The following is a 112312-nucleotide window of genomic DNA, read 5'->3' on the forward strand; positions in this document are numbered from 1 at the left end:
GAGGTCGTTAGGCCTGGAGCTGAAATCATGTGACTTCACCAGCAGGTAGGAAACTTCCCCCTACACTCGTTATTCATGCGTTTGAATGGGGTTGTGACTCCATCTGCTGAAAATAACAACACAAACATTGTCGGCAGAACAACACAACACATTTCCCCTCTCAGAATCTTCAGCTTCTACCTGTGTTGTACGTGTTGTGAGGTTTGCATGTGAGACACGAGGACAGAGACACGGACCTGAAGGAGAAGACGCACAGCTCGTCCATGATGTGAAGCTTCCCCGTCTGGTAGAAGTGGAGGACGTACGGGAACAGGCCGGGATTCCTGTCAAAATAAAACTCCTTCTGCTGCACGTCGTAGTCGTCACACACCTACGAGAGGAAGGAGCGGAAAGAAGGATTCAAGTTATTTGTAGGATAAATGAAAAATGTAATTATTTAGCGAGAAAGGAGAAAAGATTCAAGGAGATTTATTGTCTTTCCAGAACATGAGAGGGAACAGAACTGAGTCCTGAGGCGGCAAAGAAATGAAACACTGGAAGATATAAACTGAGCAAAAAGCAGCAAATAAATATAAAGAAATAAAGAAAATAAAACAATGGAATCGTAAACTAAACAAGAATAAAAACAATGCAGACTAAAAAAGGTGCAAATGAGGATTGATAAACATTAGTAGAGATATTCAAGTGTTACATGACAACGTGGTCTCATGGAACGGTTCGTAAGATATTGTACTAAAATATGTATGTTTGCTTTATACACAATCATATTTGGACTTTGGACCAAGTTAGAGACACCTTTGTTCATTAACAACCCAATTTCTCACAACCCAGTATAAGACTGTTTACCCTCCTCCCCTCTGGGAGGCGCTACAGGGTCCTCTGTTCCCGGACCAGCAGGTTCAGGAACAGCTTATTCCTGCAGCTGTCACTCTCCTGAATCACCGTGGTGCAGACTTCATATATATTTTTCATATTAGGGTTAGGGTTAGTTGAATGTCCGCCATGTTTTTTGTTTTCACGAAGAGCGAGAAGCTCATTAGTCACTTGTCCCAAGCCTACTGACTTACAATTTAGTGGAATTCATACGAATTCTGGTGCTTCACTTTTAGTAACATTTCCTACGAAATTGTGATGAGACCAGCCTGTAAATGAAAGAGTCTCTGGTGAAGTGAAGAAGGAAAGTGAACATTGTGAAGTTAATGAGTGAGTCGATGTTAGAAAACAGCTGGAAAAGCTCTGTAACATGTGACGGACGTGAAACTGGAAAAACAAACATCTCAGGATGAAGAAAGGAGCCGGACACGTAGAAGACGAAGACGTCAACTTGGAAACACGAGGAGATTCCAGATCTTCTGGTGATGAGGGACGACGCCGGTGTGGAGGAGCTGAAAACAACAACACTGATCTTTTCACAGAAGAGTTTATACGTCGTGTCCGGCCTCCTGCTGCTCTACAGGCTCCGCCCCTCGCCTGGATTTTCCCACATGTTCCTGTTTGAACGAGTCGGACCCGACAACCTGCTGCGGCTGCTTCACAAACACAAACTGCACAAGATTTCAGGACAATTTTATCCCGACATTTGTGTGAAACCCTGACCCACCTGCAGAGGAGTCACATGACAGCAGTTTTCCCAGTCTGGTGTCTGGGAACTTCTTCAGCGTGGTGGAGCACAGGCTCCTCTTCAGGCCTCCGACGTTCACATGGATCAGACCCTCGTCCGAGTCCAGGTGGACCCAGCGGGGAACGTTCTCCTTCACCATGATTACCGACTGTGGGGGGGAAAAGACACAACTCAGGTGAGTCTGAGAATAAAGGTGACAAGGAGGAAACGAGAGTACACACCTGAAACCACAATCACATGTACTAGATCCTGATTTTATTTGATCTGCACCAAATTGCACTCAGAGATATCCGTCCTCAGTGGTTGTGCGTCTTTCCTTGTTCTTCAGCTGCAGGTATTTGATTTGTTTTTTATAATCTGATTTTGACTAATCACAGCTTTAAATAGTTTTTAGATCGAGGCCTGGACGTGACTCAGATCTTTTCTTTCAGTCACATGTGCTTCTTAGCTTCATCTGAATGCAGCAGACAGTCACACACTGATTTGATGGAACTAAAAGCTCAATGTTCACTGGACCTGAGCCCAAAAGACTTTGACTTGAAATTAGATCCTGAGACTGAAAGTGAGTGAGTCCACGTCTGAGCTGAGTGAAAAAACAGAAGTGATCTGGCTCCTTCTTTTCTCCTTCATGTTATTCTCTCCGTCTCCTGGTGTGAACATCAGATCTGTGCAGAGCTGCTCCGACAGGACGGAGGAGCTCCACCCTGAGAGTGAGATGTAATGATGTTACAGTCTGTGAGTGTGCGCTGCAGGAAAGGGCCTCGTCTCAGACAGGTGTTAAACCTCATGTGGACTTGATGGTGTTTTTAACAGAGCAGCCGGACTTCACCTCTTCTCTTCTTCCTGCTGCTGTTTAATCCAGTTTCTCCTTCTCTCTCTCCGTTAGAGGATGGAGGCAGATGAATGAGGAGTTTTGAGTTCAATGAAAAAGATAAAGCTCCTGAAACACCTCAGTGATCCAAACTTTACTCCCCCCCCGCACGCGTTTTGTATAATGCTCTGTGATGTGGTACGTCCCATTATTAGTTTTTATTCCTCTCGTATTTTTATATTTCCGATCTTGTCTTGTCTCGCCTCAATTCCCACTCATGATTAGATGAAGCCTCACATTTCTCCAGTCTAAACCTGTAGATGTTCTGGATGCTGCAGGTTGAGTTCATGAGAAGTTCATGTCAGTGTCAGCAGGATTACACACAAACTACTAAGTGATGAGTCAGGGAAAGAATCATTAAAGTTGAGTTACATTGGACTTTTTAATCTCTTTTTATCATTGTGAGTTACACTTTTCAACATTTTCACTGATTTTCTAATTCATGCATGAGTGACCTTCTGGTTTCCTCTTTTTTCCCATCATGCACTGACCACAGACCAACAGTGAGCCCATGTGGCCCCTCCCCCTGGTCGATGGAGGACCCATGCTGAGGCCTCAGGGAGCCGCCTGCTGCTCACACAGAAATAAAGTTGATCTATAATTCAGCACGAGGAAGCTCAGCGGTGGAGAGAAGAAGAAAAACACACCTTCGATAACAAACTCCCTTCGACACCGAACACGATGCGACTTCACTTCACTGCAGACAAAAGAAATCTGTTCACGCTCGGCTCCAGTTTGAGATTTCGGCTTCATGTTTTCTTTCAGACGAGAGGAAATAAAATATTCAAAGTGCACATTGAGATTTTTATTAGATTAACGTTTGTGTGTGTGGATAAAAATCACACTGTAAATATTTAAAGGCTCAAAATTAGTTTTTTCTTCATATTCTGAAGACATATCAGTTTTATTCCAGTTTTATTCCAAAGGTCTTTTTACTGCCCCCGCTTCCTGCCCGTCCCTGTTCTCGACCCTGTTCTTTCTATTAATGTAAATAGCCATCTTGGCCTCACCTGAGAGGTGGTTCAGGAGCTGCCACTCTCCACTCAGAGAAGTGTTGTGACATAAAATGGGCTCCCCTCCCAATTCTAAAAACTTCCTGGTCTGTGACGTCAGACTTCTCCCTCTGGCTCATTTGGAGTCTGGCCAAGGAAATAAAAAGACAGAGATCTGGGAAGTGCTTCAATTTTAAGACCGTGTTGATTTTTTGTCTGATGTAAAAACTATTTAACTTTGTCTACTGTAAGCATTTTTTTTTTGACTGTTGTTAAAAAGCGGAACGTCGCTGCTGTCAGACACACACTCACTTTCACTTACATCCCTGTCCATTTGTACTTTACCGTTATTTGCCTCATTTTAAACTGTCCTGCTTGACCTCCTGCATTTGACAGTTTTTTTTCAGATTTTATTGCTTCTTCCTCCATCTCCTCCTCCTCCACCCGTTCACTCCACGCCCCCCTGCCATCACCTGCTTCTCCTTCTTTGCTTCCACTGTCCCCTCCATCCTGCTCAGAGCTCTTTTCTCCACCTGTCTTCTCCTCCACCTCTTTGCTACCTACACCACCTTCTTCCTCCCACCCTCCTTTCCTCTACCTCACCCAAAACACCCTCACCCAACACATCCCCCCCCCCACATCCGGTGTACTGACGGAACTCACCCCTTGTGATGGCTCGGTCACAGGCAGCGGGTCCCCAGCGCTCGCAGCCGCACCAGCCGGGTCACTCTGCTTCGGACAGGCTCTCACCGTGTGTCCCTCCTCTCCGCAACCGAAACACTTCATCAACGATGTCGTAGCGAAAATCACATAGTCGTAATCATCTACTTTCACATGGAAGCGGAGGTTGAGCTCCTTGTTCCGGTTGTTAAGTATCATGTAGAGCTGTCTGCGATGGGACACTACGTGTTTCAGGTACGGAGACTTACATCCAGACAACAACTTCCTTATGGGGGACGCTACCTTCCCATGTCTGGACAGCTCTCTGCTGAGAAACTCATCAGTGATGAAGGGAGGGACATTGGACAGGACCACCTTGGTAGCGGGTTGGGACAAAGGCAGTACCTGTACAAAACAACCGTTCACGGTGATACCTGTCTCTACCACAGAGTTCACCTTCTCCACGCGGTCCAGGAACACGACCACGACGCTGTTCATCCGAGCGACCGACACCACACAGCTGTGACCGACCTTCTCCGATGATCTCCACGCTGCAGGGGAAGCTCAGGCATATTTAAAGCTTTCATTTACATTACATTTACAACAAAAAAACAAAAATAAAAAACGAACTCGTTTGGTCACTCGCTCAAACACCCCACTCCCAGAATGCAGAGAGAGAGAGAGAGAGAGAGAGAGAGAGAGAGAGAGAGAGAGAGAGAGAGAGAGAGATGAGAGAGAGAGAGAGAGAGAGAGAGAGAGAGAGAGAGAGAGAGGAGAGAGAGAGAGAGAGAGAGAGAGAGAGAGAGAGAGAGAGAGAGAGAGAGAGAGAGATGAGAGAGAGAGAGAGAGAGACTATTGTCCTTCACCTGAAGTTTTTTACTTTTAATGTAACTACAGCCTTCCTGAGGTTACTGATGTGATCACTATATTTAAGTAGTCTAGTGAACTCAATTAAATGCCAGTACTACAAACTATGAAGCCCTGCATCCATTTCACAATAAAAACATTTAGAAAAAAATTAATTGAATCATTAGACAGAAACGCTGGAGTGCTTTTATTTGGAAATGGGTCGGCTACAGGATGTGATGCAAATATTTGTGTTTGTAACGTTTTCAACAGATGCAAATTGAAACTTGTGTGAAAGATCTGTGTTCTGCTGTAAACTGAGCGCAGAACGAGAAGGAAATAGACCAGACCTTGAATATCTAGAAGAGCAGCGTGGCCTGAACCACAACTGAGCCGCAGCCGTGTGCAACATGGACGAGGACACTTCAGAGCAAGTTGGACCCTCACACACAAAGTAAGAGACCTGCTACAAACATGTGAAGCTCCAAACTGAATCCTCACAGAATGAACCAGTGAATGATGTGTTCTGAATAAAAACATGTTTGTGTTTGCAGAGGTCAGGACCACAGACTGAGACCAGAGTCTCCAGGGTCCAGCTGTGTGTCTCTGATGAGTGACCGATTCAAAGATCTTCTTCTATTCTTCAGTAATGAACCTGGACCCTCACACACAGAGTAAGAGACTGTTTCTACTGGGACCTGCTCTGAAGAGGATCTAGTCTCCTCTAGTGTGGCCCCTGCATTAGGACACAGCTTCATTGAAGTTGGTGACTAATCTCTCAGAATCACTCAAAAAGCTCAGACCTCCACCAAGAACCAACACGCTCCTTATGAAACCACTTTGAAATCCACTAGAGACTCATTTTGATTTGGATCTGCACCAAATTCCACACACTGGTAAACATCAGTCCTCTGAACATGTCTGTGAAAGAGGAACCCCCCCCCCCCCCCCTTGATCTGGTTCACACACCACAACCTTCCACCAAGTTTTCTGGTAATCTGTAGTTTTTTATAATCCCACTAATGAACCAACCAACACACAAACATACTGGGTGAAAACAAAACCTCCTTGACAGAAGTGATGACAACCTGTGACTGTGACATGTGAGTTATCAGGACATGTCTTCACAGGGAAAGGAAGAGGAGTCATGTTTCTGAGGAGGAGCAGTCGTCCTGCTGTGCTTCGTGTCAGGATGTCCTGAAGGATCCAGTCTCCACCAGCTGTGGACACTGGTTCTGCAGACAATGCATCACCTCATACTGGGACCAGTCTGGTTCTTCAGGAGACTCCTCCTGTCCCCAGTGTGGACAAAGATCCAGAACAGGAGCTGGAGCTCAGACAGCCGGTCAGAGCAGCACTGTTCATGTGTCTGCTGATGTCTTCACTTCTGACAACAGCACATGTGGTTTTATTTTGTTCCTTCATACAGCATCAACATTTAACATCGTTAGAAAAGCACAAAGTTAAAAAGCTTTTATTTTCTGTAGTTTTTCTGTATCTGATGAAAACAATCAGCAGATTCTCAGATTCTCTGTCTCTGACATTGTTTCTTGTCTTTCAGCAGATCGTGGTCTGCAGGAGGTTTCAGATGAACATAAGCTCAGTCTGAGGAGAAGATGTTAACATGTGCCTGAAGGAAGTGATGCAACAGGAAGTAGAACCCTCCTCAATAGGATCTACACTGAGCTCTACATCACAGAGGGACAGAGTGAAGAGGCTAATACTCAACATGAGGTGTGGCAGCTTGAGACGGCTTCCAAGATGAAGATCCTCCACAACACTCCCATCAAGGTCCACGACATCTTTAAAGCCTCCACTGACCAGCAGAGCAGTATCAGAGTCGTCCTGACCAACGGCGTCGCTGGCGTTGGAAAAACCTTCTCGGTGCAGAAGTTCACTCTGGACTGGGCAGAGGGTTTAGAGAACCAGGATGTGGGTCTGCTGGCTGTGCTTTCGTTCAGGGAGCTGAACCTGGTGAAGGACCAGCAGCACAGTCTTCTCACGCTGCTCCATGTTTTCCATCCAGCGTTACAGAAGCTCACGGCAGAGACGCTCGCTGTCTGTAAACCTTTGTTCATCTTTGACGGCCTGGATGAAAGCAGACCTTCTCTGGACTTCAACCACAGGGAGCTTGTGTCTGAGGTCACACAGAGGTCATCAGTCAACGTGCTGCTGACAAACCTCATCCGGGGGAATCTGCTTCCCTCGGCTCTGGTCTGGATAACCTCCAGACCTGCGGCGGCCAATCAGATCCCTCCTGCATGTGTTGACAGGGTCACAGAAGTACGAGGCTTCACTGAGGCCCAGAAGGAGGAGTACTTCAGGAGGAGATTCAGTGATGAAGAGCTGTGCAGCAGAATCATCTCACACATCAAGACGTCCAGGAGCCTCCACATCATGTGTCAAATCCCAGTCTTCTGCTGGATCAGTGCTACAGTTCTGGAGCACATTCTGACCACAGACCAGAGAGGAGAGCTGCCCAAGACCCTGACTGACCTGTACTCACACTTCCTGCTGGTTCAGACAAAGAGGAAGAACAACAAGTACGGTGAGGGACATGAGACGACTCCACAGCAGCTGACGGAGGCTGACAGGGACGTTCTCCTGAAGCTGGGGAGGCTGGCACTTAAACATCTGGAGGAAGGAAACATCATGTTCTACCAAGAAGACCTGGAGCGGTGTGGTCTTAATGTCACAGAGGCCTCGGTGTACTCAGGAGTTTGTACTGAGATCTTCAGAAGAGAGTGTGCGATCTTCCGGAAATCAGTCTACTGCTTTGTTCATCTGAGTGTTCAGGACTTTCTGGCTGCAGTCTACATGTTCCACTGTTGCACCAAGAGGAACACAGAAGAACTCAACGACTTCTTGGGAACATGGAGGAACAAATGGGGTACCTCCTCCCTGGATGACCTCCTGAAGAGAACCATGGAGAAGTCCCTCACCAGTACAAATGGTCATCTGGACCTGTTTGTTCGCTTCCTTCACGGCCTCAGTCTGGAGTCCAACCAGAGAGTCTTAGGAGACCTGCTGGGTCGGACAGGGAACAATCCAGAGATCATCCAGAGAGAAATCAACAACCTGAAGGAGATGGACAGTTATTACATTTCTCCTGAAAGAAGTATCAACATCTTCCACTGTCTGACTGAGATGAACGACCACTCAGTTCATCAGCAGATGCAACAGTTCCTGACATCAGAGAACAGATCAAAGGAGAAACTCTCTGTCTTTGACTGCTCAGCTCTGGCCTACATGCTGCAGATGTCAGAGGAGGTTCTGGATGAGTTGGACCTGAAGAAGTTCAACACAACATACCAGGGTCAAAGGAGACTGATCCCAGCTGTGAGGAACTGCAGGAAGGCTCAGTGAGTCCAGACTTGATCAATAACATGTTCAATCAGTGGAGATGAGTCGTTCTTCAAATACACTCAGTGTATGAGTATGTATCTCATCGTTAGAGGTTCTCCTGGTGTCTGCAGGTTTTCTCTGGGCTCTCGAGCTTCCTCCACAATCCCAAAGCCACAATCCCAAAGACATGGCGATTGGAGTTAGGTTGATTGGAGAGTTTGTTTGTGTGTGTGTGTGTGTGTGTGTGTGTGTGTGTGTGTGTGTGTGTGTGTGTGTGTGTGTGTGTGTGTGTGTGTGTGTGTGTGTGTGTGTGTGTGTGTGTGTGTGTGTGTGTGTGTGTGTTAAAGTTATTATTATTATGTACATAAACATTGTTATTGTTCTCATGTACATATGAGAACAACTAGATCAGATCCAATGTGAGGAGAAGATCACTGAATCAGTGTTTTGGATGAGAATCACTGACGGTTCCTTTAAACTGAAGAAGCATGAAATATAGTTTATTCTTCTTTCTGGTCAAACCAGAGTTCCCACCCTGCGTTTGACCTCCACTCCCAACCAGTGCAGTGTCCGTCCCTCCAGGTTCCTGACATGTTGAATATATCACATTACATTACATTTAATTTAGCTGACGCTTTTATCCAATGCAACTTACAATAACAATACCAAGGGTACAAGCCCAGAACAACAAGAATCAAGAAAGTACAATGTAGCAAAACTACAAAGTGCTATAAGTAAGTGCCATTTAAGTGCTACTAAATTGTTATTTAAAAATTGTATTCAAGGTATATTCGGAAGAAGTGTGTTATTAGTTTGCGGTGGAAGATGTGTAAGCTTTCTGCTCTCTGGATGTCGATAGGGAGCTCATTCCACCATTTAGGAGCCAGGACAGCAAACAGTTGTGATGTTGATGAGTGTTTAGCAGTGAAGGAGCAACGAGCCGATTGGCAGAAGCCGAGGGGAGTGAACGGGCTGGGGTGTAACGTTTGACCATGTCCTGGATGTAGACTGGACCTGATCCGTTCACAGCATAGTACGCAAGTACTAGTGTTTTGAACCGGATGCGAGCGGCCACTGGTAACCAGTGAAGGAAGCGGAGGAGCAGAATAGTGTTAGTGAATTTAGGTTACAGACCAGTCGAGCTACTGCATTCTTAATGAGCTGCAGGGGTCGGATGGCAGTAGCAGGTAGACCTGCCAGGAGGGAGTTACAATAGTCAAGGCGTGAGATGACCAGGGCCTGGACCAGAACCTGCACCGCCGTATTTTCCTGATGTTGTACAGCATGAATATACAGGAACGTGTTGTCACAGTAATATTGGCAGTAAGGGAGAGTTGGTTATCGAGTGTCACACCCAGGTTCCTAGCAGTCTGGCTATTACCTTGTCAAAGGTAATAGTCAGATCTTCCCTGGAAGGAAAAGTAGTTCAGTCTTGTCAAGGTTAATTTTCAGGTGCAGACATCCACTGAGAGATGTCAGTCAGACAGGCAGAGAGTGTCTATCTGTGTTACAGATTTGGGAAAAGAGAGGATTAGTTGGGTGTCGTCAGCATAGCTATGGTAGGAAAAGCCATGTGAGTGAATGACAGAGCCGAGAGAGTTGGTGTACAAAGTGTAACAGATCCTCCGAAAGATGGTATTTTTTGACTGATGTTCTGTTTTTTCAAGCCGTCCTTGTTACACCGTACATATTAATAAAACTTTGAACAACTTAGAAACACCGTAAGAAATTGTCCTTCCTCGGAGGATCGCTAAACATAAAACTCTTTTCTAGAAGTTTCCGTCAACAGAGGAAGACCGCGACGCCACCGGAACCGTTTCAAAATAAAATCGTATAACATTTTCACAATAAAATAACAGAAAGACACTTCAATAAATATATAAACAATAACACATGTAGGGTTAGTTACACAAAGAGAAGAGGAGAGGACCCAGGACAGAACCTTGAGGGACCCCAGTGGTGAGAGGACAAGGTTCAGACACAGATCCTCTTCAAGTTACCCGATAAGTACGGTCGTTGAGGTAGGATGAGAGCAGGGAGAGAGCAGAGCCTGAGACACCAAGGTCCTAAAGGGAAGAAATAAGGATCTGGTGGTTCACTGTGTCAAATGCAGCAGAGAGGTCTAGAAGGAGAGAGAGGCTGCTCTAGCAGTGTAAAGATGCTTGGAGACAGCAAGGAGGGCAGTCTCAGTTGAGTGACCTGCCTTGAAACCAGACTTGTGTCACGGTTTGAGGAAGGAGATGGACCCAGGATGCAGAGGTTAAAACGAAAAAAGGTATTTAATATAAAAAGGATACTTAAAACAAGACAAAAACAAAACATGAACACTAACAAGTAAGGACTGGCGACAATGCGCACGGAGAACAAGGAAAGAGAAGCTGGGCGAGACAGCAGGACAAAACAAACCATAGATGACGACGTGTATTAATGAGTAACGAACCGACAAAGGGCTTGGGGAACACAGAGGCTTAAATAGAGACACAGGGAAGGCTGGGGGTAACTAGCCACAGGTGCAACACATGAGGACTGGGAAAGACAATCACCAAGACAGGAAGTGACACACCCGAGAAGTTGGAACAACACACAAGGAAAGCAAGACTACAAAATAAAAAAGGAAAAAGAAAACACAAAGAGACAGAACTGTAGATAGGAGGAGAGTTGATTAAAGATAGTTATCTCGAGAGTTTTGGAGACAAAGGGAAGAAGAGAGTAGTTATTTACCTTGACCTTTGTCCTCTGACCATCTGAATCTAATGAGCTCCTCTGTTAGTCTGAACGAATGCTTGTACCAAATTTGAAAGGATTCGTTTTTAACAAGAAGGGGATTTACCAAGGTGAGGGTCAAATGATCACGTTTTGTATGAATGTTGTTTTCTCACAGATTTGATATTTTCTTTCATTACAGACTCGTGGTTGTCGACCCTCAGAGACTCACTGTGAAGTCATGGCCTCAGCTCTGAAGTCAGACCCCTCACATCTGAGAGAACTGGATCTGAGTGACAACAAGCTGCAGGATTCAGAAGTGAAGCTGCTGTGTTGTGGACTGGAGAGTCCAAACTGTCGACTGGAGACTCTGAGGTCCTTAAATCCTTCTTCACTTTTCAGACTTTCTTTCTTATTGGGTCATTATTTATTTAAATTGTCTCAGTTCTGGGGTCGGATTTATAAATCAATCAATCAAATTTTATTTGTATAGCCCATATTCACAAATTACAATTCATCTCATAGGGCTTTAACAGGGTGTGACATCCTCTGTCCTTAACCCTCAGCAAGAGTAAGGAAAAACTACTAAAAACCCTTTTAACAGGGTAAAAATATGTAGAAACCCCAGAGAGAGCCACATGTGAGGATCCCTCTCCCAGGACGGACAGAAGTGCAATAGATGCCACGTGCAGGAGAACATCATCAATAATCAAAGTCTCTAGCAGCATTTGATGAGGGTAGACATCCCGAAGGACAACCCCAACATGACATGCCAGGCAGTCCCGCTGCAAGCACAGTCCATGCTCAGCAACCATCTAGACCACGATCCACCATCCAGACCAGACGCCACTCCAGTCCTCAGTCACCGTCCACCGCCGACCACCAGGACCCATCACAAGCCACCACCGCGGTCCTGGTCCACCGCCCGTGCCCAATGCCAACGCGACACAGGGTCCGCCACCAGCACCACGATCAGCCCACATGACTCAATGGATCCACCACCGCGACCCCCGGTGCACGATCCACAAACCGCAATCCATGGTGCGGCCACAGAGGCCCTGGATCTGCGGGTGATAAAGCAAAGGGATTCCGGGGAAGGGGGATAGGGATGGAGAAGAGGAAGGAGAAGCTGGAAAGAGAAGCTCCGTGTGTCATGTGTCATAAAATAGAACAAGTAACGTTCTGGCGCACTAATTAGCTCTAACTATAAGCTTTATCAAAAAGGAAGGTTTTGAGCCTACTTTTAAACGAAAAGATGGTGACTGCCTCCCGAACTGAAAGTGGTAGATTATTCCACAGCCGAGGGGCTTGATGGCTAAAAGCTCTGGCTCCTACTCTACTTTTAGAGAATTTAGGGACGACAAGTAGGCTTGAATTCTGGGAGCGGAGTGCTCTAGTGGGTTTATAAGGTACTAACAGCTCTTTAAGGTAAAAAGGCGCCATATTATTAAGGGCCTTGAAGGTGAGGAGGAGAATTTTAAATTCTATTCTAGATTTAACTGGAAGCCAGTGTAGCGATGCTAATACTGGAGAAATGTGCTCTCTTCTCTTTGTTCTCGTCAGTACACGTGCTGCGGCATTTTGGACAAGCTGTAGAGTCTTTAACGACTTACTGCTGGAGCCTGATAATAATGAATTACAATAGTCCAGTCTCGATGTAACAAAGGCGTGGACTAGTTTTTCTGCATCTTTTTGGGAAAGGACATGTCTAATTTTGGAAATATTACGCAAGTGGAAAAAAGCGGTCCTAGAAATTTGTTTTAAGTGACTATTAAAGGATAAATCAGGATCGAAGATCACTCCCAAGTTCCTGACTGTTTCATTGGAAGCAAGGGCAATGTCGTCTAGCGCAGCTATATCATTAAATAATGTATCTCTAAGGTGTTTGGGGCCAAGTATTATAACCTCTGTTTTGTCTGAGTTTAATAAGAGAAAATTGCGGGTCATCCAGGTTTTTATGTCCTTGAGACATGTTCGAAGTTTAGTTAATTGATTACTTTGTTCAGGTTTTATTGACAAATATAACTGGGTGTCATCCGCATAGCAGTGGAAATTTACCGAGTGTGTCCTGATAATGTTTCCTAGTGGAAGCATATTTAATGAGAATAAAATTGGGCCGAGCACAGAGCCCTGTGGAACACCATGGTTAACTTTGGTGCGCACAGATGACTCATCATTAATTTGCACAAATTGGGAGCGATCAGAAAAATACGATTTAAACCAGTTAAGGGCGGTTCCATTAATGTTAATTAACTGTTTGAGTCTTTGTAATAGAATTTGATGGTCAATTGTGTCGAATGCTGCACTGAGATCTAACAGAACGAGGACAGACACAAGTCCCTGATCTGAGGCTATTAAAAGGTCATTAGTGACTTTTGCCAAGGCTGTCTCTGTACTGTGATTGGCTCTAAACCCCGATTGAAAGTCTTCATATATATTATTTTCCCGGAGAAACTCACACAGCTGATTGGCAACAACTTTTTCTAAGATTTTAGAGGTGAAGGGGAGATTAGATATTGGTCTGTAATTGGCTAAAACCTCTGGGTCTAGGGTGGGTTTTTTGAGTAGGGGTTTGATGACAGCTATTTTAAAAGACTGTGGTACATAACCTGATGATAATGACAGATTGATAATGTTAAGTAACGAACTATCAATTAGGGGCAGAATTTCTTTAAGTAATTTGGTAGGAATGGGATCTAAGATACAGGTTGTTGGTTTAGAACCTGAGATTAATTTGGTAAACTGATCACGGGTGATCAGAGAGAAGCTGTCTAAGTAATGGGTAGGATTCTCAGCCGTTTCTGAGGTCTCTGTTGTTGGGAGGGTATTAGTGCCAATTGAGGGCAGGAGATGGTTGATTTTATTTCTAATAGTTTGAATTTTATCATTAAAAAAGGTCATAAAGATATTGCTATTTAAGGATGGAGGAATACTGGGTTCGGTGGAGGTGTGACTCTCTGTCAGCCTGGCTACAGTGCTGAAGAGAAACCTGGGGTTGTTTTTATTCTCTTCTATTAGTTTTGAATAGTAGGCGGCTCTTGCTTTGTGGAGAGCCTTTTTATATTCTTTAACACTATTCTTCCAGTCTATTAGATTTTCAACATTGTTGCTGGAGCGCCACTTCCTTTCTAGTTTTCTTGATAATTGTTTTAACTCATTTGTCTGGGAATTATACCACGGAGCTAATTTACTATGTTTGACATTTTTCTTTTTTAGAGGCGCTATTGAGTCTAATGTTAATCGTAATGAGTCTGCAGAGCTATTGACGAGGTGGTCGATCTCAATGGAGCTCAGGGTTGTAAAGAATTTGTTGTTTATATCTACTGCTAATACGGGTTTAAATGTAATTGGGATTATTTCCTTAAATTTAGCTACAGCACTATCAGGTAGACATCTAGAAAATGAATTTTTTATTAGTGGCATATATTCAGTTATTGAAAAATCAAAGGTTATTAAATTATGGTCTGATAGAACTGGTTTGCGCGGAAGTACTGTTACATTTTCAATTCCGACACCATACGCTAATACAAAGTCAAGTGTGTGGTTACCACAATGAGTAGGTTTGTGCACACACTGACTGAAACCAATAGAGTCTAGTATTGAAATAAATGCTACGCTAAGGCAATCTTTATTATTATCAACATGAATATTAAAGTCACCAACAATAATAATTTTATCGGTCTTTAGGACTAAGTTTGATAAAAACTCAGGGAATTCCTTTAAAAATTCAGTATAAGCCCTGGGAGCACGGTAAACTACGGCAAATATGATTGGCTGTTGGTGGTTCCTGGATTGGCGTGGAAGACTAAGAACCAGACATTCAAATGATTTGTAGCTGAGTTTAGGTTTAGGATTAATTGATAGACTGGAGTTAAAAATAGCAGCAACTCCACCTCCTCGCCCAATTTCTCTAGGAACCTGTGAATTGATATGACTGGGGGGAGTAGATTCATTTAGACTGACATATTCATCAGGATGCAGCCAAGTCTCAGTGAGGGACAATAAATCTATGTTGTAGTCGGAGACTATTTCATTAACTAAAAGAGCCTTTTTTTCCAGTGATCTAATGTTTAAAAGACCACATTTAAAAGTCTGGGTTTCCTGTATTGTTTCAGAGGTTGTTTTAATTTGTATTAAATTTTTGTGTGGAGTTCTCGCTCTGTTATTGTTTAATTTCAATAATTTAATCGGACGGTGAACAGACACAATCTCTATGGGGTTGTGTGACTGATCCAGAGGGAGCGCAGAGAAGTGTTTAGCACTGCAGCTCTGCTTCCTGGTCCCAACTATGGGTTGTCATGTAATAGACTGAGTAATATTCCTAGATAAGAGAGCTGCTCCATCCCAAGTGGGATGAACGCCGTCTCTCCTAACAAGACCAGGTTTTCTAAAAAAAGTTAGCCAATTATCTATAAAGCCCGGAACCGTTTACAGGACACCACCTCGACAAATAAAGGATTGCGTAGGATTCCTACTAAGAGTGTGCGTATGCACAAAAGCCGGAAATGGCATTGGCCAGAGCTAATTCCGATTTATAAAACCGTGCGCATGCACACCTGAACACAATGTTCACAGTCCACCTGGAAACATTCGTACGTGGATCTGCCTCCAAATCCACCCTCCACACGCCCACCTTCAACCATGAATGGTCAATGCAAAGCACGGCACGAACATTAAATGATGCCGCTGACCAACGGGCTTCCACATGAGTCCTGACGGAGGCACGGCATCAAGCGATGTGAAGAGGAAGTGAAACTTTCTGACACTGACATCGAGGTGTTCGTTAGTGAGGTGGAGGTGAAGAGCGACTTTATGGAACAGCAGTGATGTCACTAATAAAGAAAATACACTGCTGTGGATAACACAATGTGAGAGATCAGAAATCGCTGAACCCTCGCTTCCTCCTCGTCCTTCCATTCACCTGCACACCACGCAGAACCCCGCACCACTGTCACGGCAGTATTTATTTATTTAGAGCATCGGACCGATTCCCTCACATCTGTGGATCCTTACCTCCACTGGGAGATTATTTGGAAAGTGTCTTCATTTCTTAAGTGATCTCCTGTGTGCTCTTTGCGCTCTGTGCTCCGTGCGCTCAGTCATGTTCACTGCAGCGATATGATGATACACGCACAGTGTTAGAAGATATTAAAAACTATTAATGACTCGGCTCTGTAACTCCACTGTTAAATAGAATCTGAACGTAATTTGCTGTAAGTTGTTTTATATATTTTTTAATTTAAAGGCTCGGGTGGAGCAGATATGTCGCGCGAGCAAAACTAAGCTGTTGGTTTTAATGTAAATAATGAATTGGATCAATAATCTGCTTCAATTCAACACCTCAGGTCTGCATCGCCACTTTCCCGTCTCCAAAACACTTGTACGCATGGTTCAGAGTTTGCTTAGAAATAATAATTCCCGTCAAGTTCGTTTTTATAAATCCCAACTTTGGTGTGAGAAGTGGCGTACGCACGTTTCAGGCCCCGTTTTGTGCACACGCAACGGTTATAAATCCGACCCCTGCTCTGCTCACTGCCCCTCAGTCATCTGTCACTCACCCAGCCTGTCAGTCACGTCCACCTCATCAGCTCCATTCACCTGCACTCACCTGCTCCTGATCACTAAGAAAGTGTCAGTAAATAACATGTGGACTGAGGCCGAGCACTCGTCCTCCTCAGGTTTTCAAAATAAAACACATTCTTATTGAAATTGTTGGACAGTTGATAAGTATAGAAACAAACAGGAAGTGAGTGTCAGGAGCCATCCCTACTTTAAACAGTGTTTAATTACAAAAACCTGCTCAGTAACCAACACACAGAGAAGGAGCTGATGATTGAAACAATGGTCCAACATGTCTGATCTGATATTTATCTTAAGGTCACAGACTGGACTGTATTCAGCAGCATGTTGAGAGTCTATGTTGACATGATGACGATCCACAACAACAGGAGGACACGTTCTAATATTCATATTTCTTTATCCAGGTTGAAGAGCTGCAGTCTGTCAGAGATCAGCTGTTCTTCTCTGGCTTCAACTCTGAGGTCAAACCCCTCTCATCTGAGAGAACTGGATCTGAGTGACAACGACCTGCAGGACTCAGGAGTGAAGGAGCTGTGTGGTTTTCTACAGAATCGAACCTGTCGACTGGAGACTCTGAGGTCAGTTCACTGACTGACATTTGTAGATCTCATATCTATAAAACAGCGTTTATACACAATTTATCTCATTTAATTTGAATTTAACATAATTCCTTTTCATACATAACTTGAACCCATTCTTTAATTCAGTGACATTTTTAAAAATATTCAACTACTTGTTAAAACAGTGAGTTTAGTTCTGGATTTCCTAAACTGATCTGCAGGACAGAGACCGGGTCCAAATAATCCATTTGTACTGAATCAGGACTCGTTTTTAGTCCAACATGTCTGATTTCATATTTATCTTCCATGTTATGAGTCTGTGCTGACATGAATATGTGTCTTTTATTTTCACACATGAACTCAGTTTAATTTACAGTTAAGTTTTATTCTTTATCCAGGTTCTGCAGTCTGTCAGAGATCAGCTGTTCTTCTCTGGCTTCAGCTCTGAGGTCAAACCCCTCTCATCTGAGAGAACTGGATCTGAGCTTCAACCACCTGCCGGACTCAGCAGTGAAGGAGCTGCTTGATCTTGAGCAGAGTCCAACCTGTCGACTGGAGACTCTGTGGTCAGTAGATGGTTGGAGTCAGTCCACGCTGCTTTCATCAGTATGTTACTAAACACAGTCAGTATCACAGATCCAGGGTCTGTGCTACCAAGCAGGATTTGTGGTTATCAGGTTAACTTCAGGTTTAGTTTTTCAGTTCTACGAAGCTCGTCCACTTCTTAACGAGGTAAATCACCATGGTAACTTCGGATGATGGCTAACCTGCTCCAGGTTAAGTTGGAGATCAACCCGTATAGAAGCTCCGCCCACTGACCACAGTGACTCTACACTGTTGTGTGGTGCACACTCTCCTTAAAGGGACGGATAAGGGAGGTTTAAATCAACGTCGGGTTGGTTCAGTTGATCTCTAACTCACCCAGAACATCTCAATGTCTCCAGACTCATCCTGTCCCCAAAACACCAGATGACCTCAGTCAGTTTCCTGAAGATAGGTCCATGTGTTTCTATTGAGTAGTGATGTCAGAGGTTTCCACCACAGTGTGTCCTCAGAGACAGTGAGACAGTGTGTGTCCTCAAAGACAGTTTGTGTCCTCAGAGAACTTGAGACAGTGTGTGTCTTCAGAGACAGTGTGTGCTTAGCAGCTGTGACTTAGTTTATTTTATTTTGGATCATGTGTTTGTTCTCCTCTGATTTTTATTATAGAACAGTTTGATCCTGGTTGTGAAATATGAGGCTCTGCTGTCAGTCAAACTGTCCATGACTGTGATTGGTCACACACAGTAGACCCCACCCCTTGATGTGCACGCTCAGATCTCGATGAGGAAAACCTGAGTTAACTTAACGAGTTGATAACCAGCGTCATGTGACCACTTAGCCTGACTGTGTCTGTCAGGTTCAGTTGAGCTGATCTCAGAAAGATCTCCTGGACATGTTGAAGAGTCTTCGTAGTTCAGGCCTCAGTGTTTCCTCAGTGAAGCTGTGAGAGGACAATGAGAACAGACGTCAGGATTGGACAGAGACACAAAGAGACAACAGTAGGCCAATCAGACAAGCCACAAGCTGCTTGGGATCATGTGATTGAGTTGACGTGAAGACGACAGTTGTTGTTGTTTTCATGTGAACAGGAAGTGAAGCTGGACCACAGCTGACAGCCTCACACGAGGGACAGAGACGGTGTCGTCTTCCTCTGATCTGAGACAGTTTGTCCTCTCACCTCTCTCTGTCCTCTTCATCAGTGAAGAACTGATCAGGTGGATCTTTGTCACAGCTCTGAGATCAGTGGGACTGAAGCCTCTCCTCATCACATGGTAACCAGGAGCTCTTTATACAGAGCAGAACCTCTGCTGAGGTCCATCTGTCTCCTCTGGTCCCAGTTTGTCAGAAGCAGATGTTCATCAACACACAGTGAAACATGGCTTCACCTGTAACAGCAGTAAATCCACCTCTCAGGTGTCCACTCTGCACTTTGACATGCAGAGGACACACACTGAGCTCTTAGCGTGTTCATTCCAACACGTGAACATGAAGCAGAGAGGAAGCTGCTCCACCTCTGAACAGGACTGAAGTCCCTGCTGCTCTTTCTACTGGATGAGCTGCATCACTGACTCACTGCTGATGAAGTGAGTCTCTGTAACACTGATGTCTTCTTCTCTCAACAGATGGAGGAGGTGATCTTTGTGGAGGTGAGTGTGAAGAGGACAGTGTGTGTGGATGGAGGCTGAGCTGTGTCCTGAGGATCCAGAGGCTGAAGCAGCAGCAGCTTGTGTGTAGTCTCCAATCTACACAACCCCTAATCTGCATGTGTTTGTGAGATGAAGCCGGAGTACCTGGAGAAAACACGGGGAGAACATGCAGACTCCACACAGGAAGACCCCATCTGAACCGGATTCAAACCAGCAACCTTACAGCCCTGATTGTGTTTGTTCACATGAAGAATGTGTTTATTGAAATGACACAACACAAGCAGAATATATAAACCCTCTATAAAGAGTCACATACAGTGTGTTTAAGTTTGTCTTTATTATTGTCCACATTTGTCCCTCAGTATGTCTCCATGTGTGTAGAACCACATTCTGTGTATATGTTTGTTTATGATCTTAAAGTTCCTGGATTCCCGTCACAAATTGATTTAGTTCAACACAAAGTTCAACACATTGAAATCACTTTGAGTTTAAAATCAGAGTTTTGTCTTTGATACAAAAGATCAAAACTCTGGACTTAAAATTGGGACGTTTTGATTTCTGCATCAGCTGCAGATACTTGGTTGCTGGTAATTTCTCAATAGTCAAGGACAAAGTCATTACAATTGTCTTTCTAAAGTTTAATTCACATCTCTAGATGGGCTCACAGTGCAAATGACGGGATGGATATTATACAATGAGCAAAGACATAGAGGAGAAACAGCACTTTTATACATTTTCAAGCTCCTCCTAAAGAGTAATAAAGTTATCGATCAGCCTCTTTTATATATGAAATGGGTGGCCAATATCCTGTCTCCCTCTCTGTCTCAGACCCCTGGAGTGACTCAGGGCGGGAAACATCTGTCTCCGAGATCCCACGAATCCCCCGTTCCTTGAACCCTTTGTTCGGTGATACTGTGTGTGAGGAAGTCATATAACATCAGTAGCTTGATTGACACCCTGATATCTAAGGGAACCCATTTGTTCATCTTTCTAAACATTGTGATGGAAATTCATTTTGAGATTTGAAATATTTAAATTCTCAGACCCGAGTTGCCATTGAGTCTTTATAATAATAAGCTCTGCAGAGTTTACACAACAGGCACGGGTGCTCAAGATGGAACAACTGGCCACAAGTTCACAAAAGCCAAAACTTATACAAAGAGGCCTTACATAACACATAATATGAAAAAAAGACAGAACTAATACAAAGAGGTGCTTTATAATAAGAAAAAAGATATAAAATCCTCCTCTTTGTCTATCTGCTGTATCTGTCCGCTGTAGCAAACTCCCTTTTTGGTCACAGGGGATTTCCACAACCTTAGACACTGGTCAGTGGAATTTTTCGTAAGAACATCTTAGTGGTTCCTTCTATCAATCATTGCCCAAATATAAAAATTGCTATCACATTGCTTTTCTACTTTTCACCCACAGTATAACAGCAGAACATCCCAGTCAAAGCCTTTATATTCAGTCTGTGATTCAGACACATGGATAATTTCCCCTGTGACGAACCAGATGTAACGAGAAGAAAAACATCTCAGAGAGAAAAGTTCTGTTTCTACTTGTCTCTGCTTTAATGCTCAATAAACATCCTTCCACCGACTTCACTGGAATCATGACTCTGCTTTTCTTTCCTCTTCAAACAAACTGGTGGAAACATCTGGTCCTTGGTGCAGGTAAAAGAACAAAATCACCAGAGACATTTACAGTATGAAGAAGAGTCGGTGAAGAGCAGAGCATCTTTAAATCTCTGAGGAAACTTACTATGATATTTCATAGAAAACCCAAGGATTTTATACAAACATCCTTGTGCTTTCACTGCAATGCATGGCCTTGTGGTGTTTGAACTATAATTACTAATTCACTTTAAATCATTTGTAAACCAGGTTGTAATTTAAGAAATTAAATGCCAGTGTTTTCAGATGCATGTATTCCTGTGTGTTGAAATCTGGCGATACTATGAGTTCCCGTAGCAGGAGGGAAGGTGAAGGACTACACATAATACTCTGTTCCCAGTATAGAGATAGATCAAAGGAGCCAAAGAATGGAAAGACAGGTTTTGTTGTCCCAGAATTGAATCTAAATATAAAGGAAAGAACAGCAGATCACAGTATATACAGTTGAGATGTTGGCAATATCAATGGCATCACAGTGGACAGAGCAAAACCAGATAAATGAGCATTGGTATCATTACAGTCATCCCACTGCAGAGCAGATACACTGTATGAAACACACCAGACACTATTCAGACGACATCACACACAGAAGTCTGGTTCATGTGGATCCCAGCTCACTGAGCATCGAGGGCAATGAAATGGACAAAACAATCTTTAAAATAGGAGAGAGTCACAGAGGAAGCTTTCAGTGAGAACCAGCTAAAGCAGGAATTAGAAGCAACATCATGACTGACTGGAAAAACAATGAGGGAGGAAATAGATCATCGATATGAAATAAAACAAAATGTGGGAGGAATGAAAACAATGATTAAAACAGTTGGGAACAAAGAGTCATATCAAGGTGAAGATGAGGACTCACAGGGTTAAACACAACAATCATTTAATATCATCCTTCCGTGTGAATGTGGCTCAGGGGCAGAAAGTGTGGAGCATCAGAAATATAAAGAGAAAGAGTAAAGCTACAGAAGCAGCTGAGGATATGTTAAACCTAAAGAATCTGTTCAGTGTTGAGGAAGCAAAATATAAAGTTTGAGTTTTTAAAAGAAACTGGATCAATGAGGAGGATTTAAGTTGAAGGGTTTGTTATTTGTCTTCATGTATTTCCGCAGACCAAACACTCCAGCACAGTAGGTGGCGCTAACGCACCTTGAACCTCAGGTGCCACCCTCCATGAAAGCAGAAGAAGATCCCGGCGCAGTGGTCCCACCCACCTGCAGCAGGTGAAGCTCATCACTCAGCTGATTGGAGGATCTCAGGGGGAGGAGCTGCTACACGTCACTACAGCAAACAGTGTTTTAACAGAGACTTTCATTTGAACCAGTTTCACACCTGAAGTGAACTGAACGTGTTTCACACTGACTCACAGATTCCTTCCTGTTCAGTCATTTCCTCTGAGTTGGTCACTTAGCTCTTCCTGTTAGCATTAGCATTGATGTGTTGACTCCATTGTTCCAGAGTGTTGTTGCTTTGTCAGCTCATTAACGCAGCTGCTCTAATTCTTCATATCATTATTAATAACCACACTAACAGCTTCATTGTGTTTGTGTTCAGCAGCGAGCTGCTAAATACACAGTGTGTAGCTGAACACAGTCAAACACGTGTTTCACTGCTCTGAGCTGCTCGTTAGCATCTTTATTGTTTACATGGATTAGTCTCATGACATTTCATCACATTGTAATGTTGCAGAGTATTTTGTGTTAGACAATCACACAACAAACCAGTGGTTGTGAAGAGAGTTTCTGTTTGTGCTCATACAGGCCAGGTATTAATGGAGCCCTGATCTTTGGATGGGAAGCTTCTGAATGGATGAAACCACGCTGAACCTCCAGCAACACACTTCACAACATCCACCTTTTCCTGCCAAGGCGTAGGAAGTAGACCTCCATATATTCCCCATCCACACAGCACATGCCCCTGATGCTTTCTGGTTCTGACTTTGACCAGACTGATGGACTTAACAGACATTTGGACTTTATTCCAGTGCTGTGAAAGCATTAACTCTGAACATGTGTGTGTGTGATCTCATGGAGTCTTGAAATGCTGAAATAGTTTGTGACTTTGACGTTAATTTGGAATCAGAATATTCACAAGTGCACTTAACAAATAAGATAAAAGAATTTGAATTGACGTTCAACTGTGGACATTTGGGTGAAATGTGATAATGTGACGACCAAATGTTAAATATATTATGGAACTCTCTGAGTCTGATTATCAGGGGAAGACGTTTAGAAGAACGAGTCTGGTAATATTTTTTTATTTTTCTTCTTGTTGGTATAAACATATTGTGTGTGGATCCACAGCCTGACATTCATGTGTTTGTGCCATAGAGCTCCATCTGCTGCTGGAAATAGTCCCCATCAAAGTCACTGTTTCCTCCTGTGAGCGGCTGTTTCAGGAAGCTCCACTCCACAGGACAACCTGCTCAGTTTCATGTTATAACGTGAAGCTGATCTTCCCATTCGAGAGTAAAGCAGCTATTCATACAATTTAGACTTGTGAAAACATCACTGATTATTTTATATTTGATTTATAATAATAGATCATTTCACCTGAATCTTACACACTGGAGCTTTAACTGGTCTGTGAGCAACTCTCATATCTACTGTAAAGAGAGAAAGGAGGAGCCTGAGAACAGGGAGCGGTCAGACTCCATTTTCACCTGAATGAGCAGAAGGAAGGAAAGTGAGCAGGTGAGTGTCAACACAACTTTCTGAAAGTTTTACTGTCTCACTCTCACACCTGCTGTTAACATCCATCTGTTCATCAAGGGTTTAATAACAGAACGTGTTTTCTCAATCATACATTACAGTCACCTGTGTGTATGTGTTTGTGTGTGTGTGTGTGTGTGTGTGTGTGTGTGTGTGTGTGTGTGGGTGGGTGCGTGTCCTTGCTTGGTATTTTTTCGTGTGTTTCTTGAACAGACTGGTTTGTCGTGATTCCTGTGAACTCACAGTGTTTTTCCTCTCAGACTGAAGATGAGTGGTTATGAGGAGGAAGAGGACAGAGCAGAGTCGCCAGTGTTCAGCTGTCTGTTTCTGAAGAGTGACTGGTCCATGAGTCCTCCTCCAGTCTTCAGTAATGAACCTGGACCCACACCCACAAAGTAAGAGACTGTTTCTACTGGGACCTGCTCTGAAGAGGATCTAGTTTCCTCTAGTGTGGCCCCTGCATTAGGACACAGCTTCATTGGAGTTGGTGACTAATCTCTCAGAATCACTCAAAGAGCTCAGACCTCCACCAAGAACCAACACGCTCCTTATGAAACCACTTTGAAATCCACTAGAGACTCATTTTGATTTGGATCTGCACCAAATTCCACACACTGGTAAACATCAGTCCTCCGAACATGTCTGTGACAGAGGAACCCCCCCCCCCCCCCCCCCCCACCCGATCTGGTTCACATACCACAACCTTCCACCAAGTTTTCTGATGATCTGTTGTTTTTTATAATCCCACTAATGAACCAACCAACACACAAACATACTGGGTGAAAACAAAACCTCCTTGACAGAAGTGATGAAAACCTGTGACTGTGACATGTGAGTTATCAGTAAATGTCTTCACAGGGAGAGGAAGAGGAGTCATGTTTCTGAGGAGGAGCAGTCATCCTGCTGTGCTTCATGTCAGGACGTCCTGAAGGATCCAGTCTCCACCAGGATTGGACACTGGTTCTGCAGACAGTGCATCACCTCATACTGGGACCAGTCTTGTTCTTCAGGAGAATCATCCTGTCCCCAGTGTGGACAAAGATCCAGAACAGGAGCTGGAGGTCAGACAGCCGGTCAGAGCAGCACTGTACATGTGTCTGCTGATGTCTTCACTTCTGACAACAGCACATGTGGTTTTATTTTGTTCCTTCATACAGCATCAACATTTAACATCGTTAGAAAAGCACAAAGTTAAAAAGCTTTTATTTTCTGTAGTTTTTCTGTTTCTGATGAAAACATTCAGCAGATTCTCAGATTCTCTGTCTCTCACATTGTTTCTTGTCTTTCAGCAGATCGTGGTCTGCAGGAGGTTGTAGATGAACATAAGCTCAGTGTGAGGAGGAGATGTGAACATGTGACTGAAGGAAGTGATGAAACAGGAAGTAGAACCCTCCTCAACAGGATCTACACTGAGCTCTACATCACAGAGGGAAAGAGTGAAGAGGTTAATACTCAACATGAGGTGAGGCAGCTTGAGACGGCTTCCAAGATGAAGATCCTCCACGACACTCCCATCAAGGTCCACGACATCTTTAAAGCCTCCACTGACCAGCAGAGCAGCATCAGAGTCGTCCTGACCAACGGAGTCGCAGGCGTTGGAAAAACCTTCTCGGTGCAGAAGTTCACTCTGGACTGGGCAGAGGGTTTAGAAAACCAGGATGTGGGTCTGCTGGCTGTGCTTTCGTTCAGGGAGCTGAACCTGGTGAAGGACCAGCAGCACAGTCTTCTCACGCTGCTCCATGTTTTCCATCCAGCGTTACAGAAGCTCACTGCAGAGACGCTCGCTGTCTGTAAACCTTTGTTCATCTTTGACGGCCTGGATGAAAGCAGACCTTCTCTGGACTTCAACCACCAGGAGCTTGTGTCTGAGGTCACACAGAGGTCATCAGTCAACGTGCTGCTGACAAACCTCATCCGGGGGAATCTGCTTCCCTCGGCTCTCGTCTGGATAACCTCCAGACCTGCGGCGGCCAATCAGATCCCTCCTGCATGTGTTGACAGGGTCACAGAAGTACGAGGCTTCACTGACGCCCAGAAGGACGAGTACTTCAGGAGGAGATTCAGTGATGAAGAGCTGTGCAGCAGAATCATCTCACACATCAAGACGTCCAGGAGCCTCCACATCATGTGTCAAATCCCAGTCTTCTGCTGGATCAGTGCGACAGTTCTGGAGCACATGTTGACCACAGACCAGAGAGGAGAGCTGCCCAAGACCCTGACTGACCTGTACTCACACTTCCTGCTGGTTCAGACAAAGAGGAAGAACAACAAATACGGTGAGGGACATGAGACAACTCCACAGCAGCTGACGGAGGCTGACAGGGACGTTCTCCTGAAGCTGGGGATGCTGGCGCTTAAACATCTTGAGAAAGGAAACATCATGTTCTACCAAGAAGACCTGGAGCGGTGTGGTCTTAAGGTCACAGACGCCTCGGTGTACTCAGGAGTTTGTACTGAGATCTTCAGAAGAGAGTGTGTGATCTTCCAGAAATCAGTCTACTGCTTTGTTCATCTGAGCGTTCAGGAGTTTCTGGCTGCAGTCTACATGTTCAACTTTTACACGCACAACACAGAAGAACTCAACAGCTTCTTGGGAACCTATGTTGGCACAGACAGTACCTTCTCTCTGGATGACCTCCTGAAGAGAACCATGAAGAAATCCCTCACCAGTACAAATGGTCATCTGGACCTGTTTGTTCGCTTCCTTCACGGCCTCAGTCTGGAGTCCAACCAGAGAGTCTTAGGAGGCCTGCTGGGTCGGACAGAGAACAATCCAGAGATCACCCAGAGAGTCATCAACAACCTGAAGAAGATGAAGAGTGATGACATTTCTCCTGACAGAAGCATCAACATCTTCCACTGTCTAACTGAGATGAACGACCACTCAGTTCATCAGCAGATGCAACAGTTCCTGACGTCAGAGAACAAATCAAATAAGAATCTCTCTGAGATTCACTGCTCAGCTCTGGCCTACATGCTGCAGATGTCAGAGGAGGTTCTGGATGAGTTGGACCTGAAGACGTTCAACACATCAGACCAGGGTCGACTGAGACTGATCCCAGCTGTGAGGAACTGCAGGAAGGCTCAGTGAGTCCAGACTTGATCAATAACATGTTCATTCAGTGGAGATGAGTCGATCTTCAAATACACTCATGTACATAAGAGAACAACTAGATCAGATGTAGAGAGTGAAATCCAATGTGATCACTGTGCTGGAGTTGAGGGTACAACCATGTGGAGTACAAGGGAGATTATTGTGTATACTGTATACTGTGTATATATATATATATATATATATAGATATATAGAGAGCAAACAGTTAGCACAGAGTGAGGAGGCGATCACTGAATCAGTGTTTTGGATGAGAATCACTGATGGTTCCTTTAAACTGAAGAAGCAGGAAATATAGTTTATTCTTCTTTCTTGTCAAACTACAGTTCCTACACTGCATTTGTCCTCGACCACCAACCAGTGCAGTGTCCGGTCCTCCAGGTTCCTGACATGTTGCATGTTCACAATAATGAGGTCACCTCTGACCTTTGACCATTGAAATCTAATCAGATTCTCTTTGAGTCAAAATGTGAAGAAATCCCCTAAAGACAGACTTGAGATATCATGTTCAAGAGGCCATGAACATGTTCTGTGACCTTGACCTTTGACCTTTGACCACCTGCATCTAATGAACTCCTCTGTTATTCTGAAAGAACTCTTGTACCAAATATGAAATGATTCTCTCTAAGTATTTTTAACAAAGAGGGGATTTACCAGGGTGAGGGTCAAATGATCACGTTTTGTATGAATGTTGTGTTTTCTGATTTAATTCTCACAGATTTGATATTTTCTTTAATTACAGACTCGGTGGTTGTCGACTCTCAGAGACTCACTGTGAAGTTGTGGCCTCAGCTCTGAAGTCAGACCCCTCACATCTGAGAGAACTGGATCTGAGCTACAATGAGCTGCAGGATTCAGGAGTGAAGTTGCTGTATTCTGGACTGGAGAGTCCAAACTGTCGACTGGAGACTCTTAGGTCCTTAAATCCTCGTTCACTTTTCAGACTTTCTTTCTTTTTGGGTCATTATTTATTCAAGGGGGACATATTATGAAAATTCCACTTGTAGTTCTTCTACACATCAATTTGGGTATCTGGCATGTCTACCGTCCAGAAAACTCTAGAAAATAAAAAAACTCCTGCGATTTGTTGTAGTTCCTCTATGTCAGAAACGATTTGCTAGAGTTCTTCAAATGGGATTACAGCCGAAAAATACGTCATAGTCTCGCTACATGGCCTTGGACCACCCCCCACCATCATCTCACCGGCTCCGGGGAGAGACGGCCCGGCTCCGTCTCCCCGGCTAGCGTTAGCTGGCCAGCTAACGCGAGCTAATGCGCTCCACCCTCTCTCCGGGGAGACGGCGCCGAGAAAGCCGGGCCGGTGGAGTGAACTCTCCGGAGCTTCGCAGGCTCAGATAGCCTCCGAAGCTCTGGATAGTCCACCAGAGGAACGGGAGGCTCTGGAGGCGGAGCACCGCCGACAGCATCCTCGGGCTGCCGCAGCCGGATAAGACACATTCTTATTGCAACACGTTGGACAGTTGATAAGTATAGAAATAAAAAGGAAGTGAGTGTCAGGAGCCATCCCTACTTTAAACATTGTTTAATACACAAACCTGCTCAGTGACCAACACACAGAGAAGAAGCTGATGAATGAAACAATGGTCCAACATGTCTGATCTGATATTAATCTTCAGGTCACAGACTGGACTGAGGTCAGCAGCATGTTAAGAGTCTGAGTTGACATGATGACGATCCACAACAACAGGGACACATTCTAATATTCATATTTCTTTATCCAGGTTGGTTTACTGCAGTCTATCAGAGATCAGCTGTTCTTCTCTGGCTTCAGCTCTGAGGTCAAACCCCTCTCATCTGAATGAACTGGATCTGAGTAACAACACATTGCAGGACTCAGGAGTGAAGGAGCTGTGTGGTTTTCTACAAAGTCCAACCTGTCGACTGGAGACTCTGAGGTCAGTTCACTGACTGACTTTTGTAGATCTCATATCTATAAAACAGCATTTATACACAATTTATGTCTTTTGATTCTAATATAACATAATTCCTCTCCACATATAACTTGAATCCATTCATTAATTAATCTGTGACATTTTAAATATTCAGCTACTTGTCAAAACACTAAGTTTAGTTTTGGATATCCTAAACTGATCTACAGGACAGAGACCGGGTCTAAATAATATATTTGTATTGAATCAGGACTCGTTTTTAGTCCAACATGTCTGATTTCATATTTATCTTCCATGTTATTAGTCTGTGCTGACATGAATATGTGTCTGTTATTTTCACACATGAACTCAGTTTAATTTAGAGTTAAGTTTTATTTTTATCCAGGTTGATTCGCTGCAGTCTGTCAGAGATCAGCTGTTCTTCTCTGGCTTCAGCTCTGAGGTCAAACCCCTCTCATCTGAGAGAACTGGACCTGAGTCTGAACAACCTGCAGGACTCAGGAGTGAAGGAGCTGATTGATCTACAGCAGAGTCCAACCTGTCGACTGGAAACTCTGAGGTCAGTAGATTATTGGAGTCAGTCCACGCTGCTTTCATCAGTAGTTTTCTAAACACAGTCAGTATCACAGATCCAGGGTCTGTGCTACCAAGCAGGATTTGTGGTTATCAGGTTAACTTCAGATTTAGTTTTTTCAGTTCTACAAAGCTCGTCCACTTCTTAACGAGGTCAATCACCATGGTAACTTCTGCTGAAGAGCTAACCTGCTCCAGGGTAAGTTGGAGATCAACCCGTATAAAAGCTCCGCCCACTGACCACAGTGACTCTACACTGTTGTGTGGTGCACACTCTCCTTAAAGGGACGGATAAGGGAAGTTTAAGTCAACGTCTGGTTGGTTCAGTTGATCTCTAACTCACCCAGAACATCTCAATGTCTCCAGACTCATCCTGTCACCAAAACACCAGATGACCTCAGTCAGCTGCCTGGAGACAGGTCCATGTGTGTGTCCTCAGAGACAGTGAGAAGGTGTATGTCCTCAGTGAGACAGTGTGTGTCCTCAGAGACAGTGAGACAGTGTGTGTCCTCAGAGTCAGTGAGACAGTGTGTGTCTTCTTCTCTTCCACTTGTCTTGTTAGTAAACAACAGATTCAGATCTCGTGGCCTCGAGTTATTTATCTCGTTCACACGTTATTATGTCGTGGTCACGTAATATATTTTTACCAGATGCCACCAGGGGACGCTGTAACTTACACAAATACACGATCCAGATGTTTACCAGCTGTTCTTCCTGCATTTAGCAGCTGTGACTGAGTTTCTTTTATTCTAGATCATGTGTTTGTTCTCCTCTGATTTTTATTATAGAACAGTTTGATCCTGGTTGTGAAATATGACGCTCTGCCGTCAGTCAAACTGTCCATGTCTGTGATTGGTCATGCACAATAAACCCCGCCCCTTTTATGTGCACGCTCTGATCTTAATGAGGAAAAACCTGAGTTAACTTAACGAGTTGCTAAAATCACCGGTCTGTAGTTAAACACTCGCACATACCAACCCTTACTCTATCGTGCTTAGTGATTCTGTGTTCTGTCTGAGCTCACCCTTGTAGCTCTATAGCAGCGATGTCTTCTCTCTCTCCCTGTTGCTCCACTGCTCTCTCTTGCTCTGAGTGTCTAATGTTTAACAGTAGTGGTACATGTAATAAATGTAGTGTGTTGATAGCGATGGAGGCGAGGCTTAGCAACTTAGAAGCTCGGCTCCGCAGCTTAGAAACTCCGTTAGCTGTAGTTAGCCGGCTCCCGCTAGCCGCGGAGCCACGTTATTTAGCACGTAGCTTAGCCTTAACGAGCAGCCCCCTGACTAGTCCCGTGCAGCCGGGAGCCCAGGGCAGCTGGATGATGACCTGGAGGGGGCATAGTGCTAGACTTAAAAAGCCCACGATTAAAGAGCCACCAGCTCACGTTTCAAATAGATTCGCTCCACTCAGTGAGGCCCCCGCTGATAAACAAACTCTGATTATTGGCGACTCGGTTCTGAGAAACGTCAGGTTAGCGACACCAGCGGCTATAGTTAATATTATCCCATGGGCCAGAGCCGGCGACATCGAATCTAAACTTAAGTTAATGGCTAAAACTAAAAAAGGTAAAATACAATAAAATACAATAATACAAAAAATACAATAAAATCATAATTCACGTTGGCAGCAACGACTCCCGGCTTCGCATGTCGGAGATCACTAAAGTGAATGTTGAGTCTGTGTGTGCTTTTGCTAAAACGATGTCGGACAAAGTAGTTTTCTCTGGCCCGCTCCCTAATACAACAGGTGATGACATGTTTAGTCGCATGTTATCTTTTAGCCGCTGGCTGTCGAGGTGGTGTTCTGTAAACGGTTCCGGGCTTTATAGATAATTGGCTAACTTTTTTTAGAAAACCTGGTCTTGTTAGGAGAGACGGCGTTCATCCCACTTGGGATGGAGCAGCGCTCTTATCTAGGAATATTACTCAGTCTATAACATGACAACCCATAGTTGGGACCAGGAAGCAGAGCTGCAGTGCTAAACACTTCTCTGCGCTCCCTCTGGATCAGTCACACAACCCCATAGAGATTGTGTCTGTTCACCGTCCGATTAAATTATTGAAAATAAACAATAACAGAGCGAGAACTCCACACAAAAATCTAATACAAATTAAAACAACCTCTAAAACAACACAGGAAACCCAGACTTTTAAATGTGGTCTTTTAAACATTAGATCACTGGAAAAAAAAGGCTCTTTTAGTTAATGAACCAGTCTCCGATTACGACATAGATTTATTGTCCCTCACTGAGACGTGGCTGCATCCTGATGAATATGTCAGTCTAAATGAATCTACTCCCCCAATTCACAGGTTCCTAGAGAAATTGGGGGAGGTGGAGTTGCTGCTATTTTTAACTCCAGTCTATCAATTAATCCTAAACCTAAACTCAGCTACAAATCATCTGAATGTCTGGTTCTTAGTCTTCCACGCCAATCCAGGAACCACCAACAGCCAATCATATTTGCTGTAGTTTACCGTGCTCCCAGGGCTTATACTGAATTTTTAACGGAATTCCCTGAGTTTTTATCAAACTTAGTCCTAAGACCGATAAAATTATTATTGTTGGTGACTTTAATATTCATGTTGACAATAAGAAAGATTGCCTTAGCGTAGCATTTATTTCAATACTAGACTCTATTGGTTTCAGTCAGTGTGTGCACAAACCTACTAATTGTTGTAACCACACACTTGACCTTGTATTATTGTACGGTGTCGGAATTGAAAATTGAACAGTCTTCCGCTCAATCCAGTTCTATCAGACCATAATTTAATAACCTTCCCTTTTTCAATAACTGAATATATGCCACTAATAAAAAATTCATTTTCTAGATGTCTACCTGATAGTGCTGTAGCTAAATTTAAGGAAATAATTCCAATTACATTTAAACCTGTATTATCTGTAGATATAAAGAACAAATTCTTTAAAAACCCGAGCTCCACTGAGATCGACCACCTCGTCGATAGCCATGCAGACTCACTACGATTAACATTAGATTCAATAGCGCCTCTAAAAAAGAAAAATGTCAAACATAGTAAATTAGCTCCGTGGTATAATTCCCAGACAAATTGTTAAGGTGGAAGTCAGGTTCGGACCCCGAAGCAGACACAGACGGGGAAATAGTTGAATGAAGAACAAAGTTTATTAATGTGAACGCAGGAGCAGGTTGGAGCGGCCGGGTGCTGGCTGGCTGGATGATCCGGGATGAAACCAAGAAGTGTTGTTGAGCGGAGAGTCACCAGGAGATTCTGAGTAGGAGTGAAACACAGGTTAGATGATATCCAGAGGCAGTAAAGGTTAGAGCTTCTGCAGCGCACACGATACCGTTGAGTAGTGAATAATCCGGCACTGAAGTGGTGGAAAGACCAGGCCTTTATGGGGTGGATGATGAGCAGCGATTGATTGCAGGTGTGTCTCGTCTGTAGCACCCAGAGCCAGCCACGCCCCCTGCCACAACCAACCTGCACAGGGAGAAGAAGGGAAAGAGAAGACAACAACAAAACAACAACCGTACACACAATCCTCACAGTACCCCCCCCCCCCCTCAAGGGACGCCACCTGGCGGCCGGCCCGGTCTATCCGGAAAACGGGTATAAAAGTCATGGAGAATAGAGGGATCCAGGATGAGTGAACGGGACACCCATTGTCGTTCCTCAGGCCCATATCCTTCCCAATCCACTAGGTATTGAAAACCCCTACCTCGCCAACGAACGTCCAAAACTCTGCTAACCGTGTATGCAGGGTGGTCGTCAATGTTCAGGGTGGGTGGAGGAGGCTCGGCAGGAGGACTTAGGGGACTGGAGGCCACTGGCTTGAGGAGAGAAACGTGGAACGTCGGATGAATCCTGAGAGCCACGGGAAGTTTAAGCCTTACTGAAACCGGATTTATGATCCCCTCGATCTCAAATGGACCAATAAATCGAGGGGTCAGCTTCCGGGACTCCGTGAGAAGCGGCAGATCCCGGGATGACAGCCAGACCCTCTGTCCCGGCTGGTAGTTCGGGCCGGGATGCGGTGGCGGTCAGCCACTCGCTGGTTGCGAGCAGCTGTCCGGACGAGAGCTGCCCGAGCCTCGCGCCAAACCCGACGAACCCGAAGAAGGTGCTCCCGAACGGATGGCACTGCCACGTCAGTCTCCTGGGAAGGGAAAAGCGGAGGTTGGAACCCATTAGAAGCCAAGAAGGGAGACATACCTGTGGCGGAGCAGACCAGGGAGTTGTGAGCGTATTCAATCCAGGGGAGGTGTGTGGCCCAGGACGCCGGATGTTCTGCAGAGACACATCGCAGAGCCGCCCCTAAATCCTGATTTGCCCGTTCTGTCTGGCCGTTGGTCTGTGGATGGTAGCCGGAGGATAGGCTGGCCGTTGCCCCCAACGCCTGGCAGAACGCTTTCCACGTTCTAGCGGAGAACTGCGGCCCCCTGTCCGAAACGATGTCCACAGGAATGCCGTGAAGGTGGAAAATGTGCGTGACCAACAGGTTGGCGGTCTCCAAGGCGGTAGGCAGCTTGGGAAGTGGGATGAAGTGAGCTGCCTTGGGGAAACGGTCAACCACGGTAAGTATGACCGTGTAGCCTTCAGAAGGTGGAAGACCAGTGATGAAGTCCACCGCCACATGCGACCAAAGGCGGTGAGGGATGGGTAAGGGGCGCAGTAATCCAACAGGAGCTCGATGAGATGCCTTGCTTCGGGCGCAGACAGAACAGGCAGCGACGAACTCTCTGGTATCGACGTCCATTGAAGGCCACCAGAACCGTTGCTGAATTAGGGCCAGGGTCCGCCGGGAACCAGGATGACAAGCAACCCGGGAGGAGTGTCCCCACTGCAGAACTGGAGACCTAACTGCAGTGGGAACAAACAGCTTGCCTGCAGGACAGCCTTGCGGAGACGGTTGATCCCTAAGAGCCCCCTGGACCACACCCTTGATCTCCCAGCCCGCTGCTCCGACCACACAGGAGGATGGCAAAATGGTGCCCGCCGCCGTGTCCTCCGCAGGGGGGGAAAACTGACGTGACAGCGCGTCCGGCTTGACGTTCTTAGATCCCGGTCTGTAGGTCAGAGTGAACTGAAAACGCCCCAGGAACAACGCCCACCGAGCCTGTCGAGAATTGAGCCTACGGGCAGAACGGAGGTAGGAAAGGTTTTTATGATCTGACCAGACAATGAATGGATGATTGGATCCCTCGAGCCAGTGCCTCCACTCCTGTAATGCCAGAACGACCGCCAACAGCTCCCGGTTCCCCACGTCATAGTTTCTCTCCGCAGGAGAGAGCTGGCGGGAGAAAAAGGCACAAGGATGTTGTTTCTGGTCCGACAAGGAGCGTTGTGAGAGCACGGCCCCCACCCCAGAGTCTGAGGCATCCACCTCCACTATGAACTGTAATGAGGGGTCAGGATGAATTAACACAGGAGCAGATGAAAACAAACATTTCAGTGTTGCAAAAGCACACTCCGCTGCCGGCGACCACACAAAAGGCACTTTAACTGACGTCAATTTGGTAAGAGATGTGGCAACCCGACTATAGTCCCGGATAAATCTGCGGTAAAAATTTGCAAACCCGAGAAACCGCTGGAGTTGCTTCCTTGATGTAGGAGTAGGCCATTCGGCCACTGCCTTAATCTTGGCAGGGTCGGCCTTGATCTGGCCCTTCTCCACCACAAAACCCAAAAAGCTAACAGAGGAAACATCAAACTCGCATTTCTCAGCTTTAACATAGAGTCTATTCTCGAGGTGTCTTTTTAAAACAAACTTAACATGCTGAATGTGCTCCTGGAGATTTCGGGAGAAAATCTAAATGTCATCAAGGTAGACAAACACAAAACAATTTAACATGTCCCTTAATACATCATTAATCAAAGTTTGGAACACAGCAGGGGCATTCGTGAGCCCAAACGGCATAACTAAATATTCAAAATGTCCAAGGGGAGTGTTAAACCCCATCTTCCACTCGTCCCCCTCCCTAATTCTCACCAAATGGTAAGTGTTCCGGAGATCCAATTTTGTAAAAATGGTTGCCTCGTGCAAGGGTCCGAACGCGGAGTCGATGAGAGGGAGGGGGTACTTGTTCCTCACTGTAATGTTATTTAGACCCCTGAAGTCAATACATGGGCGAAGGGACTTGTCCTTTTTCTCCACAAAAAAAAAATCCTGCCCCAGTGGCGAAGACAAAGGACGAATAAGTCCTGTGGCTAAAGAGTCTGTGATATATGACTCCATGGCCTCTCGCTCAGGTTTAGATAAGTTGTAAAGTTTGCTCGAAGGGTAAGGAGCGTCAGGGAGCAGATCAATCCCGCAGTCGTATGGTCTGTGGGGTGGGAGAGACAGCACCCGGTCATTACTGAAAACCTCCTTGAGGTGATGATACACTGAGGGCACAGAGCTAACGTCCACAGGTTTGGGAAGAGAAGGTGAGGAAGACAATGTGGACGGAATGGCGGAATGTAAACAATGTGAATGACAAAATAAACTCCAATTAAGAATAGAAACAGAAGACCAGTCAATCTGAGGATTATGAAGTTTTAACCAAGGCAACCCTAAAACTACTGGGGAAGCCGGAGAAGGAATAAAAAAAAAAGAAATAGCTTTGTGATGATTACCAGATAACCTTAAACTAACGGGGACAGTGCGGTGGGTAACCTGAGCGAGAAGCCTGCCATCTAAAGCAAATACCCTCTTCGGGTGAGGAAGGGACTGACAGGGAATGTGCACCTGAGCAGCAAAACTAGAGTCCATAAAGTTATCATCCGCCCCCGAATCCACCAGGACGGACAGGGGACGGGAGGTCTGCTCCCACGAAACAGTACCTTTCAACATCAGCCGAGGAGGAGACGAACAGAGAGAGGACTGGCTCACCAACGCTCCTCCGGTGAATGGTGAGCCCCCCCTTTTGGCAGCGACGGGCAGTGCACCAGAAGATGTCCCTCCTGCCCGCAGTAACCACACAGTCCTTGAAGCCGGCGACATTGACGCTCCCGCGGAGTAAGTTTCATCCTCCCCAGCTGCATGGGCTCCTCGGCGCCGCGAGGAGAAGCGGCCGCCCGAGGAGGAACAACGTCGGGGCATGACGGAGGTAGTGAAGCGGGAGTAAGCCCCCGCTGAAGGGAACTCCGTGTCAGAGTCCCGGGAGAGGTGTGACTGGCCCGCCAGGATCTCTCCCTGCGCCGCTCGTATAAACGAGAATCTAACCGGATTGATAGAGAGATTAGTTCATCTAATGAGGACGTCTCATCCCTAGAGGCTAACTCGTCTCTAAGCTCATCTCTGAGACTCCGGAGAAACACCCCCTGCAGCGCTCGCTCGTCCCACCCGCTCTCGAGTGCCAGAACACGGAAATCGACGGAGTGTTTAGCAACGGAATTCTCTCCCTGCCGAAGTGACAGGAGCCGGCTACTGGCCTCTTTAGTGCGCAGCGGATGGTCAAACACTTTCAAAAACTCCTCAGAAAACGAGGAAAATGAGGAGCAAACCGGTGAGTTGCTAAAAGACAAAGCTACAGCCCAAGCCGCGGCTTTCTCCGAGAGGAGACTCATGGCAAACGCAATCCGCAACTGGTCTGTAGCGTACGTGAAAGGTTGCTGATTGAAAACAAGACTACACTGAAAAATAAACTCCCTACCAGATCCTGACAGGCCAGAAAACCTGGCGGGCGTGGGGATGAAGGGTTCCCGAGGCTGACTGGGAAGAACGCCCAGCGAAACCGCAGGAGGTGGTGGAGGAGTAGGATCCGGAGCTGGAGACGGAGCCATCAACGTGGTAAGGTGAGTAGCCAGCTGCTCCATCCTGCTGCTTGTTTGCGCCACGCTTGTGGTCAGGGTGTTGAGTCGCCATCACCTCGTGCAAAGCCTGTTCGTACTGTCCCACAAGACTCTCCTGGGACGACAAAGCCAACCGGAATTTCTCCGTGTCTGCGGGGTCCATGTATTGGCCGGATTATTCTGTTAAGGTGGAAGTCAGGTTCGGACCCCGAAGCAGACACAGACGGGGAAATAGTTGAATGAAGAACAAAGTTTATTAATGTGAACGCAGGAGCAGGTTGGAGCGGCCGGGTGCTGGCTGGCTGGATGATCCGGGATGAAACCAAGAAGTGTTGTTGAGCGGAGAGTCACCAGGAGATTCTGAGTAGGAGTGAAACACAGGTTAGATGATATCCAGAGGCAGTAAAGGTTAGAGCTTCTGCAGCGCACACGATACCGTTGAGTAGTGAATAATCCGGCACTGAAGTGGTGGAAAGACCAGGCCTTTATGGGGTGGATGATGAGCAGCGATTGATTGCAGGTGTGTCTCGTCTGTAGCACCCAGAGCCAGCCACGCCCCCTGCCACAACCAACCTGCACAGGGAGAAGAAGGGAAAGAGAAGACAACAACAAAACAACAACCGTACACACAATCCTCACACAAATGAGTTAAAACAATTATCAAGAAAACTAGAAAGGAAGTGGCGCTCCAGCAACCATGTTGAAAATCGAATAGACTGTAAGAATAGTGTTTAAGAATATAAAAAGGCTCTCCACAAAGCAAGAGCCACCCACTATTCAAAACTAATAGAAGAGAATAAAAACAACCCCAGGTTTCTCTTCAGCACTGTGGCCAGGCTGACAGAGAGTCACACCTCCACCGAACCCAGTATTCCTCGATCCCTAAATAGCAATATCTTTATGACCTTTTTTAATGATAAAATTCAAACTATTAGAAATAAAATCAACCATCTCCTGCTCTCAATTGGCACTAACACCCTCCCAACAACAGAGACCTCAGAAACGGCTGAGAATCCTACCCATTACTTAGACAGCTTCTCTCTGATCACCCGTGATCAGTTTACCAAAATAATCTCAGGTTCTAAACCAAGAACCTGTATCTTAGATCCCATTCCTACAAAATTACTTAAAGAAATTCTGCCCCTAATTGATATTTCGTTACTTAACATTATCAATCGGTCATTATCATCAGGTTATGTACCACAGTCTTTTAAAATAGCTGTAATCAAACCCCTACTCAAAAAAACCACCCTAGACAAAGAGGTTTTAGCCAATTACAGGCCAATATCTAATCTCCCCTTCATGTCTAAAATCTTAGAAAAAGTTGTAGCCAATCAGCTGTGTGAGTTTCTCCAGGAAAATAATATATGAAGACTTTCAGTCGGGGTTTAGAGCCAATCACAGTACAGAGACAGCCTTGACAAAAGTCACTAATGACTTTTTAATAGCCTCAGATCAGGGACTTGTGTCTGTTCTCGTTCTGTTAGATCTCAGTGCAGCTTTCAACACAATTGACCATCAAATTTTATTACAAAGACTCAAACAGTTAATTAACATTAATGGAACCGCCCTTAACTGGTTTAAATCGTATTTTTCTGATCGCTCCCAATTCGTGCAAATTAATGATGAGTCATCTGTGCGCACCAAAGTTAAGCTTGGTGTTCCACAGGGCTCTGTGCTCGGCCCAATTTTATTCTCATTATATATGCTTCCACTAGGAAACATTATCAGGACACAGTCAGTAAATTTCCACTGCTATGTGGATGACACCCAGTTATATTTGTCAATAAAACCTGAACAAAGTAATCAATTAACTAAACTTCGAGCATGTCTCAAGGACATAAAAACCTGGATGACCCGCAAGTTTCTCTTATTAAACTCAGACAAAACAGAGGTTATAATACTTGGCCCCAAACACCTTAGAGATACATTATTTAATGATATAGCTGCGCTAGACGACATTGCCCTTGCTTCCAATGAAACAGTCAGGAACTTGGGAGTGATCTTCGATCCTGATTTATCCTTTAATAGTCACTTAAAACAAATTTCTAGGACCGCTTTTTTCCACTTGCATAATATCTCAAAAATCAGACATGTCCTTTCACAAAAAGATGCAGAAAAACTAGTCCACGCCTTTGTTACATCGAGACTGGACTATTGTAATTCATTATTATCAGGCTCCAGCAGTAAGTCGTTAAAGACTCTACAGCTTGTCCAAAATGCCGCAGCACGTGTCCTGACGAGAACAAAGAGAAGAGAGCACATTTCTCCAGTATTAGCATCGCTACACTGGCTTCCAGTTAAATCTAGAATAGAATTTAAAATTCTCCTCCTCACCTTCAAGGCCCTTAATAATATAGTGCCTTTTTACCTTAAAGAGCTGTTAGTACCTTATAAACCCACTAGAGGACTCCGCTCCCAGAATTCAGGCCTACTTGTTGTCCCTAAAGTCTCTAAAAGTAGAATAGGAGCCAGAGCTTTTAGCCATCAAGCCCCTCGGCTGTGGATTAATCTACCACTTTCAGTTCGGGAAGCAGACACCATCTGTTCGTTTAAGAGTAGACTCAAAACCTTCCTTTTTGATAAAGCTTATAGTTAGAGCTAATTAGTGCGCCAGAACGTTACTTGTTCTATTTTATGACACATGACCCACGGAGCTTCTCTTTCCAGCTTCTCCTTCCTCTTCTCCATCCCTATCCCCCTTCCCCGGAATCCCTTTGCTTTATCACCCGCAGATCCAGGGCCTCTGTGGCCGCACCATGGATGCGGTTTGTGGATCGCGCACCGGGGGTCGCGGTGTTGGATCCAGTGTGGCGGATGTGGGCTGATCGTGGTGCTGGTGGCGGACCCTGTGTCGCGTTGGCATTGGGCACGGGCAGTGGACCAGGACCGCGGTGGTGGCTTGTGATGGGTCCTGGTGGGCGGCGGTGGACGGTGACTGAGGACTGGAGTGGCGTCTGGTCTGGAAGGTGGATCGTGGTCTGGATGGTTGCTGACCATGGACTGTGATTGCAACGGGACTGCTTGGCATGTCATGTTGGGGTTGTCCTTCGGGATCTCTACCCTCATCAAATGCTGCTAGAGACTTTGATTATTGATGATGTTCTCCTACACGTGGCATCTATTGCACTTCTGTCCATCCTGGGAGAGGGATCCCTCACATGTGGCTCTGAGGTTTCTACGTATTTTTACCCTGTTAAAAGGGTCTTTAGTAGTTTTTCCTTACTCTTGCTGAGGGTTAAGGACAGAGGATGCCACACCATGTTAAAGCCCTATGAGATGAATTGTAATTTGTGAATATGGGCTATACAAATAAAATTTGATTGATTGATTGATTGACTGTGTCTGTCAGGTTCAGTTGAGCTGATCTCAGAAAGATCTCCTGGACATGTTGAAGAGTCTTCGTAGTTCAGGCCTCAGTGTTTCCTCAGTGAAGCTGTGAGAGGCTCATTGTCCTCTCACAGACATCAGGATTGGACAGAAACACTGAGAGACAACAGTCGACCAATCAGACGAGCCACAAGCTGCTTGGGATCATGTGAATGAGTTGACGTGAAGTAGACAGTTGTTGTTGTTTTCATGTGAACAGGAAGTGAAGCTGGACCACAGCTGACAGCCTCACACGAGGTACAGAGACGGTTTGTCCTCTCACTTCATCAGTGAAGAACTGATCAGGTGGATCTTTGTCACAGCTCTGAGATCAGTGGGACTGAAGCCTCTCCTCATCACATGGTAACCAGGAGCTCTTTATACAGAGCAGAACCTCTGCTGAGGTCCATCTGTCTCATCTGGTCCCAGTTTGTCAGAAGCAGATGTTCATCAACACACAGTGAAACATGGCTTCACCTGTAACAGCAGTAAATCCACCTCTCAGGTGTCCACTCTGCACTTTGACATGCAGAGGACACACACTGAGCTCTTAGTGTGTTCATTCCAACACGTGAACATGAAGCAGAGAGGAAGCTGCTCCACCTCTGAACAGGACTGAAGTCCCTGCTGCTCTTTCTACTGGATGTGCTGCATCACTGACTCACAGCTGATGAAGTGAGTCTCTGTAACACTGATGTCTTCTTCTCTCAACAGATGGAGGAGGTGATCTTTGGGGAGGTGAGTGTGAAGAGGACAGTGTTTGTGGACGGAGGCTAAGCTTTGTCCTGAGGATCCAGAGGCTGAAGCAGCAGCAGTTTGTGTGTAGTCTCCAATCTACACAACCCCTAATCTGCATGTGTTTGTGAGATGAAGCCGGAGCACCTGGAGAAAACACGGAGAGAACATGCAGACTCCACACAGGAAGACCCCATCTGAACCGGATTCAAACCAGCAACCTTCTCTCCCCGATTGTGTTTATTCACATGAAGAATGTGTTTATTGAAATGACACAACACAAGCAGAATATATAAACCCTCTATAAAGAGTCACATACAGTGTGTTTAAGTTTGTCTTTATTATTGTCCACCTTTGTCCCTCAGTATGTCTCCATGTGTGTAGAACCACATTCTGTGTATATGTTTGATTATAATCTTAAAGTTCCTGGATTCACGTCACTAATTGATTTAGTTCAACACAAAGTTCAACACATTGAAATCCCTTTGAGTTATAATCAGAGTTTTGGCTTTGACACAAAAAATCCAAATTCTGGACTTAAAAACGGGACGTTTTAATTTCTGCATCAGCTGCAGAGCCTTGGTTGCTGGTAATTTCTCAATAGTCAAGGACAAAGTCATTACAATTGTCTTTCTCACGTTTAATTCACATCTCCAGATGGGCTCACAGTACAAATGACGGGATGGATATTATACAATGAGCAAAGACATAGAGGAGAAACAGCACTTTATACATTATCAAGCTCCTCCTGAAGAGTAATAAAGTTATCGATCAGCCTCTTTGATATATGAAATGGGTGGCCAATATCCTGTCTCCCTCTCTGTCTCAGACCCCTGGAGTGACTCAGGGCAGGAAACATCTCCGAGATCCCACGAATCCCCCGTTCCTTGAACCCTTTGTTCGGTGATACTGTGTGTGAGGAAGTCATATAACATCAGTTGCTTGATTGACACCCTGATATCTAAGGGAACCCATTTGTTCATCTTTCTAAACATTGTGATGGAAATTCATTTTGAGATTTGAAATAATTAAATTCTCAGACCCGAGTTGCCATTGAGTCTTTATAATAATAAGCTCTGCAGATTTTACACAACAGGCACGGGTGCTCAAGATGGAACAACTGGCCACAAGTTCACAAAAGCCAAAACTTATACAAAGAGGCTGTTACATAACACATAATATGAAAAAAGAAGACATGCCAGAACTAATACAAAGAGGTGCTTCATAATAAGAAAAAAGATATAAAATCCTCCTCTTTGTCTATCTGCTGTGTCTGTCCGCTGTAGCAAACTCCCTGTTTGCCAAGGTCACAGGGGATTTCAACAACCTTAGACACTGGTCAGTGGTATTTTTCCTAACAACATCTTAGTGGTTCCTTCTATCAGTCATTGCCCAAATATAAAAATTGCTATCACATTGCTTTTCTACTTTTGACCCACAGGTGGCGCTGCAGTATAACAGCAGCAAATCCCAGTCAAAGCCTTTATATTCAGTCTATGAGTCAAACACATGGATCATTTCCTCTGTGACAAACCAGATGTAACAAGAAGAAAAACATCTCAGAGAGAAAAGTTCTGTTTCTACTTGTCTCTGCTTTAATGCTCAATAAACATCCTTCCACCGACTTCACTGGAATCATGACTCAGCTTTTCTTTCCTCCTCAAACAAACTGGTGGAAACATCTCATCCTTGGTGCAGGTAAAAGAACACGGTATATACAGTTGAGATGTTGGCAATAGCAATGTCATCACAGTGGACATAGCAAAACCAGATTAATGAGCATTGGTATCATTACAGTCATCCCACTGCAGAGCAGATACACTGTATGAAACACACCAGACACTATTCAGACGACATCACACACAGAAGTCCAGTTCATGTGGATCCCAGCTCACTGAGCATCAAGGGAAATGAAATGGACAAAACAATCTTTAAAACAGGAGAGAGTCACAGAGGAAGCTTTCAGTGAGAACCAGCTAAAGCAGGAATGAGAAGCAACATCATGACTGACTGGAAAAACAATGAGGGAGGAAATGGATCATCTATATAAAATAAAACAAATGTGGGAGGAATGGAAACAATGATTAAAACAGCAGAGAGCAAACAGTCATATCAAGGTGAAGATGAGGACTCAGCATTAAACAATCATTTAATATCATCCATCAGTGTGAATGTGGCTCAGGGGAAGAAAGTGTGGAGCATCAGAAATATAAAGAGAAAGAGAAAAGCTACAGAAGCAGCTGAGGAAATGTTAAACCTAAAGAATCTGTTCAGCGTTGAGGAAGCTAAATATAAAGTTTGAGTTTTTAAAAGAAACTGGATCAATGAGGAGGATTTCAGTTGAAGGGTTTTTCATTTGTCTTCATGTATTTCCGCAGACCAAACACTCCAGCACAGTAGGTGGCGCTAACGCACCTTGAACCTCAGGTGCCACCCTCCATGAAAGCAGAAGAAGATCCCGGAGCAGTGGTCCCACCCAGCTGCAGCAGGTGAAGCTCATCACTCAGCTGATTGGAGGATCTCAGGGGGAGGAGCTGCTACACGTCACTACAGTAAACTGTGTTTTAACAGAGACTTTCATTTGAACCAGTTTCACACCTGAAGTGAACTGAACGTGTTTCACACTGACTCACAGATTCCTTCCTGTTCAGAGTCATTTCCTCTGAGTTGGTCACTTAGCTCTTCCTGTTAGCGTTAGCATCGATGTGTTGACTCCATTGTTCCAGAGTGTTGTTGCTTTGTCAGCTCATTAACGCAGCTGCTCTAATTCTTCATATCATTATTAATAACCACACTAACAGCTTCATTGTGTTTGTGTTCAGCAGCGAGCTGCTAAATACACAGTGTGTAGCTGAACACAGTCAAACACGTGTTTCACTGCTCTGAGCTGCTCGTTAGCATCTTTATTGTTTACATGGATTAGTCTCATGACATTTCATCACATTACAGGAACCATGTCATGTGAAATGTTATTATCATATTTCAGAATCAGAATCAGGTTTATTGGCCAAGTAAGTTTGCACAAACAGGGAATTTGACTCGGTAAAGTGGCTCTCAGTTGCTTACAAAGAATACACATCACAAAACAAACATAACATAACAAAACAATACAACAGTCCGACGGTCTAAGAAAAGAAGTGCAGGTGTGCATATTACAATTATCCAGTGAGGGTGAAATAAGTAAACATAATTAAATATAATTATAATATATATTATATATAATATAATATAATTTCGGGAGTAACTGTACAGTGGTTATTAAAAGGATCCAGAGTTATTGCACAGTGCCACAGTGGGTTGTCTGTTCAGAAGTGAGACGGCGAGGGGGAAGAAACAGTTTTTGTGTCTGGTGGTTTTGGTGAACAGAGATCTGTAGCGCCTCCCAGAGGGGAGGAGTTGGAAAAGGTTGCGTCCAGGGTGTGAGGGGTCTGCAGTGATCTTTCCTGCCCGTTTCCTGACTCTGGATGTGTACAGGTCCTGGATGGTGGGCAGGTTGGCACCGATGATTTTTCCTGCAGACCTGACTGTCCGTTGGAGTCTATTTTTATCCAGTTCGTCAGTTATGGATGTGCAGAGAACAGACTTGATGACTGCAGTGTAGAATAGGATCAGCAGCTCCTGAGGCAGGTTGTGCTTCCTAAGCTGGCGCAGGAGGTAAAACCTCTGCTGGGCCTTTTTGAGAATTGTGTTGATGTTGGGTTCCCACTTCAAGTTCTTGGAGATTGTGGATCCCAGAAACCTGAATGATTCCACAGCCAACACAGTACTGTTGAGTATTGTGAGGGGGTGCAGTGCTGGGGGACTCCTCCTGAAGTCCACTGTCATCTCCACGGTTTTAAGCGTGTTAAGCTCTAGGTTGTTGCGACCGAAACCACAGGACCAGCTGTTTGACCTCCCGCCTGTATGCAGACTCATCATTATCCTGGATGAGGCTGATGACTGATGTGTCGTCTGCAAATTTTAGGATTTTAACAGATGGGTCTCCTGAGGTGCAGTCGTTTGTGTAGAGGGAGAAGAGCAGTGGGGAGAGCACGCATCCCTGAGGTGCACCAGTGCTGACTGACCGGGTGCTGGATGTTATTTCACTCAGCCTCACCTGCTGCTTCCTGTCTATCAGGAAGTTTTTGATCCACTGCATGTAATGTTGCAGAGTATTTTGTGTTAGACCAGTGGTTTTCAATAGGTGAGGCGCGCCTCCCCTGGGGGGCGCCAAAGAGCCAAAGGGGAGGCGCGACACGAGACACTCGCAAAAACAAAATACACATCTGTATGCAGCTCTAGTGATATCGATAATTGTGCGTGCGTGTATTAGTTTTAAAATGCATCGTTTCCCTGTCCCAAGTCAACAGGAGTCAGCATTAAGGGAGGAGACAGGACCCAGCAAAAAACGTAGGAAAAATGATCTTGAATGCGTTTCTGGTTGTCTGTGGAGAGCGAGTTCCCCCAGATCTCCAATAGGGCTATGGAAGTCTTAATCCCCTTTACCTCCACGTACTTGTGTGTGTGTGGGTTTTCCACACTGACCGTGATTAAAAACAAATACAGATCAAGGCTGCAGGTGGAGGACGACTTGTGTATATTTCTCTCTGCACTGCAGCCCCGCATCGAACACCTCTGTGCATCAAAAGCGAGGCCTCATTGTTCCCACTGATATGGACGATTCAATTGAAAGTCAATGTTGTGTTGTCTTGAATCCATGAATTGGGTGGGCCATAGGGTTGATGCCGCTCGTAGCGCAAATGATGTGAATTTGACGCATTTTGTTTGTTGTTTAAATTTGAGGTTGTACGTGGCTGAAATCGTTAACAAATTTCATGAAAATATGTGAATCTGTTCGATCTGATAATATGCCGTTGTCGTTCATTGATCAGAGAGTTGTCCATTGTGCAGATTCTTTTCGAGACGATGTGCATCTCCTTCAAATGTGCGCTTAAAGCCCGGTCACACAGCACCGATTTCAGCCGTCGGATGTCGTTGGTTGTAGCTTTGGCGCCGATTACACATGTTAAGCATGTTTTGTTGACTTGTGGATAGGCCTAATTTTAAAAGTAGCCTCAATTAGGCCTGCATGAAGTTGGAAATGATTTGCTGTTGCAAAGAATCGTTTATGAATGCACTTTTAAAAAAGTTGTGGAAATAAAATGTCTTCAACATTACATTTGATTAGTTATTGAAAATCATCATTGCCTGGAACACACAAAAGATGGCATTTACTGAAGAGGCGTGTGTGGGTTAGGTCAGGCGGACGGGATTCATTTTTTTTGAGGGGAGGCTCGGCTGTCCTTACCTACTCTAAGGGGAGGCTCACATTCACCCAATTTGAAAACCCCTGTGTTAGACAATCACACATCAAACCAGTGGTCGTGAAGAGAGTTTCTGTTTGTGCTCATACAGGCCAGGTTTTAATGGAGCCCTGATCTTTGGATGGGAAGCTTCTGAATGGATGAAACCACGCTGAACCTCCAGCAACACACTTCACAACATCCATCTTTTCCTGCCAAGGCGTAGGAAGTAGCTCTCCATAGCTTCCCCATCCACACAGCACATGCCCCTGATGCTTTCTGGTTCTGACTTTGACTGATGGACTTAACAGACATTTGGACTTTATTCCAGTGCTGTGAAAGCATTAACTCTGAACATGTGTGTGTGTGTGATCTCATGGAGTCTTGAAATGCTGAAATAGTTTGTGACTTTGACGTTATTGTGGAATCAGAATATTCACAAGTGAACTTAACAAATAAGATAAAAGAAATTGAATTGATGTTCAACTGTGGACATTTGGGTGAAATGTGATTAATGTGATTAATGTGACGACCAAATGTTAAATATATATTATGGAACTCTCTGAGACTGATTATCAGGGGAAGACCTTTAGAAGAACAAGTCTGGTGATATTTTATATTTTTCTTCTTGTTGGTATAAACATATTGTGTGTGGATCCACAGCCTGACACTCCTCTAGTGTTTGTGCCATAGAGCTCCATCTGCTGCTGGAAATAGTCCCCATCAAATGCACTGTTTCCTCCTGTGAGCGGCTGTTTCAGGAAGCTCCACTCCACAGGACAACCTGCTCAGTTTCACGTTATAGCGTGAAGCTGATCTTCCCATTCGAGAGTAAAGCAGCTATTCATACAATTTAGACTCGTGAAAACATCACTGATTATTTTATATTTGATTTCTAACAATAGATCATTTCACCTGAATCTTACACACTGGAGCTTTAACTGGTCTGTGAGAAACTCTCATATCTACTGTAAAGAGAGAGAGGAGGAGCCTGAGAACAGGGAGCGGTCAGACTCCATTTTCACCTGGATGAGCAGAAGGAAGGAAAGTGAGCAGGTGAGTGTGAACACAACTTTCTGAAAGTTTTACTGTCTCACTCTCACACCTGCTGTTAACATCCGTCTGCTGATCACATGACTCTAAGTTTGTCAGTTCACAACTGGTGACAGACGTGGTTTCATGTGATCGGATCCCAGAGACAGAAGTGACCAGCAGGTCTGGAACAAGGAGCCTTCAAAGGACTAATTAACAGAGTTAACTCACAGTTTCACTTTTTATCTTCATCACGTCTGTTCATCAAGTTTTTAACAACAGAACGTGTTTTCACAATCATACGTTACAGTCACCTGTGTTTGTCTGTGTCTGTGTGTGTGTGTGTGTGTGTGTGTGTGTGTGTGTGTGTGTGTGTGTGTGTGTGTGTGTGTGTGTGTGTGTGTGTGTGTGTGTGTGTGTGTCGTTGTGTCGGTGTGTGTGTGTGTCGGTGTGCGTGTCCTGTCTTGGTATTTTTGGGTGTGTTTCTTGAACAGACTGGTTTGTCCTGTTTCCTGTGAGCTCATAGTGTTTTTCCTCTCAGACTGAAGATGAGTGGTTATGAGGAGGAAGAGGACAGAGCAGAGTCATCAGGGTTCAGCTGTGTGTCTTTGAAGAGTGACTGGTCCAAAGTAGAACCTCCAAACTTCAGTAATGAACCTGGACCCTCACACACAAAGTAAGAGACCTGCTACAAACATGTGAAGCTCCAAACTGAATCCTCACAGAATGAACCAGTGAATGATGTGTTCTGAATAAAACATGTTTGTGTTTGCAGAGGTCAGGACCACAGACTGAGAGCAGAGTCTCCAGGGTCCAGCTGTCTGTCTCTGAAGAGTGACTGGTCCATGGAACGTATTCTAAACTTCAGTAATGAACCTGGACCCTCACACACAGAGTAAGAGACTGGTTCTACTGTGACCTGCTCTGAAGAGGATCTAGTTTCCTCTAGTGTGGCCCCTGCATTAGGACACAGCTTCATTGAAGTTGGTGACTAATCTCTCAGAATCACTCAAAGAGCTCAGACCTCCACCAAGAACCAACACGCTCCTTATGAAACCACTTTGAAATCCACTAGAGACTCATTTTGATTTGGATCTGCACCAAATTCCACACACTGGTAAACATCAGTTCTCTGAACATGTCTGTGACAGAGGACCCCCCCCCCCCCCCCCCCCCCCCCCCCCTCCGATCTGGTTCACAGACCAAAACCTTCCATCAAGTTTACTGGTAATCTGTTATTTCTTTATAATCCCACTAACAAACAAACCAACACACAAACATACTGGGTGAAAACAAAACCTCCTTGACAGAAGTAATGACAACCTGTGACTGTGACATGTGAGTTATCAGGAAATGTCTTCACAGGGAGAGGAAGAGGAGTCATGTTTCTGAGGAGGAGCAGTCGTCCTGCTGTGCTTCGTGTCAGGACGTCCTGAAGGATCCAGTCTCCACCAGCTGTGGACACTGGTTCTGCAGACAGTGCATCAGCTCATACTGGGACCAGTGTGGCTCTTCAGGAGACTCCTCCTGTCCCCAGTGTGGACAAAGATCCAGAACAGGAGCTGGAGGTCAGACAGCCGGTCAGAGCAGCACTGTACATGTGTCTGCTGATGTCTTCACTTCTGACAACAGCACATGTGGTTTTATTTTGTTCCTTCATACAGCATCAACATTTAACATCGTTAGAAAAGCACAAAGTTAAAAAGCTTTTATTTTCTGTAGTTTTTCTGTATCTGATGAAAACATTCAGCAGAATCTCAGATTCTCTGTCTCTCACATTGTTTCTTGTCTTTCAGCAGATCGTGGTCTGCAGGAGGTTGTAGATGAACATAAGCTCAGTGTGAGGAGGAGATGTGAACATGTGACTGAAGGAAGTGATGAAACAGGAAGTAGAACCCTCCTCAACAGGATCTACACTGAGCTCTACATCACAGAGGGACAGAGTGAAGAGGTTAATACTCAACATGAGGTGAGGCAGCTTGAGACGGCTTCCAAGATGAAGATCCTCCACGACACTCCCATCAAGGTCCACGACATCTTTAAAGCCTCCACTGACCAGCAGAGCAGCATCAGAGTCGTCCTGACCAACGGAGTCGCAGGCGTTGGAAAAACCTTCTCGGTGCAGAAGTTCACTCTTGACTGGGCAGAGGGTTTAGAAAACCAGGATGTGGGTCTGCTGGCTGTGCTTTCGTTCAGGGAGCTGAACCTGGTGAAGGACCAGCAGCACAGTCTTCTCACGCTGCTCCATGTTTTCCATCCAGCGTTACAGAAGCTCACTGCAGAGACGCTCGCTGTCTGTAAACCTTTGTTCATCTTTGACGGCCTGGATGAAAGCAGACCTTCTCTGGACTTCAACCACCAGGAGCTTGTGTCTGAGGTCACACAGAGGTCATCAGTCAACGTGCTGCTGACAAACCTCATCCGGGGGAATCTGCTTCCCTCGGCTCTCGTCTGGATAACCTCCAGACCTGCGGCGGCCAATCAGATCCCTCCTGCATGTGTTGACAGGGTCACAGAAGTACGAGGCTTCACTGACGCCCAGAAGGACGAGTACTTCAGGAGGAGATTCAGTGATGAAGAGCTGTGCAGCAGAATCATCTCACACATCAAGACGTCCAGGAGCCTCCACATCATGTGTCAAATCCCAGTCTTCTGCTGGATCAGTGCTACAGTTCTGGAGCACATGTTGACCACAGACCAGAGAGGAGAGCTGCCCAAGACCCTGACTGACCTGTACTCACACTTCCTGCTGGTTCAGACAAAGAGGAAGAACAACAAGTACGGTGAGGGACATGAGACAACTCCACAGCAGCTGACGGAGGCTGACAGGGACGTTCTCCTGAAGCTGGGGAGGCTGGCACTTAAACATCTGGAGGAAGGAAACATCATGTTCTACCAAGAAGACCTGGAGCGGTGTGGTCTTAATGTCACAGAGGCCTCGGTGTACTCAGGAGTTTGTACTGAGATCTTCAGAAGAGAGTGTGTGATCTTCCAGAAATCAGTCTACTGCTTTGTTCATCTGAGCGTTCAGGAGTTTCTGGCTGCAGTCTACATGTTCCACTGTTACACAAAGGGGAACACAGAAGAACTCAACAACTTCTTGGGAACGTGTAAGAACAAAGACAGTACCTTCTCTCTGGATGACCTCCTGAAGAGAACCATGGAGAAATCCCTCACCAGTACAAATGGTCATCTAGACCTGTTTGTTCGCTTCCTTCACGGCCTCAGTCTGGAGTCCAACCAGAGAGTCTTAGGAGGCCTGCTGGGTCGGACAGGGAACAATCCAGAGATCATCCAGAGAGTCTTGGGAGACCTGCTTTGTCGGACAGTGAACAATGCAGAGATCATCCAGAGAGTCATCAACAACCTGAAGGAGATGAAGAGTGATAACATTTCTCCTGACAGAAGCATCAACATCTTCCACTGTCTGACTGAGATGAACGACCACTCAGTTCATCAGCAGATGAAACAGTTCCTGACGTCAGAGAACAAATCAAAGGAGAAGCTCTCTGAGATCCACTGCTCAGCTCTGGCCTACATGCTGCAGATGTCAGAGGAGGTTCTGGATGAGTTGGACCTGAAGAAGTTCAACACATCAGACCAGGGTCGACGGAGACTGATCCCAGCTGTGAGGAACTGCAGGAAGGCTCTGTGAGTCCAGACATGATCAATAATATGTTCAATCAGTGGAGATGAGTCGTTTTTTAAATACACTCAGTGAGTGCGTGCGTGCGTGCGTGTGTGTAATAAAGTTATTATTATTATGTACATGTACATTCTCATTGTTCTCATGAACATATGAGAACAACTAGATCAGATGTGGAGAGTGAAATCCAATGTGATCACTGTGCTGGAGTTTGAGGGTTTTGTATGAATGTTGTGTTTTCTGATATAATTCTCACAGATTTGATATTTTCTTCAATTGCAGACTCAGTGGTTGTGAACTCTCAGAGACTCATTGTGAAGTCGTGGCCTCAGCTCTGAAGTCAGACCCCTCACATCTGAGAGAACTGGATCTGACTGACAACAACCTGCAGGATTCAGGAGTGAAGCTGCTGTGTTCTGGACTGGAGAGTCCAAACTGTCGACTGGAGACTCTGAGGTCCTTAAATCCTTCTTCACTTTTCAGACTTTCTTTCTTATTGGTTCATTGTTTATTTAAATTGTCTCAGTTCTGCTCTGCTCACTGTCCCTCAGTCATCTGTCACTCACCCAGCCTGTCAGTCACGTCCACCTCATCAACTCCATTCACCTGCACTCACCTGCTCCTGATCACTAAGAAAGTGTCAGTAAATAACATGTGGACTGAGGCCGAGCACTCGTCCTCCTCAGGTTTTCAAAATAAGACACATTCTTATTGAAACACGTTGGACAGTTGATAAGTGTCAAGTTATCTGGGTGATGTTTTAAACTGTGCTTGCCCAAGTTGAAATGGCACTGTTACACAGAGGACGCAGGACAGCTCAAATCCTTCTCCTTGATTTTATTGAACATGAATCTTTCTGAACATGACCAACAAACATTCCGTAGTCTTATTCGGATTTAGGATTAGGATCAGGATTAGGTTGAAAACCTATTGATAAAGACAAATTAAATCAAGTTAGTTCAAATAAATCAAAATGCCTAATCAAACATTTAAATCAAATCCAAATATCTGTTAGATATCATAAACAAATCTATATAATTACAATATCACTATGATGTAAAACAACAATGGTCTTCCATACAAACATTTTCACCATGTGCGCCTCCACCAAACGTGCCCAAGACGTCACTAAGGACGTCTGCGCCGACCCATGCGCTGTCACATAGAAGACATGACAAACGGGAAAAAGTGCCAGAAACATACGCATTGTGCAAACTACACCTTAGTTCAAAATATAAATAACATACCAATGCGTGCTCTCGTGTCCTCCAATGCACAAACCCTTCATAGCCCGGCCGGAAATCGCGGACCTTTATTTCCTCACCCGTGCTCACTCACCTCACGTGCCGTAATCAGGCAAGTGCCGCCCGGTGTGTGCGCAAATCGAACACGTGTGATTTGCGCATCTCCCCTCCACGCCACTAGAGGTTTTTTAATCTAAATGCGATCTCTGTCTTTACACCTCCCACTTGACCTCCTGGTTGCTCAACCCAAGGAGGTCACACTCTATCTATTCATTCTATCGTTGCTCTTCAACAGGAAGAAGGATGACCAGTCGTCTCACATCCCTGCAGAGAATGGACACAGGGATTCTCTTCAAGAGTTTCCTGGCTCCTTGTCTGCTTGTGTCCCCTTTGCTTGGCTTCATGACTGGAACAGGGTAGCTTGGCAAGGTCCTCACATTTACATCTCTGACGATTCCTCTTCGGTCAGCATTAACACTGACTACCCTGGCCAATTTATATTGACTCCTCAAGGCATTTTGGTCAGCCAGCCAGACCACATCTCCCACTGCAACGTTCCTCTCTCTTGTGTGCCACTTGCTCCTTATGAACAGGTTAGGACCAGCTAGCTGGCACCACTTCTTCCAGAATTTGCTGACCTCTGCTTGTATGGTTTGGAGTCTCTTGTATGGGTAACCTTCAAACTTGAAATCTCCCGGGTCTCCTCTTGGGCTGGCTCGTCCCAGTATGAGGGAATTGGGACTGATGTATTCCACACAGTCCTCTCGGCTTTGAATCCTGGCATCTATCGGTCTTTCATTTGCCAGGTTGGCTGCCATGAAGAGGAATGTTTGGAATTCCCCCCATGTGAGAACTCCATCACCACCAAGGTTGTTCAGGGCTCGCTTCACTATCTTGACAGCTGCCTCTGCTGCTCCATTTCTGTGGGGAGAGTCTGCAGGGTGAATCCTCCATGACCACTCTGTTCCATGATTGACAGCTTCCTCTTCAATCTGAGACCTGTTCAGTCTGCTCAGAAATCTGTGAAGCTCCTCCAGAGCAGGTCTGGCCCCTACAAAGTTTGTGCCAGGATCTGTCCACAATTTCCTAGGGTGTCCCCTCAGTGCAGAGAATCTTTGGTAGGCCAGCAGAAATCCCTCAGAAGACTGGTCACTCACAACATCAGTGTGTATGGCTCTTGAAGCCATGCAGCAGAATACAACCCCCCAGACTTTGAGTTTGACCCTTTTCCTTACTTCATCTTTTACCTCATAAGGTCCGAACAGGTCCATGGTTGTAAACTCAAATGGCAATGCTGGGCCTGTTCGCTCTGGTGGCAAGTCACTCATGATCTGCTGGCACTGTTTTGCCCTGTTTTTCCTGCATACCACACAACTGTCTACTACTTGTTTTGCAATTCTTTGACCTTTGATTACCCAGGCTTTTTTCCTCATCCTGAGCAAGGTTCCTGCTATTCCCTCATGGTTTGCCTTGTGGGCTTCCTGTGCCAGCAATGTAGACACCCATGCCTCGTATGGTAAGACGGGCACTGCAGTTTTGTCTTCATCAAACATCTGAATCCTGCCTCCACAAACCAAGAGCTCAGAGTCCGCATCTCTGTATACTGCCAGTCTGCTTAGGGTAGTGTCAGGAAAAGCTACACCTTCCTGAGCTTCACTAAAGAGATCCCTGAGCCCATCTTCACGCTCTCTCACTGTAAGCACAGTTTGCTTGGCCTTTTCCTTTAGTGATGACACTTTATGCTTAGCTTCTTGAGTTCTTGACTGGCTTTTCATCTCTATCCACTTCTTGGCAGCTCGCCATATCCAGGCGATGATCCTGACCAGCTTGGACAAGGAGCTGTAATTCCTCACTTCCAGTAGGTTCTTTATTTCCCATCTCCTGGGTGCCCTTCCTGCCAGAAGAGCTGGATCAGCGGCCATACTTTTCTCTCCACTTTCATCCTTCAGGTCTTTTTGTGGGGCACTTGCTTGGCTTATCTTAGCTTGAGCCCTTGTCATTCCTGCTGAGAATGCCTTTCTCTGGAGTCTGTTGACACTCTCTCTAGCGTGCACTGCAACCTCTCCTGCTGACTTTTTAGGCCACTCCTCCACTGGCCACTTTAGGAACTCTGGCCCATCCTGCCATGTGGAATCCTCCTTTAGATCTTCATGAGTGCCTCCTCTTGTAATGATGTCAGCAATGTTATGCTCTCCAGGGATCCACCACCAGTCTTCAACTGAGCCAGCCTTCTGGATTTCACCCACTCTGTTTGCAAAGAAAGTTTGGTACCCATAACTCTCTCTTTGAATGGCTCCTAGGACTGTTTGACTGTCCACCAGGTGGAGCCATCGCTCTATCTCCAGGCCTCCATGCTTCTCAACGTACTTCCTGAGCCTGGCTGCAAAGACAGCGCCGCAGATCTCAGCCTTCACGGCCTCCCCTTTCTGATCCAGTGGAGTCAGCTTGGCTTTCGACTCTACAAACCGGATATCGACTCCTTTACTAGTGTTCCACCTCAGGTACATCACAGCTCCATATGATTTGTCACTCCCGTCTGAGAATGTGATTCCCCATGGTTTCCCTTTCCAGTGAGCTGGTGTCAGGCTTCTTTGAAACTGAACTTGTCCAAGCTGCGCATACTCCTCAAACAGCTGAATGGCTTCTTCTCTGAGGCTCTCTGACAGTGGTTTATCCCAGGTCTTCTTTTTCCTTTTGGAAAAGTTGATCGAGGTCATCATGTAGAGCTTGTCCTCCTCCACCTTGTATCCAATGCCCAGGGCTTTGTTATCTTCATCCCTCATTTGGTTTGGGAGGATGAAGGTTTTCTTCTCCATCCCTTCCACTCTTGATGTCAGGACCTTTGCTGCAGCCTCCGGCCTCCCACTTTGGCCTGACCGGACCCACGGTTTCAGAAAGAAGCCTCCGGCTCTCAGAATTTCTTCAACGCCTTCAGTCATCTTGTCTAGTTCCTCCAGGCTGTTATGGGAAGTTAGAATGTCATCCACATAACTGTCCTTTTCCAGGACTCTGCGCTCCTCTTCCATGTGAGCAAAGATGGCCAATCCTGCTGTCTCCCGCATAGCTACCTGTGCAATGCAACCGGCTGGTCTGTCTCCAATGTTCACCCTTGTGATGGCATATTGACCCATCTCCTCATCTGGATTGTCCCTCCAAAGGAATCGGTGGAGATGCATCTCTCGCTCTTCTAGCCACACTGAATTATACATCTTCCTGATGTCTCCAAGTGCAGCATACACACCTCTTCTGAATCTCAGCAGCACAGCTCTGATCGGGTTTAAAACATCTGGCCCCTTTAGCAGAATATCATTCATGCTCACTCCCCTGCACTTCTGGCTGCTGTTCCACACAAGCCGGACTGGAGTCGTCACTGAGTGAGGGTTTGGCGCCACCAAATGGCTTACATACCACACTGGTCCTGTCCACTTGCTGATGACCTCATTAGTGAGTTTTACGGCTGCGCCCCTCTCAACCATCTCGTGGACCTGGGCTCTGTATGCTGATTTCCACTCTGGCTCCCTCCTTAGTTGTCTTTCTGTTCTCAAGAATGTAGCTTCAACTGCACCTTTGTTGTTGGGGAGCGAGGCAGGATCTTCTATCCATGGATACTTTGCATCCCAATGCGGCGATGTTGTGTGAGAGTCTCCTTGGACATAGGTGAGTCCTTCTTTTATTATTTCAAGCTCCCTTTCTTCAGCCAGTGTCATTTCCTTTCCTCCTGGTTGGCAGTTTCCACAGCGACATCCTCCACACTTTGGCTCACAGGCTGCTCCGATGCTGTCCCATCTCCACCACTCCAGGAACTCACGGTTTGCAGCAGCTGTAACCGTTTCCTTTGCACTGTCCTTTCGCTGCATACGGGCTGCTTCAGTACTTGGGCTCTCAACTATCTCCTCATACTTGACTGCAGCAGTTCTCATGGAGCGAGCAAAGTGTGTTCTGGACTCATGTGCTGCCACCTCTATCTCCTCGAACAGGTCGGGGTGTGCTCCGCCCACTGTCATTCCCAATGGACTCTCCCACAAGACGAGGTCCCCAACAACTTTAACCCTTTGTGGAGCAAGTCTTCCCTCGCGATGGCTGATGAGCAGATCAATCTTTTCCGGCCTCCTTAATTCCTCAAGCTTCACTTCTGGGAAGAACTTCTGCAACTTTTCCGGCTTGACAACTTTGTGCACCTTGGCAATCTCATCCAGGCCGTAACAGATCAGTTCATGAGCCTTCTCCGCTCCTTTGGGGGTTTTCACTCTGACTCGAAGAAGATATCTTTCCGTGTTCACCTTGATGGTCATTCCGCCTACACCATGCACAACCAGGGTTATTTCTTCACTCCGCAGCCTCAGCCTGTGTGCAGCCTTATGGGTGATATAGTTTGTGTCTGAGGCAAGATCAACAAGAGCTCCAATCTTCTGCCCAGCATTAGCAGTTACCTCCATCAGCATCATAATGACAGGAAGCTCGCACAGGCCACTTTTCTTCAATAGCTGGGACTGGTGGTTCTTCATGCCACCCTCTGTAGCTTTGTTCGTGAATGCCATTCTGCACCTTTCTGCTTGCACTGAGGACAGCTCAGCCAAGAATCCTTCCTGTTCGGCTGTTAGTTTGCTCTTTCTTCTGCCATCTTTCCCACTTCTCTTCTCGTTTCCACTCTTGTTTTCTCCATTGGGGCAAATAAAGTAATGGTGATCTGAGGAGTCTCCCTTCTTACAGTCTTTGTTCCTGCATAGGAAAGTGTCTCTGCAGTATCCATCATCTTCATGACATCCAAGACATTTTCTGCATGCTCCCAGCTTCTTTACAATAGCATTCTTCTCTTGTAGCTTCAGCCCTTTGAACTTTCTACAGAAGAAAATCTTGTCACTGTGCCTTCCATCACCGCAGACAACACACACATCTTCCAGCCCTCCTTTCTTTGTGGTTCTTGTAGAAGCATACTTCCTTTCATATTTCTTCCCACGTTCTGGTTTCTCCATCTTCTCCACAAACCTTAGCTGGTCAAGTCTCTCTAGGATCTCTTCTTGATTCTTTAGGAACTTCAGGAGCATGTCAAAGTGGTTGTCTGTGGTGACATTATTGCTAGAATTTACCATAAAGGCTAGCCAGTCTCTCTTTACAAAGTCGGGTAACTTGCTCTCAATGGATTTAATGACGAGAGGGTTCTTGATTGCGCCAGAGATTCCCAGCTCTGTGAGGTCTGCTAGGGATTTTTCCACTGCTTGGATCAGGTCGATGACTCTCCTTGGCTGGCTTCCCCTTGCAGGGGGTATTTGCTCCAACTCCTCCAGGATTTCTATGGCAATGGTCGATTTATTTCCATACCGGTTGTCCATGACTCTGAACATATCCTCTGCAGTGTTGTAGGTTGACAGCCGGATATCCTTCCCAATCTTGTCATCCACGCTGCCCAGGAGTTGAATTTTCTTGACCTCGGCTGAGCCAGACGGCTCTCCCTGTCTTTGAAGGCTCTCCCAGTCTTTCTTCCATCTGTGGTATTCTCTTTTGCAGCCTGAAAAGATGGGCAGTGTGGTTGGTTTTATCCTGACAATTGGTTTTGCTGGCGGGGGATGTGCTCTCACTGCTTCAAGTCCTGAGGCTCCTGCAGCCAGCGCATCCTTCGACATCCTCCCTGCAGTGACAAACTCAGCCTTCCTCAGTTCAAGGTTGCCGTTCAAAGCTTTCAGGTCCTTGACCCTGCCATCTAGCTCCTTTCTTTCAGCCTTGGGGATCCACCACTCCCAGTTTGACATAACTCTGGCAGCCTCATTGATCCTTTTCTCCAGTAGAGTCAGGTGCATCTCATATGCATCCAGGTGAGTACTCTCCACAGGTAACTTCTCCGCCCGACTGCAGGCCTTCTCTCCTTCAGTGATTGCAGTTGTGATAGCGTATTGGCCATATCTGGACCACAGGTTTGTTTGGACAATTCTTCTCACCTCTCCAAACCTTGCTTCTGCTTCGTTAGCGGCTCTCTCAACGTCTAGCTCCTCCCTCTCTTCAAGAACCACGTCTTCCTCTTCTGGCTCTTGAGACTCAGCCAAAAGCCCTGTCTTATAATCATCATTCGCTTCAAGAACGATTTTCCGGCAGTATGAGAGCTCGGCGAACTCCTCCCTCAGCTCTGCTTCCACCATGCTGTCTGCCCTTTTCCTGAGGAAGTTGGCCTGTCTGGTGAAGGTGCTTTTCGCAGCGGTTCTCTCCTTCTTGAGCTGCTTCACAGTCTTCTCCACGACGTCTTCCGCCATCTTGACCTCACGGACCAGCACAGCTCTCTTCTCCTGCGTCAACAGCTTTTCCTGGACTTCCAAGGCCTTTTATCCACTTCTCCAAGCTGCTCCGCTGGTTTTCAACTGTCAAGTTATCTGGGTGATGTTTTAAACTGTGCTTGCCCAACTTGAAATGGCACTGTTACACAGAGGACGCAGGACAGCTCAAATCCTTCTCCTTGATTTTATTGAACATGAATCTTTCTGAACATGACCAACAAACATTCCGTAGTCTTATTCGGATTTAGGATTAGGATCAGGATTAGGTTGAAAACCTATTGATAAAGACAAATTAAATCAAGTTAGTTCAAATAAATCAAAATGCCTAATCAAACATTTAAATCAAATCCAAATATCTGTTAGATATCATAAACAAATCTATATAATTACAATATCACTATGATGTAAAACAACAATGGTCTTCCATACAAACATTTTCACCATGTGCGCCTCCACCAAACGTGCCCAAGACGTCACTAAGGACGTCTGCGCCGACCCATGCGCTGTCACATAGAAGACATGACAAACGGGAAAAAGTGCCAGAAACATACGCATTGTGCAAACTACACCTTAGTTCAAAATATAAATAACATACCAATGCGTGCTCTCGTGTCCTCCAATGCACAAACCCTTCATAGCCCGGCCGGAAATCGCGGACCTTTATTTCCTCACCCGTGCTCACTCACCTCACGTGCCGTAATCAGGCAAGTGCCGCCCGGTGTGTGCGCAAATCGAACACGTGTGATTTGCGCATCTCCCCTCCACGCCACTAGAGGTTTTTTAATCTAAATGCGATCTCTGTCTTTACAATAAGTATAGAAACAAACAGGAAGTGACTGTCAGGAGCCATCCCTACTTTAAACATTGTTTAATTACACAAACCTGCTCAGTGACCAAACACAGAGAAGAAGCTGATGAATGAAAAAATTGTCCAACATGTCTGATCTGATATTTATCTTCAGGTCACAGACTGGACTGAGGTCAGCAGCATGTTGAGAGTCTGTGTTGACATGATGACGATCCACAACAACAGGAGGACACATTCAAATATTCATATTTCTTTATCCAGGTTGATGAGCGGCAGTCTGTCAGAGATCAGCTGTTCTTCTCTGACTTCAGCTCTGAGGTCAAACCCCTCTCATCTGACAGAACTGGATCTGAGTAAAAACAACCTGCAGGACTTAGGAGTGAAGGAGCTGTGTGGTTTTGTACAGAGTCCAACTTGTCGACTGGAGACTCTGAGGTCAGTTCACTGACTGACTTTTGTAGATCTCATATCTTTAAAACAGCATTTATACACAATTTATCTCATTTAATTATAATTTAATATAATTCCTCTTCATACATAATTTGAATCCATTCATTAATTTATTTGTGACATCTTAAATATTCAGCTACTTGTTAAAACACTGAGTTTAGTTCTTGAATTCCTAAACTGATCTGCAGGACAGAGACCTGGTCCAAATAATCTATTTTTAGTGAATCCGTTGCTTTTAGTCCAACATGTCTGATTATTTATCTTCCATGTTATGAGTCTGTGCTCACATGAATATGTGTCTGTTATTTTCACACATGAACTCAGTTTAATTTTCAGTCAAGCTTTATTCTTTATCCAGGTTGTGGAGCTGTAGTCTGTCAGAGATCAGCTGTTCTTCTCTGGCTTCAGCTCTGAGGTCAAACCCCTCTCATCTGACAAAACTGGATCTGAATAACAACAACCTGCAGGACTCAGGAGTGAAGGAGCTGTGTGGTTTTCTACAGAGTCCAACCTGTCGACTGGAGACTCTGAGGTTAGACATCATGTTTTAATGTTAAAGGTTCAGTGTTGTTGTGCAATAGTGCTTAAAAAGTGTTACCATAGAATGGTGTGCCTTTAGGCACTCAATAAATCTGGTTATCAAAATGAAATATAAAACATTAATATTTAAAATATTTATATTAAATCATAACTTTAATTGGTTAAAGTTCTCGCGGGGCACCACCCTTCATAGAAGGGAAAAGATAGCCAATTTATTGATTAAGATCAGTCTCATTTAGATCTAGTTCAATTTGAAATCTCAATATTTTACAATTAAAGATTATATAATGAACAATGAAGGTTATGGAGCTCTTAACAGTGTAACGGTTGGCAATATTAATGACAGAACATTTGTGAAAGAAGAACATTTATTATGAACATAATAAAGTATAAAACACAAATTACTAAACAATCAAACTAACTAACAAGGAGGTGTGTGAGTGTGTGTGTGTGAATGTAAATTAGCATGCTTAAAAAAATGGTCCCTAAGATAAGAGATGCTATGCGTGTCTGTGTGGATGTGAATCAGATAATGATAGAGTCAGGGACAAAGCCTGTGGTGAGCCTAACTAGCATTAACCTTCATTTAACTTATACCTACAACGTCACAGCATATATCAAACTTGTAAACACACAGAATTGAGTAAACAGTCTTGCTTAACATGTATAATTATTAAGCCCAGATTATGTTACCAGTCCGAGGGAAAGAGGGAAAGAAGTTGCTGTTCAGTTTGCAGTTCTGTGACGTCTCCTGGCTTTGTGGTCGTAGAGTTCTGCATTCGCGATTCTGTCGAGCCGTGTGCTCAGATGCTGGTTGAAGTTTTCCTGCAGGACATCGCGTCGCTACGAGGAGTTTTGTAAAGCTTGAAGGGCGAGGAGATTTCCTTGAAGATGAGCTGGGAGCTGCAACTCTGACGTCTGGTTGTGGGTTAGATAGAGAAGGAAGCTGGATCAGCCAGGCCCCCCCCTTGGCGATGTAGGAGAAGAGAGGCTGGACAGCCTGCTGGCCATCGAAGGATTGTGGAGAGAGAGACTGTAGCAGCCTTCTATCCTTGGAGGGATGAGAGAAGAGAAAGATTTTGGGGAGACCTCTCCTTATATTGGCCCCGGTGACCTCACGGGTCTTGGACCAGAGTGACCAATAGGAGTTGACCCTGGTGGTTCTTGACACCTTTGTGTGACATTGTCCAGACCCCAGGACATGCAGCATCCTGTTACATCCTCTGGGAGACTGAGTTCCTTGACTTTCTAAGATCAATGGAATCTGTGGCATCTTGGGGGATTGAGTCCACTCCAGCAAATGCAATATGTTTGTTTCAAGTTTGACTGAAAGGAGGCCTGTGGTTTGCACAAAAACCATGTCCCAACAGTGTGTAGAATGTAGTGACATCTAGTGATGAAGTGTTGTGATGCAGATGAACACCCCTTACCTCCCCCCCTTCCAAACATGACAGACAACCTGTTGTAGCTTCAGTAAAGAGGAACGGCTCCTGATGTAAATGTAAAGTATTTAAATGTAAAGTATTTAAATATAAATTATTTGATTCTAAATTATTAAAATATTAAGTATTTACATATAAATGGCTCATTCTAAAGTAAAGAAAACAACAACTGGTTCAATTTAGATGAAACTAGTGAAAACATCTCTAGGATTCTTTTCTCTTCAGGTTCTAACAATGGATCCTTTCACCTGAATCTTCCACACTGGAGCTTTAATTTCAAAGGTCAGAACATGTATTCCTAACAGTGAACACTGATACTGAGCTGAGATCTGTTTGTAGAATGAGCGCTGAGGACCGAGTCAGGCTCAATGTGACTGAAGTTTTACTGAAAGAGAAACAATCCAATGCTGGACATTGTGTACATGTAATGTTTCTGTGGAATCTAACCAGGACTTGTCCCGGTGGTCCTGTGGACTGACCACATGACAGCGTTGGGCGTTGGTGTTCTGGGACTGGGCTCAGGGTCCAGAGACCAAGTTGATTATATTTGATGTCTTTTATTTTTAGGACCAAGTTCTTCAGCCCTGTTTCTTCCACTTTGGGTTCATTTCCAACATGAAACCCTTCCTCTGGTTTCAGGACTTACACGGGGTCCTCCATGCCTTTATCTTTTCACCACTAGATCTCTGTCCCGCCCAGTACACACGTGTTCCTCAGGCTCCCTGCACCACTTTCAACTGGTCCAACTGCTGCTCAGATCATCACCAATTCAAGAAAACATGATCATAGAACTGCTCGCCCTTTCACACATCAACTGTGGAACATGTTCTGACAAGTGGGTCGGACATTTTCTGGAGCTGAAGCAGCAGCAGGAGATTGTCCGGGTCCGACTCGTTCACAGCAACAGGAACATGTGGGGACATTCAGACGAGGGGCGGAGCCAAAACACATATCTCCATTATAACCATGGTTAAGTTAAGGTATGTTAAGGTACAGATTCACTGTGAAGGAGTTAGTGACGTCTCCAGGTGTCGTACATGTGAACGTAGTCCACTTGTTCACGTGTACGACTCCTGAACATGTCCAGCAAGATATCTAGAGACATCTAGTGGTGAAGTTATATATTACAAACAACTGAGCCCTGAGGACACGAGGACTTTCAAGCTGTTTTCAGTCATGAACTCTGTAAAATAGTGTCTGGACATTTTCTGGACTTTGACTTTCACTTAAGAAGAACAGGTGGAGCAGCAGGAGGCCGGACATGAAGTATAAATTCTGCTGTGGAAAGATCAGTGTTGTTGTTTACAGCTCATCCACACCGGCATCGGCCCTCATCACCAAAAGCTCTGGAATCTCCTCATATCGTTAAGTGGATATCTTCCTCTTCATCCTGAGATATTTGTGTTCTTCCAGTTTCACGTCCGTCACATGTGTTTGTGTCCTCAACATGTCCACTCGCTCTCTGTGAATCCTCTGGACATTCAACTGCTCTATTCTCACATGGACTCACTCAGAACCTTTATAATTTATCCAGGTTGTGGGGCTGCAGTCTGTCAGAGATCAGCTGTTCTTCTCTGGCTTCAGCTCTGAGGTCAAACCCCTCTCATCTGAGAGAACTGGATCTGAGTGACAACAACCTGCAGGACTCAGGAGTGAAGGAGCTGTGTGGTTTTCTACAGAGTCCAACCTGTCGACTGGAGACTCTGAGGTCCTATCACTGACTGACTTTTGTAGATCTCATATCTATAAAACAGCATTTATACACAATTTATCTGCTTTAATTCTAATTTAAGATAATTCCTCTTCATACATAACTTGAATCCATTCATTAATTAATCTGTGACATTTTATTTATTCAGCTACTTGTTAAAACACTAAGTTTAGTTCTGGATTTCCTAAACCGATCTGCAGGACAGAGACTCATTTTTTGTCCAACATGTCTGATTTTATATTTATCTTACATTTTATCAGTCTGCACTGACATGAATATATGTCTGTTATTTTCACACATGAACTCAGTTTAATTTTCAGTTAATTTGTATTCTTTATCCAGGTTGTGGAGCTGTAGTCTGTCAGAGATCAGCTGTTCTTCTCTGGCTTCAGGTCTGAGGTCAAACCCCTCTCATCTGAGAGAACTGGATCTGAGTGACAACAACCTGAAGGACTCACTAGTGAAGGAGCTGCTTGATCTACAGCAGAGTCCAACCTGTCGACTGGAGACTGTGAGGTCAGTAGATGGTTGGAGTCAGTCCACGCTGCTTTCATCAGTATTTTACTAAACACAGTCAGTATCACAGATCCAGGGTCTGTGCTACCAAGCAGGATTTGTGGTTATCAGGTTAACTTCAGGTTTAGTTTTTTCAGTTCTACGAAGCTCGTCCACTTCTTAACGAGGTAAATCACCATGGTAACTTCTGATGAATGGCTAACCTGCTCCAGGTTAAGTTGGAGATCAACCCGTATAGAAGCTCCGCCCACCGACCACAGTGACTCTACACTGTTGTGTGGTGCACACTCTCCTTAAAGGGACGGATAAGGGAAGTTTAAATCAACGTCTGGTTGGTTCAGTTGATCTCTAACTCACCCAGAACATCTCAATGTCTCCAGACTCATCCTGTCCCCAAAACACCAGATGACCTCAGTCAGCTTCCTGGAGACAGGTCCATGTGTTTTTATTGAGTAGTGATGTCAGAGGTGTCCACCACAGTGTCCTCAGAGACAGAGAGACACTGTGTGTCCTCAGAAACACTGAGACAGTGTGTGACCTCAGAGACAGTTTGTGTCCCCAGAGTCAGTGTGTCAGTGTTTGTCCTCAGAGTCAGTGTGTCAGTGTTTGTCCTCAGAGTCAGTGCTTGTCCTCAGAGTCAGTGCTTGTCCTTGTCCATGTCTTTGATTGGTCAGACACAGTAAACCCCACCCCTTTTATGTGCACACTCTGATCTCGATAAGGAAAACCTCATCGAGTTAACTTAACGAGTTGACGTGAAGACGACAGTTGTTGTTGTTTTCATGTGAACAGGAAGTGAAGCTGGACCACAGCTGACAGCCTCACACGAGGGACAGAGACGGTGTCGTCTTCATCTGATCTGAGACAGTTTGTTCTCTCACTTCATCAGTGAAGAACTGATCAGGTGGATCTTTGTCACAGCTCTGAGATCAGTGGGACTGAAGCCTCTCCTCATCACATGGTAACCAGGAGATCTTTATACAGAGCAGAACCTCTGCTGAGGTCCATCTGTCTCCTCTGGTCCCAGTTTGTCAGAAGCAGATGTTCATCAACACACAGTGAAACATGGCTTCACCTGTAACAGCAGTAAATCCACCTCTCAGGTGTCCACTCTGCACTTTGACCTGCAGAGGACACACACTGAGCTCTTACCGTGTTCATTCCAACACGTGAACATGAAGCAGAGAGGAAGCTGCTCCACCTCTGAACAGGACTGAAGTCCCTGCTGCTCTTTCTACTGGATGAGCTGCATCACTGACTCACAGCTGATGAAGTGAGTCTCTGTGACACTGATGTCTTCTTCTCTGAACAGATGGAGGTGGTGATCTTAGTGGACGTGAGTGTGAAGAGGACAGTGTGTGTGGACGGAGGCTGAGCTGTGTCCTGAGGATCCAGAGGCTGAAGCAGCAGCAGCTTGTGTGTAGTCTCCAATCTACACAACCCCTAATCTGCATGTGTTTGTGAGATGAAGCCGGAGCACCTGGAGAAAACACGGGGAGAACATGCAGCCTTCACACAGGAAGACCCCATCTGAACCGGATTCAAACCAGCAACCTACTTCCCCCGATTGTGTTTATTCACATGAAGAATGTGTTTATTGAAATGACACAACACAAGCAGAATATATAAACCCTCTATAAAGAGTCACATACAGTGTGTTTAAGTTTGTCTTTATTATTGTCCACCTTTGTCCCTCAGTGTGTCTCCATGTGTGTAGAACCACATTCTGTGTATATGTTTGTTTATGATCTTAAAGTTCCTGGATTCACGTCACTAATTGATTTTATTCAACACAAAGTTAAACACATTGAAATCACTTTGAGTTTAAAATCAGAGTTTTGTCTTTGACACAAAAGATCAAAACTCTGGACTTAAAAATGGGACGTTTTCATTTCTGCATCAGGTGCAGAGCGGTGGTTGCTTTTCTACTTTTGACCCACAGGTGGCGCTGCAGAGTAACAGCAGCACATCCCAGTCAAAGCCTTTATATTCAGTCTATGAGTCAAACACATGGATCATTTCCTCTGTGACAAACCAGATGTAACGAAAAGAAAATCATCTTAGAGAGAAAAGTTCTGTTTCTACATGTCTCTGCTTTAATGCTCAATAAACATCCTTCCACCGACTTCACTGGAATCATGACTCAGCTTTTCTTTCCTCTTCAAACAAACTGGTGGAAACATCTAGTCCTTGGTGCAGGTAAAAGAACAAAATCACCAGTTTGACATAATGAAAACAACCATATGAAAAGTGAATGAGACATTTACAGTATGAAGAAGTCGATGAAGAGCAGAGCATCTTTAAGTCTCTGAGGAAACTGTTAACGATATTTCATAGAAAACACCAGGATTCTATACAAACGTCCTTGTGCATGGCCTTGTGGTGTTTGAACTATAATTACTAATTAACTTTAAACCAATTGTAAACCAGGTTGTAATTTAGGAAATTAAATGCCAGTGTATTCAGATGCATGTATTCCTGTGTGTTGAAATCTGGCGATACTATGAGTTCCCGTAGCAGGAGGGAAGGTGAAGGACTACACATAATACTCTGTTCCCAGTATAGAGATGGATCAAAGGAGCCAATGTATGGAAAGACTGTGTTTGTTGTACCAGAATTAAATATAAAGGAAAGAACAGCAGATCACAGTATATACAATTGAGACGTTGGCAATAGCAATGGCATCACAGTGGACAGAGCAAAACCAAATTAATGAGCATTGGTATCACTACAGTCATCCCACAGCAAAGCAGATACACTGTATGAAACACACCAGACACTATTCAGACGACATCACACACAGAAGTCTGGTTCATGTGGATCCCAGCTCACTGAGCATCGAGGGCAATGAAATGGACAAAACAATCTTTAAAACAGGAGAGAGTCACAGAGGAAGCTTTCAGTGAGAACCAGCTAAAGCAGGAATTAGAAGCAACATCATGACTGACTGGAAAAACAATGAGGGAGGAAATAGATCATCGATATAAAATAAAACAAAATGTGGGAGGAATGAAAACAATGATTAAAACAGCAGAGAGCAAACAGTCATATCAAGGTGAAGATGAGGACTCACAGGATTAAACAATCATTTAATATCATTCATCAGTGTGAATGTGGGTCAGGGGCAGAAAGTGTGGAGCATCAGAAACATAAAGAGAAAGAGAAAAGCTACAGAAGCAGCTGAGGAAATGTTAAACCTAAAGAATCTGTTCAGTGTTGAGGAAGCAAAATATAAAGTTTGAGTTTTTAAAAGAAACTGGATCAATGAGGAGGATCTAAGTTGAAAGGTTTGTTATTGGTCGTCATGTATTTCCGCAGACCAAACACTCCAGCACAGTAGGTGGCGCTAACGCACCTTGAACCTCAGGTGCCACCCTCCATGAAAGCAGAAGAAGATCCCGGAGCAGTCCCACCCATAGATATATATATAAGTAAAGGCTAGATGTCTCATCCACGTTTCCGGTCAACGGAGTCGAACGTCCGCACATGGAGGCCATCTTGCCACAGGCAGCTCGCCCACCCATAACATCTAACACGTGTTAGTAGTGGTGCATGTACTTTTTAAATAAAAAAAAAATTGTAAAATGTATATTTGTAAAGGGAAATCTTGTACATATATAGAACACTATTCTATTTTTTAGAAAATAACATAATTATTCATAAGTATGCAGTGTCATAACTACATCTCTGACGTTTGTAACAAACCGAACCGTTTAAAAATCGGTTGAGAATTTAGCAAGTTATGGTTATTTTAAAAGTACGTACCACTACAACACAATGTTATGGGTGGGCGAGCTGCCTGTGGCAAGATGGCCGCCATGTGCGGACGTTCGACTCCGCTGGCCGATACATCTAGACTTTATATATATCTATGGTCCCACCCACCTGCAGCAGGTGAAGCTCATCACTCAGCTGATTGAAGGATCTCAGGGGGAGGAGCTGCTACACGTCACTACAGCAAACAGCGTTTTAACAGACACTTTCATTTGAACCAGTTTCACAACTGAAGTGAACTGAACGTGTTTCACACTGACTCACACATTCCTTCCTGTTCAGAGTCATTTCCTCTAAGTTGGTCACTTAGCTCTTCCTGTTAGCGTTAGCATTGATGTGTTGACTCCATTGTTCCAGAGTGTTGTTGCTTTGTCAGCTCATTAACGCAGCCGCTCTAATTCTTCATGTCATTATTAATAACCACACTAACGGCTTCATTGTGAGCTGCTAAATACACAGTGTGTAGCTGAACACAGTCAAACACGTGTTTCACTGCTCTGAGCTGCTCGTTAGCTTCTTTATTGTTTACATGGATTAGTCTCATGACATTTCATCACATTACAGGAACCATGTCATGTGAAATGTTAGTATTATATATAATGTAATGTTGCAGAGTATTTTTGTGTTACACAATCACACAACAAACCAGTGGTTGTGAAGAGAGTTTCTGTTTGTGCTCATACAGCCCAGGTTTTAATGGAGCCCTGATCTTTGGATGGGAAGCTTCTGAATGGATGAAACCACGTTGAACCTCCAGCAACACACTTCACAACATCCACCTTTTCCTGCCAAGGCGTTAGGAAGTAGCCCTCCATATATTCCCCATCCACACAGCACATGCTCCTGTTGCTTTAAGGTTCTGACTTTGACCGCTGAAATGCTGAAATAGTTTGTGACTTTGACGTTATTGTGGAATCAGAATATTCACTAGTGAACTTAACAAATAAGATAAAAGAGTTTGAATTGATGTTAAACTGTGGACATTTGGGTGAAAGTTGATAATGTGACGACCAAATGTTAAATATATTATGGAACTCTCTGAGTCTGACTATCAGGAGAAGACGTTTAAAAGAACAAGTCTGGTTATTTTTTTTAGTTTTCTTCTTGATGATATAAACATATTGTGTGTGCATCCACAGCCTGACACTTCTCATGTGTTTGTGCCATAGAGCTCCATCCGCCGCTGGAAATAGTCCCCATCAAAGTCACTGTTTCTTCCTGTGAGCGGCTGTTTCAGGAAGCTCCACTCCACAGGACAACGTGCCAAGTTTCACGTTATAGCGTGAAGATGATCTTCCCATTCGAGAGTAAAGCAGCTATTCATACAATTTAGACTCGTGAAAACATCACTGATTATTTTATATTTGATTTATAACAATAGATCATTTCACCTGAATCTTACACACTGGAGCTCTAACTGGTCTGTGAGCAACTCTCATATCTACTGTAAAGAGAGAGAGGAGGAGCCTGAGAACAGGGAGTGGTCAGACTCCATTTTCACCTGGATGAGTAGAAGGAAGGAAAGTGAGCAGGTGAGTGTGAACACAACTTTCTGAAAGTTTTACTGTCTCACTCTCACACCTGCTGTTAAAATCCGTCTGTTCATCAAGGGTTTAATAACAGAACGTGTTTTCACAATCATACATTACAGTCACCTGTGTGTGCGAGTGCGTTTGTGTGTTTGTGTTTGTGTGTGTGTGTGTGTGTGTGTGTGTGTGTGTGTGTGTGTTAGTTTGTGTGTGTGTGTGTGTGTGTGTGTGCGTGGGTGTGTGTGTGTGCGTGTCCTTGCTTGGTATTTTTTGGTGTGTTTCTTGAACAGACTGGTTTGTCCTGTTTCCTGTGAGCTCACAGTGTTTTTCCTCTCAGACTGAAGATGAGTGGTTATGATGAGGAAGAGGAGGACAGAGCAGAGTCTCCAGTGTTCAGCTGTCTGTTTCTGAAGAGTGACTGGTCCATGAGTCCTCCTCCAGTCTTCAGTAATGAACCTGGACCCTCACCCACAGAGTAAGAGACTGTTGCTACTGTGACCTGCTCTGAAGAGGATCTAGTTTCCTCTAGTGTGGCCCCTGCATTAGGACACAGCTTCATTAAAGTTGGTGACTAATCTCTCAGAATCACTCAAAGAGCTCAGACCTCCACCAAGAACCAACACGCTCCTTATGAAACCACTTTGAAATCCAGTAGAGACTCATTTTGATTTGGATCTGCACCAAATTCTACACACTGGTAAACATCAGTCCTCTGAACATGTCTGTGAAAGAGGACACCCCCCCCCCCCCCCCCGATCTGGTTCACAGACCACACCCTTCCACCAAGTTTGCTGGTAATCTGTTGTTTTTTATAATCCCACTAACGAACCAACAAACAAACATACTGGGTGAAAACAAAACCTCCTTGACAGAAGTAATGACAACCTGTGACTGTGACATGTGAGTTATCAGGAAATGTCTTCACAGGGAGAGGAAGAGGAGTCATGTTTCTGAGGAGGAGCAGTCATCCTTCTGTGCTTCGTGTCAGGACGTCCTGAAGGATCCAGTCTCCACCAGGATTGGACTCTGGTTCTGCAGACAGTGCATCACCTCATACTGGGACCAGTCTGGTTCTTCAGGAGAATCATCCTGTCCCCAGTGTGGACAAAGATCCAGAACAGGAGTTGGAGCTCAGACAGCCGGTCAGTGTGAGGTTTTTTATTTTGTTCCTTCATACAACATCAACATTTAACATCGTTAGAAAAGCACAAAGTTAAAAAGCTTTTATTTTCTGTAGTTTTTCTGTTTCTGATGAAAACATTCAGCAGATTCTCAGATTCTCTGTCTCTCACATTGTTTCTTGTCTTTCAACAGATCGTGGTCTGCAGGAGGTTGTAGATGAACATAAGCTCAGTGTGAGGAGGAGATGTGAACATGTGACTGAAGGAAGTGATGAAACAGGAAGTAGAACCCTCCTCAACAGGATCTACACTGAGCTCTACATCACAGAGGGACAGAGTGAAGAGGTTAATACTCAACATGAGGTGAGGCAGCTTGAGACGGCTTCCAAGAAGAAGATCCTCCAGGACACTCCCATCAAGGTCCACGACATCTTTAAAGCCTCCACTGACCAGCAGAGCAGAATCAGAGTCGTCCTGACCAACGGAGTCGCAGGCGTTGGAAAAACCTTCTCGGTGCAGAAGTTCACTCTGGACTGGGCAGAGGGTTTAGAAAACCAGGATGTGGGTCGGCTGGCTGTGCTTTCGTTCAGGGAGCTGAACCTGGTGAAGGACCAGCCGCACAGTCTTCTCACGCTGCTCCATGTTTTCCATCCAGCGTTACAGAAGCTCACGGCAGAGACGCTCGCTGTCTGTAAACCTTTGTTCATCTTTGACGGCCTGGATGAAAGCAGACCTTCTCTGGACTTCAACCACAGGGAGCTTGTGTCTGAGGTCACACAGAGGTCATCAGTCAACGTGCTGCTGACAAACCTCATCCGGGGGAATCTGCTTCCCTCAGCTCTCGTCTGGATAACCTCCAGACCTGCGGCAGCCAATCAGATCCCTCCTGCATGTGTCGACAGGGTCACAGAAGTACGAGGCTTCACTGACGCCCAGAAGGAGGAGTACTTCAGGAGGAGATTCAGTGATGAAAAGCTGTGTAGCAGAATCATCTCACACATCAAGACGTCCAGGAGCCTCCACATCATGTGTCAAATCCCTGTTTTCTGCTGGATCACTGCTACAGTTCTGGAGCACATGTTGACCACAGACCAGAGAGGAGAGCTGCCCAAGACCCTGACTGACCTGTACTCACACTTCCTGCTGGTTCAGACAAAGAGGAAGAACAACAAGTACGGTGAGGGACATGAGACGACTCCACAACAGCTTACGGAGGCTGACAAGGACGTTCTCCTGAAGCTGGGGAGGCTGGCACTTAAACATCTGAGGGAAGGAAACATCATGTTCTACCAAGAAGACCTGGAGCGGTGTGGTCTTAATGTCACAGAGGCCTCGGTGTACTCAGGAGTTTGTACTGAGATCTTCAGAAGAGAGTGTGTGATCTTCCAGAAATCAGTCTACTGCTTTGTTCATCTGAGCGTTCAGGAGTTTCTGGCTGCAGTCTACATGTTCCACTGTTACACCGTGAGGAACACAGAAGAACTCAACGACTTCTTGGGAACATATAGGGAAACAGACAGTAACTTCACCCTGGATGACCTCCTGAAGAGAACCATGAAGAAATCCCTCACCAGCACAAATGGTCATCTGGACCTGTTTGTTCGCTTCCTTCACGGCCTCAGTCTGGATTCCAACCAGAGAGTCTTGGGAGACCTGCTGGGTCAGACAGAGAACAATCCAGAGATCATCCAGAGAGAAATCAACAACCTGAAGAAGATGAAGAGTGATGACATTTCTCCTGACAGAAGCATCAACATCTTCCACTGTCTGACTGAGATGAACGACCACTCAGTTCATCAGCAGATGAAACAGTTCCTGACGTCAGAGAACAAATCAAAGGATAAACTCTCTGAGATCCACTGCTCAGCTCTGGCCTACATGCTGCAGATGTCAGAGGAGGTTCTGGATGAGTTGGACCTGAAGAAGTTCAACACAACATACCAGGGTCGACGGAGACTGATCCCAGCTGTGAGGAACTGTAGGAAGGCTCGGTGAGTCTAGACATGATCAATAACATGTTCAATCAGTGGAGATGAGTCGTTCTTCAAATACACTCAGTGTTAAATGATCCTCATTGTTTTGGGCAGCATGGTGTTGCAGTGGTCAACACTGTTAGTGCAGCCTTTCTGTGAGGAGGAGGTTATGCTGGTGTCTGCAGGGTTTTCTCTGGGTTCTCCAGCTTCCTCCACAAACCATAAGATATATATATTACATTACATTTAGCGACTTACAATAAGTGCATTCAACCATGAGGGTAGAAACCCTGAACAACAAGAATCAAGAAAGTACTATCACTTCAAGATAGCCAAACTAGAAAATGCTATAAGTAAGTGCCATTTAAGTGCTACTAAATTGTTAGTTTAAGCTTTTATTCAAGGTATATTCAGAAGAGGATTGTTTTTAATTTGTGGTGGAAGACCAGAGCCTGGGGCAGAACCTGCGCCGCCCTCTGACTGAGAAGGGGGAGTATTCTCCTGATGTTGTACAGTATGTATGTACAGGAACATGATGTTGCAGTAATGTTGGCAGTGAGGGAGAGTTGACTGTCGAATGTCACACCCAGGTTCCTAGCAGTCTGAGTGGGGGTTAACACAGAGTTATCAAGGTTAATAGTCAGGTCATAGGTGGGAGAAGCTTTTCCCTGGAAGGAAAATTAGTTCAGTCTTGTAGAGGTAGGAAGAGAGCAGGGGGAGAGCAGAGCCTAAGACACCCAGGTCCTCAAGGGAGGAAATAAGGATCTGGTGGTTCACTGTGTCCAATGCAGCAGAAACATCTAGTAGGATAAGGACAGAGCAGAGAGAGGCTGCTCTAGCAGTGTGAAGCTGCTCAGCGACAGCAAGGAGGGTAGTCTCAGTTGAGTGGCCTGCCTTGAAACCAGACTGTTGAGGGTAAAAAAAGTAGTTATGGTGAAGATAGGAGGAGAGTTGATCAAAGATAACGCGCTCAAGAGTTTTGGAAACATAGGGAAGAAGAGAGACAGGTCTGTAGTTATTTACGTTTGACGTTATTGACGTTTCAATAAGAGATGATTTACTCTTGCCTCCTTCAGAGAATTAGGGAAATAGCCAGTTGACAGGGAAGTGTTGATAAGATGGGTGAGAAAAGGAAGACGGCCAGGAGGGATAGACTGGAGAATGTGAGAGGGGATGGGGTCAAGGGGGCAGGTGGTCGGGCGGACGGAGGTTACCAAGGTCAGAACTTGATTGGGAGACAGGGTTGAAAGAGGAAAGCGAATGGGATGAAGATGAAGTTGATGGAAATGTAGTTATAGAAGGAGGACTATAAAATGTGGAGTGTATGTCATCTATCTTTTTTGTGAAGTAGTTGACAAAGTGGGAGGAAGGAGAAGGGGGACTGGGGTGTCAAGGAAGTTGTAAAAGATGGAGAAGAGTTTTTTGGGGTTGGAAAATGAGGATAGAATTCTGGATTGATAGAAGGAGCTTTTGGCTGTGGAAATAGAGGCAGAGAAAGAGGAGAGAAGCGACTGATAAGTGAGCAGGTCGTCTGGGTGTTTGGATTTTCGCCATTTCCTTTCTGATGCTCGCATAGTGGCTCTGTTGGCGCACACCGGGTCAGACAACCACGGAGCTGGGAAGGACTTGCTGACCTGTCGTGACGTAAGAGGACAGAGAGAGTCAAGAGAGGAGGTCAGAGTAGAAAGGAGAGTGTCTCTGGCAGAGTTAGGATGCATGAGTGAGAGAGTCAGTGTAAGGGAGGGCTGATAAAACAGAGGAGGCTAGAGAGGCAGGAGAGAGGGAACGAATGTTGCGACGGACAGGTACAGAGTCTGTTGATGTGTTCAGGTTGTCAGTTTGAGAGAGTGGGAGAGAGTTAGAGATAAAGAAGTGGTCGGAGACATGAAGTGGGGTTACAGTGAGGTTAGATGTTGAACAGTTTCTGATGAAAATATAGTCGAGGAGGTTACCGGCTTTGTGAGTAGGAGGGGAAGGACTGAGTGAGAGAGCAAAAGAAGACAGTAACGGTAATAGGTCAGATGACTTCTCTGTCTGGATGTTAAAGTCACCCAGCAGGATAAGTGCAGGGAAGTCAAGTGATTGCTGGGTAGCAAAGCCAGAGATGAAGTCTGCCTTGTGGGTTCGCTTAAAACAGTTCCTGTTTTTACACCAGAGTGATGATGGTTGGCTACAGCTGTGCTGACCACACCCCCTGCCTATGAGTCAATTAGGCCCCAGCTGGTAATGGCCCAGCAATAGAAACTCAGCAGAGTTCAACACAAGAGAGACCTGTCACTTTAATCAGTGATCAGGTGAGTTTCACAAAATCTCCTAAAAACAGATTATGGACGAAGTCTATTTACCTCAAAAGGTAGAAAGTAAAATAGAACTTAGTCCAAAACAGAATTGGAATACAAATCAAGCACTTTAACCTTAGCTGGTTCCCTTTTAACTCTCAATCACTTGAGTGAAACTGTATACAAAAGCCGAGCTCATACAATTCAAGGTAAGACCAAACAGTACAAACTATCAATCTAGGTGACCTAAGACAGCAGATACAATAGTAATCTAGCAGAGAAGCTTATTAAAGAATATACTTGTCTAAATCCAAGTAGTCCAATAGTATGGAACCCCAGAAGTCCAATGCACACTCTCTCTCTCTCTCTTTCTATATATATATATATTTATATATGAGCAAACAGCTAGCACAGTGTGAGGAGACGATCACTGAATCAGTGTTTGGATGAGAATCACTGACGGTTCCTTTAAACTGAAGAAGCAGGAAATATAGTTTATTCTTCTTTCTTGTCAAACTAGAGTTCCCACCCTGTGTTTTTCCTTCACCACCAACCAGTGCAGTGTCCGTTCCTCCAGGTTCCTGACATGTTGACTTCACAATAATATAAGGTCACTGTGACCCTTCACCTTTGACCACTGAAATCTAATCAGTATATCTTTGAGTCAAAATGTGAAGAAATCCCCTAAAGACAGACAGGAGATATCATGTTCAAGAGGCCATGAACATGGTCTCTGACCTTTATCTTTGACCTTTGACCTCCTGAATCTAATGAGTTCCTCTGTAAGTCTGAATGAATGCTTGTACCAAATCTGAAAGGATTATCTTGATGGTCAAATGATCATGTTTGTATTAATGTTGTGTTTTCTGATTTAATTCTTATAGATTTGATATTTTCTTTAATTACAGACTCGGTGGTTGTCGACTCTCAGCAACTCACTGTGAAGTCGTGGCCTCAGCTCTGAAGTCAGACCCCTCACATCTGAGAGAACTGGATCTGAGCGACAACGAGCTGCAGGATTCAGGAGTGAAGCTGCTGCGTTCTGGACTGGAGAGTCCAAACTGTCGACTGGAGACTCTGAGGTCCTTAAATTCTTGTTCACTTTTCAGACTTTCTTACTTATTGGGTCATTATTTGTTTAAATTGTCACAGTTCTGCTCTGCTCAGTGTTTAATTACACAATCTGCTCAGTGACCGACACACAGAGAAGAAGTTGATGAATGAAACAATGGTCCAACATGTCTGATCTGATATTTATCTTCAGGTCACAGACTGGACTGAGGTCAGCAGCATGTTGAGAGTCTGTGTTGACATGATGACGATCCACAACAACAGGAGGCCACATTCTAATATTAATATTTCTTTATCCAGGTTGAGTCTCTGCAGACTATCAGAGATCAGCTGTTCTTCTCTGGCTTCAGCTCTGAGGTATAACCCCTCTCATCTGAAAGAACTGGATCTGAGTAACAATGACCTGCAGGACTCAGGAGTGAAGGAGCTGTGTGGTTTTCTACAAAGTCCAACCTATCGACTGGAGACTCTGAGGTCAGTTCACTGACTGACTTTTGTAGATCTCATATCTATAAAACAGCATTTATACACAATTTATCTCATTTGATTCTAATTAAACATAATTCCTCTTCATACATAACTTGAATCCATTCATTAATTAATCTGTGACATTTTTAATATTCAGCTACTTGTTAAAACACTGAGTTTAGTTCTGGATTTCCTAAACTGATCTGCAGGACAGAGCCCGGGTCCAAATAATCTATTTGTACTGAATCAGGATCAGTTTTTAGTCCAACATGTCTGATTTCATATTTATCTTCCATGTTATGAGTCTGTGCTGACATGAATATGTGTCTGTTATTTTCACACATGAACTCAGTTTAATTTACAGTTAAGTTGTATTCCTTATCCAGGTTGAATCACTGCAGACTGTCAGAGATCAGCTGTTCTTCTCTGGCTTCAGCTCTGAGGTCAAACCCCTCTCATCTGAGAGAACTGGATCTGATAGGAAATGACTTGCAGGACTCAGGAGTGAAGGAGCTGCTAGATCTAAAGCAGAGTTCAGGCTGTCGACTGGAGACTCTGAGGTCAGTAGATGGTTGGTGTCTGTCCTTGCTGCTTTCATCAGTATTTTATTAAACCCAGTCAGTATCACAGATCCAGGGTCTGTGCTACCAAGCAGGATTTGTGGTTATCAGGTTAACTTCAGGTTTAATTTTTTCATTCTACGAAGCTCGTCCACTTCTTAACGAGGTGAAACACCATGGTAACTTCTGATGAACGGTTAACCTGCTCCAGGTTAAGTTGGAGATCAACCCGTATAAAAGCTCCACCCACGGAACACAGTGACTCTCCACTGTTGTGTGGTGCACACACTCCTTAAAAGAACAGATATGGGAAGTTAAATCTCTGTAACACTGATATCTTGTTCTCTCAACAGATGGAGGGAGGAATCTTTGTGGAGGTGAGAGTGAAGAGGACAGTGTGTGTGGACGGAGGCTGAGCTGTGTCCTGAGGATCCAGAGGCTGAAGCAGCAGCAGCTTGTGTGTAGTCTCCGATCTACACAACCCCTAATCTGCATGTGTTTGTGAGATGAAGCCGCTGCTTCATCATATAGGTGCAGCATAGTGGCTGGCACCTCTTTGCGCCATGCAAAGCATTACATATTACTATTCTCCATACTTCTTATTTTTATTTCTTCTGCCAAAAAGTTTGGCGCTTCTCCTCGAGACCCAAAACCCCAAGACTACAAATTCCGTCGCACATTCACGAGACCCAAAAATAAACCTGTGGAATTACGTCGAATGGTGTGCTATGTGTTTATAAGAATTCCATCCCCCGGTTTGCACAAAAATTGCGATAACGTGGCCAAAAATGTACAATGGGAGTCTCAGGGTGTTTTCAGGTCACTAAAACTGCTCTCAACTCCCCAAACGGAGGTCCTCAGACATTATTTTTAGCCCACGGCTCCCACGGCTCCATTTCCTAGCTCTCACGAATAAAAAATATATCCGGTTGTAGTGTCAAGCCTCAAAATGTTTTCATTTTCCAGAAAGGACTTATAGTTTTTGAGTAACAAGTATTTGTTTGATGACGGTGCTAGAGGGTGGAAAAATGTCTCTTCTATTAAAACTAATGATAATATCAGGAGGAGAATTTATGAAATGAGAAGTATGTTTCTAAACTGCTCATACGGCCTCTTTTTTTACTCTCAACAATATAGATATAATCTTGTTCGTCCAAGCCTTGTGTTTTCATTTCACGGGTAGGAGTTATAGATTTTGAATTAGAGCATTTTGTTCTGGACGTTCTCCTGAGGTCTGATGTCTCTCTCACGTCGCACCTGCGGTAATCAGTGAGTCACACACGCAGAGGGAGGGGGGCCAGAGGTGGAAAGGGGGACAATGAGATCTATTTATAACTCCTTCACAGGTGTTAATAAATACTATAGGTAGTGCAGTCAGTAGAGCAGAAGGACAGAGAGCCAGAGGTGGCAGGTTCAAGTCCCAGTGTGGGACAGATTTTTTTTCTTTGTTTTTCAGTGGGGAACTGTTGAACTCCTTAAACAAACAACTGTCAATGATATTGAAAGACAATGTGATTGGCTCTTCATCAGATTCCTGTATAAGTGTCTATGAAGTGATAGTGATAGCGCCACCTAGTGGTCAGTGTGATAATTAAGTTTTAGCAATCTGTCCAAAATCAGGCCACATAATCCTGATTTTCAGGACATGATGACATGACTTCATCATGTCCTGATGAAGTCAAGACTATAACTGCATACACTCTAATAGTGATAGCGCCACCTAGTGGTCAGGCTGAAAATGAAGTTTTAGCAATCGACCCCATAATTCTGTCACATGATCAAAGTCAAGTCCCGATGAAGTCAAGACTATAACTGCATACACACTAATAGTGATAGCGCCACATAGTGGTCAGTTTGAAAATGAAGTTTGAGCAAACGGTCCCAAATTGAACAAACTTCATCAGATTCCTGACCTGAACAGATATATTAGTGTATTTATTGATAGTGATAGCGCCACCTAGTGGTCGGTGTGAAAATGAAGTTTGAGCAAACGGTCCCAAATTGAACAAACTTCATCAGTTTCCACACCTGAACAGATATATTAGTGCGTATGCAGTCATAGTGATAGCGTCACCTAGTGCTCAGTGTGAAAATGAAGTTTTAGCAATCGCTGCCAAAATCCTGTCACATGATCAGTGTCCTGAAGAGATCTATGCTGCTGATCAAGTCTCTCTCTCTCTTAAACCAGTCTCTCTCTCTCTGTTTCTCTCTCTCTCTGGGTCTCTCTGTCTCTCTCTCTCTCTCTCTCTCTCTCTCTCTTATACCAGCCAGTCTCTCACTCTCTCACTCTCTCTCTCTCTCTCTCTCTCTCTCTCTCTCTCTCTCTCTCTCTCTCTCTCTCTCTCTCTCTCATTTATACCAGCCAGTCTCTCTCTCTCTCTCTTTCTGTCTCTCTCTCTCTCTCTCTCTCTCTCTCTCTCTCTCTCTCTCTCTCTCTCTCTCTCAAATTGACACAGTCTGTCTCTCTTCCCAAAAAAACAAAAAGTCTCTTATCGACCCGGATGCAGAAGGCACCCATTCGAGATTTCTCGGCAGGAGGAATTTTCCAGTTCTAATCAATGCTGTAAATTCTCTGATCTTTCTGATCTTCTCTGTTACACGTGGCATGTTTTGTACTTGTGTCCGTCCTGGGAGACGTATCCTCACGTGTCTCACTCACTTTGTTAACCCTGTGAGACAAATTGTTATTTGTGAATATGGGCTCAACAAATAAAGTTTGATTGATTGATTGATTTATTGATTGATATTTGGTGTCAGTTCTACACAGTTTGAGGAAGTGGTGATGTGTTATCTGTCTTTATTTACACTCTTCTGTTTTAGTAAATCCACACAGTAGCAACGACCAACTGAGAAGGTCTTCAAATTTAAAACAGGGTGAAATACAGACATGTCACAGGTTGTGGAGGAAGTGCAACTGACAAGTAGAAAATACTTTTAGTTTTTAATATTGTTCATGGTTCAGATTGTTTCAGAAGTGAATTTAAGGGTTTGGAGTTTAATCGTGCACTTGTTTAACATTTTACACACACACACACACACACACACACACACACACTCACCTGGATATGTGACACCGCAGCTCGCCTGTGCTCCAGTTTCTCTCCTCCTCTGAATCCACCCTGGGGACGTTTAAAAGGCCACGAGACACCTGAGACCGTCACTGTGGTCAGACATCTTACACTCACCTGTTTCTCTCTGACTCAGTCATTTCTGCTCAGCTCAGCCTGTTTCCTGCTTGTCTTCCCTCTACTCTTCATCTTTTTATCCCTTTGCATCCATCTCTCACCAACATGAGTCTGAGTCGTACCAAGAGAATCAGCTCCAGCAGCTCAGTGCGGAGCAGCAGCACGTCCAGGAGGCTGAGCGGCTACGGTCCAGGTCAGGGGGCCTTCACCGGCGTCTCCCTGAGCAGCAGCTCTCTGTACGCCGGTGCCAACGGGCACCACCACGGCCTGGGGGCCCCCCTGGCGTCCCTGTCGGTCAACAAGAGCCTGTTGGCCCCCCTCAACCTGGAGATCGACCCCAACCTGTCGATGAGCCGAGCCCACGAGAAGGAGCAGATCAAGAGCCTCAACAACCGCTTCGCAAGCTTCATCGACAAGGTAACGGAGGAGCGCGGAAGAAGGTCCTCGATTAGTCAACAGTGGAATATTGATCAGAAGCTAAAGTCAGCATTCAGGCATGAAACAATAAAAAAGCCTCTGTATTGTGAAGATTATTATGAATATTACAAATATTTTGAAGAATATATTAAGTCAGACTTAGAATTTTCTGTTTCCACAAATAAATCCCATGGTTTTTATTGCAAACTAAAAGTTGAGTTAATTAGAAAGAAAAGCTCAACTTTTAATGCTGTCAGGCTTTTACGACACTTTCACTTGACACTTGAATGATAAAGTTTCCAAACGTATTTAATTTATATTGACTAAGTTACTTCTCTTAATTTAAGTCTCTTTTCTAACAGAGTTTCTCTATTGTATTTTTTATTATCCTTCACTGTCACTTTTAGCTTGAACATGATCTGCTGCTAAATTAAAGTATCTGTTCTGCCCATTAATTATTAACTAGACTGTAACTCAGGAGAGCGTATCCTTCCACCAGGGCTGAACAATCCGACACACATCATCTAGTTCTTATTATCGTCAAACTATACAAAAAATAAAGTGGGCGGAAAAACTAAACTATTTATTTTTAGCATTATCTGATAAAGATAAATAAACGTAGTATTATTAAGTATTTTATCTGTACCAAATTAATCTAACGGATGAATCTGGAATCCTGTTTTCACATTTGAGAACCACTGGTCTCGCTGCACTAACATTTAATTCATGACAAACAAGCAAGTTAAACTGTACCTAATTTAATGGTTTTGTGTTGTTTCTGACCGACACTTTCATATACAGTTAAAGTAACACACATGGCATCTTTACTGCGTCACCACAGAGCAGGTGTTTATTCACACGGCCTCTAGATTTAGACACAGCTGTTAAATTGTTGATCAAGTGTTCCCTTCACTTTCTGTGGGAGAAAACCAACCTGACAGGTTGTGTTCATGTCGATCCGTCTGTTACTGTGGTTCCACATTCATATGAACAGTGGAGCAGTTTCTGAAGCTTCTGATTTGAGTTTTGCACAAGACGACCAGAATCTGAACCGTCCCCACATGACCTCTGTTTTATTTCATGATAAATTACAACAAAATAAAAAGTGAAAGAGTGGAAACCTCCACGAAGGCCAAACAGTTCCAGTCTGCACCGAATCCATCATGTTCATTTGGGTAAAATTAAACTACTGAAGATACAAAGATACAAGCTGTTGATTCTCTACTGTCTGATCTCAGCTACACGTCGGTGGTAGTGACAGGGTTGTAGCTCTATTTGTTACTGTGGCTGGAAAAAGCCGACACACTTATGCTGCCACACTTAAATCTGCTAGGTCTGGATCAAGATTTATTATTATTCCCCAAAAAATTCCAGATCAGCCGCCTTTCGTGAAGTCCCACAGAAAGTCTCTCTCTTGGCTCATGGCCTTCGATAAAGAAGAAAATAAAACAAACAAACCCAAATGTTGAAAAACGTTCTATCTGGCAATGTTAAAGAAAGAGAAAAGAAGGGATCCGCTTTAAAAAACGAACCAGTTCTTTCTTGGCCCACGTTCCATCCGTCCAACAAACTTTGTGGAAATCCGTTTGGTCGTTTTTTGCGTAGTCCTGTTCACAAACAAACTAAACATTAGCCGTTAATATTCAAGGTTAAGAACAAAACCTTTCCTCATAATAGCCTGAATGGGCTATTTTAAAAGTGTCTCAATGCTTTAGCAGTGACAGTAAATTACTGGGTGATGGGAAAGCGTGAGCACGGAGGTAAACATGGTTTCTGTGCTGAGGCTCCTGAAGAACACAGGTTGTGGTCGTTTCCCACAGACACAGCGAGCATCTCGGGGATGAAGCTCGACATTGATACCGTACTTAGAGAAACATCCCTTCTTTCTCACGGAGTCGGTAACACACCCTCACAATGGAGGCTTTGTCGGCTTCTCACATCAGCACCGATACACTTCAGGCGCAGAGAGGCTGGACTGAATCCGCTTGACCAAATGTACATGATAAACCTCTGCTTTTCTAACAGACTTAAATGCATCACACAGAGGTCAATATTATATTATTACATAGATCTGGATCAAAGCTGAACATTCATCTTTTGTAAGCAGAAAGCAGGAGATGACGTCATGTCAGAGCTCGACCAGACGTCTTCAATGGAAGTGATGGTATTATGATAAACTGATGATTCAATTAAAATATATTAGAAGTGGCATTCATGATACAAATCACACATTTTGAACTCATATACTTGCTTCTTCTACGACAGAGTATAAGAGCCACTTACATTTGAGATAAAATAGAGTAAGATCATAACATGGATTGAACAAAGTGTTAAAATGAGGAATGTTGAGCATTTTTTCTCCTAAATGACTTAATATAACATTTTCATTCTCAGTTTCAGGACCTTGAAAAGATTTTGTAAGAACCTGAGTCCTTTGTGAAGAAAGAACACAAAGACTGAAAGGAAACTGTCTCTTTAGTGGAGGAGGAAATGTTTTGTGGACTGTTAGATTATCATTGGTTTTTCAGATTGGTTCGAGGTTTGTTTTTATCCAGAAGAAATTAATTCTCCTGGCTGGTTATTTCCTTCTTTTCTCAAAATGTGATGACGTTTCTTCATAATATTTCGTATTTCTCTCTCCAACATGGCCCTAATACGTACTGTCAGTCAGTATCATTCCACAGGGTGTTATCATGGATTTCAGAAGTGTTCTTCAAAGATTCTGCAGAGTTGTTAGTAAAAACAACAACATTAAAAACACATTTAGAAGAAGAATGAAGAAAGATCGGGCCCTGGCTGCTGATCAGTTTCCATTTCACAAGACAACATATTGTGAAAGCTCCCAGAAAACATTTGAACCGTTGTTCATTCATCGCCGTCGATGAGATGCTTGATGTGACTTCCCAGAGAACAGGTCACACAAAAGATTCCTTGTCCACAGAGGTTATTTGTTCTTTGTTTATTGATCTAAATGATCAGTCTTGTGCCACAGAGAGACAAACTAGTTTAAGTTGCAGGATGATAAGTCAGTTTAATCTGATTCAGACTCAATCTCAGGATCAGTGGGAAATATAATATTATTTATAGATACTGGATATCACAGAAACACACTTAGATCTGATCTGAGGCTTCAAACCTTAAGAAGGAAACTAAGAATTCAGCGAATGCATCCGGGATTTAAAAAGCCATTTAAACCCTGGACTAGCTGCTGGTACTGGGCCACTGGATATTTGAGCCATCTGTCCCGTTTCCGTTCCGTTGAGTCGTAACCTGATAAATCCGGTGAGACACGGCGTGGTTGTGTATCAGAGGCAGATAATTCAGCTCCGAACAGAAAACAGGCTTTGTGTTGAGCGGAGGACGTATAATGGGAGGTGGATGATCCTGTGGGCAGGAAACCTGAGCTGTGCAGATACCGACCTGGAGGACAACGATGACATTGAGCTGGATTCCTGCTGGAATGAGCCTGTGATTATCTGAGGAGGGACATTATGAACCCAAACTGTTCAACGTCCTTTTGCTCTAATCGATTTCTTCACAGGACTAAATAACGGAATCATTGAAATAAAAAATCTAGCAAGACATCCTGCCACAACATGAATAATTTTCTTTTTCATAAAGTTTTCCATTAGAGTCAGATCTAGTGTCATGTTGAGTCAAGCAGTTTCTGTTTTAAAGAATCCTGGTAAGTGAGTAATTTATGAAAAATTGCAAACAGGAGTAATAACGATTTAACAAACGTTTCAATCATAAAGGTTTGATAGCAGCAGGTCATACCGTTGTTAAAGAGACTGTGCACTTTTAAACCTTTAGTCAAAAATATAGTTCCATGATGTGATGTTATTTTCTCTTGAATAATAAACCAATTTCAACTGTCGTCCATTAGCTACATGTTCATCACTGGCTCGTGTTCTGCAGCTGTTTGACAGTAGTTAAACATTCATTTAAAATCAATGAAATTAAAATCTGAAAAATAAAACCCCTTCAACTCCACTTCCTGCCTCCCTCTGTGTCACATCCCTCAGGTGCGTTTCCTGGAGCAGCAGAACAAGATGCTGGAGACGAAGCTGGAGCTGCTGCAGGGTCAGGGCGTGGGCCGCTCCAACGTGGAGCCCCTGTTCGAGGCCTACATGGCGGGACTGAGGCGCCAAATGGACCTGGTCAACAACGACAAGACCAAACTGGACGGGGAGCTGAGGAACATGCAGGGCCTGGTGGAGGACTATAAACACAAGTAAACAATGAGGCGCTGACACCATTGTTGATCTTTGTCATAACACATTGTGTTTGTGTAACTAAACGCAAAGTCCTGCCTCTGCCACAGGTACGAGGACGAGATCAACAAGAGGAACAACCTGGAGAACGACTTTGTTATCCTGAAGAAGGTCAGCCCGCACACCCGCACACCCGCACACACACACACACACACACACACACACACACACACACACACACACACACACACACACACACAGGTGTGGTGAGTAAGATGAACCACTCTTTTGTCCTTTTTCCTTTGTGCCTGTTGGTTGTCTCGTCTCTCTCGTCCTCTGTTTCTCTCGTCCTCTGTCTCTCTCCCACATTTATTAAAACACATAAACGCTTTGTCATCACATGGGACTGAAGTCAGTTTTACATTAAAGCTGCTTCGGTTGTGCAGTTTGTGAATTAGGTTATAATAACCACAGCTATTTAAATTAAGGGCATTGATTGGATTATGATTGTCAACGGGTGTGATCAGGTGACGCCCTGAATCAGCAACCACACTAACAGAGGGAGGGGGGGAGACAGGACACACCAACTGGAGATTGGAGAACCAACACTACTTCTAATCATGTCTGTGTATGATCGTGGTCTGTGTGCGTCCAGGATGTGGACTCGGCCTACCTGGTGAAGGCAGATCTGGAGGACAAGGTGGGAGCTCTGACTGACGAAATCAACTTCTTGCGCAACATCTACGATGAGGTGAAGAAACCTGGAATTGATCCTGTGTTCAAAAATATCGTTACATTATATTCGGTGCATTTTTGTCCCTCATCACTTTGACTTGATTCCCCGATGAGCAGGAGCTGCGTGAGCTGCAGGCCAGCATCAAGGACACGTCGGTGGTGGTGCAGATGGACAACAGCCGCAGCCTGAACATGGAGCAGATCGTGGCTGAGGTCAAATCCCAGTATGAGGACATCGCCGCCCACAGCCGAGAGGAGGCCGAGGCCTGGTACAAGAGCAAGGTGAGGAGGAGGAGACGGGGATGGAACACTCACAGTAGAATAACCTATATTAGTTTAATCCACTACAGGAATCCACAGAACAGGCTGTGAAGGAGCTCAGCAGACCTGATGCACTGGCTCTCACATCGCTGCAGGGTCAAGTGTCATTTGAGAGCGAAATCCAAAACGGCCCTGAAGCAGAATTTCACCTTCTCCACCACCCGAAACTAAGAAGACATTTAAGAGGATGGAGTTCTCACTGGTGTCATGTTATAGGACCCCCCTGTGCCTTTAGGTTCAGCAGCAGCTTTGACAGATGGAGTAATACAAATACCGTCTAAACTCTGTGAAGGTTCTGGATCTGCACACCTGGATATGTGACAGGTGTTTGTCCACATACCTGAGGAAGGTTAAACGTGCCAAATAAAATAAATATTTCATCAGTCAGCGAGGCAGGAGTTTCCTCATCAGTTCAATGATCATGTTTTTCTGTGAGTCCATATCAACTTGTTTCTTCTGCCTCCAGGTGGCCAAACAAAAAACTGCAGGTTTAAAGTTTAAAAATGAATCTCTTCTGCAGTTCGACCAAATGTCGGTTCAGGCCAGTCAGTTCGGAGACGAGCTCCGCGTTGTGAAGGCGGAGGTGGCCGAGGTCACGCGACTGATCAGCCGGCTGCAGAGCGAGATAGAGGCCGTCAAAGCTCAGGTACCATTTCAGACGATATTCAGACGAACAGAATTTAGTCTGCGGGGATAATAGAGACCCTCACCGCTCCGTCCCTCCACCCTCAGCGTGGCAGTCTGGAGAACCAGCTGGCTGAGGCGGAGGAGCGCGGGGAGCTGGCCGTGAAAGAAGCCAAGGCCCGAACCAGAGATCTGGAGGACGCCCTGCAGAGAGCCAAGCAGGACATGGCCAGACAGCTCCGAGAGTACCAGGTGAGTGACAGAGGGAGCCACCGCTCAGGGTCAAGTGATGACTCATCACCTTGATCCATCAAAATCATTCCTCATCTTCACCTGCAGGACCTGATGAACCTGAAACTGGCTCTGGACATTGAGATCGCCACCTACAGGAAGCTGCTGGAAGGAGAGGAGGACAGGTGAGAGGAGCGGAGGAGAACAAGTGATGACGACTTTGTATCTTTGATATAAACAAACTAACTTCCTCCTGCTCCTGTCCCACAGACTCGGACACCAGTCCATCCTCAACATTCAGAACGTCTCCAGCTACAGTGAGTAACGAGGTGGAGCCCAAACCCAGAGGAAGAAGCTCTGTGGACATATTCACACGTCACAATCTACTTTCCTCTGTGTTTTCTACCATTTTAATTGATTTATATAATTTTACTGGTACTTCATTTCAGTTATACTATATGTGGTCTCACTGCACCTCTCTCTCTCTCTCTTTGTCCAGGTACTAAAAGTAATAACGGTTACCACAGTAACATCAGCTCTCCTGCTCCAAAGCTGCTGATAAAGACGACTGAGACCAGAGATAACAGCAGATACAGCACACACTGAGCAACACACACACACACACACACACACACACACACTCTGAGCAACACACACACACAAAGACACAGACACACAAACTGAGCAACACACACACACACACACACACACACACACACACACACACACTCTGAGCAACACACACACACAAAGACACAGACACACAAACTGAGCAACACACACACACACACACACACACACTGAGCAACACACACACACACTGAGCAACACACACTGGACAACACACACACACTGAACAACACACAACACACACACACTGAGCAACACAAACACACACACTCACTGAGCAACACACAAACACACACACAAACACTGAGCAACACACATAAACACTGAGCAACACACACAAACACTGAGCAACACACACAAACACTGAGCAACACACACACTGAGCAACACACACACACACTGAGCAACACGCACACACACACTGAGCAACACACACACACACACTGAGCAACAAACACACACACAAACACACTGAGCAACAAACAGACACACTGAACAACACAGACACACTGAGCAACACAGACACACTGAACAACACACACACACACACTGAGCAGCACACACACACACACTGAGCAACAAACACACACACTGAGCAACACACACAAACACAACACAAACACTGAGCAACACACAAACACACTGAGCAACGCACACAAACACACACACAAGCACTGAGCAATAAACACACACACTGAGCAACACACACACACAAACACACACACACTGAGCAACACACACACACACTGAGAAACACACACACTGAGAAACAGACACACACATCTCTAAATGTGTGTGGTGCATTTGATTACTATCTTTTCCTTAGAATGATTTTAAAATGAATTATCGAGGCATAAAACACAAACATTCTAACATCATTTATCAATATTTTCGTGTGTTGATTGTAGTTTTTAGTGTTGATGTTGAATGAATCAAACGCTGTAGTTGACCGCTGCTTTATTGTCCATGATCATTTAATCTGTGGTGAGAAGAATATACAACTTTTTTAGTGTTGTAGATATTTCCTGGATTTATTGTACATGGTGTACTAGTGATATAGGGTGTGTCTGTGTTTTGTATCCGACACAAAGTTGTTTTACACCAAACTTACTTACTTGTGAAAGTTTGCTTTTTGAGATTGATAAGGGGAAACGTTTCATCTTTGTTACAGATTTGGTCCCTGAGCTTTAAGTTTCTCTTTGTTTTCTGATTCTTTACACAAACATAATAAACATTAATCAAGAGACTGTGGAGCGTTTTTATTTCCTGGTTTTTGAAAAGCATTTAGTTTGTGTATCTGTATGTATGTTACCCCCCAAATAAGCTCACAAATGTGTTAATTTAACTCAGAGTAATAATTATAATTATTGAACCACATCATTATTTTATATTTACAAATTTGTTGTATGATTAAAATGTGTTTATAGTGCAGCATTTGACACAATTGACCATCAAATTTTATTACAAAGACTCAGACAGTTAATTAACATTAATGGAACCGCCCTTAACTGGTTTAAATCGTATTTTTCCGATCGCTTCCAATTCGTGCAAATTAATGATGAGTCATCTGTGCGCACCAAAGTTAACCATGGTGTTCCACAGGGCTCTGTGCTCGGCCCAATTTTATTGTCATTATATATGCTTCCACTAGGAAACATTATCAGGACACACTTGGTAAATTTCCACTGCTATGCGGATGACACCCAGTTATATTTGTCAATAAAACCTGAACAAAGTAATCAATTAACTAAACTTCGAGCATGTCTCAAGGACATAAAAACCTGGATGACCCGCAATTTTCTCTTATTAAACTCAGACAAAACAGAGGTTATAATACTTGGCCCCAAACACCTTAGAGATACATTATCTAATGATATAGCTGCGCTAGACGACATTGCCCTTGCTTCCAATGAAACAGTCAGGAACTTGGGAGTGATCTTCGATCCTGATTTATCCTTTAATAGTCACTTAAAACAAATTTCTAGAACCGCCTTTTTCCACTTGCGCAATATCTAAAAAATCAGACATGTCCTTTCACAAAAAGATGCAGAAAAAACTAGTCCATGCCTTTGTTACCTCGAGACTGGACTATTGTAATTCATTATTATCAGGCTCCAGCAGTAAGTCGTTAAAGACTCTACAGCTTGTCCAAAATGCCGCAGCACGTGTCCTGACGAGAACAAAGAGAAGAGAGCACATTTCTCCAGTATTAGCATCGCTACACTGGCTTCCAGTTAAATCTAGAATAGAATTTAAAATTCTCCTCCTCACCTTCAAGGCCCTTAATAATATAGCGCCTTTTTACCTTAAAGAGCTGTTAGTACCTTATAAACCCACTAGAGGACTCCGCTCCCAGAATTCAAGCCTACTTGTTGTCCCTAAATTCTCTAAATGTAGAGTAGGAGCCAGAGCTTTTAGCCATCAAGCCCCTCGGCTGTGGAATAATCTACCACTTTCAGTTCGGGAAGCAGACACCATCTGTTCGTTTAAGAGTAGACTCAAAACCTTCCTTTTTGATAAAGCTTATAGTTAGAGCTAATTAGTGCGCCAGAACGTTACTTGTTCTATTTTATGACACATGACACACGGAGCTTCTCTTTCCAGTCTTCCTTCCTCTTCTCCATCCCTATCCCCCTTCCCTGGAATCCCTTTGCTTTATCACCCGCAGATCCAGGGCCTCTGTGGCCGCACCATGGATTGCGGTTTGTGGATCGTGCACCGGGGGTCGCGGTGGTGGATCCAGTGTGGCGGATTCTGAGTCATGTGGGCTGATCGTGGTGCTGGTGGCGGACCCTGTGTCGCATTGGCATTGGGCACAGGCGGTGGACCAGAACCGCGGTGGTGGCTCGTGATGGGTCCTGGTGGGCGGCGGTGGACGGTGACTGAGGACTGGAGTGGCGTCTGGTCTGGATGGTGGATCGTGGTCTAGATGGTTGCTGAGCATGGACTGTGCTTGCAGCGGGACTGCTTGGCATGTCATGTTGGGGTTGTCCTTCGGGATGTCTACCCTCATCAAATGCTGCTAGAGACTTTGATTATTGATGATGTTCTCCTGCATGTGGCATCTATTGCACTTCTGTCCGTCCTGGGAGAGGGATCCCTCACATGTGGCTCTCTCTGAGGTTTCTACGTATTTTTACCTGTTAAAAGGGTTTTTAGTAGTTTTTCCTTACTCTTGCTGAGGGTTAAGGACAGAGGATGTCACACCCTGTTAAAGCCCTATGAGATGAATTGTAATTTGTGAATATGGGCTATACAAATAAAATTTGATTGATTGATTGATTGCTGCATTACTGGATTGCTTTAGATTGTGCGTTGATTATGAAGTTTGTGGTCGATCATGTGAAGCAGTTTAAACAACAGCGTTCATTTCCCTCCAGTGGTTAGTTTGTGTATTAGCACCTCAGCACACCAAGGGATGCGATGGAATCTATAATTAAACCAAATTATCATCAACCTACGAATCAAATGTTTGAAAGAGTCGATTTATTTGAAAATATGAACAGTTTAGGAGTTTAGTCATAAGTCTGTTTCTGTACGGTTAAAGGTGCAGATGTTCAGAATCCTCTGGTGAAGAAGGTTCAGTGAGGGCCAAGAAAATATGTATTTAACACAGAACTGTTTATTAAAATTAGAAAGAAATAAATAGATTTTGTACAAGTACTTTATACTCAATGAGATAATAATATTGGACTAGTAATATAACTGATATAATAGTTTATCTGCTATTCCTTTTATAAATTAGCTTTGGCTAAAGCTAGCTCACCAGCCTACCTTAACTACCCAGACTGCATTTGGTTTGGTTTTTACCTCCATTTGAAAGATCTTTTAAAAATGTAAATTATATTTTCCCACAGAAATATTACAGTAAATTAATCCTACAGCTGAGGACGTCCTAAAGTTCAATTCTGGTTCTGACAAAAACTCATCCAAAGTAGTTGCAAGAGAGAGCAGGAGTCTGTATGGTTCATCCGGTGGGGACAACAACAAAACAACAGCAGCAACAACAACAACAACAATAACCACAACAACAACATCTCTGCAGCTCAAACTGTAGTAAAGTTGGTGTGGCTCAGATAAACGTCATCTAAGCTGTCAGTACTGCACATTTCAAACCGCGTATTTGTTGTACATTTTTAGTCTAAATATACAAATTCTAAAACTCGTTAAAATAAATGTAATTTAACCATAAACAGGGAAGAGGGCTGTGAACACAAGCCCTTCCGCTTGGACTTTTATTTTGTCGTGAGAAATAGATAAAATAAATATAAAAACACAAACCTACTCAAATTCGATTTGAGCTTAAAATATATACGAGAATAAAATATCAAACCTTTAACGAATATAAAATACACGTCACATCATAAACATAGAATGAGTTATTAATCAGTTCATATATTCAAATATTATTTATTTCCCCAAATGATTTTTCATTAAATTAACTTTTTAACTGACTGATCGCAGCGACACGGGCGGTTGCTTAGTAACGGCTCCTTCGCCCCCCCCTACCCTCGCCTCTGATTGGTCGCTGAGTTGCACTTTTCGCGCCAACGCGTTGCATTGTGGGTCCCCAGAGCGGAAGTGCTGCGGCCGTGCAGAAACAGGAAGCTAGGGGTTGACGCGGCGCCGTGTTTTCCAGGATTTAAACTCCCGAGGGCGGATTCCACTTTTAGAAACTCGGTCCAAACTGATCCCGCACGTTTCCCGGACCCATGCGGGGCGAAGAGGCGTCGGAGTCGGGCAGGATGGAGGAGCGCTCGATCCGGAGGAGCCTGGAGGTCCTGTGTCAGGAGCTGAACATGGACGAGCAGACCGCGGCCGCCGCCATGGACAACTTCACTGCCATCTGGGACACATACACTCTGGAGGTCAGAGGTCACCGGAAATAACACATGTCCCATCAGCTGCTCTGTAGACAGTCACAGAGTCCTCTGCTCACTACAGCGACACACACTTCACCACAGACACACACATAACTCCCTTACAGCGACACACGCAATTAGCTTCACTACAGACACACACAGATCAGTTCACTACAGACACACACAGTTCACTTCACTACAGACACACACACAGTTCACTTCACTACAGACACACACAAAGATCACTTCCCTACAGCGACACACGCAGTTAGCTTCACTACAGACACACACAGATCAGTTCACTACAGACACACACAGATCAGTTCACTACAGACACACACACACAAAGTTCACTTCACTACAGACACACAGTTCACTTCACTACAAACACATACACAGTTCACTCCACCACAGACACACACGCAGATCACTTCACTACAGACACACACACACAGTTCACTTCACTACAGACACACACACACAGTTCACTTCACTACAGACACACACACACAGTTCACTTCCCTACACACACACAGTTCACTTCACCACAGACACACACACAGTTCACTTCACTACAGACACACACACAGTTCACTTCACCACAGACACACAGTTCACTTCACTACAGACACACACACACACTGAGTTAAAGGGCTTCAACAGCCTCTGTTTACATCCAACACTGTTTGATAGGGACTGGACTTGTTTTATTGTTATCGAGGACAATTATATTTTAGTAATTTTTGCTTTATTGCACGTTCTTAATTGATTGATAAACTGAAACCTTATTCTAGAAGCCACGTGACAGAAAGACAACAACGTTTTCTGTAAGAATCCCTTATCACGGCTTTAGGTACTGACGAGCTCAGATGAGATCATATCTGAGATGTGTATTGTATGATAATTAAGTGGTTGAATCCAGCTGTTCTCCACATCACTCACTTAATTAAATGAATAATGTTTGTTTACGATGTCGGAGCCCACAGCCAAAAGCGTTGTATCATGAATCAAATCTTGATCACACTAAACAACTATTTTAATTTATGATGTAAAGAAGCAAATAAACTGGACGAACTGGTAACTTGAAATGTGTGACGATTCACTTTTCTTCATTCATTTGTAAAATGTTCTGTTACTGACTAATTGATATAGAAAACTGCGTCTGATTGGTTGAAGTTTTGCAGTTTTAGTAAAGATTTTAATTTATACACTTGTTTGTTCAGCAAATGGCTCCGACCGTCAGACGCTGCAGAATGATGACTCACTGAAGCCTTATTATAAACAAACATACACATATTCAACCGGACAAATCCAAACACTGTGTGTTGCCTGCAGCTCCTGGTGTTTCTGTGGGCGTCTCCACAGGACGTGATGTCTAGTTTTGTCCCTGCAGGGAGACGTGGTGCACTGGTTGGCCTGTTCCCTGTACGCAGCCTGCAGGAAGGGATCTACTCCCACGGTGGGTAAAGGGCTGATGGAGGGAAACTGTGTCTCTCTCACCAGGATCCTTCGCTCCTCCAAACTCAGGTCAGTCACTGTTTACTCTGCAAAAGCTGTAAATTATTAAGTTATTCATCTCGTGACTTTCGTACACTTAATTTGAACACCTTGCACTGCTCCAATACTGTCTCCATGGGGGATTTATTAAGGATTATATCAAACATAATCAGCTGTTGATGGGTCAGATTTGGCCCCTAATTGTCGACTGTGCTGTAAAATAATCCAAATTGTCCGAGAGCTCCTGACCTGTTGAAGAGCTCCTTCGATTTCTCTCCTTCTTCACACATTGTGTGGATATTATTATTATATTATTATATTATAGTTAGTTTTCTTTATTTGCTCATTCCTATTCACATAGTCATTCCCAAACATCAACTTTGTAAATATAGTGTGATCTTGAAGCTGTTTATTTTAGTGTCTTTCTTATACTTCACATTTGTCTAGTAGTATTTTCATGTTATCTGTATGTTGCTCCTGACGTTCCCCTCCGCGTCGTCCAGTCTGATCCAGTTCTTCTCTAAGATGAGGAAGTGGGCCGACATGTCCAACCTCACGCAGAACTTCCGGCTGCGCATGGAGCAGCTGGAGCGCAACTTTGAGGTTTCCACCGTGATCTTCCGCAAGTTTGAGCCCATCTTCATGGACATGTTTCAGAACCCACAGGGAGCCGAGCCACCGCGCCAGCCACGCAGCAGGAAACACAGGTACGAGAGACACACACACACACACACACAGAGTCACACAAACACACACACACAGATATTTATGCCTGTATTTGTCTAAAGCTGGAAACACGAGTGCAATGTTTTTATTCTCCCTGTCACATTTAGTCATTGTTTCAGTAATAACCTCTTATCAAGAGACACACACAGACACACAAAGTTCTCCAGCTTTGTATAACAGAGTGTGTGTTCTCCCTCTGGCTCTGCAGGCGGCTGCCGTGTCACATCAGTGATGTGTTCAAGTTCTGCTGGACGTTGTTCGTCTACACTAAAGGTAAAAGAAACACACGCGTGTTCACAGCTGCTCTGTGAATCCTATTTGTACTGGTTTTGTCTCTGCTGCAGTTTTCAGTTTGGATTTAGTCGACCCCTTCTACATCTTCAAATATTTTAAGAATAATAGGCTTATTTGAGTTAAATGTACAGTTATTCTCTTTGTTGATCAACACAGCCGAGGGAGATGTATTTTATTCAATGTTCATCCTCTTATAAATGCAAAGACAAGCACCAAGCACTAATAATTTAGAATCTGAAACCAGTGCATGTTTGTCATTTTTCTACCACTACTTCTATAGTACTATAATATACTACGTGTATATTGTGTGTGTGAAGGTAACTTCCGGATGATCGGCGATGACCTGGTGAACTCGTACCACCTGCTGCTCTGCTGTCTGGACCTGGTGTTTGGAAACGCTCTGCTCTGTGCCAACAGGAAGGACCTGATCAACCCAACGTTCAGAGGTAGAGAGACAGAGGGAGAGAGAGGTAGAGGGAAAGAGAGGGAGGAGGAAAAACCAGACTTCAACAGTATTTGTTCACATGCAGCATTTTAGTAATTGCAAGACAAAAACTGTTCTCAATTTTGGAAGTTGTCCAAGATGTTTGACTTTCTAATCTGCTATTGTTCCTGTAACTTGTCTGTCATATGGTCACATGATCACATGTCCCTGTCCCCAATGTTGGTGGTGGTAGCGTCAGATGAAAGCTGAAAAAAACTGTCACCACAAATGATGTCTCCTTTAGTCAAATAATAGTTCAATCAATATGCAACAATTGATTGAAACAATCAGACCGATCCCAAGTGTCCTTGTTCTGCTGTGAGGTATTTCTGTCTTCAGGGCTTAAACTGGTCCTGGTAAGTCTGGCATGTGTGTTAAGTTTTGTTTTGGTGTTCAGGTCTTCCTGCGCTCTACCGCGCTGACGGTCACGTTTCAGGGGACGAGCCTCCTCCGTGTGTGTTGGAGCGGTTGTGTGAGCTGCACGACGGACTGGTGGTGGAGGCCAAAGGCATCAAACAGCACTACTTCAAACCCTACATACAGAAACTGCTGCAGAAACGGGTACAAACATATCAACCTGTATTGTCTTTCTTTCCAGAGACATCTTATTCCCCCTCTTCGCGATCATTTGACTCCAACTGTACTTTTTAAAACACACATTCGTCCTTGAGTCCATTTGTTGTTGTAAACTCGTGTTTGTCTGAATCTCTTTTCCTTCATCAGATCCTGAGAGGGAACACGGAGCTTTTAACAGAACTGTTGGATCCTCAGAACTTCATTGATAACAAGTGAGTGACAACGCTGCTAATATGAGTTGAACATAGTTAGAAGCATATTAGCAGAAACCTTCCTTTAGCTAGAAGTATCTAACTCTGTGTTTCCCTCAGTAAAGCCATAAATAAAGAGTATGAGGAGTACGTGTTGACGGTGGGAGACTTCGATGAGCGAGTGTTTCTTGGAGCCGATGCCGATGAGGAAATCGGAACCCCGAGGAAGATCGTTCAGGAGCCGTCCGCCAGCCAAACGACCAATCAGAAGCAGCTGCAGCAGCATGTGGAGAAGGTAAACACAATCCTGATGTTCCGTACACAACAGAACAAAACCCTTTGAGCACATCCAGATGTTACACAGGAACACATGGATTATAATCCTCTTTGTCCTTCTGCAGTCCGGCTCCCTCGCCCCCTCCACCCCTCTGACTGGACGTGTTTACCTGAAGGAGAAGGACCTGCTCGTCACGCCCGTGTCCTCGGCCACGCAGAGCGTCAGCCGGCTGCAGAGCATGGTGGCCGGGTTGAGGACGGCGCCCAGCGACCACCTGATGCAGATATTCAAGTCAGTAGAAGTCCAGTAGAAAACAGGGAAACGGTTGTTTGTACAGATTAAAACAAAGAAGTTAAACATTAACGGACACGACATCATAACCACGTGTACTAACAGTGAGTTCTGTGCTTGTGTTAAAGGTCGTGCTCCAGAGATCCCACAGCCTCCATATTGTCCAGAGTGAAGACGCTGGGACACGCCTTCAAAGAACATTACACCAGAGACTCGGAGGACGCACCTGGATCTCATATAGGTATCACTGCGATTCATCCTCCTTCATGACGGGTGTAATGTTTCAGTTAAATGGTTTTATAGGTGTTGTTGGTGCAGGTGAACTGTCGCAGTTTACCATAAGGTTTCTGTAATGTAGCCCACCTTCCTCATATGATGAGCTGTCCCTGATAAACTGACACTTTAGCGCACAACAGATGATATCTGTCGGTTCTTTTTTTTTTTAACACCTGGGAAAGAATGTTTTTTTGAACTGTTTCGAATGTCTTTGGCTTTAGGGAAACCCCAGGAGCATTGTTTTTGTAAAATCAAACGTACCCGTGGTAACTTAACTTTTCTTTCTGACTTCTTACTCATTTTCCATTTCAGACTTTGCAGAGAACCGCCTGAAGCTGGCTGAGATCCTCTACTACAAGATTTTGGAGAACGTCATGGTTCCGGAGACCAAACGGCTGCAAGGCAAAGACATGAGTGTAAGCGGCAGCCACAGTGTGTGTTATTGTGTATTTTAATAATCATGATATCAAATTAATGTTTGAATGAATATAAATCTGTGTGTTGCCAGGTGCTGTTGGAGCAGGATATCTTCCACTGCTCCCTGATGGGCTGTTGTCTGGAGGTGGTGTTGTTCTCCTACAGCTCCCACAGAACCTTCCCATGGATCATCAGCGTCCTCAAGCTGGCCCCGTTCTACTTCTTTAAGGTGACAAACTCATTTTTATGTCTCTGTTCTTGCCTCCTGAAGAAAAACTGCATTAGATCCTTGAAACCATCACTTATTTTACTCTCAGTGGCTGTGAAACACCCCAAATACAACTGTGTGTGTGCAGGTGATCGAGGTGTTTATCCGCTCTGAGGAAGGTCTGTCCAGAGACATGGTGAAACATCTGAACTCCATTGAGGAGCAGGTTCTGGAGAGCAGAGCGTGGACCGCGGACTCGGCCCTGTGGAGCGCCCTGCAGGCTGCTGGGAGCAAGGTCCCCACGGTGGAGGAGGTCAGCAGGACACACATGTACACATATCTACACACTCTGATGCTTCCTGGATCAAGCTTCTCCTCTTTCTTTCTGTTTTTCATTGACTCTTCCCTCTCTCTCGCTCCAGGTGAATTTTTCCTCCAGCCTCGACACAGGCTCTGGTTTAGGTTCTGGATCCACCATTGGAGCTCAGTCCCACCTGCCACTGGTCGCCCTCTCTCCCATCATCCACCCACGCATCAGGGAGTTCAGATCGGGTCTGGGCAGCATCCGCAAAGGTGGGTGTTTTGTTTGTCAATATCATTAAAATGTTGACGTAGCAGTTTGTAGACATTAGTGACATCTAGTGGTGAAGTTGCACGTTGCAGCTGAACACCCCTCACCTTCCAAAACTGAAAGAGAACCTGTGGTAGCTTCAGTTTTCATAAAAGCTCAAAGGGTGTTATTTTGTCCAGTCTGGGTCACTAATAGAAACATGGCGGCCTCCATAGAGAGGACCCCCCCCCCCCCCGATGTAAATATAAAGTATTTCAATATAAAGGCCCATTTTAGGGTAAATAAAACAACAATTTATATCATTTAGATGAAAGACACACGTGAAAACATCACTAGGGTTATTTTATATAAAATTTCTGTCAACAGATCCTTTCACCTAAATCTTACACACTGGACTGTTATGTCATTTTAAATTCTGTCCATTTACTACAACCTTGTTTTTAACCAAACCCTAAAAAGAACGATTCCAATTCGTAAAAAAACACTATTAAGAATCAACAATATGATTTACATCCACCTTCGATTTTGTCGTTCTACGTTACACTTTAAAATAATCAGGGGTCACGTCATAGTTTTTCCTTTTTGCCTGTTTTAATCTTGGTTGTTTAATAACCTTGTAAATGCTGTCACTTCCTTCCTTCTTCCAGACGTGCCTCCGTCTCCTCTGTCGGTCCACGACCGGTACAGCTCTCCGGCCGCCGGCAGCGCCAAGCGCCGTCTCTTTGGTGACGACCCCCCGACCCTGGCTTCAGGTTTGAATCCCGGCTTGAGCCCGATGTCGTCTCCGGCCAAAAGGTTAACGTTCGGCTCAAGTGGCACCCTGAAGATCGGAGGCCAGGTGACGCCCACCACTCTCCTCAGTCTCCCACTGCAAGGTAGATGACACATGCACTCCCAGTTTAATAATTCAACACAAAAATACACATGCAAATGGTATTTTCAGCTTGAGGGTTTGTGCCATTTCACCGAAGACCATCAGATTCAGATTTGTTAAAGATGAAATCCGCTTACTAAACCTCTCTGTTAAAATCTGCAGGTTTGAATAATGAATGCACCATCAGGCTGATCCCGGTTCAGCCGTGCGACTCCTCTGGCACCGTCACTGCTCGGTTCCTGCTCACCGCCTCCCCGAGCAGAATCACCGCCCCGTTACCCACGACCTCTGACCCCCAGGCAGGAAGTGGACGACCACGACGCACCGGGTCGCTCGCTCTGTTCTTCAGGAAGGTAGGAGCTGGATGACAGACACAGATTTAACATCCATCAAACATCAAACAACCACAACATCATAGTTCTGCCAAATGTGTTCTTATATATTAAATGGTATCAGGAACTTTCTATAACATCAGCTCCTATACTCCATATTGGTTTCTACTCTCTACCAGTGATGTGAATGTCTCGAGGATGTTTCAGTGTCCTCACCAGCTCGTCCTCTGTCTCTGTCTCAGGCGTATCACCTGGCCAGCGTCCGTCTGAGGGATCTGTGCTCGAGGTTGGACATCTCCTCTGAGCTACGGGGGAAAATCTGGACGTGTTTCGAACACGCTCTGGTTCACTGCACCGACCTGATGAAGGACCGACACCTCGACCAGCTGCTGCTCTGTAGCGTCTACATCATTTCCAAAGTGAGAATATTAAGAAATTTGGCAGCTGAGGTTTTTGGGAGGAAGTGTTTCTGGCAGCGGCTCTGAACCAGAATCAAGACGACCTCACCGATGACCTCATCTTGACAAACTGCTTATTTCTGCATGTGTGACCCCTGAGATTTGGTGGTTTGACACAAACTCAGCATCATGGTAACCGTGTGGTTCCTTCTTCTCTTCACCACAGATCACCAAAGAGACTCACACCTTCCAGGACATCATGAAGTGTTACCGCAGCCAACCACAGGCCAGCAGCCACGTAAGAGAGACACACACAAACACACGCACACACAAACAGAGTTATGATACTACAATAAAAAAATCATTTAATAAGAAATAATTCTTATAAAGCTATTTTTATTAGAGGATGTCTTGCATAAACTAAACTCATTTAAAAACATGTTATTGCTAAAATATCGTAGTGTTGTAATAGTAGGTTTGTTATTTTAATTGTGAAAGGTTGCAATGTGTGTGTTTGTGCGTGCAGGTGTACCGCAGTGTGTTACTGCTACACAGAGAACCCAGGGAGCAGGTAGCTGACGAGAACATGGAGGTGGATCCTGTTTCTGGTGGCGAATGTACGACCGCACACACACACACACACACACACACACACACACACACACACACACACACACACACACACACACACACACACACAAACACAAACGTGTTTGTTAAACATCCTGTGGTTTCTCCTGTAGGCAGAACACAACATGATGACACATTTTTTGATGTTTCATAGACTGAATGATTATTTAAGAAATCAATCGATCTTCAAAATGTTTTAATTGATCAACATGATAACTCAAGTTTACTAATCCTGACCTTTAGAAAAACCAGAGTCCACAAATATTTGACCCTTTTTGTTTTATGAATTTTTTACAGTTATTGATCTGTTTGTTTCTTCAGCTGCCGAGAAAACCAATCCAGTGTCAGGGGAAGCAGACTCCGGCCAATCAGGCGAGGAGGAACGTGGTGACCTCATTCAATTTTACAACACTGTGTTTGTCCTGAAGATGAAAAGCTTCGCTCTGCGATACGCCACCCATGACAACCGGGTATGGTGCTCGCACGCCCTGAGATAACGAGATGCCTCTGAGTTACACCGTGGATGAAGTGAAATGAAGGAAACGACCTGACCTGTTTTCTCCCCTCCAGGCGGACGCTCCTCCTCTCTCTCCGTTCCCGATGGTTCGGGCTCAGCCGCTCTCTCCTCGTCGGATCTCTCAGAGACACTCGCTGTATGTGTCGCCCCACAAGAACTCCGCCGGGTGCCTCACGCCCAACTCCTACACGTACAGGATCAACAGCAGCCCGTCCAAGGTACGAACACTCGGAGGACCAGGGTCTGAAACTCTCCTGGTAACTGATTCATCGGTTCAGTGACGTAAAGTAATCGTGGTAATGTAACCGTGAATCTTTGAACCCCTCCTACAGGAGCTATCAGACATCAACCGGATGATCCGACAGGGCTGTGCGAGCAGGAAGCGCGCCTTCACCATGGAAGGGGACGTGATGATGTCATCAGAGGTGTGCGACTCCCCCAGCAAGAGGGCGTGTCCGGAAAACGGCAGCAGCCCGGACGTGCTGCTGAAGCGGCTGCAGGACGTCGTGTCCGAGCGGCAGAGTCGCTGACGGATAGAAACCTGAAGAACGAGCGTGTCACTCCTCCTTTTAATAACGGACGCTTGTTCATCTTTGACCTTTACGTGTAAATATGATGACCTGAGGGTCAGGGAGCCTCTTCAACATTCAAACCACTTGGTTTTATCAAAACAGAATTTTAATTCCGCTTCACGAGCTCTGAATCTTGGGCTTGGACACCAGTCATATAATGATATCTACAATGGGATATTTGAGCACCATCATGATGACGAATAGAGAAAAGAACCGAAACATGTGATTTAGTTGAAATTAATTCTTGAAAGATGAAAACACAACCAACTTCATTTTAACACAAACATATGTTCTTACATACACAACTCTGATGTGTAAACCTAAAAATAATCCAATATCCAATGAAGATATTTTCAGTTTTACACACAAAAGAAATTGTGACAACTCAACGTTTTAGTAAAAACATTTGCTATTTAAAGTTTTCTCGCCTGAGTGTCTGAACAAGCTTCATGTGTTTGTTCCATAGTTTCATTTAATCTGGCTAGATTTGATTTCACAATGTAATAATTTTGCTGTCACGACTTCCTATGATTGGTCCAAAAGTCCAAACTATCCCCAAAAGGTTCAGGCTGAACTGAAAAGTCTAAAGATCTGGATCAAACGTCAAAAAAAGCACAAACTGGTTTAGTTTTTTATTCACAGATGAATTTTTTACGGCTCAGAGAGATGTGAAAGACGATTAGATCCTTTAACTAATGTAAATAGTTTCCTTTAACAAGACAAATCAAGCTTTATTGTACATTTTCCAGTCAGAATAAGTTTTTCCTACATTATCTGCTGACGCCTCTACTGTTGGTGGAGATTTCAATGCAGAGGAAACGTTTTAATTCTTTTACTAGTTTTATGGTTATGAATTGTTGTATTATTCTGTGGGTTGAATATAATAACAGGTTGAATGCTGACAAACGAGTGCTGGACTGAAGCAGCGTTTTTTAAGCGCACTGTGTAGTATCTACACTCAAATTTAATTTAACATTTTATTGAATTCATTGATGAAACAGCACAGCTGTTGCGAGTCAGTCTCTGCAACTTGAAACGTTAACACCTGTGTAGCTGCTCTGCTCAAAGCAAACGTAGAGTTTTAGCAAAAATTTAACGTCTCTTTGTAAAATGTAAATTAAAAGTGGGTTTTTCTGCTCAGATGGAAGAGGATGTGTCATCGGGACCCGGGTCTGTGTCACGCTGGTGTTTTCTTCTCTCTGAATCTTTTCAAAGACGTTTGTATTTTCTACAAACTGTTAAATTTTTGTACAATAAAACTGACCTGTGTTAAATCAATTGTCTTCTTCGTCTCCTTTCGCCTTCCTCCTGCTGGACTGGAAACCGTGAACAGATCTAAACTGAATCCGGGGGGGGAGTGGCGTTCAGGAGCTGCCACAGAAACAGGCACAGACATAGTTCACTACACTGCAGCCGGCCACCAGGGGGCGATTAAGCTGCTTTGGCTTCACTTGTGGGAGCCGTCATGTCCTCCATCCTTAGACATTGTTTTTATGACCTATCCTGTATCCAACCTCCAGGGGGCGGTTGACACTCCATCTTTATTTAAAGTCACATTTATATCTTTATGAATTTATGATTGTTTTCAATAAGTTGTTTATTTGTGTGTTAATTTATATTTGTATTTACGTATACTTGTTTGTGTGTATTAATTCTTGTGTTTACTTATGTGTGTATTAATTCAAGTGTTTATCTGTCATCACCAGTTGTAGTTGGACTGGTTTTGCGCATGGTCAGTTTTACCATCTCTCTCTCTCTCTCTCTCTCTCTCTCTCCATCTCCCTCCCTCCTCCTCTCTCCTCCTCCTCCAGCATCCTCCTCCTCTCCGGATGCAACGGTGTCCACGTTCGCCTGCCTCCCGCCTGCCTCGCGCCTGCTCCCGGATCCAGCTCCAGGTAACACCCGCTGTCTCCGCGGTCACTTTAACGCATCACCTCCCGCGGCCTGTCGGTGAAAACCCCGCAGATGATCCGTGTTAATTCCGGATGGAGGCTGTCTGCCTGGATACCGAATTCCTCCCCGGTGTTAACCTCCATCCCTCCACGCCTCCATCCCTCCATTCGCCCCCCCCATGCATCCACCTCTCCCGGAGGAATCTGTGTTGCATTATTCTGCTCCTGCACTCGATCATCCGGTGATACCGACTCGAGCTCCGCTCCCAGTCCGCGTTATCAGCCGTCAGGTCGGGATAAGAGGGACGTGTGAGTCGGTGTTGTGCTTATCTTCCTCAGGCATATCCTGATAATATCTCACACACACACACACACACACACACACACACACACACACACACACACAAGCGGGGATGTGGAGCTCCAGGTTTTGGCACTTTGGCGCATCACAAGGTCATGGTGCTGCTGGTGGTGGTGGTGGTGGTGACATCACCGGGGTGAAAGGACACCTCGCTCCCGGGACGTGATGGTGGACGGTGCCTGTCAGTGCGACTTCATCCCGGAGCTTCTCCGGCAGCAGAGACACTGAAACCTGGAGCGTTTCCACTGGAGAAATGCAAAAGGAGACGTCCCCAGGCTGATTAAAGGATGAGGGCAGGTTACCGGTGTGAGGAGGAGGACGTATGATAGTGTTGTTGTTATTATAGTGTTGTTGTGTAGATTCTACAGATTGTGACTGTTGGTGGAATCCTGTGAGTTTGATGCGCATGGACGAGGTTCACACCCAGGAGGTGTTAACCCTCCAGACTCTGGGTGGAGTTTATCCTCTGAATTGTGTTCTATTAGAATATTGTGTGTGTGTGTGTGTGTGTGTGTGTGTGTTGGGGAGTGTACAGGGCCGGATTAACTACCCAGGGGGCCCAAGCACAATTTTTTTTTTATTTCATTATTTCCTTGTGGCCTCATTTATGCTTAATGTTGGATACACTGCTTTCAGTCGTGCTGACCTCGGCAGATCCTCCGTGTTTCTCTGGAGGAGGTGCATGTGGGATCGAGTTGGTGCAGAAAACCTCCGGCTGTGTTGTGCATGTGTGATAAACTCTGAATCCGATTCCCTGGATTTTACCTGCAGGTCACGTCCGAACACGACTCAATTGGAGCAGTACCACCAGAAATCAAGAGAGGGCAGTGTTGCCAATAGTTCAAGTGAGACACGAGGGAGAAGCTTTAACTCTGGCGGAGGAGAGAAAACTACAGGCGTCTATGTTGGGGACACAAAATAAGACTTTTCATAACTTCGAGTTCATTCTTCAGGGTTGTGTTAAACCCTAAATGATTCATCCGTTAGAAAAACATTTTCCGACTTTAACGGAAATTAAACCCTGGTGGTAGAATATTATTCTTGTGTCCCAGACCAGTTGTATTTAACGATACATATTTGAAAACAAACTGAAGGTATGATGCTCTTAAAATATTGTGATAATTAAAATTAGGACTCACTGCTGCTGGTACACAGTGAAGTTTGGGACTTTGGGAACTTTGGGGAAGTTCTGGGGTTTGTGATCCAGCTCCAGTGTCGTTACAGAGCAGAAGTGGATGTGTTTCAGATTCAAGATCAGATTTTAACTCTGCATTGGCCTCAACAGACAGAAGCTGCAGGGGCGACTGTGATGAGACGAGAAGAGGAATGGAAAACGGTGACGACCAAGGTGAGATGTCAGTGGTTCAGGGGATTTGTCTGTGATCCTGTGTTTAGTCAGATCAGGTTTAAATGGTCAGAATCTCCCTTCTTTTTTTAAACAGTTATTAAATGTGTTCCTGTCCCTTGTTATTAATTCAATATGATCTTTATTCTCGGTGATGTCACAGAGAGTTTGGTGAAGAGATGAGCTCATCGAACACATCTCGATGGAATCCTCTTTCAACGCCGTAGAGCTCCGGGAGTTGCGGGGGGGGGGAGGCCGGCGAGGCGTGTCTCCATCGCGGGTCAAGGCGCCCTGGACAGCGGTCGCAGTGGGCAGCTCCGCCCGAGGCTTCGAGAACGGCTCCTACCAGCAGGACGAGGAGCAAAACCACCACCAGCACCACCAGCAGGAGGAGGAGGAGGAGGAGGTGGTGAGCTGCCCACCTTCAACTTCAGGCAACAGCAAGGTCAGTTTGGTGTCTTTCTACGGAGGTTAAATAAAGATGGACGAGGTGACGGCCCCCAATAGTGAAGCCAAAGTATATCACCCCCTGGTGGCTGGCTGGCGTACATGCCATGATCCCTGCCTCCTCCATGTTAGCAGATGGGACATGGACCAAACTAAGTCAACTTTTATCAAACTGATTCATGTTTAAGTCTCGATGTTACTGGTCAAAATGGTTTTAATTAGTTATTTGATGATGTATTAATGGTGCGAAACATCTCACACTGGGTCATGATTGGTCGACGGAACCTCGTTACCACAGATGATCATTTTAGTTTTTAAATGAAACGATTTGTCTCATCAGCTACTCAAATCTTTGGTTTATCTCATTGGGACTGAAATATTTAATAACGCCTTTTACTCGCTGATGAAACGTGGCTGTTATATACAAATGAGGTTTTCATTCATTCATTCATTCCTTCCTTCCTTCCTTCCTTCCTTCCTTCCTTCCTTCCTTCCTTCCTTCCTTCCTTCCTTCCTTCCCTCCTTCCTTCCCTCCCTCCTCTCAGCATCAGCATCAGGAGCTCTGCCCTCAGTCGTACGATGAGGAGGAAGGAGGAGGAGCGGGGGAGGACGGAGGACAGGACTTCACCGAGATCAACCCGGCCGACGACCACTCGGCGGATTACGGCTTCGTCTTCGCCCTGGTGTTCCTGGTGAGCGGGATCGTCCTGGTGGTCATCGCCTACACCATCCCCAGAGAGGCCAAAGTGGACCCGGACTCGGTGTCGGCCCGGCAGATGGAGAAGCTGGAGATGTACTACGCCCAGCTGGGCTCCCACCTGGACAAGTGCATCATCGCGGGCCTGGGCCTGCTGACCCTGGGGGGGATGTTCCTGTCCGTGCTCCTCATGGTGTCCATATGCCGCGGCGAGATGTACCGACGTCGGGCAGCGTTCGTTCGACCCAAGAGGACTTACGGCTCCATCAACCTGAGGATGAAGCAGCTGGCGACAGGAGAGGCCGGAGAGGGCGGGGACGGAGGGGAGGAGTTCCTGGTGGAACCCGCAGAGACTCGGAATAACATCCAACCGGGGGCGAGCCGGGACTCCAAATCTGAACCCAGCAGAAACCCTCCGAGTGCTTCTTCCTCTTCTTCTTCTTCAGCTGCTGCACACGGAATCAACTAGCTGTGCGTTACCGTGCTGCCTTCCTCCGAGTGAGCGCTCAGCTGCAACACGGGGATGACAAATGGTGCAGATCCCCCATTTTTGCTGAGAGAAGCTCGTCCCCAGCACAAGACTTTGGACTGCAGACCCGGCTTCAACCCAGCATTGTGGGATGAAGGTAAACCGAGTTAATGGGTTATTTATTCTCACCGATCGCATAAGGGATGTATAACGAGGGAGGCTGGACCCCACAGAGGATGAGCGGTAAGCCTGGATCACAGCCTGGTTGTACATCACAGATTAGAGCTGCTTCAGAAATCCTTGTATGTTTGGAGGTTTACAGGAACAAGCACATTGACTGAACCTGGTGGTTGGGCGAACACAGAAAGTTAGATCAGCACTTCACTGAGAGTCTGGAGTTCCAGACTCAGATCTAAACATGTTTTCAATCCTGATCACAAGATTCACACAGATGTTAAATATGAGGTTTGTGATGCAGCTGTGAAAATCACTGGAAATCAACGTCAGTCACTGGACAGCAAATGTTGTTTCATTATTTTATAAAGTAAATGTGAAGCTGTGGTGCTCCCTGGCCTGCAAATACACTGAGGCAGCATTTAAACAAACAATATTTCACTCCCCTGTGACATTTACACTCATCACCAGCATCAGAGATAAACAAACAATAATCATTTTAAAGTTTATTCAGTTTAAATCTGCATTAAGCAAGGTTTCGGATTCATTGAGTGACTCAGTGAATTGGAAAAGAACCAACGATTGTTCACATCGAGGTTTGGATTCATTAACTTTCTTCTTGTTATATTAATAGTTATATATATTTTTCATAAAAGTATGAATTTAGTTCAAAATATTAGGATCTCCCATCTTTTGTCTCAGAACATGAGGACCTCATTATTACTTCATTCCTGATATAGAACAAATAACTTTTATCGTATTAGTTTGATCCCGAAAAAAACTTTTCTTGTGAACTTAAATCAAAATGGAATTTTCTCAATTTGATTCCGAACATTGCTCCTCTCACTTACAACCCAGATACCTGAAGATGAACAAATCGATAAATAAGTGAAAAATTTAGAAAATACAAATACTGGCAACTATGCTAAGTCTCAAAATGTATTGCAGCACACTGAACAAGTCTTAAAAGTTTACAAATGTAACCAGAATGTTGGAAAGTTGGGAGAGTGAGTTTCTGTTTTAGGATTGTTGTGCCTCTTTGGGCTGAAAAATTGCTTAATGCAGCTTTAACCTCTTGTATTTCATTAACCTCTGAAAATGCCTGAGGAGCAGCAGCAGTTCAATTCACCAACAACACAAACATGTTTTTTTAAATATGGATGCAGAGAAACGTGGGAGGAGCCGATAAGGGAAGTGAAATGAGTCTCTGTGGACAGGGTGACGTACTTTACCCAGAAGGCACCAGGAGAGCTCTTCCCGGCGACCTCTTTCCTCCTCGTCTGTATTTTGTTAATAATTTTTTTAACCAAACGACAGATTTAGCCGCAAATCTATTTGGTTTTTCCAACAGTGGAAATAAGACGAAGGTAAAAATATCACTGGAGGAGGATAAGTGCGTTAAACAGAGTTATTGACAGAAGAGACAGTGACAGTGACCTGAAGGTGTGAACGTCGGCTCCTCAGTTATTTAACACTTTCACTGAAGGTCGTGAATCACACACAAGCTGCGAAATCTCCAAACGATCACGTCTCATTTCTCGTGTCTCATCCTGCATCACTAAAAAACTGTTGAAAGCTGAAATGAATCTGAAAAGTGCATAAAAAGATAATTGAGGTCCGGACAAAAGATAGAAAAAAAGCAGTGGCTCCATTTAGGTGTTGTGTGTCTTTGTCTCTATCTGACTGATGCTCAGCCATTAACATGGAGAAGAAGCTGGTTTCTACTGAACCTTTAATGACGCACTTGTTTGTATTATATGTAAACAGATGTTATTTATGTCATGTGAGGATACAATAAGCCTTAATGAGTAGACACACACTGTAAAGTCTATATACACAAATGTTATTACGCTGATGTATTAAAGTCTGTATAGTGAGCCAATTAACCAAGGGTAATGTAGCCACACACACACACACATGCTAATTCTGAGCTCTTTATTAAAGTATGTACCAGATTCACAGTACAAATATGCTGTAAATACACATGTGTACGTTTCAGATGTAGAGGACCAGCAAAAGCTAAAACGCTCAGAAACCAAAATGCGCAGCGCAGGTATGAAAATTAGGAAACCTCATCACGGCCTGAGGTTTTTATCATTTCTTCATTTAAGTTGAGATTCACTTATTAACAAACAACCATAGTAATGTGATATAGTAACTAGTAGATAAAATGCAAACTGTAAATGAAATGTGTCTTAACCACAATATTCTGCAGGAAACTAAGATATGATTTAAAATGTATAAAAAAAAAGTGACAACAGTATTATTTGGTGGAGATGTTCAAATATATAATGAGGACATTGGATGTTATTGGATCTTATTGGTCAGAACTGTTCTATCATCTCTGACGCAGCTCGTTAACCTCGTGGTGTCACTGGACGGTCACGGGTTCGATTCCTGCCACCTTCTGTCTCTGCTGATGTGTCCTTGAGTATGTTTCATCCATCAGGGCCGGAGCCTTCTGCTGTTCATACACATCAAATCACATCACAATAACCAAATCCATTCACCTCTCAGCAAATTAGAGTGAAGTCAAAGAGGTGATGTTTTCATTTGAGGAGCCAACACTTATTCAAACACTAGTGAAATGCACTTGTGTTGCCTTCAGGTGATCCTTGGATTGGTTGTCACTGTTTTCATAAAGTCGAAACAACATCCTTTTTGTTTGTTGGTTTTCGTGTAGAACCCAAAACAAACTCACAAAACCTTTCTCAGTGAGGACGGGGACTCAAAGTTGTAGCTGCTGACAACAGCTGTAAAACAAATAGAATAAAAAGAGCACAAAGCTATCATCCTCTCAGTCAGATACATATTAATAAATAATATTAATCCTGAACTTCTTTGCAAAATCTCACGTGAATCCAAACATTTCCCTGCTGTTGTCGGTTTTGTTCAACCGACACAAGGTCAAGTTGTTGTTTCCGAGGTTGTTCCATTAGTTTATTGAAGCCTGTGCTTGGTGCAGGATTATGTGGCTGACGGATGTTTCCCGGCTTCTGTTCTCATGTGGTTCGCTCGCTCCACCTCAGCTCAGTTCACGTCTCTCCGCACAGATCTGGATTTTCAAACCGACCCAAACAAGATTCCCACTGTTACTCTGAAACAGGCAGTGCCTCGCTCTCAGGCACGGCTGTTTAGGTCGAGCACAAAGATCCATTCACAGAAACAGCTGAATGGAGATTTCAATATCTTGTTTTATTGCTGATTCTTATTTCGAGAGACGTACAAACTCCACTGCAGCCGCTCAGATCTGCAGATCAAGCCAAACGATTCCTGTGATCTCAGCCTGTGTGAGGAACCAGATGAGAGGAGATGTGAGTCAGAGGAGGATTCTGTGTGAGTGTGAAGTCGATGCAGCAGAGCCGCTGGATGACGTGAGCGGATTCTTGAAGAGATGCATGTTTAACTTGTGGGGGAAGACGAGTTGTGACTGTGCATGAAGCTGAAGACTTTGAACGACTCATTCAGGTTCACACACACTCGCCTCCAGGCAGGACGAGAGGAAACAGACACGACTCAGATTACGGTTTGAACCAGCGTGAAAAAGAGTCGAGTCTGTTTTTCTGCTTCAGGCCGCAGGTCCTCGTCAGTTTGGGAAACAACGCAACAGCAGCAACACAACACGATAGAAGCGAAGCTTGTTGCTGCTGTTCGACTTCACACAGACGCTCAGAGCTGAAAAGCTTTCTAGAGTTTCACATCATGGATCAACTGATTTGCTCTCTAGATGTTGGGGAGAGCGATTGTGGGCTCCAGATGTTGGGGAGAGCGATTGCAGGGCTCCAGATGTTGGGGAGAGCGATTGCGGGGCTCCAGATGTTGGGGAGAGCGATTGCGTGGCTCCAGATGTTGGGGAGGGAGATTGCGGGGCTCCAGATGTTGTGGAGAGCGATTGCAGGGCTCCAGATGTTGGGGAGAGCGATTGCGTGGCTCCAGATGTTGGGTAGAGCTATTGCGGGGCTCCAGATGTTGGGGAGAGCGATTGCGGGTCAAGATGTTGAGGAGAGCGATTGCGTGGCTCCAGATGTTGGGGAGGGAGATTGCGGGGCTCCAGATGTTGTGGAGAGCGATTGCAGGGCCAGATTTTGAGGAGAGCGATTGCGTGGCTCCAGATGTTGTGGAGAGCGATTGAGGGGCTCCAGATGTTGTGGAGAGCGATTCCGGGGCTCCAGATGTGGTGTAGACCGATTCCGGGGCTCCAGATGTTGTGGAGAGCGATTGCAGGGCCAGATGTTCAGGAGAGCGATTGTGTGGCTCCAGATGTTGTGGAGAGCGATTGCAGGGCTCCAGATGTTGGGGAGAGCGACTGCGGGGCTCCAGATGTTGTGGAGAGCGATTGAGGGGCTCCAGATGTTGTGGAGAGCGATTCCGGGGCTCCAGATGTGGTGTAGACCGATTCCGGGGCTCCAGATGTTGTGGAGAGCGATTGCAGGGCCAGATTTTGAGGAGAGCGATTGCGTGGCTCCAGATGTTGTGGAGAGCGATTGCAGGGCTCCAGATGTTGGGGAGAGCGATTGCGTGGCTCCAGATGTTGGGTAGAGCGATTGCGGGGCTCCAGATGTGGTGTAGACCGATTCCGGGGCTCCAGATGTTGGGGAGAGCGATTGCGGGGCTCCAGATGTTGTGGAGAGCGATTCCGGGGCTCCAGATGTGGTGTAGACCGATTCCGGGGCTCCAGATGTTGGGGAGAGCGATTGCGGGGCTCCAGATGTTGTGGAGAGCGATTGCGGGGCTCCAGATGTTGTGGAGAGCGATTGCGGGGCTCCAGATGTTGGGGAGAGCGATTGCGGGGCTCCAGATGTTGTGGAGAGCGATTGCGGGGCTCCAGATGTTGTGGAGATTGATTGTGTGGTGTTTTATGTTGTTTGTGTGTGCAGCACATTTCAAAGAGTAAGATACAAACTTTGGGTTAAAGCATCACAGAAAATTCTCTGTAAGATTTTATCTGTGGACATAGATTTACAGACTCTGTAATTTCTCATCATCACGTTGACGATCGTCCTAGTTCTGTGAAATGAGGGGGGGGGGGGGGGTCTCTGTCAAAGCGCAAAGGGTTCAGAAGACAAACGATGAAGCTGTTTCTTTCCAGGTTCTATGGAAGGTCTTTGTCGTCTGGTACTGATCCATCGTGCTCTTGCATCTGCTTCCCTTCATCAGACTGAGGGTCGGCAGCTGGAGTCAGTGAAGCCAGAGAGGAAGCAGAGTGAAGTGTAAAGTCTCCGTCTCTCACAGAAGGTCAACGAGCAGAGAATCATTTCAGAGGAAAAAAGCAAATCCACGTTCCGCTCCTTCTGCGACGCGTTTGAAGGTCAAGACCAAAGTCGAGCACCTCGAAAATCAATCTTTATTCTGTCGGCAGCGCGATTAATCCGTTACCCTAGAAAGAGTCTATTTATATCAAGGATGGTTGGTGGATCAGTTCTCGGATGACATAGAATGTCCTTGTGAGGACGCGTCCATAGGTGGACGTAGATGTCCTCCCTATGTAGATGTATTCCCCCTTATCTCAGCTGCATCTCTGTACGACAGATATTATTACAATATTACATATAGATGAAAATACAACTCTTCGATTTTGAGAATAAAGTTGTTATATTACCAGAATAAAGTTATAATTTAAGTATCTATAATTATGACTTTTCTCATAATATTGCAACTTTCATCTTG

General features: G+C 44.7%; 7 protein-coding genes across 14 annotated transcripts; all 7 read left to right on the plus strand.

Annotated features, from left to right (window-relative positions):
- Positions 1–5611: 5611 nt before the first annotated feature.
- Positions 5612–8544, plus strand: LOC128457576 (protein NLRC3-like). Its single transcript, XM_053442339.1, has 4 exons — positions 5612–5664; positions 6121–6335; positions 6555–7801; positions 8467–8544. The coding sequence occupies exons 3-4, from the start codon at positions 6752–6754 to the stop codon at positions 8542–8544; spliced, it is 1128 nt and encodes a 375-aa protein (XP_053298314.1). The 5' UTR covers positions 5612–5664; positions 6121–6335; positions 6555–6751.
- Positions 8545–11268: 2724 nt separating this feature from the next.
- Positions 11269–18196, plus strand: LOC128455114 (ribonuclease inhibitor-like). Its single transcript, XM_053438774.1, has 3 exons — positions 11269–11413; positions 17023–17196; positions 17577–18196. Exons 1-3 carry the CDS (start codon positions 11280–11282, stop codon positions 17794–17796), a joined length of 528 nt encoding a protein of 175 aa, XP_053294749.1. The 5' UTR covers positions 11269–11279; the 3' UTR covers positions 17797–18196.
- Positions 18197–23419: 5223 nt separating this feature from the next.
- On the plus strand, positions 23420–42825 carry LOC128454990 (NLR family CARD domain-containing protein 3). 3 transcript variants are annotated; one of them, XM_053438621.1, is made up of 8 exons: positions 23420–23733; positions 24012–24146; positions 24610–24812; positions 25041–26838; positions 27605–27778; positions 28605–28778; positions 29142–29331; positions 41181–42825. In XM_053438621.1, the coding sequence occupies exons 2-7, from the start codon at positions 24019–24021 to the stop codon at positions 29290–29292; spliced, it is 2628 nt and encodes an 875-aa protein (XP_053294596.1). In that variant the 5' UTR covers positions 23420–23733; positions 24012–24018; the 3' UTR covers positions 29293–29331; positions 41181–42825. The 3 variants fall into 3 exon arrangements, with proteins under 3 accessions (XP_053294596.1, XP_053294602.1, XP_053294593.1); XM_053438627.1 differs by having other exon boundaries at positions 29208–29331; XM_053438618.1 differs by having other exon boundaries at positions 23421–23733; positions 29158–29331.
- Positions 42826–47223: 4398 nt separating this feature from the next.
- Positions 47224–79642, plus strand: LOC128454879 (NACHT, LRR and PYD domains-containing protein 12). 6 transcript variants are annotated; one of them, XM_053438456.1, is made up of 12 exons: positions 47224–47539; positions 48010–48191; positions 48291–48410; positions 48881–49083; positions 49312–51166; positions 51444–51617; positions 59738–59911; positions 60285–60458; positions 63443–63616; positions 76183–76356; positions 76737–76921; positions 77264–79642. In XM_053438456.1, exons 2-12 carry the CDS (start codon positions 48064–48066, stop codon positions 77413–77415), a joined length of 3513 nt encoding a protein of 1170 aa, XP_053294431.1. In that variant the 5' UTR covers positions 47224–47539; positions 48010–48063; the 3' UTR covers positions 77416–79642. The 6 variants fall into 6 exon arrangements, with proteins under 6 accessions (XP_053294431.1, XP_053294437.1, XP_053294448.1 ...); XM_053438462.1 differs by having other exon boundaries at positions 48057–48191; XM_053438473.1 differs by lacking the exon at positions 48291–48410.
- Positions 79643–80200: 558 nt separating this feature from the next.
- si:dkey-222f2.1 (intermediate filament protein ON3) lies at positions 80201–87267 on the plus strand. Its single transcript, XM_053438723.1, has 10 exons — positions 80201–80512; positions 84538–84746; positions 84837–84897; positions 85382–85477; positions 85579–85743; positions 86303–86428; positions 86515–86658; positions 86746–86822; positions 86908–86954; positions 87137–87267. The coding sequence occupies exons 1-10, from the start codon at positions 80201–80203 to the stop codon at positions 87241–87243; spliced, it is 1344 nt and encodes a 447-aa protein (XP_053294698.1). The 3' UTR covers positions 87244–87267.
- Positions 87268–91849: 4582 nt separating this feature from the next.
- On the plus strand, positions 91850–102538 carry rbl1 (retinoblastoma-like 1 (p107)). The gene is made up of 22 exons (XM_053438513.1): positions 91850–92135; positions 93523–93656; positions 94130–94333; positions 94561–94625; positions 94964–95092; positions 95528–95691; positions 95854–95918; positions 96018–96192; positions 96299–96465; positions 96594–96706; positions 97054–97157; positions 97250–97387; positions 97515–97679; positions 97789–97939; positions 98585–98812; positions 98974–99164; positions 99386–99562; positions 99768–99839; positions 100068–100158; positions 100493–100641; positions 100742–100906; positions 101021–102538. Exons 1-22 carry the CDS (start codon positions 91980–91982, stop codon positions 101216–101218), a joined length of 3201 nt encoding a protein of 1066 aa, XP_053294488.1. The 5' UTR covers positions 91850–91979; the 3' UTR covers positions 101219–102538.
- Positions 102539–105060: 2522 nt separating this feature from the next.
- On the plus strand, positions 105061–108062 carry tmem74b (transmembrane protein 74B). The gene is made up of 2 exons (XM_053438745.1): positions 105061–105303; positions 105851–108062. The coding sequence occupies exons 1-2, from the start codon at positions 105061–105063 to the stop codon at positions 106469–106471; spliced, it is 864 nt and encodes a 287-aa protein (XP_053294720.1). The 3' UTR covers positions 106472–108062.
- Positions 108063–112312: the final 4250 nt, after the last annotated feature.

This window comes from Pleuronectes platessa, chromosome 2 (genome assembly GCF_947347685.1).
Source record: "Pleuronectes platessa chromosome 2, fPlePla1.1, whole genome shotgun sequence".
In the NCBI taxonomy this organism is placed as follows: Eukaryota; Metazoa; Chordata; class Actinopteri; order Pleuronectiformes; family Pleuronectidae; genus Pleuronectes; species Pleuronectes platessa.

Excerpts from the sequence above, each read along its gene's own strand:
- rbl1 (XM_053438513.1), top strand. The coding sequence starts at position 91,980 with ATGCGGGGCGAAGAGGCGTCGGAGTCGGGCAGGATGGAGGAGCGCTCG. Across the intron at positions 95,919-96,017 it reads CAGAACTTCATTGATAACAA|TAAAGCCATAAATAAAGAGT; the intron begins GTGAGTGACAAC and ends TGTTTCCCTCAG. Across the intron at positions 97,940-98,584 it reads TCTGGGCAGCATCCGCAAAG|ACGTGCCTCCGTCTCCTCTG; the intron begins GTGGGTGTTTTG and ends TCCTTCTTCCAG.
- tmem74b (XM_053438745.1), top strand. The coding sequence starts at position 105,061 with ATGGAATCCTCTTTCAACGCCGTAGAGCTCCGGGAGTTGCGGGGGGGG. Across the intron at positions 105,304-105,850 it reads CAACTTCAGGCAACAGCAAG|CATCAGCATCAGGAGCTCTG; the intron begins GTCAGTTTGGTG and ends CCCTCCTCTCAG.
- si:dkey-222f2.1 (XM_053438723.1), top strand. The coding sequence starts at position 80,201 with ATGAGTCTGAGTCGTACCAAGAGAATCAGCTCCAGCAGCTCAGTGCGG. Across the intron at positions 85,744-86,302 it reads AGGCCTGGTACAAGAGCAAG|TTCGACCAAATGTCGGTTCA; the intron begins GTGAGGAGGAGG and ends TCTCTTCTGCAG. Across the intron at positions 86,955-87,136 it reads TCAGAACGTCTCCAGCTACA|GTACTAAAAGTAATAACGGT; the intron begins GTGAGTAACGAG and ends CTCTTTGTCCAG.
- LOC128457576 (XM_053442339.1), top strand. The coding sequence starts at position 6,752 with ATGAAGATCCTCCACAACACTCCCATCAAGGTCCACGACATCTTTAAA. Across the intron at positions 7,802-8,466 it reads TTCAGGACTTTCTGGCTGCA|GTTTTCTCTGGGCTCTCGAG; the intron begins GTCTACATGTTC and ends TGGTGTCTGCAG.
- LOC128454990 (XM_053438618.1), top strand. The coding sequence starts at position 24,019 with ATGAGTGGTTATGAGGAGGAAGAGGACAGAGCAGAGTCGCCAGTGTTC. Across the intron at positions 24,147-24,609 it reads CCTGGACCCACACCCACAAA|GGAGAGGAAGAGGAGTCATG; the intron begins GTAAGAGACTGT and ends ATGTCTTCACAG. Across the intron at positions 24,813-25,040 it reads ATCCAGAACAGGAGCTGGAG|CAGATCGTGGTCTGCAGGAG; the intron begins GTCAGACAGCCG and ends CTTGTCTTTCAG.
- LOC128454879 (XM_053438456.1), top strand. The coding sequence starts at position 48,064 with ATGAGTGGTTATGAGGAGGAAGAGGACAGAGCAGAGTCATCAGGGTTC. Across the intron at positions 48,411-48,880 it reads CCTGGACCCTCACACACAGA|GGAGAGGAAGAGGAGTCATG; the intron begins GTAAGAGACTGG and ends ATGTCTTCACAG. Across the intron at positions 63,617-76,182 it reads TGTCGACTGGAGACTCTGAG|GTTGAGTCTCTGCAGACTAT; the intron begins GTCCTATCACTG and ends TTCTTTATCCAG.
- LOC128455114 (XM_053438774.1), top strand. The coding sequence starts at position 11,280 with ATGGCCTCAGCTCTGAAGTCAGACCCCTCACATCTGAGAGAACTGGAT. Across the intron at positions 11,414-17,022 it reads TGTCGACTGGAGACTCTGAG|GTTGAAGAGCTGCAGTCTGT; the intron begins GTCCTTAAATCC and ends TTCTTTATCCAG. Across the intron at positions 17,197-17,576 it reads TGTCGACTGGAGACTCTGAG|GTTCTGCAGTCTGTCAGAGA; the intron begins GTCAGTTCACTG and ends TTCTTTATCCAG.